This window comes from Grampus griseus (genome assembly GCF_964374135.1).
Source record: "Grampus griseus genome assembly, chromosome: 15".
In the NCBI taxonomy this organism is placed as follows: Eukaryota; Metazoa; Chordata; class Mammalia; order Artiodactyla; family Delphinidae; genus Grampus; species Grampus griseus.
The window spans coordinates 56,961,846-57,091,425 of NC_139009.1; the positions used below are offsets into that span (position 1 = coordinate 56,961,846).

Consider the following 129,580-nt stretch of genomic DNA (forward strand, 5'->3'; position numbering starts at 1 on the left):
AATGTGACTTGTGTGCCTACTGTGAATTGAACAGTGAAGATTTTTCAGGTGCATGTGAAGGCAAAATCCATTTTCTTCTGTGATGAAAGGTCTGCAGTGCCCACCTTTTTCCACAAGGCGGAAGCGTGCCACAGGGTAGGTAGTTACAGCAAAGGCCTGGGGTTGGGAATGCATAGCCTTGGGCGAGAGTGCCTCCTTCCCCGGGGAAGACAATTCACTAAAAGTTGAGCAGAGGCATATCTGATGGTGCCTTGGCAAACCGAAAGCCCAAAGTACAATATTTGCCAGGAAACTTTTGGCTGTTCTCCTGCAGAGAAAGGATGAAATCATTTTGTGTGATGGGCATTCCTTAGACAGAAACAAATTATTTTTCCTATATAAATACAAAATTTGTCCACCTAAGTCATCAACAAATGTGATTTTAGGTAGATACCAATACACACTGAATCATAAACATATTGTTTTCCCTTCAAGTTTCTTTTGTGAATTTATAGAAATGCATGAGTTAAAATAATTCATTCATGTTCTAGTGCTTGTGTCTTTGGACAAGCCCTGGATGGAAAGAGCGCTTAAGACTTGAAGTAAATTGTTAGTAAAAATAAATTCCCAAGAAAAGAAATTTAGGGTAGAAAATTAGAGTTTGGCTCTTTGGTTTTTTTTAGGGAGAATTTCCATTTCATATTTTTGTACTGGGCTGTACTTCCATTGAATGTATGTAAAGGATAATAAAATGATTCAACAGGTCAGGAAAACAAGTGATTCTACTGTATCTTGTCTATACCAGCTGAAGGAGAAACCAAAGGGCCTATTAGGTGCCAAGACCCAGATCTGGCCTAAAGCAACATGAATTGATCACTCCATAGTTTTCACTTCATGGGAGAACTTAGCCGGGGGGACTTTATGCTTGACTATGTGGCAGAATCCACTTATGTCTCCTAATGCCCATTTCCCTGTCTTCCTCGGTACCAGAGCTCCCAGCTGTCAGCTGAGTATATCACTGCAGAGAATAAAGTCTATGTTTCTCAGACTTACTCTGTAGGTGTAACCAAGCCATGGCCAGTGGGATGAAAGCAGAAGTGGTTCTTTAAAGTGGCAGGGCATTACTTTCCTGATGGTTGAAATGTGGATGTGATGGTTGGAGCCGGAGCAGCCACACTGGGTGTTGAGAAGAAAGGTGGATCATGAGGAGGGTGGAAAAACAAGAAGGAGAAACCCAGGTCTCTCATCATTATGGAGCCATCATAGCAGCCTGGACTGCCTACCTAGATTTTTATAAAAAAGAAAAATACAAATATTTTGTGTTCTTAGTTACCTGTAGCTGAACCTCTACATCAATAGAGGTATTTTGAGAAAACAGGTCAGAGGTAAGATGGAATTTTTACTCATTTTGTCATTATTTCATAATTTTTATCACCAATCAACGCTTAATTGAACATTGTGTGAAGGACAACGCTGGGTGACCTGGTGTTATCCTTAAGGATGGAGGTGGATCAGGACACCATAAGCAAAGGTCAGTTGCTAAAAAAAAATCCTTCAAGAAAATTGCTCCAGCACTACTGTATAAATGCCGCTATATGTGGTCACAGCCATAGCTGTGTTTTCCCTGGGAGCAGAGGTTGTGTTTATCCTGACTTTCTCTTTGTGATTTAAGAACACAAAGTCAAAAGCCTGTTCGTCCCTTCAAGGCTGATGTTTGATGCAAAACATGCAAAACCCATGCATACTGCATTAATAGCTGTGGCATTGTGAGGCCAAGATGCATCTGCTCCCTCTGTGCTGCTCTGATTAAGAACCCTTTTCTGATTCTAGGTTGAGGACGGGCAGGTTATTTTCCCTCTAGATCCCTAAACAGTGTCACAGATTCTAAATAAATGAGTTCTCGTGCTGTCCCTTGTCCACGCTAGCCCCACAGGGAAGATGGAGTGGGGAGTCCACGGGCCAAAGGATTTCTCACCACTCCAGGGGTGTGAGGTCAAGTGGGGCAGGGGACATCTTCTAGCAGCCTTGAGTCCTTAGCAGGCTGGGTGAGGGACAGGACTTCTGTCAGCAAGTCCCAACAGATCTGAGAGCGGCATGTGCCCAATGCCCAGGCGCTCTGAGGAGCAGGGTCAGGCCCTTATAGGGACTTATTATACGACTTAGAGGGCCTGCTGGGTCCAGCCTAGCTCTAAGGGAGAGCTCCGTGCAAACAGGGGCCTGGCAGCCTCATCTCATCCAGAGTAACACGGTGGGGCTGCACAACACGATGACATTCCAGGAGGAGGCTTCCTGGGCAGAAAGCAGCAACCAGTCCCTTTTAGACAGAGCTAAAAGCCAATGGCCCACTTATTTTCCAAACTAGCCATAGCATCTGAATGCAGATGGTGGTATTATACTCACGTTGCACCAGCCAGCTTTATAAAATCCAAAGGCTACATGCTTCACCTACGTCAGGGGACAATCTGGTGACCAAAGGAGAAACATTTTTCCATGAAGCAGCCCTTGCCTGGAAGGGCCTAGGCCCCATGGTGAGAATTATTCCTGGGGTTCCTTACCAAAACATTCCATAATTTACCACCCCACCTAGCAAAGTGACACATGTTAACACAAAAGAAGAGTGGAGACAAACTTGCAGTAAGAATGTGCCCGATGTCCAAGGGACTCCCTGAAGACAACAGAGAAGCATGTTTTAAAGAAGTGTTCCATCACCAACAATCTGACAATATTATAAGAAAAAACACAAACATTAATGACTCAATTCAAAAATTTCTTCCTCTGAGTAGGAAGAAATTTGAGGAATACCATATGCAATTTATTTTGTATATATTTTCCTTTTAAAGGACGTACAATATAATGAAAAACACCTACATCTAAATAAGTTTAAAAGAACATTCAATGAATATTAAAGAAATGCTAAGCGATAAGAAAGCATTGTATCAGTTTCATTGGCAGTATTTTTCTCAGTGGTATAAGATAACCTCACAATCAATGACATCTTAGATTTAATGAAATTCAAGTGTTTATTGTTTTTGACGTAAGCTTCTCTACTTATATCACCAACTATAAGTGTTCTAAAAGAATTTCACAAATTTTTCATTTTTTCTTTGAAAATTAAAAACAAAACCCATCAGGGATAGGCTTTTTTAAAGTTCAATTTAATTTTTACTTTCATAATTATGTCCATAGTGTTGCTCTATAAACACTTTGGGAATTTCTTTTAAAGTTTAATTTTCTGAATTTAATATTCCAAACAAGTGACTTTCCAAGAACCCCCGAAATCACATGAATTTTATGAATGTTTTAGGTGATTCTCTCTTGAAAGGGGGGCGGTGCTTAATTAAAGGGTGATGAATTCAATTCCTCTGAGCTTAGCTACAGACATGGTGGGCACTGGAGAAACAAAGTGACTTAAGAGGTACCTATTAAGCATTTATAAAGCAAAAAAAGGGACTGTGTTGGCTTTATTACTCCTGTTAAAAGAATCAAAACTTCTAGGGCTTCCCTGGTGGCGCAGTGGTTAAGAATCCACCTGCCAATGCAGGGGACACAGGTTTAATCCCTAGTCCGGGAAGATCCCACACGCCACGGAGCCACTAAGCCCATGAGCCACAACGGCTGAGCCTGCACTCTAGAGCCCATGCTCTGCAACAAGAGAAGACACAGCAACGAGAAGCCCGTGCACTGCAACAAAGAGTAGCCCCCACTCTCCGCAACTAGAGATAGCCCGTGCGTAGCAACGAAGACCCAATGCAGCCAAAAATAAAACAAATAAATTTACATATAAAAAAAAAGAATCAAAACTTCTACAGATTTCAAAAACAAAATTTATTCACAAAATATATTAGAAAGTTTGACAAAAAAACAAGGCTACAAAAGCCCCACAATCTTATACATCTCAAACAACATAACCACAATCAACAACCAGAAAGTCTCAGGAATTCAACTCCTGTTTTTTAAGTTAAAAAAGAGGTCTCTGTCAATCATAGTATTTCATTTTATGAGTTAAATGGTCGAAAACAATGGCCTAAATCTTGGCTGATCATGTCATTTTGGTATTTTATAAAGTAATGTTCTTTACAGAGATTTACTGACGCTGAAATGTCTCAAAGTGTATTTATTTATGAAGGTTAATTCACAATAGTCTTACCAAGGCAAACTATTTTAAACCAAATTAAGTCACTGCTACAAAACTGTAAACTCTAAAATGCAACACAAGTATTATTATAGAATATGGAACTTTGGGGATACAAAATGAATTTAAAATAATTAAATACAGAAAACTTTCAACTTTTTACTAGAAATAGAGGGGAGAGGAACAGAGTTGGCACTGGAGACTCTGGTGCCCCCATGTGCAACAGCAAACCACCATCCAGTCCGGTCGCTGGACACACCATGTGGCCTTCACCCGGAGGGATGCTGGCCCAGAGGTTTGCATCTGGGTCCTTTTTTCATCAGGCAAATCCCACTTTGTTCAATGAGACTCAGAGGATCCCAGAACGTAGTCTAAATTCTCTGAGTGTTGCTTTGGAAGGTTTCAAGTCCAAAGTCTTCAGATCAAATTTTGTTGAGTTTTGTAACAATCAGTACTCTTACCATTTGATCAAATGAACTACAGATGCACAAACCCCTCTTATCTGGACTCCAGTCCAAACTTGAAATGGGCTGGGTAGAAAATGTAACATTCTGCAGAAGGCTGACTGAACCTGCAACTCCCATCTCTACACCCTCGGAATCTTTCTTTGACCGCTGAATTGGGTATTCGCTGAAAACAAGATCAAAGTGGTAAGAGGAGATAAGTCTTAGCATCCGTCATTTTATTCTTATACATATACTCCAATAACTATTTTTATTTCTCACTTGACTACTGGAACTGATAAATACTTAAGGCATCTTTCTAATAATGAGTTGTACGGAAATAAGGAGACAATATTTCAACCTCAATCCCAGCCCCCCAAAGTCACATAAAGAAGCATTCGATCTACTAAAAACGTTTAAACATCATTTCTGTTCAGCATGAGTAGGTATCTTTTCTTTTACTATGAAAGTCCTAGGTTGATCTAGCATTCTTTAATAAATTGACTTGGTGCTCTAGACATCATTGCCTCAAAAAAGAAAACAGTGATTCCTAGAACATTTGATTTTCTATCAGCTGAAAATATAAATTTATAAAATGATAAGGGCTGAAGGGTAACAGCTCATAACTATGACTTGGTCTAGATTTGAGAGAGGGAAAAATGGAACACCCCTCCCCCATGGAGGGATACAGGGGTATTCCTCCTCAGAAGGTCTTTTAAAGCCTGTTAGGTATCAACTATGATACTACCTTTATTTCAAAAGTGCTAATAAAGACCAAGACTTTAAAAGGCATGAAGCAACTCAGAAGCAGAACAGAAACAGAAATAGTGATAAGCAGATAACATTCTATTCTTTCTTCCTCACAGACCCTACACCTTCTTTTGATTTTTTTTTTTTTTTTTTTTTTTTTTTGAGGTACTCGGGCCTCTCACTGTCGTGGCCTCTCCCATTGCGGAGCACAGGCTCCAGACGCGCAGGCTCAGCGGCCATGGCTCACGGGCCCAGCTGCTCCGTGGCATGTGAGATCTTCCCGGACCGGGGCACGAACCCGTGTTCCCTGCATCGGCAGGCGGACTCTCAATCACTGCGCCACCAGGGAAGCCCCTTTTGATTTTTAAAAGGAATAACACATTCAGACGGATAAACAGTTTACAGAACATTTTTCATGTCTCTTGGCAGAGGCTGCAGTTATTTAGTATTTAAAAGATAACATCAAGATTTTTTTTCTAATCCTCCATATCATCTATTAAAGTTTTAAGAGCTCACTGAAAACTAACTGGAAACTGGCAGAAGGGCTCCTGTACAACCAGGGCTGCAAGAGAGATACACAGGTAAGTGGGAAGGGAAGAAAAGCGGTCAGGACCTGTGCCCCTGGGAGGGGACTCAGGAAAAGGGAGAATACACAGGCGGACGCCCGCCCTGGGGAGTGACTGATGAGAGCTACAGATTGGGCGCCCCCAGTCCCCAGATCCTACGTTGGGGAGACCAGCCCCCTTGGCTGGTTGGAGGGCCGCTGGGACCAACAGGAAGGCTGTCAGAAGCCTAGGCTCTGTTCGTGAGGAGTGTCCACATGCTGGCTTGCCCCCAAGGCAGGGAGGAAAGGTCTGCCCTAGTGGCTGCTGGATTTCCCACAACTGCCTTGGCGTGTGCCCCAGCCCAAGAAAAGCGAACACGCCAGCCCCACTGACTCCACGGCACAGCACGGCACAGGATCTGGGGCAGCTATGATCAGGGAAAAGACTCGATCTTGGAACTCAGAGGCGAGCGGCCCCAGGGCGGAGGCCGGTGGGGCAGCAGTGCCTCTTGCTGGCTCTTCACTCAAGCAGCACACCAGAAGCGGCCTGTACCTCTGATGGCGGCCGCTGCCCCACACAGCTCACCCCTCCCGACACAGGCCAAGAGTCTACACAGGCCCCTCCCGCCCTGCAGTGTGGCTCCACAACAGCGTGGGGCAGAGGGGGCTGGGGACAGTGCTCAGCTGTGAGGGACAAAGGGGACTTGCACCCGTGGATACACCTGAACAGAGCAAGGGAAAACAACTGTGGGCGCCTACACAGGCAGCGCATTAGAGACAGCTTGGACCTTGGTCCGTGGCCAACACAAGCCGAGAGCCCGCACGGGCCGCACCTGCTTCAGCACCATCCCACTCCAGGGCAAGGGTGCCGGTGGAGGAAAAAACACACTAAGAGAATAAAGCTAGTTTGGGCCGACCCTCCTGGCTTCTGTTCCAGCAACTTGGGATCAGATCCCTACCCTGATAGGGCAATAATGGCCACTGAACAGAGGGGACATCCCACCTCATACGTGGCTCCAGCTCTAGCCCCTCCATCTCCAGCTACATCTCCGACCAGGGTGATAGCTGCCAGCACACCCCAAAGATGTAACTTGTGTCCACGTCAAATCCAGCTCTCTCACCAAAGAGCCTCCCATATGAGAACACCCCTTTAAGACTTAAATAAGTAACTATTTCAACTAAATTCATAGAGGCAGAGAAAGTTAAGCAAAATGAAAAGGCGGAGGAACTGCACTCAACTGAAAAGGCAAGAGAAAACCCCTGAAAAAATAAATAATGAAACAAATAATTTACCAGATAAAGAATTCAAAGCACTAGTAATAAAAATGTTAACTGAATTAGGGAAAAGAATAGATGTACATGTGAAAAATTTAACAAAGAACTAGAAAACATAAAAAGACCCAATCAGGGACTTCCCTGGTGGCACAGTGGTTAAGAATCCACCTGCCAATGCAGGGGACACGGGTTTGATCCCTGGTCCGGGAAGATCCCACATGCCGTGCAGCAACTAAGCCCGTGAGCCACAACTACTGAATCTGCGCTCTACAGCCCGTGCTCCGCAACAAGAGAAGCCACCGCAATGAGAAGCCTGTGCGCAGCAACAAAGGCGCAATGCAGCAAAAAAAAAAAAAGACCCAATCAGAAATTAAGAACTCAATAGGTGAAAAAAAAAAATACAATAAGGAATGAATAGCAGTAAGTGATACAAAAGAACACATAAATGATCTGGAAAATAGGATAATGAAAATCACCCAATTAGAAGAGCAAAAAGAAAAACAAATCTTAAAAAATGAAAACAGGGACTTCCCTGGTGGCACAGTGGTTAAGAATCTGCTTGCCAATGCAGGGGACACGGGTTCAAGCCCTGGTCCGGGAAGATCCCACATGCCGCGGAGCAACTAAGCCCATGCGCCACAACTACTAAGCCTGTGCTCTAGAGCCCATGAGCCACAACTACTGAAGCCCGCATGCCTAGAGCCCATGCTCTGCAACAAGAGAAGCCACCGCAATGAGAAGCCCGCGCACCGCAACAAAGAGTAGACCCCCCTCACCACAACTAGAGAAAGCCCACGTGCAGCAATGAAGACCCAATGCAGCCAAAAATAAATAAATAAAATAAATAAATTTATTTAAAATAAATGAAAACAGTTTAAGAGATCTCTGGGATAACATTAAGTATACAAACATTCTAAAGGCAGCAAGAGAAAAACAAAAAGCCACATACAAGGGAATCCCCATAAGGCTATCAGCTAATTTTTCTGCAGAAACTTTGCAGGTCAGAAGGGAGTGGCATGATATATTCAAAGTTCTGCAAGGGAAAATTCTGCAACCTAGGATACTCTACCCAGCAAGATTATCATTTAGAATAGAAGGAGAGATAAAAAAACTTCTCAGACAAGGAAAAACTATAAGAGTTCAATACTAAATCTACCTTAAAAGAAATGTTAAAGGGTCTTTTCTAAGTGGAAAAGAAGAAAGAATCTATAGGAAAGAGAAAAGCCCACTGGAAAAGGCAAATATATAGTAAGGGCTGACGCTCAAACACAATGACAAGGCTTTTCCTGGAGACCAATCAGGGTCCTCATGCTCTGTGTCCATTCTATCATAGTGATGTTACCTGAACTTGGGCAAGTCAATTATCAGGAACCGAAAATAAGAATTTCAACCCTCTTCCTTTCTTCTAGAGGTACTGCTCTAATGGCTGAATTATAATATTTCACAAAAGCCTTTGGTCAAAGTTTTCCTATTTTTTAAAAAAACTAACAAAAAGCATGATTTCAAATATATGAAAAGAATTGTTCATAAGCTACTCTAATATATGGAAGATGTCACTAAAATACATATTTGGTGTGTCAAAAGAATGTTAATATTTACAAAGTATAAAATAAGTATATGAGTAAAAAAAAGGCTTAGAGAGTAATGCTTATGTAATACCATGAAATTTAAAATCATATCAAAATGAACCAAGTCAAAGGAGGAAAAACAGACAAAAAGTTTAATCGAATCCTACTTTACACCCACAAGTAACTTAAAAAGGAGCACTGTGCACTGGTAGGAACTTACTACTTCCAGAGGTGCAGGCTGCCGGCGCCTCCCGCTGTCAGGAAGAGCTCTCTGTTCTGTGGTAGGTGTCGGACCTGCCACACAGTCGATTTATGAGCCTGAACAGAATGAGAGGCACACAAGTGGTTTATAAGTTTATATGATAAAGAAAGACTATCCTACACAGAGAACAGATTTGTGGTTGCCAAGGGAGAAGAGGGGTGAGGGAGGGATGGATTGGGAGCTTGGGATTAGCAGATGCAAACTATTATATACAGGATGGTAAACAACAAGGTCCTACTTGTATTGCGCAGGGAACTATATTCAATATCCTGTGATAAACCATAATGGAAAAGAATGTGAAAAATAATGTATACATATGTTAACTGAATCACCTTGCTGTACAGCAGAAATTAACACAACATTGTAAATCAACTACACTTCAATAAAATAGAGGAAAAAAAGACCATCCTAGAAGAGAAGCCTGTAAAAAAAAAAAGATTTTTACCTCTATCACTTCAACAACAATTTCAACAGCTTCTATCACTTCAATTATAGTTACTATTATAAAAGTTAACTATTTTCTGGCACTTCTCTTTATAATGGCTACAGAGAGTTACAGGGGCTTATCAGGAATTAGGAAAAGAACCATTCCTCTTTACTGCTTTACAAAACAAAGTTCTGCTGGATTAAAAAAAAAGATTATCAGATTAAAAGTCTTAACATTTAACCTTATAGTATCATACAAATTACACAAATAATTTAAATATCTCTAGCTCACTCTAAGGAGGAAAAAAGCCTCAAAATACAAAGAAATACTTCTTCCTAAAGGGAAAGAAAGGATAGATTGAACTTCTTTTTAATAAACTTTATTTTTTTAGAGCAGTTTTATGTTCACAGCAAAACTGAGTGGAAAGTACTGAGAGTTCCCATAAACAGAATGAATTTTAATGTAAAGCTCTCAGAGTCTTACCTTCAATTTACACTATTTGACTTGTCTAGTCTTCAAAATAAGTACCGGGAGGACTTATAGACGGTGTTTATGGTTATAATAAGCCCGGGCCTTTATCAGTCATATTAAACAAAAGGATAGAAATGGCAACTGGATGAAGGTTAACAGCTTGTAAATCAATCCTAATAATGCTACATTCACTGTGGAGAATTTAACAAGACAGGGAGAGGGAGAGAGAGAGAGGGAGGGAGGGAGGGAGGAAGGAAAGACTTCTGCTTTACAGAAGCAATGAGACCAGCCAACTTGAGCTAAGCCACACATAAGACACTTTGCATTTTAGTTGATGATCAGTCTTGACATTTGATTTTAATAGTCTTTTAAGAGAATTACCATTAGCAGAGAAAAACACATATCTCAAAATGCACACTTTAAGTGTGTGAGAGTCCTCAAGTGATTAGGTTCAAGCTGTTAAACCTTAATTTGTTTTGTAGCTTAAACTTCTCTTTTTCTCCTGGAAGTTGATAAAAAGCAAAAAGAGGGGAAATGACTTGTTAAAATATACCAGTCATGTATTTGACAGATTTAGCAATTACTGGATTAACTAAACGTAACAAAAAAATTTTGGAGACACACTATAATTTCCCGTTAATGAGACATGTGTTGCACTTGTATTTGGAACAATTTAGTAAGTGCTTTATGTTGTGGACAGATACTTCTGAAATGACAAAGGCAAACAATATTATAGTGTATAGTTAGTTACCTTAAGAATATAGTTCATCAGGCAGTAACAGTAATTTACATGCAATAATAATAATTTTAATAATGAAATAAGACAAAATAGGAAGGTCTGGGAAGTACTACTGACTCCACGACATAGGGAAAGGGAGCAAGGGAGTGAATTTTTATTTCCTGAGTAACTTACATATTTTAATCTTATGGAAACTACAAATCTATAACTGATTTTTCTTTATTTTTATATTCAAGAAAGCTCAGAGTGACATTTCCAACCCATCTCTTGCAAATGACAGGATGTTTCAGCACAAATTTTATGCAATGCCCTTACTCCAGACATCAACTTCAGTTTTTTAAACCAGTGTTTTCCATTTGTGCAGCTTTCTTCATCAATTTTTCTAATGTTGTAATACCAAATGTTTCCCTGTAAGCTACCTAAAATACTATTGGGAACAAGGCAAAGTATGCATATATGTATGTATGAATAAAAAAATTTATATTTACATTGCTACTATGTACCAATCACAGTGATTTGCACTTTAAATAATCTCATTTAATATATCAAACTGGAATATAAAATGTGATGAAATGACATAATGTATATATGTTGATATACTTTGCAAAGTATATAATTAGTATTGAATATATACTGGCATATACCTAAAAGTATATAATTAGGTATTAATACAAATATATATTTATTAGGAAACACCAGGCTAGGTTTTGTTGACCAAATTCCTAAACCAGCTAGTTTTCTTGTGATTGCTCCTAAACTACAAAATAAGAGTCATTACCAACTGAGGCCTTTATTATAATCAAGAAGTCTAGCAGAGAGTGGCACAACACTGTAAATCAACTACACTTCAATAATAATAAAAAAAAAAGTCTAAAATTGACAAACTTTAGAAAAGTACTCTTTGCACAGAAAAGCTTGTCAAGATCCTACAATATATTAAAAATAGTTCCCTTCATACAAAAACCTGGAAGGAACTTGGTGACGCATTCTATTTATCAGTCTAAAACAAGCTATAGCGAATATTCCTCTTCATAGAAAGACATTTCCCTCGTATTTACCTTTTCTGAAACAGAAGCAAAACCTTTGGTTGGATGCTGTGTTCTCATGTCAAAAACATGAAACTTTCCTTCCAGAGACGTAGCTACTAACTTATTCATACTTATGTCTTTTCTGTCAAACTCCAAGCTACATACCTGAAAATAGAGAATGTTTATTAGTGATCATTCATTTAATAATGATTAATTCAAGAGGTTCTTTCAAACTAAGTAAAACAACTTTAACATTATCAGTTCATGTGAAAGCATTTTAAACAATCACTTTATCTTTGAATCCATATATCAAATACTTGTAACTATAAAAATTTCTTCTTGGTTAATAAGATCCACAAAATCATCTAGGGTACCCTGTTCTCGTGGGTACATTTGAAAAGCCATAATTTAGCTTTTAACTGTTATTATGTAATTATTTTATAAAGTTAAGTCAAGGCTGACTAGAGAAAACAGGAGGGAACCACATTCTTCACTAAAGATGTACAACCTGGGAACCAAAAACCTGAAAGTACTTGGGAGGCTATTACAAGTTCAAGCTTCCTGATGTTAGCAGAAGGCCTCTTACTAGGTCATTTTAATACTACACTGCATGGTCCACAGGAGTCCACAGATGGGCCACAGGCGTAGTGACTCACCTGGTACATCACACCACATCTGGGTGTGTGTTCACTTTCTGATGAGAGCATCCCTGATTTTTATCAGACCCTCCAAGGTTAAGCCCCAAAAGGTTAAAACCATACATGCACAGAGGGGTTTTACTGAAATGAGTTATTAGAGGAGCTTTCCTTTTGTAGTAGTACAGGGTGGGTAAAAACACATTCAGAGAATCTGGAAAGAATCCAAATGTACGTTACCCCATTTTTTATATTTGCCTCCCACCGTAAAGACATATTTCTGAGATCAAACAGCTTGATATCTCCGTTGTCATAGCCAGCACACACTACACGTTCCTCTTGATTGTAAGCACTGCCTGGAAATCAAAACACAACATTTCAGATCTTCATAAATGCTCATATGAAGACTGCTAAAAAAAAACTTACGAAACTACACAGATAACTTGTATCAAATCAGGTGAAGAAATCACATTAGGTAGAATCTCATTTTATTAACCCTGACAGGACATCAAGATTATTAATTTGGTATCTAATATTGTTTACAAGAAAGAGCTCATTCATTGAGATTGTACACTCAAGGGATACATAAAAGTGTTTATTGGATTTCAAATTCTCTCTATTCTCTATTTGCAAAGACTAACAGTTCAAATGGTAGTAGGATTTGGTAGAATAAATACAGCTAGGCTTCCATTGCTTTCTTTGGCAGTAACTATATTTGAATGCCAATAGAAACTACTTTAAACTTATTTATATTTTGCAAAATGTTGTTCTGGTGTTATCTCGTCTTTGCAAGGAAACCTCAGATAAGCTGTGGTGCACTGTGATGTATTTTTAGTTGTATGGATGACTGCACCCAAAGTAAATCTATAATCTGCAGTGAAACACATCCTGCTCGGATCCAGGGATTTTTTTTTCCAGAGTACCTCTTGCTGAGGAAAATGTGTTAGGTGAGAGGGAAGCCCCTGTTAACTGTGCCAGGCTCTGTGGGCATCTTAACCCAATGCCTTTGTTCTCTGCTGCTTGCAACTCCCTTTTTCTTATAAACTCCAGCCCTGCATTTCCACTGTAGGCTCCACCGAGATGACACGACAGCATCTGAAACTCATGATGTCTAAAACTGACCTCACCATCTTCCTTTACAAACCATCATATCCTCTGTGGCACTTCTTCAATTAATAACATCATTCACCCTACATTCAGCCTCAAAATTCAGTCACCTCGGAAATAATCCTTCCCCTTGTTCCTCATCTCAAAAAACCTGCCAAATTTTATTTCTTTTGCCACAATATTATCTTCTGAATCGACCCGCTCTGCTCCCTTCTTATTGCATCTAACCTACGTGTTTCCTGGAATATTGCAAAGAGCTTCGGAACTCATATTCCCTCTGCCACTCACCTCTCTCCCCTACATGACACCAGTTCAGTTTTCCTAAAGCTCTGATCACATCTCATCCTTGCAAAAGCCTCCAAAGGTTTACCACTACCTCCATCCAGACCATCGAAACACCTCTGGCCATGGCCCTGTGCCATCTTTAAGGCTATTCCTACCACCATTCCTTCTCTGTACTTTCCTCCCAATGCTTACAATCCCCTCCCAATTTCAGTGGTTCAAATGCTACATATCCTTGGTCTGAGGTTAGTATGTTCTTCCTCTCCAGTTATCACTCCCTTGGGATTCCTTCTGCATTTATCCATGCTTCTGTGACCTTTTATCACTCCTACCTCATACTATAATTAATGTAGATAGCATGCCCTCTTTATTAAAATTACAAGCTTCTTGAGGCAAGAATATGAGTCTGTTTCACCTTTGTATGACCACAGCTATGCACATACTTGGCATTTACAAAAACAAACAAACAAAAAATGGTCAAATCAATGGATAAATGTTCTTTCTTTAAATTTAATGTCCTACATTTAAAATGGAACTTACGTCCCTTAGATCAATGATAAAAAGCCTTTAATGGACCCAAAGTTAATTGCTTTTTAATTACTACATATATTTTTATATGATGATTCTAAACACTAACTCTGAAATTTCTGCACAAGTGTGCATGTCTTCAGTTTATATTATTGCTTGTAATATATATACACACAGAGTAATTTTAATATACACACACAATGAAATCTCCTCTCAATTTCAGTGGTAATTTATTTTTAAAATCGGAAATCTAAAACTTTCCTCTGATTAAATAACAATTCAATTTAAAAATAACATAAAAAGCTAAACAGTTCACATGTATCATTTAATCTCACTTTTATGTCTGTTAACTACACTGGATTATATAAGAAAATAAAGGTTTAAAATGAAATATGGCCCATATCCTTTCTTCCTTTTTTTTTTTAAATCTTTGGCTGCGCTGTGTGGCATGTAGGATCTTAGTTCATGGACCAGGGGATCAAACCTGTGCCCCCTGCACTGGGAGGGCAGAGTCTTAACCACGGGACCACCAGAGAAGTCTCGGCCCATATCCTTTAGTAGCAAAAATGATTGTAATTTTGGTGCTCAGTAAGAGATACAAGGGCAAACATCAATTAGTCCTACAAGATCAATATTCATTTTAAGTATATTACTAGAGGAACATGGTTAACAACTTTATAAGAAATAATTCTGTAATGGCATAACTATTTTCTAGAAAATAAACATACTCTGTACATAGTAAAATGTAGGATTTGTTAGGTTACCATTTGCATCTGAGGCTCTACTTAGTTTCACTAATGGCATTTGGTTCTAAACTAGGTCAATATTATCAAGTTAAACAGAAGTACACAATAATAGCAAACATTTTTGAGCACTTAATATCTAAGCACTTTACATGTACTAACTGAATCCTCACAACAACACTATTATTTGTTACTTCCATTTTATAAATGAAGCAAGCAAAAAGCAGAGAAGCTTGATAACCTGCCCCAGGACACACAACCAATAAACAGCACAGTGAGGATTCAAACCTAGGCCCCAGAGGCTGCCATTAAACACCATGTCTATTTGCCTCAATAAACTGTCAGATAATCCACAAAACAGACTATAAAGAGACTATCAGGACTTTCTTGAAGCACTGTCCTTTTTACCATCTGATACTTCAAATGCAAGGGTACTTTAGTAATTTACCAAATGCCACCGTCCAACAGTCTCTCTTGTTTTCTCCTTGTACAGGTTCCATATTAGCAACAGGGTCATCTTTTTGCCTTGGGTCCCACACCTTCACGGTTCCTGACATTAAAAAAAGTGAGTTGGCAAAATTCAACAGTGAATGATGACATTTCCTTCTGCATTCTCTTCATACGGCTTCCTATGTACATGAAGATATTATAGATGTTATAGTATCTGAAAAATATTCACATTTTTCTGACTTCCAATTGGGCAAGTTGCACTTAATATCAGAGATATAACCCACGCGTTACTGCCTGATTTGGTTTCCGATTACTAGATACACACAAAAGCCAACAACTGTTCCTAAGTCATCATCAACAAGGTATGATTGACAAGGCAAACACAAATGTTATGTAATTCAAATCATGTCTTACTTTCTTGGTTTAAGACTAAAACAAATGTAGTATTTATTTAGAATAAAGCCGGCGTCATTTTAATGCTGTTTCCTTACTCTTCATATAATCATTGCCATTTTTCTTATGCAGATGAATAAAGTAATTTTTACGTCTACGATTTCTTATTTGGAGTTTTAGAATACCATTTCATATACAATTAAGTTTAATTTCCCCGTGGCAATAAAGAAGAAAGAAGGAGTTAATAAAAGTAACAAATAATTCTTCTCAATTTAATTTCAACTCCCTCATTTTAATGCAAATTACACGATAACTAACTAGCTAGTGTCACTAACTTTGAGAAACACAAAGACATAATAAAGTGGCTAAAAGGCCTAAGTGAGAACAGGAAAAGGGTAAAAAAATTATTAAAAAAGGATACTAAATCCAGGAAAAGGGAAGATATTCCACTAGACTTATCAGGGATAAAATAAAGTTGGTCATTAAAAAGGCTGCTTCAAGGAGAAATAAATTTCCTACAAATGTGATGAGTTACATCATTCTACAGGGTTCATACAAATTGATAACATTTATATTAAGTCTGTAACAGTTAAATGAGAAAAGAACACAAATAGACAATTCACAAAGCAAAATTAACTAATAAACAAATATAGAAAGAAGTTAACACAAGTCGGAATGGAATACCATTTTATCTCTAAAATTAGGGGGGAAAAAAGGAAATCAATGCTGGTAGGGTAGACTGGAAATCTACCTCATCTACTGTAGCTGATAAGGTAAACAGGTACTTTGGAAAGTTTGACAATTTTTTTAAATCATAAAGTATGATTATTCCAAAAGACCTATATACATGATAATCTTTTCTTCATTATTTTAAAGTCACTCTCCCAAAATAAACAAAAACTTAAAGCAAATCGAATGCTCATTAACAGGGGCATGGCTAAGGACACTGTGACACATCCACAGGATGGAATATTATGAAGTCATTAAAATGATAATTATGAAAACCACATGGAAACAGCAATATTTACCTAGGGACAAAACATTAAATAAATAAGATACAAAATCGTATTTACACTGATAATACATGTAAAATTGTATCTATGACTGGAAAGGAAAACAAATCTAATAGTTATGCTGGTGTAGCAGACTGTTATTTTTCCTTCTATATTCCACACTGTTTCTATGATTGGAAAAAAAATACCTGATTTCTAAAACACAGCTGCTCTTGAGAAACTATTAGAAAATTAAATTCCACTTTTCTTTGGAAACAATATCCTCATGGTCTTGAGCAGCCACTAAAAAACTAGCTGAACCAACTAAGGTACCAAATCACTTACATATCCCTTGTGAAGCAACAAAAATTCTGACTCTGTTACATTCAGAACAGCTCAGGACACTGAAAGACCTTCCCTTGTTCGTCACTGCAGGCGGGAAAAGCAGAGTTGGAGCTCTTGGAGCTTTCTACAATGCTCAGCGGAAAGACCACAGAACTGCAGTGTTCAAGCAGCTGTCAATATGACCATTTTCACAAGTACTAATTCTGCTTTGCAAAGAAAGAAAAAAGCTGCCACCCACAGTGTATCATCAGCTGCCTCAAAAACCTGTAGAGACATTTTAAATCCTCAAGGTTCAGAGGAAACTATGGTTGTTAATAGTTGAACTAGCTCAAAACTAAAATAGTTAAGTGCTATGCCTCTAACTTGAAATACCCCCGAAGTCTGAAACAACTGAGGGCTATGCAATCAAACCTGCCTATCAAAAAAGTAGAATGTTAGGTTTAGGGGATCAAGGATTGAGGAAGATTTCCACATAGAATATACTGTTGCACAGAGACTTACCTAAAAATAAAAAAAGTAAAATACACAGCATATTCTGACTTACCGTCTCGGCTGCCGGTCACAATTTCAGGTGCCCCTTCCCCGATTCCGAGTCCACCTACACCATCTATAGTATTTATAATTTCTTTATGGCCCTGTACAGAATATACTGGGATCTCTGGAGCTTCCAAATTCCTAAACAACAGAACACAGCTTCTTACTTACACATGCCCCAAATGTTTAGTATACTACTCAAATTTAAGAATGCATGCCATATTGAGATTTCTGTTTAAAAATAAGGGTTTTGCAGTTAAGGTAATTTACACACTTACGTCCACATTTTCCTCTCCACTTTAGCTTCTGTCAAGGCCTCAATGAGAGTTGTCATCATTCAACTTGGAATTCTAAATCCTGAGCCCACTTTCCTCAGTGGTCCTCAAAGATGATCGATCTAGGACCTCTGCACATGAATTACCACGTATGCTTGTTAATAAATGCAGATTCACGGGCTCCTCCCCAGACATAACGAATAAGTATCTCTGGGATGGGGCCCCAAATCTGCTGACTTTCTGGTACACTGAGGTCTGATAATCACTGCTTTAAATACAGAGTAAATGCAAAGTGATTTAGAATATTTCCAAAGTAGTCTTGGTAGTTTGATCTTGGGATCTTTTGAGAGATTAAAATATGAGCAGTGTTTACTTTGTATACCTTTCTTCCTTAATAATATATTATTTTCTCACTGAGTTCCACACTGATTTTCAACTAGTTATGTTTTTCAGTTTATCATCATGCTGGTCACAATAAATATTATAGTCAAACTGGATCAAGTTTGTCTAATTCTAGGTTAGTTAAGTGAAGGGAATGCAGGAAAGTACCCACTCCTATGTGTGTCTGAAGACTACACTACAGGGCTGGGTGAGCGGCTGAAGTAGGTTATGCTAATACACCCTTCTCTTGCCTCCCAGCCCTTGCCCGCCTCTTCTGCTTTTCTACTGGAGCCTCCTTCCACATTTCTTTTTAACAAGTCAGTTTTTAACAACTTATATTTCTTCTTTTTTAATGAACGTAGCTCTTCATGACACGTAATCCCAATTTATTACTGGGCCCAGATTTATCAGTAAAATCTTGCAAATCAAAATTTGAGAAGTTCAACCTAGTTTAGAGTTGATGTTTATCTTTGTGGCGTAATTGTGAAAGCATCAAGAGACTAAACAGGACTGAGGTTCTATTTAAAAGAACTGTTTCCACAGACTTTGAAACATCACTTCTTTTAACATGAAATTATGACTCACCAATGAAAATAAAGCAGTAATACGTGCACTAGACTAGGAAGCTCTATTAGGGAGATAGTCAACCGTTATATTTGTTGCATATTCTTGTGTTGAAATATATTTATTTTAAAAAATAATACTCAGACTGGTCTCTCTCCCAAGTTCTTTGAAAGTTTATGACAGAGCAGGTAAAAACTAATGCATTCTAATAAATGCTAACTTAATTATTAAGTAGTTAAAGCAAGGGGAATTAAAATAGCTTCATTCTATGTTATATTATGACTCTAAGACAGATAAATATATCGATGTAATTTAATTACAAATAGCAAATTCTAAGTTAGAATCAAGAAAGGTCAGAATAGAAAACATAATGTAGGGAAGACAGCTCCTCTAGAACATTACTGTATACTTTACATGATTAAGAGATATTGCTGAAAAGTAATTAAGAGGAATTTCAATTTATTCAACTCTAATTTAAATATGAGGAAATAACTCTAGGTAAAACACGAAAATTAAAAGCACTTGGGGGATTTCCCTGGTTGCGCAGTGGTTGAGAATCCACCTGCCAATGCAGGGGACACGGGTTCGAGCCCTGGTCTGGGAAGATCCCACATGCCGCAGAGCAACTAAGCCCGAGTGCCGCAACTACTGAGCCTGCGCACCTAGAGCCAGTGCTCCGCAACGAGAGAAGCCAACTTAATGAGAAGCCCATGCACCGCAACGAAGAGCAGCCCCCCGTCTGCCTCAACTAGAGAAAGCCTGCGCACAGCAACAAACACCCAATGCAGCCAAAAATAAATACATTTATTAAAAAAAGAACATTATAAAAGCATTTGGCACACTTGTGATTTTGCTCATTCGAAACAGGTTTATCTTGATTTACTCAACAGATGTGTTCCTAAAAACTTGTACTCAGCTAAAGCATTAAAAGAAAAAGTTTTAATGAATTGAGAGGTCTATGTTAAAAATTAAAACATACAAAAATACAGTGTTTCATTCTGTAATGCCAAGTATCTTTTAAAAATGTAAATGATATCTAATGTTTTAGTGTTATACACGAGCATTTTTATATACTGTATCCTTCATGGTGGAGGGGAAGAGCCCTTTATTTACAAATATGGATCTTAAATGCTAGCACCAAACAGCATGTGTGGAAATAAATATTAAAAACATTATTTGAAATAGCTAAAGAAAAATAGGTTAGTATTTTAAAATGGATATTGAACATGAAATCTAAAAATATATATGAGGTAACTGTCATATTCTCATAAATAGTTAAAATTTAACAAAAAACATTTCAAAGTTAGAATTCTTTCAGAGGAAGAGTAACACAACTATCAAAAAAATTGCTTATCTCATGTCTTAACACTGATGAAATAATCTTACCATATATGAAGGTTTCCAGCAAAATCTCCAGTAGCTAAGTATCTCTGCTGTAAAGATGTGGCACCAAATGTTCCACATTTAATGGGTTTGGCCTTTTCAATCTTGATGTAAGGGAAAGAGAGAGGATACATTATTTATGTAAGCAGCTATCCATAATCCACGATATTTATGGCTCTATTATGGGAATTAAATAAGGCACACAATAAAAAAGGCAATTAAAACGTTTTCTGATTTAAAAAAATGATCATGCTTTTCCTTTAGTCATTTTTGTATAGTTTAAAAGTACAAGCAGACCTCAGAGATATTGCAAGTTCAGTTCCAGAACACCACAATGAAGCAAATGTTGCAATAAAGCAGGTCACATGACTTTTTAAGTTTCTCAGTGCATGTAAAAGTTATGTTTATTCTATACTGTAGCCGTGCAACAGCATTATGTCTAAAAAGACAATGTACATACCTTAAATAAAAAATACTTTATTGCTAAAAAATGCTAACCACTTTCTTTGCTCATCCATTAAGAAGCAACTCCTTATCCATTAATGTTCTCTCATAAGATTGCAGCAATTCAGTCACATCTTCAGGCTCCATTTCTAATTCTAGTTCTCTTGCTATTTCTACCACAACTGCAATTACTTCCTCCACTGAAGTCCTGAACCCCTCAAGGTCATCCATGAGGGTTGGAATCAACTTCTTTCAAACTCCTGTCCATGTTGAAATTCTGACCTCTTTCCATGAATCACTAACGTTCTTAATGGCATTTAGAATGGTGAATCCTTTCCAGAAGGTTTTCAATTTACTTTGTCCAGATCCATCAGAGGAATCATTAGCTATGGCAGCTATAGCCTTACGAAATGTATTTCTTAAATAATAAGACTTGAAAGTTGGAATTACTCCTTAATCCATGGGCTGCAAAATGGATGTTGTGCCAGCAGGCATGAAAATAATGTTAACCTCATGGGTACATCTCTATCAGAGCTCTTGGGTGACCAGGTGAATTGTCAATGAGCAGTAGTATTTTGAAAGGCATTTTTTTCCTGAGCAGTAGGTCTCAACAGTGGGCTTAAAATACTCAGTAAAATATGTTGTAAACAGATGTGCTGTTATCCAGGCTTTATTATCCCATTTATAAAGCACAGCCAGAATAGATTTAGCATAATTCTTAAAGGCACTACGATTTTCAGAATGGTCAATGAGCACTGGCTTAAAATTAGAGTCACCAGCTGTATTAGCCCCTAACAAGAAAGCCAGCTTGTCCTCTGAAGCCAGGCACTGCCTTCTTCTTTCTAGCTATGCAAGTCCTACGTGGCATCTTTTTCCAATAGAATGCTGCTTCATCTACACTGAAAATCTGTTGTTTAGTGTGCCCTCCCTCATGAATGATCTCAGCTAGACCTTCTGGATAACTTGCTGTAGATTCTACATCAGCACTAGCTGCTTCATCTTGTACTTTTATGTTATGGAGACATTCGTGTGTTCACCGGAGAACTTTTAACTTCCTTCGAGGACTTTTCCTTTGCGTTCACAACTTGGCTAACTGTTTGGTGAAAGAGGCCCAGCTTTTGGCCTATTTCGGCTTTCAACATGCCTTCCTCCCTGAGCTTAAACATTCTTAGTTTTTGATTTAAAGTGAGAGACCTATGACTCTTCCTTTCACCTGAACACTTAGAGGCCGTTGAGGCGCTAATTTCAATATTGTTGTGTCTCAGGGAATAAGGAGCCCAAGGAGAGGGAGAGGGACGGGGAAAGGCCAGTCAGTGGAGCAGTCGGAACACATACAACATTTACCAATTAAGTTTGCAGTCTTGTCGGGGTGTGATTCGTGGCACCCCAAAACAATTACAACAGTAACATCAAAGATCACTGATCACAGATCACCAGAACAAATATATTGTGAGAATTACCAAAATGTGACACAGACACAAAGTGAGCAAGTGCTATTGGAAAAATGGTGTCGATAGACTTGGTCAACACAGCGTTACCAAAACCCCGCAATTTGTAAAAAATGCAGTATCTGCGAATGCAATAAAGAGAAGTGCAATAAAAGGAGGTATGCCTGTATGTCCAAAGGATGAGTTTTGCCTTTCCTCTCACCTCGCTAATGAGACATTCAAATGCTGGCACCTCTAACACCTTCACTGGTTTGCAAATATGCAGATTTCAGCATTTAATGTGGTATTCTTCTTTAAGATCCTCAAAGAATAAGGACAAAATGAAGGTATTATTCTTTCCAAGTGACTAAAGAAACAAAAATGCTTATGCGTCTCTTATAGTTTTCCCTGCAAAACCCTATAAACTGAGAATGGTTATGTCCTCTGAGACCCCTTCAGCACACAGAGGTTTGTATACCTGTGTGCACCAAAGGCACTGCTGTCAGCATGGATTAGCCAATCTTTTGAGGTTTCTTTAATTTGAAAGGCTATTGGGAGTTCCCTGGCAGTCCAGGGGTTAGGACTCTGCGCTTTCACTGCGGAGGGCCCGGGTCCAAACCCTGGTGGAGGAAGTAAGATTCTACAAGCCACACAGTGCGACCAAAAAACAAAAACAAAACTATTGGTCCAAGTATTATATATAACAGTTGACCCTTGAACAGCACAGGAGTTAATCCACATATAACTTATAGTCGGCCCTCTGTATCCGAGGTTCCTCTGCAACCGTGGATTCAACCAGCCTTGAACTGTGTAGTACTGTAGTATTTACTCTTAAAAAATACCTGAGTATAAGTGACCCGTGCAGTTCAAACCCATGCTGTACAAGGATCAACTGTAATCACATCAGTAAAACAACCACATGCAAACTCCACCTGCCCAAGTCACTGAATCAGTCAGTCTCTCTTGGAGTCTACCTGTCTGGCTGCCTTGGCCCCCGGAAACTCTAGGCAATATGGAATTGAGGGCTGCCCCACACCACACTCTAGATGTATAATAGCACCTTCCACTTACTGTCAGCCTAAACAGGGCAAAACAATTTCTCTTATTTAGTTTCTTACAATCTTTTTTTTTAATTTTTAATTAATTTATTTTAATTTTTTTATTCCTAACATTCACAAAAGTAATACGTGTTCCCTATAGAAATTCAAACAAAACTGTGGAATCTAGAAAAATGGTACAGATGAACCGGTTTGCAAGACAGAAATAGAGACACAGATGTAGAGAACAAACATATGGACACCAAGGGGGGAAAGCGAGCAGGGGGGAAATGGGAGATTGGGATTGACATATATACACTACTATGTATAAAATAGATAACTGATAAGAACCTGGTATATAAAATAAATAAATAAATAAAATTAAAAAAAAATTCAAACAAAACCAAAGACTGAAGGATGAAAAGTGAGTTTCCCTTCGACACGCCTCAGAAGTAATCCCCACTCTTCTAGACCCTTTTCTACACATGGACAACCACATATGGATTTGTTTTAATATGCAGAGGGTCATAATATAGTGTTCGTTAACTTGATGTTTTTTCACTTAGCAGTATATCCGGATGAACTTTTTTCCCCTCCACAGAGCTCCCCAGTTTCTAGGGCACCTCCTCTTGTAACCCTTCAGTTGCTGAGCCGATCTTCAACCCCCCACTCCACCAGGTGGGTCCGATTCACATACTTTGTGAAAATAATTTCCCCGCCACTTTCAATGTTTGGTTGGGCAATTCCACATAGGATATACATAGCAATTTTCAAAGAAGAAAATAAAATTCACGTAACACAAACTATAACTGAACTTTTCCTTCATGATTCAAAAGCCATCAACATATGCTCCAGGGCTTTGGAAACTCCCACCTTGCTGAGCTTTATCACTGTTTGGGATCTGGATAAATTAGCAGTTACTATGTAGCCTGGTCTAAAATAAAGCATTCACAGCCTCCTTGGAATTGTCCGGTAAACTTTGATTAAATTGTGTTTAATCAGTCGCCTATAATAACACGGTTGTAAAAGACCGTATTGATGAGAAGCACAAAACCACAGAATGTTATTTTTCTCCTTTTTAATATAGGTGGTCCAGGAGAGCATCAGTTATTCACTACACCAGAAAACTGATATTCATTTATTTCAGCTATTTTTCCAATTTTATGAAAAACCTATCTCACAATGGGGCAGCATGGAGATCAAAATCTTGTCAATTTAACAAAGCAGACAGTTTCCAACTCCAAATCACTTATGTTCTCCTCACCATCCCCTCCCCCAAATAAAAGTACCTGAAATAACATATTAATAGTGATATAGCGGACTTCCCTAGTGGCGCAGTGGTTAAGAATCTGCCTGCCAATGCAGGGGACACAGGTTTGATCCCTAGTCCGGGAAGATCCCACATGCCGCAGAGCAACTAAGCCTGTGCGCCACAACTACTGAGTCTGCGCTCTACAGCCCGTGAGCCACAACTACTGAGCCCACGTGCCACAACTACTGAAGCCCATTGCCTAGAGCCCGTGCTCCACCACAAGAGAAGCCACCGCAATGAGAAGCCCACGCACCGCAATAAAGAGTAGCCCCCGCTCACCGCAACTAGAGAAAGCCAGCACGTAACAACGAAGAGCCAACACAGCCAAAAATAATTTTTTTTAAAAAAGGAAAGCTTTGCTTAAAAAAAAAAAAAAGTAGTGATATAGCTAATCATCCTTAATTAACTAATTAATCACTGTAGCTAATCACCTAATCACACTATTAGAACACACTTTTTTTTGGCTAAACTAATTCAGACTTCCAACTGAGGCCAACTGATAAAATAGCTACCCACCTCTTCCTCCCATTTGTCTCCCCCAGCACCAAGTCACTGATAATGGCTCCCATGATCTAAGGCAGAGGGTGAAGACAGGCCTCTCAGGCAAGAAACAGGCGGGCCCTGATGGACAGGAATATGCTTCCAGGGATTCGGGTATTAAGAGCTGCAGGAGGGCTTGCACCATACACTGATATAACTCTCTGGGAAAATTCTTCCCCAAGTAGCCCTGGGAAGACTGGTCACCCATTTTCTTCTCTTCCACCAGCTAGAGCATTCTGCTTCCTGTAATTCCACTGCTATCCCCGGGAGCCTCTGGTCGGATCTCTATTCTTCTTAGGCCATGGAAGAGATATAAGCTGACCCCTACTTTTCAGTCCCTACAGTAAGCACACAGTTCTAAGAGTTTAGTGCTGCTAATAAAAAATTGGGAAGCAAAAGCTTTCCTGTTATGGCTTTACCTAACTTTTGCCTTTAGGCCCTTTGGAATAGAGAAACCATGCAACTGGAACCACTGATCTTCCAGTACCAACATAAATTCTCTTTCTCTCTCTCTCTCTCTCACACACACACAGCTAATGGATATGTTTTACTCAAATTTAGGTTTTCTTCAGTAATTTTTTTAGCTTGTCTATTAGGAAATACTAGCTAATAAAAACCAATAAGAAAACCTGGAAATGAGGATTAAAAATTTTATGTATGGTTACTTCTTGTGACCTAAAGATCAGAGTATGTATAATATAGTCAGATTTTTCTACTGGGAAAACCCTTCCTTGTGCAGAGATGGAACTGATTATTGCAATATTTCATGGTGTTCTAAAAACAGCACCATAATGTCCAGATGTTCTGACACCTGAACACATCTGAGAATTCCTACCTTAGGAGAAACCAAACTGGGAACCATTCCATTACATGATGGGCCCTATACTAGTTTCACATTTGTCATCGCAGATTCTAAAAGTGGGTTTTATTGCAAATACAATGAATGAAATGAAACAACATGTATCTACATTTAGAGGCACAGACTCACAAGAGTAGTACAAAGGCCTGTGGTATATAAAATGTACAAAGCCCTTTGAAGTCTGACCTTGCCTGTCTCTTTGACCTCATTTCCTGTTTCTCCCCTTCCACACTCCAGCCACACCTGCGGCTTTTTGTTCTTCAGATTCACTGAAGTCACTTCTACCTCAGGGAATTTGCATTTACTGTTCCCACTGCCCCGATTGCTCTTCCCTCAGGTCATCATGTCCTCTCCCAACTCAGATTTCAGTTTAAATGTTACCACCTCTAAGAGGCCTTCCCTACCCTTCCAAATCTGAAGTGAAACCCCCAAATCACTATCACTTGCCCTCTTTAATCTTCATTTCACTTGTCAACAAAATTCTTGTATTCATTCAATTACCTATCTCCTCCCTTTCTAGAATGAGTACCAGGGGAATGGGGCCGTGCCCAACTTGCTCAACATGTAGATGGTGCTCAACATTTGTTAAATGAAAGTATAAATGATCATGGATTAATCGCTCAGTCCTAGCGCTGGGGAGAGAGAAACCACTGCCAGAGGTCATGTTCCTATTTCTCCCACCATGTTTTCACCTGACAGACTGTACAGTTTCCGGTGTTGTTTATATGCAATAATGAAAATGGCACCCATACATGGAACACTAATGTATCAGACACTATTCTGGATGCTCTTCTGTACTAGACCATCCTTTCTCTTTCTAACACATGCAACTGCAAACTAAGTGTTTGAGACGCCCCTTTCCAGATGAGGGACAGGCTCGGAGGACTAAGTGACTTGCCCAAGGTCCCCAGAGCCAAGTAGATTCCAAGCTCCTTCCACTAAACTACGTTGTCTCCAGGCCTGTATGTAAATCAATTAAATAAACATTTTCTTATGTAGCCCCCATTCTGTCAACCTGAGTCATCAGAAGTACCAAAGAAATGTTCCAATCCTGAACTAGACTGGTGAAGTAAATGAGGCCTGAATTAAACCTACTTTCAGATTTGTGTCCTTTGGTTTTACCTTCATTCATGTCTTTATTTTTTTTTTTTTACATCTTTATTGGAGTATAATTGCTTTACAATGGTGTGTTAGTTTCTGCTTTATAACAAAGTGAATCAGTTATACATATACATATGTTCCCATATCTCTTCCCTCTTGCGTCTCCCTCCCTCTCACCCTCCCTATGCCACCCCTCCAGGCGGTCACAAAGCACCGAGCTGATCTCCCTGTGCTCTGCGGCTGCTTCCCACTAGCTACCTACCTTACGTTTGGTAGTGTATACATGTCTTTATAAAATACAAATATATGGTATTCATGCTTCCCTGATTCATCCTTAAATCAAATCTCTTTTATCCTTGTATACTTATATCAAAGATTTATAGGTACTAGTGGTCTGTTCTGCAAGAATCAAATTAAACTCAAAATATAGAAACCTACTGAAAAATAAACTCAAATGTATAAGCATCTTGTCATCTGCACTGCAGCGAGGGCTGCACTTTGCTCAGAAAGGCTGAGCTATGCTGGCAAGTGGACTTAAAAAAGCAGAGGTGTTTGCTCTTTCCTTAGACATTCATGGAAATCATAATAGTAGCTAAATTAAGAGGACACTGGAATGAAGCTAATTTTTTTTATAGCTCATAAAAGGGCCCCCTCCCTGTCCCTGTTAAATCTTTTACCTTTGGAAAAGGAAAGATGCAAAGAATTCAGCAAACACTTAAAACTTTTCTTGTTGGAAAACTGGGTAAAAAAAATAAAGATCTATTTTGCGAAATTTGTCCCACAAAGAAAATTAGTATATATTAACTTTTGCCATATGATACTGAAAATGACCATCAGTGATGAGCATATTTGACCTAGCTGTTGGTTCTCTTTGCTCTAATAAGTTAACCTGACTAAGGAAGCCCAGGATCCATAATTCCCAGCAGAGCTATTTTTGTTCTGTCTGTGGGTGGGTCTAGTACAGCTTGTCAGTGTCTCCTCCGCCACATCCTGGCACCACTTAATTAACGTTAAAAGGTTTAGTCACCCAAATGTTAACAAGCAGTGAACTCTGCTGCACAGGGGCTAAAAAAGCAGAACTTTATTAGCCTATTACTAATTTTTAAAGTGTAACCAACCCCAACTGTGATTCCACTTTGCAGGGCCACCCTAGTCCTTTGGGCCAATTAGAAAAACAGGTGCCCGCTATGGGCTGAGGGAAGTCTCACACACGCAAGGCTTGATGAGAGACAGAGATGGATTACAGCTCTCTCTTGAACCCTTGGCCAGACACCTGTGTGCACTTCAACAAACTGCTTAACCATATATAAAGGCCCTGCCTTCACTCCCTATCTATCTGCTTAGTAACAAGATAAGGAGGCATCAACAAATACCCATTTGCTTCCTTCATTTTATCTTGGACAAGACTTGAATTCTACAAGGATATAATCAAGTATGGTTCCTAATATTTTAACAAATAGTTCATCTAGCCCAATGATAGTCAACCCTAGTACTTATTAGAATCACCTGGTGGAAGTTTAAAAAATACCGACGTAAAAAAAACAAAACAAAAAATCGATGTCTAGGACTCACTCTAGTCTAGAGGCGAGAGTCCCAGTGCATCAGAATTTCTAGGGGTGGGACCAAGGCACGAATATTTTAAAACACACAGACAGACACAGACACACACACACACACACACACACACCACAATAGCAGCAATACACATTCGGGTGATCCTGATGCACAGTAAGAGTTGAGAATCACTGAGATTGTATTTAACATATATTCTTTCCACTGCATCATCACAGCTAAATACAATGTAAGCTCTCAAATTTGTTTGTGCATTTGTTTTATCCTCTCTTTAGACAGTAGGTTCTTTAGGAGGAGGGACTCACCTTTCAAATATCTTTGGTTCTTCTTTAGCGTAGTACCTTGAAATGACAGGTTCTCAATGGACAGTTTATGGTAGAAAAAGAGAAGAGCCAAAGGATATAGGCAAAAATATAAAAAGTGGTTACTCCTAGTGTTGAGATGGGTGACATTACTTTTCTCCTTTTTCCTATCTATATTTTTGGTATATTCTATCATGAACACACATTACTTTCATTAAAAAGCAAAGTTATTAAAAAAAAAAAAACCTGCTAGAATCTTCCAGAATCTCTAGAATAGACAAAGAGCACTGTTTCTCTTTACATAACAAGTGTATTCCTGAAATGTACCCAAGTCATACAGCCTTATAAAAAGAAGTCAGGAGTCTATAGATACTCTCTGGTTAAGCTTTGACTAGTATTTGTTCCTAATAACTCACTTTTCTTTCTGCAATTCCAATGTTTCCTATTTGTTCCAACTCCTGACCCCAAGTGATTAATGATCATCAATAAACCAATATTTAAATGTCCCAAGTTATATTTTTTTACAGACATAAATTTACTCATTCTTTTAACAAGTAATTTATTGTGCGGCTGCTTCTTATATAACACATTAAAGAAAGAACTACTGTCCTTACTCTCCGGGAGCTTACAATCTAATTAGAGATACATGGGACAGAATGATATATTTCTGGCACAGATAGTAAGTACCATAGGAATGCAATGTAAAGAAAAGTTACTTTGTGTTGACTGGGGACTAAGTGATGAACAACATAAGGAAAGGTAGAAAAGAACAAGCCATGTTTAGGAGTAGAGTGCCTGGCTAGAGAAGACAAACTGAACAAGAAAAGTGGCATTCATAGAAATTTAAAGTGGGATGAGCCTTATGTACCTTCGAATGTAATCCTTCCTATTGCAAGTGTATTCACCCTTTACCTACCAGTTTAAGCCCTAAAAGCCGTAACTCCTCCAAGCAGATTCTCTCCATAGCTTTTGGTCCCTGGAGTTACAGACTTCCCTGCAGTCTATTAGGACTCTAAACATCTGAGTATGACTGATCTTTTTTTTTTCAGGCAACCCAAATAAAGACATTTAAAAAACTGTAAACAGGTATAAAAGTGTTATTTAATATAGTTATTCTCCAATTCTTTCACTAGTAATCTTTTACAAAACTTGTAAACCTGATCGTGCCACACCCTGCTTAAAGCCCTTCAGTGATGTCCCATCTTTCTTACAAAGAAAGGCATAAATCTTTTAAATGACCTACAGCTCTTGCAATGTCTGGTCCCTGCTTACTACTCTTTTTGTTTCTGAAGGAGATAAATGTGTCACCTATCGCTGAGCTGCTTCCTCTGGAGCTATCCTCTACTCCTAATTTGGCCTAGTTAGCTTCTACTCAACCCAAATCTGTTTTTTTGTTTTTGCTTACTCTCTTAGAGAATTCATCTGGGTTTGTGTTTTATGTATCATTGGTTTGATTCTTTAACTGATTCTCTGTCTCACTAGAAAATAAAGTCCATGATATCGGGGACGTTGTCATTTACATGCCTGGGAATACCAAGCAATCAGCTGATACTTGTTGAATGAATAATTGTTGTTAGATTGTCTCCTCCGATTACATAGCAGGCAGTCCAGTGCCTGCTTTGGCTCTGCTTGTCTGAAAAAGCATTTTACTAACTTGTACCTATTAAGAGACTCTCGACAAACAACTGCGCGCTGCCCAGAAAGGCCTCGAATTTAAACAGGAAGTCGTTACGTCACTTCCACGGGCCTCGCGCTAGACTGGGCGAGTGGCTCTGGGGTGGCTGGAGGAAGGGACCCGCGGCGCGCGGATGAACTAGCCCGACGAGAATTCAAGTCTCCAACCAAAGCGTTTTGCCTCTGAAGTATTCCTCAATCTCGGTCAGCTTATCTTCTCCCGCGCAGCTCGAGCGGAGCTCTGGGGGGACGCTGAGCAAACGCTTTGGCCAAAAGGAATACAGACTCCCCCCCCCGACCCCCAAGATCCGCACTCTCCCCCCAACGGCAGTCCCAGATCTTGGAACTGGGCAGTCTCGAGCCGGCACCTACCTCCCGAAGCAGCTTTAGGTCCCCCTGCTGGATCTCATACAGCTGAATGACGCCGGTGCCGCGTGCGAAGTTGCCCATGGTCACAAATTTGGCGCTGCAGGGCACCCACTTACAGTCAAACACCGTGTAATTGAGGCCCTTCTGGATATGGGTGATGATCTGAGGCTTCTCGAAGGCCGACATGGTCCAGCCGATTGATTTCGCCTCCGCCAACAGGCACACTGCCGACAAACCCTGACAAAACACTAACCTGGAAACCAGACTCCAAACGTCAAGAATAGTTTGTCCCTCCCGCTTGCCGTACGCGCCCGCAGACGCCCTAGCAAGTTGGTTTTAGGTGTCTCAGATAATGCCGGATGCTCTACTGAAGGCACAGAAGATTTTTCTTCACCAACAACACAGACTTGTTTATGCCTTTACCTTTTACCTTTAGTACATATACAGGTTAGAGATTACAAAAATTTTGGCTGCGAGCGGCGGGGCAGAGGGCGACCATAAGAATCAGTCATATTTTAGGACAGCCCTTCCCCCTGCCCAACAAACACACAAACTCCTGCTCCAGGTCCCCTGCCTGGGACTTCTTAGGAAAGGGGGCGGAGCCCTAGGGCTGGTTGGCGAAGGCTGGGTCCTGCGAGGCGCGCCTGCGCTATGCAGCCCAGCACGTGTTCGAGCAGCAAGCTTCCGCTGGAGTTTCTTGAGGATGCAAACCGAGATGGAGGCACAGAGTCCCTTGGCCGAGGCCGGCTTCACCCAGGTCACCCGAAAAGGTGGCCGGCGGGCGAAGAAACGGCAGGCTGAGCAGCTGTCCGCACCGGAGGAGGGCGGGGACGCGTCCCGCATGGACACCGAGGAGGCCCGGCCTGCCAAGAGGCCCGTCTTCCCGCCCCTCTCCGGGGACGGGTTTCTGGTACTGGCGGGGACCGAGGGACAGGAACGGGGCAGGGGCCAGAGGCGGGTCAGGACGGTGGCCTCTGGGTGATGTTGAAGCTTCTTCTGGCATGAAGCTCTTAGAGAGGTGACTCTCCTGATGTTTAATTCGTCCAGTTAAAGGGGTGTTTTTGATAATCAGCTGTTGTTTCATATCTCCACCCACCCCCTATTCCTCCAGACAACTCCTGAGTTGTGTTTTCTTGTATCATAGGGTGGGAAAGAAGAAACCAGAAAAATTCCAGTCCCAGCTAACAGATATACTCCCTTAAAAGAGAACTGGATGAAGATATTTACACCTATTGTGGAGCATTTGGGACTTCAGATACGCTTTAACTTGAAATCGAGGAATATAGAAATCAGGGTGAGGATAATGTTAACTATTTTCAAATATACTGCGGTTTCTCTTTTCTACGGGGATGAAAAGGTATGAATAGACTTTCCTTCATGAGGCTTATTTTGAATGATTTTCTTCCAGTTTTCTAATATATTTTAGTGTTTGAACTTCTCAAATGCCTTCAAAATTTGCATACAACACAATTATTAGTTGAACTCATAAGTTCGGTCTGAAATCATACTAAAATACCAGCTGTGTCTTAGAAGACTTTTAATAATGTTCTGTTTTAATTGAGAAAAGGCTTAGTAAAGAGGTTGTCATGTTTCAGAAGTATTTAAATAAGCAACCAAAGTATTTGCTGCAGTACAGGTGCTATATATTTTAGTGGTATTTTTTTGAAAAAAAAAGTATTAAGTGTAAATTATGTATAAGTGTGTTTATTTACTTTTTCATTTGTTCATTCCATGATGTCAGTCTAGGAGTTAGACAAAAGTAGTAAACTTTGGGGTATTTTGGTTTTATGTTTTTAATTATTTATTTATTTATATTTGGCTGTGTTGGGTCTTCGTTGCTGCATGCAGACTTTCTCTAGTTGCAACGAGCGGGGACTACTCTTCGTTGCAGTGCACGGGCTTGTCACTGTGGTGGCTTCTCTTGTTGGGGAGCACGGGCTGTAGGCGCGCCGGCTTCAGTAGTTGTGGTGCATGGGCTCAGTAGTTGTGGCACACAGGCTTAGTTGCTGCGCGGCATGTGGGATCTTCCCAGACCAGGGCTCGAACCCGTGTCCCCTGCACTGGCAGGCAGATTCCTAACCACTGTGCCATCAGGGAAGCCGGGGGGGGGGGGTTCAGGGTGCCAATTTTGTATCAAAATCAGTGACCAAAAGTAATTATATCTTCCTTTTTAACGATTCATTATCAGGACTGGTATAGACTCATCTCTGTTGAAGGACTAGAATAATGGAATAAAGCAGGGAGGCACTGGTCTAAATAGTTGGCAAAGTTTAAAATACAGAACTTGACAGTAGAATTCCTCTTTGTTCCCATTGGCACTTTCATTCAGGTTTGTATGGCTTTCTGCCAAAACCTCTTGTTTGCTTATAAGTGTCCTTTACCTCATTGCTTTAAACCTCCTTTCACCACTCCATCCTCTATGCCAGAGCCAGATTAATTTTCTCAGACCACACTGGTTTTATTGATATCTTGGTATCTTCAGTAATTCTGAAAGATAAAAGTTTTTGACTGAATTTGCCTTTCAAGTAGAAGTCTCATTCCCAAGTTCTCTCACCATCTCTTTGAACATTTTTCTGTCCGTCATTATGGATGGATTTGCTCTCTGAAGGCCCTCTCCTCCCTACTCCCTTTTTCTTCCTCAGTTTCATCATATTTCAGCGTCTAGCTCAAGTTCTTTCTCCTTTACCGTCAGTCCATTTTTCAGTCTTGTCTTCAGGGCCTAAACGTTTATTGTGCTTAACTGTCTTATGAATTGCAGCACCATCAATTTGGATTCCACTGACATTTGTTGATACTGCTTTGTGCCAGACACATAGCAGTGGTTTGGCAGGCACTACGTCATTTTGGTCTTCAGGACAGCCCTATGAGGTAGATGACATACCCCATCTAACAGATGTGAGGAAACTTGCCAAGGAGTTTCTTGGCCAAGGTCATCAGTGCTAGTAGGGACTCTTCCATTCCAACCTCCTTATTTTACAAATGAGAAAACTTAAGACCTAGAGCATTCATGGGACTTGCCTAAAGTCACATATAGAATTGCGACTGGGATCTAGTTTTATGCCATTACACAACCCTGTATGGCTTCAAATTTGTCAAATATGTGGTCTCCTCAACTCAATTGTGAGTGTGTGTGGGGGAGGAGAAATGATGGTTTTGGAATCAGATCTGTGTTCAAATCTTATTTTTTTACTTCTTGGTACTTGAGTTTCCTCAAATACAAAAGTATTTATCTTACTTAAATGTAGGTTGACACGAAGATTAGAGCTATAGTGTGTCAAGCACCTTTGTAGTACACATCATTTACAGGGATGGGCATTTTATGAATAGCACCTGTATCTGTGATTATGGAATAAACTCTTTGAGGGCAGGATCCCCTGCTTAAACCATTCTTCGTAATTAGTACTAGAGTTGTGGCTTTGGGAAAGAAAAATCAGCACAGGAATGATGGTTGAAGTCGGGAGATTAGATCAGGACTCCCAGGGAGACTGCATTGAAGGAGAAGAGAAGAGGACCAGCTTGGGTGGGATGGGCCGAGGATGGAGGTCCTTCAGAATGGGAGCCATTGGAGGAATCTTGCTGGTAACTCCAGAGTCAGATCAGCCTTGGAGTACAGTAAGTCATTTGACAGTCTTTGGGGGGCACTGCCCAGTTCTGGAGTTAGCAAAGTTTTGTTTTGAAAATTAAACACGGTACTTACCAAAAACTGGGTCATAGAGAATATATTGGGGAAGGGTGGTAGCAAAGGAAATTATAATAATTGGAAAGGTCAGTCCTAGTAGTTCGTTAGAATATTATCTTTTTCATTCCGAGCTATAATTTGTGCTCCGTAGCCACACCTTTTTTTTTTTTTTTTTTTAAACAGACTTGTAAAGAAACCAAAGATGTTAGCGCTCTGACAAAAGCAGCTGATTTTGTGAAAGCCTTTCTTCTTGGGTTTCAGGTAGAGGTGAGTGATTTCATGATATCTGAAATGGGGGCTTGGAAAATATGCCATATGACTGTTTTGATGGATTTGGGCTTTTTTTTGTTTTGTTTTTTAATTTGAGTGTTGTAGTTCTACAATTTATGAGAGTTAGCTTAACACTCATTCGCAGGTGCCTGAATGGAAGAGCTTCACAGTGTGTATTTCTGTATTGTAGGACGCACTTGCCCTCATTAGGTTGGATGACCTCTTCCTAGAGTCTTTTGAAATTACAGATGGTGAGTGTATGGTGGTCTTTTCATATGAACTACTGGATGGTACTTTTCTGTTGCTTTGTCTTGTACTTGAGTCTCAGCTTTCCAGTCACATCAGTTGAGTTGTGTTATTAGCAGCTTTTCAAAAATGTGTTTTATGTCTTTCAGTAGGGAAATTTGGCTAATGATTAAACTTCCCATGGAAGTGGGTGATGCTGGGATGGCTTCCCTCCTGAGGTCTTGCTTTTTTCATTTAGTTAAGCCCTTAAAGGGAGACCACCTGTCGAGGGCAATAGGAAGAATCGCTGGCAAAGGAGGAAAAACCAAATTCACCATCGAGAACGTGACACGGACGCGGATAGTTCTGGCTGATGTGTAAGTATGTGATCTTGAGAAAATTATTGTCATAATTTATAGTTGATTGTTTGCTGGTTTCAAGAAGTGATAAAGATTGTATTTTACGTATAACGTAGCCACTAAATCTTTGTCAGGATATGGTTCTGGATGAATAGTTACCTACTTTGAAAACAGATTTCGTTGAGAAAATCTTAGATATTATAGCCTTTTTCTCAATTAGTAATGAAGGAAATGTTTAGAATCACTGTTAAAAGAAATTATATGACAGGTGAAGATTGAAATAGTATCTCAGGAGAATCTATTAAATCAGTAGAGGAGAGCAAGGAGTAGGTGTGTTGAATGCCATCGTGAGACTTTCCTTTAAAAAAGAAAAACATAAATGTATATACACACACATGCACGTATATATAAAGGCCTTTCATAAAAGGAAGGTGACCATTGCACATTGTGGGAAAAACTAGAGAGCAGTTATATGTGAACATCAATAAGATGATACAGGCTTAAAATAAGGGTGCAGGAAGTCAAGCTGGGATTACCCTTCCCTGCTGGAGGTTGAAGCCGCTCTGTTGCCAGTTTGGGGTTACTGGCAGATGGCGCAGAGATTATATAATGCCGTGAAGTTGGGAAACGAAGCAGTTGACTGAGAGGAGGAGGGACCTGCCTACTGCTAAATCCAGAAATAATTTTATTTAAAATCATCTCATCTTTGCTCTGAACCAAAGTACTCACCATTATTTTCGAATCTGAATTTTAGACTATTTTTTATACTGTAAATAGAAAACTGTTAACACTATATTGGTGGCCCTGTTTACCTGAAGACAGGTGTGTTATAATTTTGACCTTTTATGACTTAAGCCTGGAGTTGGGACCACAGAGCCATGGGAAAAACTCTTTTGAACTAGAAATTTCAAAAATTGAAATGTTTACCACACTTTAAAATATCATAAACAGCCCTAAAAGTTTTTGTTAATTTAGAAATTTTAAAATAACTGATTTGCTAGTCCAATTATGGTTAACGCATCATATTAAGTTTATAATTTATAAATGTATCAGTGTATTTCTAAGGGTTAACTTAAAATTTACTCATTGAACTAATTTTTTAAACAGCTGTATTACAGTGTGGTTTACATACAATTAAAGTCACCTGTTTTAGGTATATAATTCAATGGGTTTTTGGCAAATACTCTGCAGTCCTGTGATCCCACTGTGCTCATTTCCATCAACCCAAAAGTTCCTTGTGCATCTTTGCAGCCCCTCCCAATTCCCAGGCAATCACTCATCTCATTTCTGTCACTATGGTTTTGCCTTTTCTCGAAATTCATATGGGTGGAAATACACAATATGTAGTCTTTGATATATGGCTTCTTTTAATTAGCATGTTGTTTCAAGTTTCTCCATTTTGTTGGGGGTTAGTAGTAGGTTTTTTTTCAGTGCCAACTACTGGCAAAGAAATGTACTGTCTTGCAGTTTTTGCTGTAAATAGGCTAATTGGAATCCACATGTTCAACAATTTATATTAGTTGTGATACAGCCATAAGATAGACTGTTATGTACCCATAAATGTTATTTTTGATGAGTTGCTGAAAACCTGGCAAAGATCACAGTAGGATGTGAACAAAATATAAAACTGAAAACCATTTGTTCCAGATACATTCAGGATATCAAATGGGAAAGAATGTGACCTATATGTCCTGGGACCTGTATGCCATTCCAACCACTGCCCCATTGCTTTGGTTGTTTTAGCAGCAAAACTACTCACACTGTATGTATCCTTGCTTCTGTATCTCCTCATCTTTCATGCTGTACTTCACAGAATTTTGTTTTTATCGAAGTTACACATACACATACTTTAAAATAATTCCTCCTGTCTGCTTCCATTTCCCCCTCCTCTGAGGGAGGAAATTTCAAGTCTTCGAGTTCAGCTAGCTGACTTGTAAAAATTATTTTTCCTCTGTATTTCCAAATATCTTTGTATAGCAGCTTAATATTTCCCCCTCAGATTCACTGTTGCTTTTCTCCTGTGAAAGATGAAGATTCCTCTTTTGGACTTACCCACCTCCGCCCACATGCTCAACCTTTCCAGCGCTCCCGTTTGCTTGCCCCTCCCTTTACACTGTGGGTTTGGTTCGACTCAAGCTCAGTATTACCTGAGCATGAAATCGGTGCTCAGGGTATTAACAGCTGAGCCAGGTGGTGTACTGTGGTTACTTTATCTGTCCTCTGCAACTTTGTTGTCACATGAAGAAATAATTCTTATGTTTCTGTGTGCTTTCTCAATATTTCAGTGTACTAATTGAATAGAAAGCCATACATTGTCTGTATCTCCGCTTGGTGGACTCAGATGCATCAGACATTTTAGAAATCTCTCCTGGAACCTTCTGTTCCAGAAGCACTGCTGCCCTCTGCCTGGCACACAGTTGCCATCCCGGCTCCTTCTTTCACCATTGCCCCTTTGGTGTTTGAATCCCTTGGTTCTTGGATTCTTTGTCCTGCGTCCTCCTTGTTTTGGTGGTAGGTAGTCCTGGAGCTTGCTTAGCACAGGAAGGACATTTTGTGAGACCTGGTTGGGAAGATGTCTTCTATTCTGGCCGAGTATACAAATCTGTTGTAAATCATTCTCATTCAGAATTCCTTCCTGCAACTTCATCTTCTAATCCTTCTATTCAGTTTTCTTAACATCCTGTTGTCAATTCATGAGTGCCTGAAAATTGCTTTTCTAATCTCACTGGTTTGGGGGTTTATTTTGGTTTGTTTTTCTTCTTTTCTCCCTAGAGTTTCTGTTTCTGTACTGCTTTATTCCGCTTGCTGGTTGTGCCTTCTACTCTTTTGCACTGGGTGCTTTCCTCGGATTCTGGTTCCTCAGTGTGGGCGTCATATGTTAAGGGTGGGGCCGTAAGGAGCAGACTAGAAACCTGGGCTCGGGATGCCTGTGGGTGGGCTAGGGGCGGGGGGCTGGTGGCCTGTAGGCTTCACTTAGGATGATTGCCAGCCTGTTTCTTTGGGGAAGCCCTGATGTCAGTATCTTTAGTCTTTCCCAGTGAGCAGGCCAGGCTCCCCAGAGAAGTATTCTCCAGTCTCTCTGCTGACAGACTCTGGGAGCCCAGTCACGAAGACAGTTGGAAGTCTCGCGGCTCATCGTGCAGACGTTTGCTTGACGTTGCCCCTGTTTTCGTCATGGTGCTCCTACTTCCACTGTGCCTCGTGCCCCTGGTCCAGCCCCCAGGGCTTTCACCTTCTGCAGTGAGCAGCCCCACCCCTTAATTTTACCAGAGTTACAGAGGGGTAGTAAGGTGGTTGCCTGGTTGCCTGGAGTGGGGAAGGAAACCTGGGGATCATCCTGAACAGACTTAACTGATTCTCTTGTTTTTAGCCTCGTTTTTACCCCAATTTCAGAAATGCCTGAGCCTTTGGAAGGGAGAGGGTTCTGTTTGACGTCCCCCCTGAAGATTTTGGTGTCAGTTTACTAAGTTTACTGATATTTTGGAAGATGGGCTCAGAAAAGCAAAATGCTATGTTCTCAGTCTAATTCGAACTATTTGGCAAGGAATGCCCAGTAAAAAGGTCTGGATGATCTCCAGAGAGTAGTGAAGAAATTTAGAGAATCTTAAATCTTTTTTCTTTCTTTTAATTTATTTTTATTTATTTATATTTGGCTGTGTTGGGTCTTCGTTGCCGCGTGCAGCCTTTCTCTAGTTGCAGCAAACGGGCTTCTCATTGCGGTGGCTTCTCTTGTTGTGGAGCACGGGCTTTAGGCACATGGGCTTAGTAGTTGTGGCTCGTGGGCTCTAGAGCACAGGAGTTGTGGCGCACAGGCTTAGTTGCTCTGCAGCATGTGGGATCCTCCCGGAGCAGGGCTCGAACCCATGTTCCCTGCAGTGGCAGGCGAATTCTTAACCACTGCGCCACCAGGGAAGTCCCTAAATAATCTTCAGAAAGCTTTGCAGTTAAAATACAAATATGTTTTAACTAAGTACAGTATTACCTGCATCTGGGTACTTTAATATTCCCAGCTCTGCCAGTGCGTCATCTCGGACAGGTGTTTTGATTTCTCACTAACTTGTTTCCTCGTATGTAAAGTGGGAATAGCTTCTGCCTGATAAAGCTCATGCAAGGATTAAATGAGAACATGTATGTAAAGCCCTAGCGTATTGGAGAGCACTCAGTGGATAGGAGCCATTATTCACCAAGGGTCTTAAAGAACTGAGTTGTTTTTTAATTTTTTATGTCTTTCCCTCATAATTTTTTACTGGGATGTAATGCACTTATCATTCCCCTTCAGAGTGGTTTTCGGTATACTTACAGAGTTGTGCGGCCATCACCACCACCTTTATTTAGGCATCTGTATCTATCATGAGTTTCCAGAGTTTCTGGATCATGGGACTTCGTTAAGGAAATGCTTTTTGTTGCTAACCTGTCTCACTTTATCTCTTGCAGGAAAGTTCACATCCTTGGTTCTTTCCAAAACATCAAGATGGCAAGAACTGCTATCTGCAACCTCATCCTGGGTAACAGCAGTTTCTTCCTATGTTGTCTTCTCTGAAGGAAAAGAACAGGGAATTTAGGAACTCAGATCCCATTTGCAGGTCACTTTAGGGTCAGGGTGATGATAAAGGTAGCAAGCAGAAACTCTTGGGGGCTGGCAAATGTGGGCCCAGAGAGAAAGCAGGAATCTTTTTGCTTGGATTCCATCTGCAAACCCGAGAGAAAGGGTTTATTGGATTACATTGCTTACATCGTCGCCGCGTCCCCTGATGAGGTGCGCTAGGGAGCCCTTCCAGAATAGCAGGCAGCATTGTTTTAGGTTTAGCCAAAGGGGAGCTGCTGAGCAGCATCAGTCAGTCATCTTAATCGATTGACTTAGTCCCATTTTCAAACCACCCTTGCGGTCAGAGCCATGGGTTGTAGCGCGTGCTCGAGAAATGTGTGGGATCCACCGCGGTGCCCAGGTCAGTTGTGCCCAGGTCTGACTGGCTGCTTTTCGAAACGTTTTGACAACTCGGAGTCTTTGGCTGTTAGGATTTAAAATGTGCTTTGGAGAATATTTATGTGGTTTCCTTTATGGTTCTTTTGTCGATTTAAGGTAGATCCAGTGGAAAATGTCCCTGTCCTTTGTAGAGTTGCAGACCATTTTCCATGTAGCATCTATATGTATACGTGTGGATAATCTTTTTTATTTTCTCCTGCAGGAAATCCTCCATCAAAGGTTTATGGCAATATCCGTGCTGTGGCTAGCAGAGCGGCAGACCGATTCTGATTTCAAATCAGAGACTTTTTACCTTGTCTTTGAATTCTAGAGAAAATGCCTTTCCCCTCTACAAGTGGTCACCAGACACCATGTGAAGAACTTTTCAGTCGTGGATACCATTATTTATACTAGCACATTAAGTATAATTTATTTTTTCCATTTTAAATCACATATCGATTTGCATAGTTTATAATCCTCTCATTTGGAGGGAAACTTATTTAAAAAAACAGTTCTATATTAGCTTCCAAGTTTTTTGTTTATAAATTTATAAAAAGTTATTTCTTCTCTATGAGTTGTAATTAAAAGAATTATCTCAGAAAACCTCTCTTGACTTGTGACCCTTAATACTGGATGGTGTGTGAATATTTTAGACCCAGGTCATAGCAGCAGTTTGGATATACTCTGTGGACCAAGGAAGGCTAATATTTGTACCTATTTTTGCAGTTTGTAAAATTAAAGATTACATCACAAGGTTGATGTGAGGAAGGAGTTTTATTTTTTAAATAAGTGTTTAATGAAAGCAGTCAGACCTTACCAGTGTTTGGGTGTACTTCTTCTAAGTAGTAAAGGTGAAATATGATAAAAGAATATTTTTACCCCTAAGAAAACTACTATATTCTGCAAATGTAATAGATTGTTTTAACAGGTGTCTGCCTAAATGTTCTGATTTATATTATGCATTTTTTTAATGAAAGGAACCTACTTCATTAAACTGATGTTATTCTCTTGTACATTTCTGCAACCCTTGACCAAAACTTTAATGATAGGAGTATTAGAAAGTACATGTAAGAACTAGAAAAAGTGTTGTTTTAAAGTATTGCTATTAAGCTTTCTATTAGTTACATGTGCCACTATCCCAAACTATTTTGTACATTGCATTGGGATTAGATATACTTAATATTACAGTGGGAATCCAGTGGGAAATTGCTGGAAATGTCCCAGCAGTAATTTTTTTATCCTTTGGCAACACAACAGCATGGAGAGTGTATGTGTATGTTGATATCATTTTACTCACATCCTTTTGAAAAGGAATTTGTCGGGACTGCCTTATTCTGGAGCCTGCAAAGGCTTCAGGAGGTACTTGCCTACCCGCCACGCTTTGTCCGGGAAGTTATATGCAAAATTGTGAGTGCTTAGGGTGTACTTTTCTAAGGAATGGGTCCACAGTTTTAATCAGGTTTCCAAAGCGCTTGGCTGAGATGAACCATCGCTACGTAACCATAAACATTTTGTGCTGATTCTTAAAGAGCATCATTTTGATTGGAAAAACACGGGTTTTCTATGTTAAAGTGAAGTAATCTTCTGGTATTTACTTCCTTTTGAAGATTTCTTATGTAGTTAGAACTATCAGTAATATAAGAGCAAATATATTTCTTGGGCAGTTGCTAAAATTTGGGATACTGAACTTTTACCGTCTTGAGTTTTGGGCCTCTCCCTGGGCAAACATCCCCAACCCCCAGGGAATCAGCACTGCTTGGGGCTTGAAAGGGAAACAAAATGTTAGAGGAAACCCAGCTAATTCCTGGAATGGAATAATGAAGAAAAAATAGAGGTAATAAATCTGACTATATCACAGTGGTAGTTGCAGTGGGAGTTGATCTTGACCTGGATCAAATCACTTCTTCAAATTCTTCTCTAAGGCCTGGACATGAAATCTAATAACCAAAAACCTCAGCGATGCTTATCCGTATTTCTGTGGCGTCTGTCATGCTAACCTGTGATTATTTTAGTGTCTGCCTCCCACCCTAAAGCCTCCGATCTTTAGATTCTCAGTATCTAGTACAATTTCGGACACATCATGTAACAGTTTATTAACATATTAATTGCTACTTGGCTGGGGAATGGGCATGAAAGAGGAGTATTTTCTTAGATATTCAGTGGCCGGTAAGGGAAGAGAACTTGTTTCCTCCTAGTCGTTCCAGAAGATTTGGACTCCAATTCTCATCCTATCTAGAGAAGAAAGCTCATGTTCATTGAGCATCTGGGAAAGAGACCTGATTTTCCTGATTCCAGAACCATGGGACAGCATGCTTAATGTTAGATTATTGAGTACACGGTGACAGTGTACATAACCATCCTACAGCTTGCAAAATGCTTGGATTATACAAATGTTAATTACTCATTTGGTGAAAGAAATCTTTCAGAGACACCAGTAATCTGAAGGAGGTTTGGGAGAGCAAGGACTCGCTAATTTGATCTGGCTAGCTGATAAATTTATAATGCCCAAGGTTAGTAAAAGGTGGAAGTGGCAGTGGACTTTAGCTTAAAATGTGAGCTAATTTAATGAGCGATTGTTGAGCATGTGGGAATTTCTGAAGACTAAGAATTGTTTGAAGAACTTCCCTGCTGGTGCGGTGGTTAAGAATCCGCCTGCCAATGCAGGGGACACCGGTTCGAGCCCTGGTCCAGGAAGAGCCCACATGCCGCACAGCAACTAAGCCAGTGCGCCACAGCCACTGAGCCTGTGCTGTAGAGCCCATGCGCCACAACTACTGAAGCCCGCACGCCTAGAGCCCATGCTCCGCAGTAAGAGAAGCCTGCACACCGCAGCTAGAGAGAGCCCACGTGCAGCAGCGAAGACCCAATGCAGACAAAACAAAAATCCATTCTATAAAACAAAAATTGTTTCAAGACATATATGAGCTTGAACAGCATTTCTTTCTAAGTCCTGGAAAGTATCCAGAAAGATTTCTACCATCTTGTCTACTCTTTCTTTTAAACTGTGGTAAAATAGACATGATTCACCATTCTAGCCATTTTGAACTGTACCGCTCAGTGACACTAAGTACGTTCTCATGCAACCATCATCCACCATTTCCAGAACTTTTATCTTCCCCATCTGACAGTGTACCCATTCAACACTAACTCTACCTCCCCCTCCTCCTGGCCCTTGGGAACCACCATTCTACTTTCTGTCTCTATGAGCTTGACAACTCCAGAAACTTATATAAAAAACACAGTATTGGGCTTCCCTGGTGGCACAGTGGTTGAGAGTCCGCCTGCCGATGCAGGGGACACGGGTTCGTGCCCCGGTCCGGGAAGATCCCACATGCCGCAGAGCTGGGCCCGTGAGCCGTGGCCGCTGAGCCTGCGCGTCTGGAGCCTGTGTTCCGCAACGGGAAAGGCCACAACAGTGAGGCCCGCGTACCGCAAAACCCCCCCCAAAAAACAGTATTTGTTCTTTTGTGACCGGCTCTTTTTTCTTAGCATGTCTTCAAAGTTCATGTGTGTTACAGCATGTGTCAAAATTTCCTTTTATGGCTGAGTAACATCCCATTGTATGTATATACCACATTTTGATTATCCATCTGTCATGGATGTTTTGGTTGCTTTCAAGTTTTGGCTACTGTGAATAATGCCACTATGAACACGGGTGTGCCAACACTTCTAGTCCCTACTGTCACTTCTCTTGGGCAAGTATCCAGAAGTGGAATTTCTGGCTCATATGGTAAATCTGTGTTTAATTTGAGGAACCATTATACCATTTTTCCACAATGACTACACCATTTGATATCCACACCAGCAATGCACAACAAGCCTTCCAGCTGCTTCATATCCTTACCAACACTTTTATTTGGCTGATGGCAGTGCTGACGGGCCTGAAGTGGTATCTTGTTTTAGTTTGCATCTCCATAATGACTAGTGATACTGAGCATCTTTTCACGTGGTGGTGGCAATTTGTGTATCCTTCTGGAGAAATATCTCTTCACGTCCTTTTGCCCACTTTTTAATCAGGTGGTTTTTGAGTCGTAGTCTTGACATATTCTAGATAGCAATCTCTTAGCAGATACACGATTTACAAATGTTTTCTCCCATTCTGTGCATTGCTGTTTCACTTTGTCATCTTTTCTACTCTTAAGACCATTAGAACTAGGTAAAGAAAGGGAGACCTAGGGTTTAAAATGTTAACTATTGGTTTAGGCCTAACTAACCTATACTCCTAGTTCAAAGAGCCAAGGAATCCAGTGCACAGTATCTCATAACTAGTGCATGCCTGACAATATGGGTGTTTTGGGTATAAAACACCGAGAGCCCATAATTCACGTGGGCCAGGTACATCATTTCCCGTCACAAGAACCTCAAGTGCTTATTACAGCGCAGGCATGGCGTGGGAACCCTCCAGAGTTGCTGAATGAATAAAAGTCTCAAAATTATACTAATGCTTACCTTTTATGAAGTGAGAAAGTAGTGGATAGAATTTAACATCACAACCTGTAGAAACAAGGTGTCTCCTATTACCTAATTCATTGATTACGTATTCATTAAACACTAAGAACTAGGCAGAATCTAGACAACCAGGTCTATCAGTGAACAAGGGACAGAAATCCCTGCCCTTGGGGAGCTTTCATTCGTGTCATTTCCATAACCGGGGAAGACAAATACAAAATGCTTAAGTGAATCATGTCAGAAGAGGTTAAATGCTATGGAAGAAAACAGTGGGGTAAAGGAGAATCAGGTGTATTAGTGTGTTTAAATGGTGGCCAGGAGGGTTACTGTTGAACCAGGACACGGCTGAAACCCTTGGAAGCATTCCCTGTGGGTAGCCTGGGGGGTGAAGAGACGGTGCACAGGCCTACAGAGGAAGCACGCCAAAGGCTTGGGGAAGCACGGAGGCAAAGGAGGCTGGAAGCAGAGGGAGGGTGACACACCGGGTTCTGCAGGTCACTGTGATGACTTGTGTTTTCACCCAGTGACAGAGCAGACTTACTTATGGCTCATAGTCAAAGATCAAATGTCAACTTACTAGAGTTTTTAAAAAATCTGAAAGAGTGAAAAAAGACTATCCAACGGCCGGGAAAGCCTGAAGACCACTGTGAATACACTCAATCAAGTTTCAAATATTTTATTTTCTTATTCATACAGTATGAAGTTTTCTAAAGATCCCACAACATGATGTTTCATGCAGAAGAAAAACTAAACATTCAACATAAACCATCCCTCCCCGCCCACCCACGCACGCTAAAAAAAAAAAAAAAGAAAAAGAAAAAGAAAAAGAAAAAACCCTCAGTCCCCAGTAAGGAAATAATGTTTGCACTATTTTTCTGTAATGCCAGCCAAGATATGCACAAGCAAGAGAAATAGAAAGCATTTGCTAAAATATTTGTAACAAATACTTATGTACAAAAAATTCACAAAAGACTAGTTCCCCCCCTTGAAGCAGAGCACATGGCAGTTGACACTGGAACAGATCAAACCACTGGCTGGGATTATAAGCCACGTACTGATCCAGAGGAAGAAAGTTACATGTAGTGGAGATTTTCAGTTTGAACATTAACATTTCCAAAGTTTGGCAACATTATGTTTTAAAATTATGCAAATTATGTAAACAAGAGGTACATACTTTAAATCGATCTACATGCAAAACTCCATGTCATGCAAGGACACCAAGCACCGGGATTTCTCTCACAGACAGAGCCCATGGCGTGCAGCACTCAGCTGAAGGAACAGCGATGGCAGGCGGGTGTGCCCAAATTAAGATTCTTTCCTCTTGATTCAACCTGCCTTTTCCCACTCATGATTATAAAACCAGTTTTCTAGAAAAACTATATAGGGAAAGACTACAGTCCTACAAAGCTAACCAGAATGTCTTCTTCCAGCCAATAGTACCTTTGCAGAAAAGGGAAGGGATAATATCAAGTGGTGGAACATGGTAAACTACTTTTATATCACACAAATTTATTAAGTTACCTGTTACGTATGTGGGCAAATCAAGAACACCATTATGCACTCTCTATGCCTTGTGGTAAAGAAATTTAAGAGGTATAAGTTTGGATATAATTTTGCTCTTCTGTGGCATATAGATTAGTAAGGTTTCTCCCATGTAAGTCATAAATAAGTATATGTGGGTGTAGAGATACACACATGCACATTAAATATCACCAGTTTTAGATTAGCTGCAAGTCTTTTGAAACAGAGAAAGGAAATTTATGGTTTAAACGTAAGCTTAATGACAATTTACCACCCATGTAATGAAACAAATAAACGGATATCCTAAGCAGTTACATGATTATTTCAGGAACTCTTCAATAAGTCATGTCCGAGATAAATCAGGATTGCCTCAGATAGCTTCTGTCCTTTGCGAATAAAATCACAACAAACTGACACTTACTCAGGGACATCTAGTGAATGTAATGGCTCCTAGTTATGAAGTAACAGAATGAGGTGGCCATAAGCTCTGTGCTGTTGCTATATGAACACAAGAGCAGCAGCGCTGAACTATACTTTCTGCTCAAGCAGAGACGTCGTCAAAGCTGCGCAGCAATGAGACACAGTCCCTGGAAATATATCACAGGTATAAATAAAGTTACAAACTCCTTTGTTACAAAAATGTAATCAAGGTAAATAATAAGATGTTAACAAATGCTTTGTCAATCTCTCAAAAGAGAAAGGGCAGGACAAGGAAAATAGCTGGCCTAACACCTGGCTCAAATTGTACAATCTTCAATCTATATATAAAACTGTGTGAAATAAAAGTAAGGATGTTGAATGTTCTGCTTGGCACTTTTGTACTCTATCATTTTGCTTCTGAATCAAGTATATTAAATAAAAGCCAACCTACTACACATATAGAAAGCTACATATATCTATATATAAATATTTACATATGTATATATAGATACTTTCTTGTTATAAAAGATGAAGAAAAATAAATTAGAAAGCCAACCCCTTCCCTTTCTTCACCACATTGATATGCTCTTTTCATGCTGCTGTCCTTCAGCTTTAAAGTGCTACACTGAGTTATTGAGAGAATAAGAGTTCAATAACACTTAGTTGGCTTCATGAGGCTCATGTTGGAAAATGTGGCTTCACAGAGAAAAATACTTCCATTTAAATACACAGAGAGCATTGCTGGACGTCTTGAGCAGATCTTCAGAGATGGAGAAGAAAGCAAAAGTGTTGGGTGGTACTCTTTACAGAAGAGTCACACGTCTACCACCATCTTTTTGTGAATATCGAGGCCGCCTACAACCTGCAACAGAGAGAACAAATCAAACTTGACCAGGTTCGACGGACTCCCTTGTACTAGTCTAACCACCTTACCAAAACTACAGCTTAAAAAACATACTACTTTAGCCATTTCCAGAAGCTGTTGTTTTTAAAAACCTGCATTGCCTTTTGTTAGAACTTTCGTGGCTTCCTTCTCCTAGGATAACATTTTCTTGTGTTCTAGCACTAGGGCTGGCAAATTTTTCTGTAAAGGGCTAGGCAGTAAATATTTCAAGCTCTGTAGGCCATGTATAGTTTCTCTTGAATTCTCTTCTCCCATTTTTTTTTTTAAACACCACTTTAAAATGAAAAAACTTTTTTAGTTCAAAAACATACAAAACAGGCCACATGCAGGATTTGGCCCACTCTTTCGTCTGTCGTTTCGACATGGCCTTTAGTAGTTTAATATTAAATGATAACCAGATGTTACCATAAAAACTGTCAGAAACCAAATGCAGGCTTCACTGTCAGTCTGTTCTACAATATATCAAAAAGTAATAAATGAATAAAATTTTCTGCACATTACTTTCCCATGGAGTCAAATACTTGTAAAGTTGTTACAGACACCTCAGTGAATACTGACATGGCCATGTGAAGTGCAATTACCTGTATTATTATTTGGGGCATAAGTTTTATTAAGTATAACCTATATAAAGAAAGTAAACCATAAATGTTCACAGCCTGATGAATTTTCAGAGCGAACACCCAAGTAAACAGCAGCCAGGGAGGGCATCACTGGGGCTCTTCCGTGGCCCCCTTCCCGCACTGGCCACCTCCCTCCTCCCAAGCCACCGCCCGCCAGAGGTGGTCACTATCATGATTTAACACCATAGGTTACTCTGGTCTGCTTTTATACATTTTATAAATGAAATCTTTTGTGTCTGGCTTGTTTCACTCAGCGTTGTTTGTGAGATTCATCCATGTTGTTCTGCATAGCTACATCTGTATTATTTTTAAACCTTAAAAATTTTTTTTTGAAAAAGAAAGCTTAAACAGCCAGCTAGTTCTACAACTTCTGTTATGAAAACAGCAGTTTGCTATCCTGCCCTCAAATTTCTTTTTACTTAGAGGCAATCATTTAGAATTTTCAGCTGATTCTCAGTATTTACCTATAGGTGTCCAAATAACACCCCTACATTGCTTTTTCTTGGATTCAAAGTTTTAGGCATCATCCACTGACTTCCCACCACAGAAGGTGAAGATTATACTTTCACACACACCTCTCCCTTCTGTCTCCTACCACATATACTTCCCACCTCTCCCACGCTTCAAAAAATTGTATCTTTTTTTTGATTAGGCAGAAATTCAGCATTTTATTTATGACTATATAGAATACTACTTACAGCAGAAGAGAATTGTGTACTATAGTTACTTTTTCTTTCCTGCACATTTGTTTTGCTACAGTTAATAACTGATCTTTTTCTTTGCCAGGTGTTCTATGTATTTATCATTAATTCAACCCTAAACTTTGTTCTAAACGCACTTAAATATATTATGTAATTCTATCAATTTTACTGTCTTGAAATCACTCCCAGAGCTTTCCAACCTGCTCCCATCCAGGCCTGTCATCTATGGATCCTCCTTCACCATCATCCTAGAGATTTCCTTCTTTCATGTTGGACCTTCTGCTTCCTGGATCCCACATTGTCTTCTTTTTTTGATTTATAACCTTTTTATAGTGGGAGCACATCCTCTAGTAGTTTCCCAGAAAGGGAGGCCTTGCATACCTAAAATGTCTTTATTTCCACCACCTAGTTTGAGTTTACTGAGAGTTCTCACTTGAAAATAACTGTCCCTCAAAATTGTGAAGGCAATGCTTCCATTGCCTTCCAGTTGCCAACTCTGCTGAGAAATTTGCCACCATTATGATTCTTTGTATGACACCCTTCCCCTACCCCTCTACTTTAGCTCTTTGGAAGTTTGTAGAACCATCTGTTTGTTTTAAAATTTCATGACAATGTGCCTAGGCCCACATTTTTATATACTATGCTGGGTACTCAGTAAGTCTTTTTGGTCAAAGAAGCTCATTACTTTTGATTCTGACATATTTTCTTGATTCATTTTTGACATTTCCTTCCTTGCATTTTCTTTCTGGACCCCTAGCATCTGGGTGTTAGACCTCCTAGAATCTACTTCAAAGTTTAAATGTCCGAGAGCTCTTTTATATATTCTCCAATTTTTGTTTCAAAAATCCAATATATTATATCCCTGAGGATAACCATGACAGATTTTTGTTCTACTTTGAAAGTTGTCACTGGCCTTGCATAGCCTGCTTCTCCAAGCTTCTTTTTCAGGTGTTATCTCATCTCTATAATCCATTTTAGAGGCTTTCCTTGAATGTCTGGTGATCCATGGCTCTCTGCTCCTGTGGAAAGGGCACTAGAGCCTCCACATACAAAGTGGGGCTGTTGACTGTGGCCTGCGCTTTGAGTGATCAGTTAAGACCATTTCTGGAGATCAGATTTCCCAGAGGGCTGTCCCACCTCTTGCCTGGAGGGTACAAGTCTAGCTGCCAGGGAATCAGGTTAGGGAACTGAGCCTTTCAGGGATTCCACTTATAAACCAAGTTGCTTCTCAGCTTTCCAAGTTTCTAGCTTAGAATTTTTACTCCTGTCTGCTAAACCAATTAACCATTCAACTTTATAAGTTGCCAAATCTAGTTAACTATCCTCTCTGCTATTCACTTGGTCCTTGTGGGTTTATAACCTTTTGTTTTTAACCCATTTAATTTCAGTGGAGGTTTGAGAGGAAGCAAAAGTAAATAGATGTGTTCAGTCCACCAACTTTAATCCTGTCACTAATCATTTATAATATTTGTGCATGGTAAAGTATTCTGAAAATGTTAAAGTAGGTATGTAGTATGTGATCTTATTTAAAATTACTTCCTTGGGACTTCCCTGGTGGCTCAGTGGTTAAGAATTCGCCTGCCAATGCAGGGGACACAAATTCAAGCCCTGGTCCGGGAAGATCCCACATGCCATGGAGCAATTAAGCCCATGCACCACAACTACTGAGCCTGCGCTCTAGAGCCCATGAGCCACAACTACTGAGCCTATGCACCACAACTACTGAAGCCCATGCGCCTAGAACCCATGCTCCGCAACAAGAGAAGCCACTGCAATGAGAAGCCCATGCACCACAACGAAGAGTAGACCCCGCTCTTTGCAACTAGAGAAAGCCCATGGACAGCAATGAAGACCCAATGCAGCCATACATACATACATACATACATAAACTGTCTTTCTCTTTCACTGTTATAGCTTAAGAAATCAGAATAAAGAAAAATCAATGAAGCCAAAGTTAAGAGCTTGATAAATGTTCCAAAAAGTTGGCTTAATACACAAAACATTTTTCTTCATTCCTGAACTATGCCCTCCAAAAATACAAGTAAAGGCAATTTATCACAAAATGCTGAAAAACAAACTCAAAGCTTAGCTTATGTCTTCAGTGTAAATAGTACCATTTCTATACCTAGGGATGTATTTTAATTTCCTTTCACTGGTAAGTGATTTACATGCAAGTTTTAGTTTATATTTACTAAATGCAAGTAGTCTTCACTTATATACATCCTTTCCATTAACACTCCAGTCAAGAGTTTCCCTTTTTTGTTTTGTTCCCTCAAGTCCTGGAATTATTTTTTTTTCCTTCTTTCGAAAACTGGCTGCTACCTATGATGCCACTACCAGCATGGTCTCAGGTCGCACACAATGCGATGTCCGTCCACGGGAGTCCTTCAGCAAGTACTGGCAACAGTGAAGGAGGAAGGACTTCCCTGGTGGCGCAGTGGTTAAGAATCCACCTGCTAATGCAGGGGACACGGGTTAGAGTCCTGGTCTGGGAAGATCCCATATGCCGCGGAGCAACTAAGCCCATGCACCACAACTACTCAGCCTTCGCTCTAGAGCCCATGAGGCACAACTACTGAGCCCACAGGCCACAACTACTGAAGCCCAAGTGCCTAGAGCCTGCACTCAGCAACAAGAGAAGTCACCGCAATGAGAAGCTCATGCACCGCAACAAAGAGTAGCCCCCGCTCGCTGCATCTAGAGAAAGCCCGTGCACAGCAACAAAAACTCAACGCAGCCAAAAATAAATTAATTAATTTATAAAAAAACAGTGAGGGAGGAGACACAACGGAGGGACAGGACACAGAGCAGTACCACCTGGCACGGGTTCCAAATCTCAAGGCTCAAGCCTATCTAATCTCTTCCAAAAAGACCTCGAGTGTTCTTTAAACTAGAGCACCACCCTACTTTTTGAAACAAAATGCAAAGATAGTATTCCCTTGAGATGAAGAAAGATCCTTAAAGGATCACGTGAACTTCTACTTAAATGCTGAAGTAGATACTTAAGTCCTTATATAACACACAAAGTAATTTGTTTTCCCTGGTGTCATCTAAGTAAAAAATGAGAAGAAGAGGAAAGTCTTTTATAGAAAGATTTCCCAGTCATGACTGAAATTTTTCAAAACTTTTTCTTTGTTATCTTTGCCTTTCCTTTGCATTGCTCAGTATCTCTAGCTTACAGTTAAAACTGCTTTTAACACATCAAAAAGTTAGTATCTTTGCTTTAGGGGCAGGAGTAAAGAAGAGAAGTAGTAAACTGGAAGCTAAGCCGTTGCCCCAGTTTCCACCTAGAGCTAGTTGTCGAGGCCTTCCCACAACTGTAGCCCCTGCCTCTGTGGAGCCCTTGCCCCAGCGTACAAGGACTACCCATCAGTAGCTTAGAAAAATAAAATCACCCTTTTACAAGGCCTAGCTGCTGAGTTTAAGACGGACAGGGACTCCATTTCTGTTGTCCTCATGAAACCAAGCCTCTGGATTCCTAGCTGAAACTCATGAACTCATATTTCCCACAAAAGTATTTTCAAACAACCTAGCTGTTCATTTGGGAGGCTACCAATAATAAGTAAAAGTTACTAGTACCATTCTTGTGGCATTTTATCAGACAATCACTGAGAATAAAATCAGTAACACAACAAAGAACATTTCAAAACCTTGAATATGGAGCAATTAGGCAAAATCAAAAGTAGAAATGTCTAGGGCAAAATAAAGGAATTCTCTATTAAGTGGTATTAAAAATGTTTTCATGAAGTGTAACTAATGAATGTACTTACAGCACAGAATTCTTCAAAGGATATTCTTCCATCTCCATCCTTATCTGCATTTATTATGGTTTTGTCCACGATTTGCTGTAACTGTGTATCTTTCAGATTGTTCCCCACCATCATCTTCAGCACCTGGAAGAGTTCCCCATTGGAAATATAGCCATCTTTATCCATGTCATAGATACGGAAAGCAACTAAAAAGAGAGTAAGGAAAATCAATGGCAAAATCAAAGGCAATCACAAACGAATACTTTCAATGAGAGAGAGAACAATAAGCTGCCAAACAATTAGAATTCTACTCTGAGGACAGCTCCTTCCTACACAGAGATGTCTCTAGGTGAAAATGGTTAAGAGTATATGGGCTATGGGACTTCCCTGGTGGTCCAGTGGTTAAGACTTCACCTTCCAATGCAGGCGGTGGGTTTGATCCCTGGTCAGGGAGCTAAGATCTCACATGCCTCATGGCCAAAAAACCAAAACATAAAACAGAAGCAACAAATTCAATAAAGACTTTAAAAATGGTCCACATTGGGCTTCCCTGAATCTGCCTGCCAGTGCAGGAGACACGGGTTCGAGCCCTGGTCCTGGAAGATCCCACATGCCGTGGAGCAGCTAAGCTCGTGCACCACAACTACTGAGTCTGCGTTCTACAGCCCGCGAGCCACAACTACTGAGCCTGTGTGTCACAACTACTGAAGCCTGCGTGCTAGAGCCTGTGCTCCGCAACAAGAGAAGCCACCACAACGAGAAGCCCATGCAATGCAACAAAGAGTAGCCCCCGCTCGCCGCAACTAGAGAAAGCCCACGCACAGCAACGAAGACCCAATGCAGCCAAAAAATCAAAAAAAAAAAAAAAAAAAAAGGTCTACATTGAAAAAAATCTTAAAAAAAAAAAAAGTGTATATGAGCCATGGAATCAAGACTGCTTTGGCCAATTAGTGTAGCCTAGTGGTAAGTTATTTACCCTTCCTAAGCTTCATTTTCTGCACATATTTAATTGGGGCTAATAATAGTTCTAACCTCTCAGGTTCTTTACAGTACCGAATGAGATAATATACAATCAAAGACAGCAAATGCTATTACTATTATTCTCATTTGTATCAAAAAGAGTTCGTTTGCAAAGGATGTTTGCATATAGCCTGCACCTCAGAGAACTGTTATAAATACAACATCTCTCTAGTTAAGAGCTGAATGCTTTAAAAAGATATCAGATGTTCCCTATGATAGAGGCAGCCTATGTAAACCAAAATAGTGGACTTCTGGCTAAATAATTCTGAATACAACGAGTGTAAATAAAGTTAACCTAATCATATTAGAGCATTTCTTCTCACTTTCATGCCAACATTTTATAATAACTATAAATGGAATATAATCTTTAAAATTGTGAATCACTATATTGTACACTTGTAACTTATAAAACACTGTACATCAACTATACTTCAATTAAAAAAAATCTCTTATCTAAGACATGTAATTCATATGGCTGTAGAAGGAAATTCTATTTTCCTTCTATCCAACTAAAAGCAACAATGACACATCATTAAAAAACGCAAACTGCAAATGTCCAGAAAGGATTTTCTCCAGAATGTAAAATTTTTGTTATGTTTACTAAGGATCTAGAATAAAAGACATCTTTTAGAATATTTTAAAAGGAGGTTATAATGCAGTATGGGGTAGTGGTCTTAAGAGGGAGAATGAACTCAGTGAAGAGAAATACTTACACCTCAACTTCTGTTCCTTATCTCCTTTGACACTGAACTGAGAGACTCCCTCAATGAACTCTGAATAAGAATAAAATATGTTTACAAATCAGAAGTTTCAATTTTTTACAAAGAAAAACAACACATACCCACACCCACACACACACACACAAACCCCTATGTGCTGACAAAAAGATATTTTCTTGCTGCAAAAGAAAATATTACTAGCTGTGTTTAAAACTGAAAAAGCCAAATTTGAAACTTCGTAACAAACGAGGTTCTATATATATACATTTTAATCTGAACCTGGAGTTCTCTAAAGTCAAATCAATTTAAACAAATATTTACTTACGCTACAGAGCATAACACTCAAAAAAAACCCCATATTCTTTAAGCTATTTAACTCTTTTTTCTTAGAATATGACAAAAGGAGGCTTTAAAAAAATTTACATTGTTTGGCAGAAAAAAAAAAATTTTGGATTTCTGGCTCCAAAATTCAGAATCATTTAAATAAACTGTTGGATGTTTCATTAACAAATGGTCATTTTTCTTCACTGCCTGCTAAACACTAAATCATAACCAGTTTTAAAGCCCTTCACTTATAATCCAATTCCTCAAACTAAAATAACAAAATCTGTTGATTCCCTGGTGAAATGAAATGTTTATTTACTTTAAAGTGTAGAATCAAATGGTTAATATTAGCAAAAGCGCTACTGTCTTCGTAAAATCTTAGATTAACTAAATTAATCCTTTCTATGATAATACTCATATCCTTATTACTTCAGCTTACTTTTTATTGCTGACTTAGTATTAAGTCTCATTCTTTTATAAAAGGTTTTAAAAATGTAGCTTCTAATATTGTAAGTTTCCCTAAAGTGAGACTAATTTTCGAACAACAAAAGAAATTCTAAATCCCATTTTTCAGATTACCTTAAAGGACAATTTGATCATTTATGACCCCAAAAGTAAAAGATCTTATTAGCCCATTAAGGTTCATATATCACAGACTTTGAGGTTTTAATGTAATCTATCTTTATAAGAAAACCAGTAATACACATTCAAGAAAAACTAAATTTTTCAGACATTTTTGTACACAGAGCTGTAAGATGCTATTCACAGATTATCTAACTGGTAGTTTAAAAAAAAACTACTTCCTTACCTTTAAAGTCTACTTCTCCATTCCCATCTGTGTCAAATATATCTATTACTCGCTGTACTAAGGGATTCTGTTGTAACTCAGGCAGAGACATGAACTCTTCCACACTCAAAGAACCAGAATTGTCCAAATCGAGCTTCTTAAATCTCTTTCCTAGCCTTTTAATTTCATCAGCATCAACTAAAAGCAAACAAAAAGAGGCAGCAAGATTTAACAAACGATTTTGTGATAATTATAGGAAAAAAATTCACCACTTATCCAAGAGTTTAATTTCCAATTTAAAGAGTTGCATATACGATTGACTAATTTCTTATAACAAAGAAAATATATCATAAAATTTTTTTGTTACCCTTTTGTTTGTCTGCACCTGCCATAACATACAACCAACTGTATGCTGAGTAAGATATTACAAGATTAACAATGCTAAGCTGATCATGGAAGTCACGTGGTTTTACCAGGCAGACTAAATCAATCCCTATGTACCAGGCACTCTAATTTTCACTTATCTTGTAAAATTTTAATTTAGTTTATTTCTAGCAGTTCGTGGTTCAAAATTTGAACATGGTTTGAACACAGTTCAATATTCAAAGCCTCCCTCCAACGTTGCCAGCTTCTTGAATATTCTTCTAAAGATATTCTTTGCAAATATGAGCAAAGAAAACCCAGCATTTTTAGATTTTAATCCTTTAATTAAATTTTTAAGAAAAAATTTTATAAAGGTTAAATTTTTAAAGGTTACTATCCGTTTACAGTTATTACCAATATCCTAAAAATCAGGCCCAGATCTTTAAAACAGATCAAACCCGCCTTGGCAGCACCATCAAGTGCTTCAGCTTTGCACTTCGTACAAGCTAAACATAAAGAATTCCAACTTTTGGCACCAACTTTCATCAAAGATTTTTTTCTGCTACTTGGGATCATACTCCCTTAAAACAGATGAACAAGGAAAAACAAACAAACCTCACCCTTTTGACTCATCTTGTGACTCAGAGATACTGTTTTTCATATGTTTTGCCAAGCTGAAACTCATGTTATTTTTCCACTTTTTGTAAGGATACCTTTGGGAGGATTATCTTTTTTAGTAGTTGGAAGTGCCTACATATTCAATTTACATTATATTATACAAAGTATTGTAATAGTTAATCTTATAGTCATACATATATGTATGTCTCTAAAATTTAAGATATTAAAAACTTAGATATTTTAGTCTGAGTTTATAATATAGGTATATATTATAATAATATAGGTATTACTATGGAATGTTTACATGGAAAACAGCAAATTAAATTGTTGAGACCATACCCAGATCACTGCACCCTTGAATATACTCAGGAATAAATGTGAAATCTAGATGGTTTCCTATTTTAACAAGTGATTTCAAGAATCTTATTACCACATAAAATAATTAAGAAGTTGCCTTTAGAGAGCTCATGTTGCTACAGTAAGTTTAAATAAATATTTCCAACTGGACATATTAACGCTAGAGAGTATATAATATTAATAGAGATAGAAAGGTTGCTTATTCATTCATCATCTTCTCAGATGAAGAAACATTAACCACCTCTCTTTATTATACATATATTTTTTATCATTTAGAAAAAAAGAATGTAAGAGATTCCCAACAGTAGCAAAGAGATGCAGGCCTCTGGCTCTTCAAGCACTGTTATTACTATACACACACACCAAGCTGCTACTCCACTGTTAGGTGATTTTGAGGTTTCTCAGCATGAAAAGGAAAAGGAATAAGCAGAATGGTAGAAAAATAAATTTTCCTCAAATTTTAGCCAATTCTCCAAATTTGTAAAACAGTAATAAGTAGCAACAAGACTACTCCTTCAGGAAATTCTTTTAATAGCCACTTTATAAATAATTTATTACCTATTAGTCCATAAACAATTTAAAACAAAATAAAGCAAGTCTTATCAAATCCTCCTAGTGATAATAGTATCTTCAAAGAAACAACTAAATGCAATGTGGGATCCTGAATAGAATTCTGGAAAAGAAAAACTTTCCAGTGTCACAATTTCTTTTTTCACTAAAATATACAGTTTAACAGTACTGTAAAAATGTTAATTTCTTGATTTTGATAATGATAATTGCACTTTAAGTCTGTGAGATGTTACCATCAGAGGAAGCTTGGGTGAGTGATATTTGGGAACACTATGATTTTTGCAACATTTTTGTAATTTTTCCTTAAGCCTCCTCCTATTTGTAACAACTCTTAATTTTTCTCCTTGTGTTTCATGACTTCGAAACTTCTGATCCAGTATTTTGTAAAATATCCCTCAGAGTGAGTTGCTGATGTTTTTTTCATGATTAGAATGCTCTGGGGCAAGAATACCACAGAAATGATATGTCCTTCGCAGTGCATCATTATCAAGGGGTTCATGTCAACATGTCTTTTCACTAGTGATGCTAATTTTGATCACTTGGCCAAGGTGGTTTCTGCCAGATTTCTCCACTATAAATCTACAATCTTTCCCTCTGTATTAAAATATATTGGGAGGGGGCTTCCCTGGTGGCGCAGTGGTTGAGAGTCCGCCTGCCGATGCAGGGGACACGGGTTCGTGCCCCGGTCCGGGAAGATCCCACGTGCCGGGGAGCGGCTGGGCCCGTGAGCCATGGCCGCTGAGCCTGCGTGTCCAGAGCCTGTGCTCCACAATGGGAGAGGCCGCAACAGTGAAAGGCCCGCGTACCGCAAAAAAAAAAAAATATTGGTGGGGGAATACTCTGAGACTATTCAAATATCCTACTTTCTCCTCAAACTCTGATCTAATTGGAGCATCATCTAGGTAGGTCTTGTTTGCAAAATTCTATTACTGTGGTATTGCCTAATAATGATTTTCTTTTTCCCTCATTATTAACTGGACTGTTCCTGTCAAAAAACAAAACAAAACAAACCTGTCCCCTTTCCCTATTTGTTTCTTTATTCAATTATTCGTATCAGCATGGATTCATGGGTACTTATTTTATCCTATGGGTTAAAATCCAATGTCACATTACCTGTTAACCAAATTATTCCAGCTTTCTTCTTTAGGTACTACCTCAAGCTGGCTCCTGTGTGACTTTTCAACAATCCCCAATTTGAGCATTTCCTTATTTTCTGGCACCATAAAATGTTCCATTCTCATCCTGACTATGTATTTAAGAAGATATGCCCCAATCTCGTTTGTATGGCAGGATATTTAGAACTATGCTATAGAATGAAAACTACAGATCCCTAATAAGGGATCTTAGAGGTACTGTGGAAAGAGCCCTCAGATATGATAAAATTACCTATGGAGAAACATGTGTTTTTTTTTTTTAATTTATTTTTATTTCTGGCTGCTTTGGGTCTTCGTTGCTGCACGTGTGGGCTTTCTCTAGTTGTGGCGAGCGGGGGCTACTCTTGTTGCGGTGCGCAGGCTTCCCATTGCGGTGGCTTCTCTTGTTGCGGAGCACAGGCTCTAGGTGCGCGGGCTTCAGCATTTGTGGTGTGTGGGCTTCAGCATTTGTGGTGCGTGGGCTCAGTAATTGTGGCTCGTGGGCTCTAGAGCGCAAGCTCAGTAGTTGTGGCACACGGGCTTAGTTAGCTGTTGCACGGCATGTGGGATCTTCCCGGACCAGGGCTCGAACCCGTATCCCCTGCATTGGCAGGAGGATTCTTAACCACTGTACCACCAGAAGCCCCGAGAAACATGTATTGAATAACCTTGTAAAGACTAGCACAAGAATGAAGCCTTATAGTGTTGTCAATAGAAGCTATTGGGTAGTTTTTCAACATAAAGATTAATTTAAAAGTTTTAAAGTCTTCTGTAAAATTCATCTTCTACAAAAGTAATGACTGTATTTCCAATGTTATCCCAAATAAGAAATCAAAACCACTAGGGGGCGCAGATAAAACCTTCATAAGCAGCTCCAAAAAACTGCCTAATTTTATAACAACCTTGTGATTACCCTAGCAGTCTAATATTTATATTCTACACAGAATACTTTAACAGAACAAAGCAAAGAAAGCTCCCTATTAATACTGAAAGAGAATCAAAAGGGCATATTATGAAAAATGGACATTTGTGCTGTGTCTTTTCCTTACAAATGAAAAACTTTCATCCACTTTAAAAGGTCTAGGTTCTAGAGGTATATCATAATTTTCTAATGCAAGAGGCAACACATGCTCTTGGTGTTTCTAGATTAAAATTATGACACACTTAAAAATTATTAATTATCAAATATACAAGAGCTACACATCAGCACCAACAAAAGAATTATCAAGTTGTAATCAAAACGCTAAAAAGAAATTTTAAACCAACTTTGGGAAATAACTGATATTCCAAAAACGCATTATTAAATATACAATTCTACAGGTTTTGACAAACATATACACCTACGTAAGCAGCACTGCAATCAAGACAGAAGCACATTTCTATCATCCCAAAATGTTTCCTAAGGTCCTTTCCAGTCAATCACAAACACACCGCACCCCCTCCCCACCACAACCCTAGGCAACCACTGTCCTGCTTTCTGTAACTAAATTCTGTCTAGAATTTCACATAAATGGGATCATAGATACGTACTCTTGTGTCCATCTTCCTTTTCTCGTTAAGTTTTTGACACTAATCCAAGTTGTTTCATATGTCAGTAGCTTCTTCCTTTTTATGGCACAGTAGTATATATATAGTCCATTGTACGGATATACTACAATCAGTTTATGCATTCATCTGTTAACAGACATTCCTATTGTTTCGTTTGGGACTATTAGGAATAAAGATTCTAAGAATATTATACTTAAGTCTTTTTGTAAACAAATGTTTTCCTGGAATTGCTGGGTCATAGGGTAAGCATACATTTGACTTTCAGAAACTGTTAAAAAGTTTTCCAAAGTGGTGTACCATTTTACACTCCCACTGGCAATATCTGAGAATTCCAGGAGCTCTACATCTCCTTGCCAACTCGTGAAATTGTGAGTTTTTCTAAGTTTAGCCACTCTGCTGGGTGGCAGCACTATGCAATTATAGTTTCAGCCTGCGTTCCTCTGAGGATTAATTATCTTGAGCATCTTTTTCATGTGATTATTGGCAGCTGATATATCTTCATTTAAGTGACTTCAAATATTTTACCCTTTTAAAAGGTGGGCTGTCTTTAAAAAGTTGTCTGATTCTCTCTTTATACTGATTAGTGCAAGTCCTTTGTCAGGTGTAGGCATTTCAAGTATCTTCTCCCAGCTTATAAGCTGCCTTTAAGGAGCAAAAACCTTCAATTTTGATGAAACCCATTTTTTTCTTTTATGATTCATGTTTTACAAATAAACTAAAAATCCTTGCCTATGGTGGTCGTGAAGATTTTCTCTGATGTTTTCTTCTAGAAGTTCCATAGTTGTGGCTTTTATGTTTAAATTTTTGACCCATGTTTTTTGTACAAGTAAGGGTAAACTTTTATTCCAGTTATTTTGTTCAAAAGGCTCCCCTTACACTGGTACCTTTGATGTTTTTGTCAAAAATCAGTTAACTGTATAAAGTAACATGTTGTACACCTTAAATTTACACAATGTTACATGTCAAATATCCAATTAAAAAAAATTTTTTTAATCAATCAATGGACTGCCCTGGTGGCGCAGTGGTTAAGAATCCACCTGCCAATGCAGGCGACACGGGTTCAAGCCCTGGTCCAGGAAGATCCCACATGCTGTGGAGCAACTAAGTCCATGCGCCATAGCTAGTGAGCCTGCGCTCTAGAGCCCGTGTGCCACAGCTACTGAAGCCTGCACGCCTAGAGCCCGTGCTCCACAACAAGAGAAGCCACCGCAATGAGAAACCTGTGCACTGCAACGAAGAGTAGCCCCCGCTTGCAACAACAAAGACCCAACACAGCCAAAAATAAATAAATAATTAATTAAAGAAAAAAATGTTTTTATCGAGTATAGCTGAATAAAAGACTAGAGTTATTTAAAAAAAAATCAATCGAATACACACACATGGGTTTATACCCTCTACTCTGTTCTACTGATTTATTTATCTTATGCTAATACCACAGTTTTATGTTTTAGTCTTTAAATCAGGGAACACTGTCCTCACACTTCGTTGTTCTTTTTCAAAATTGTGCCAGCTCTTCTAAGACCTGGGTTTTCCCATATAGAATTAACAACTATTTGGTAATTTTTATTAAAACCCTGCTGAAAATGATTGGGATTGTCTTGAATCTACAGATCAATCTGAGTAGAACTGATACCTTAACAGTATCAAAGTCTTCCAATCTATGAATATGGTACCTCCCTCCATTTACTTAGGTCTTTTTAAGTTTCTCTCAGTGACGTTTCATAGTTCGGTGTATAGATCTTACATATATTTGGTTAAATTTACACTTGAATATCCCAATGTTTTTATTCTATTATAAATGGTATCTTTGTAAATTTCTTTTTTTTTTTCAATTGTTCACTGCTGTTATAGAGAGATTCCACTGCTTTTTGTATATTGCCCTTGTATCCTACAATCTTGCTAATAAGTTCACTTCTTATTTCTAGGAACAGGATTTACTACATACACAACCATGTCATCTGAGAATAAAGACAGCTTTACTCCTTCCTTTCCAATCTGAACGTATTACGTTTCTTCTACTGGACTTAATGTACTGGCTAGAACTTCTAGTACAGTTTTGACTACTATTGGTCAGAGTGAAAAACTACTTTTTTCCCCATGGAAAGCATTCAGTCTTTCATCATTAAATAAGTATGATGTTAGCTATAGGTTTTTGGTAGGTGCCCTTTATCAGGTTGATATAGTTCCCTTCTGTTCTTAATTTGCCAAAACTATTAATCATGAGTGGCTACTGAACTCTGTCAAACAAATGCTTTGCTACAACTATTAAGAAGATGTTTTTTCTCTTTTATTACATCAATATAGTGAATTACATTAATTGATATTTCTAGATAAAATCGTACTCCTGGGATAAACTCCACTTGACCATGCTTTACTGTCCTTTTTACATATTGTTGGATTTGACTTACAAATATTTAAGGATTTTTACACATATGTTGTGTAAAAACACATATTCACACATATGGTGAATACTGGTCTACAGTTTTCTATAATGTCTTCGGTACTGCTATTGGTATAACGCTAGCTTCTATTTTCTTAAGGATTCTTTATTTTTTTCCATTAAATGTTTGCTAGAATTTACCAGTAAAGCCATCTGAGCCCTGGAGTTTTCTTTGTGGGAAAGAATTCAATTTTATTAATAGATATAATGCTATTAAGATTTTCTATTTCCTTTTGTGTCAGTTTTAGGAACAGGCATACCTTGAAGATATCGCAGGTTTGGTTCTAGACCACTGCAAAATAGCAAGTCACATGAATTTTTTGGTTTCCCAATGCATATAAAAGTTATGTTTACACTATACTGTAGTCTATTACGTATGCAACAGCATTGTCTAAAAAAAACAATGTACATACCTTAATTTAAAGGTAAATTAAATTATGCTAAGTTTAATTAATAAATTATGCTAAAAATGCTAACCACCATCTGCGCCTTCAGCAAGTCGTAACAGAAACATCAAAGGGGCTTCCCTGGTGGCGCAGTGGTTGAGAGTCCACCTGCCGATGCACGGGACACAGGTTCGTGCCCCAGTCCAGGAAGATCCCACATGCCATGGAGCGGATGGGCCTGTGAGCCATGGCCACTGAGCCTGCGCATCTGGAGCCTGTGCTCCGCGACGGGAGAGGCCACAGCAGGGAGAGGCCACAGCAGTGAGAGGCCCGCGTACCGCAAAAAAAAAAAAAAAAAAAAAAAAAGAAACATCAAAGATCACTGATCACAGATCACCATAACAAATATGATAACAATAGTGAAAAACTTTGAAATATCGCGAGAATTACCAAAATGTGACAAACAGACGCAAAGTGAGCAAGTGCTGCTGGAACAATGGTATCAATACACTTGCTTTATACAGGGTTGCCACAAACCTCCAGTTTGTTTAAAAATTTTTAAAAAGCCAAGAAACAGTATCTGTGAAGCACGATAAAGTGAAGTACAATGAAAAGAGGGCTGTCTGTATTCGTTTTTTCAAGGAATTTGTCTTGTTTCATCCAACGTGTAGAACTTATTGGAATAAAACTGTTTATAAAATTCCCTAGTTATTCTTTTAACATCTGTAGGTATGTAAGTGATGTCAGTTGTTTCGTTACTAATATTGTTAACTGTGTTTTCTTTCTTTCTTCTAGAATGCTTCTTCAAAATGTGAATGCTATGTACCACTAACTTCCTCCTACCTTAGGTAAAAGATACAGTCAAAAATGATTCACCACCTCAAAACTCACAAAGGCAAATGAATACTGTCCAAAGATGTCACAAAAGAAGCTACACACTTAATCCTAAAAATACCTTCTTAGAACTGTCTTCAAAGCTCACTGAGTTTCGGGAGAAAATCTGTAATAGAAAAGCCATGTAATGTAAAAAGTTGGAAGAAACCTTGGAGATGAAAAACTCCAGATGAGGATAAAGACCCAGAGAGTAAATAAGTTGCTCAGTCTGTAAAGCTTGATGGCAAAAGCTGGGCAACGGGATTTCTTGAAATACTTTCCGATCTAATTTCTTTCCTTGTTAGTTACATCAGAAGAGTTAACATAGAAGGTTAGGCTAAGAGATACTAAACACTGCTGTTCCTCAACCTGCACTCTTGGGCCAAGTATGGAGAAAAGGGAATAATAAGAATATTTCCACTTCAGGTAGATAAAAATCAAACAACATATTTTTAAGATGTTCTCCTACTGGTTTTCCTGCTGAAGGTGTTTGTATTACTGTTGTTCTTCTCTTTTCGGTTTATTTACATTGTGGTTCAAATGAGAATATGCAATAAGCATATATTTATAAGATCATAAAAGCACATCTTCAAGTTTTCTCACTAAGTTATTAATAACCCTGGCTTGAAAGTCACACACTTTTTTTCTTTTAACCTAAGTATACCGTGTAGGTCAGTAACATATCTTAATCAAAAGATATGGCTCTCAAAGAGTTCCACTGTTTTTGTACGTCAAATCCAACCCTAACCCATTATATCACATTCTCCAAGCTTTTCTTTTATCTTTTCCTATGATATGCTGCAGTTAAACATATTAGTTGCACTTTTCTTTAGCTTTGTTATCAGTCCCCACCACCAACTCCCCCCAAAATATGGTATTTTCACAAAAGCATGCATATTCAAGAGTCTTCTTTTACTTTCAGCCCCATTTAGTCAAAAGACTTATTTATGGCTGCTCGAGAGCTCAATCTGGTTTATCGCCAAGAATGTAATACTGCATCCCCAGTCTCTGCTTTTTTCCCTTGCTGCCTTGCCTTTTACCTTAACATTAAGAAATTCCAGCATACAATTTATATAATGACTTTTACTTTCTTCTTGATGACATCTTCCACAGACAATTCTGGCTTCTTGCTCTAATTTGAACCACCTGCTTTCCAGGTCCCTGGCATAGTTGTTATCCCGGGATCTTCACTGGTGTCTTAAGAGATTTAGTTTCTTGGATCTTGTTTCATCTTTTTTCTCTAACTGCTCCTTCATTTTTCTGGGTACATATTCAAGAAGGTATGAAAGGTAAATTTGCCAAGTCCTTACATTTCTGGAAATGTCTTTAATTTGGCCTCTCACCTGAGTAATCATTTGGTTGCTATCAAATTCTAGATTTAGGAACTCAGAACGAACTTTGAATTAACTGCCCTATTGCTTTCTAATATCTATTGCTGCTGCTAAGAAATCCAATGCCAGTAGACTCTTATTCTTTTTGAGGCCAACCTTTTCCCTGTCTAGCAGCTCTTAGGATTTTCTTTTTGCTCTTGGACTTTTAGAACTACAAAAGAGGTTGACACCAAATGGAGATCTTTTTTCATCTAAACTTCCCGAGTATCAGAATGCTCTTTTAATCAGAAAATACGATTTTTTAGGTGAAGAAAATTTTCTCCTACTATTTCACTGATTATTTTTGCTTTTATTTCATGTAATATAACTTTTGAGATGTCTTTTAGACAGATGCTATTACATTCTGTATTTGTTCTCCAAGTTCCTCTTTTCTTGCGTATTTTTCCATCTCTTTTGCTCTAACATTCTGAGGGAGATCCAAGAATTTATACTTTTGCTAAATGGCTAGCTAGGCTTTCTTAAACCAGCTAAAGTAACTGTCTTCTACATACCAGCTACAAAATTACTCAATTTTGTGGTAGACTGTGAAATTACTACATGCCATGGACTTCACTGCTGAAACTACCAATTTGTTAAGTGCTACCATGATGCCAAAATTTGACAGTATGGATAAAGAAAACAGAGCTAGCACTTCACTTTTCTTAAGACTACTCATCTAAAAACCTGAAATTTTTAGAATACAGTAAACAATCCAGGCATTGTTTTTTAAAAAGGTACTGTGATGGCAAAACAAGGTAGCAACTTCAAGCCTAGGCGTTCAAGTTCGTGCACTATACTTCATTACTCAGCAATAAAGCTTTACTGAAAGAAAACAGAATATAAGTAATTCTCATTGGACTAGGTGAAATAAATTAGAGTTCAGGATCACTAATTACTAAGTAAATGATAAATCATGGCTGGTAGATTAAGCAGCATGAATTATTTGATACATTTATGAAGATTTAAACCTAAAGTAACAAGTGTACAAGTCAATTTCAAAGTTAGTGACATAAAATTTTTATGGATATTAAAAGCTTCCTCCAAAGATTTCTGAGATGATAAATAAAGATTTGGGAGTAAACCAGAAATTACTCTTTAGAACACACATCACTGAAAAATTCAAGTGAACTGGAGGGCACGAGGCGCTGGCGGGACGTGGGCCTGCAAAACCATGAGCGAAGCGGGTTCGAGCCCTCGACGGTGGGCGCGAGTGTCCCGCCTGCTCTCCTTTAGCGCAACCCATCGGCTCCACAGGAGGCAATTATGAAGCCCCTTGATCATAAGAAGCTGGATCTGGATGTGCCATATTTTGTAGATGTCGTAAGACGACAGAAAATGTAGCTGTTTATATCTGGGAAGACCTTCAGAAATTTCTTCCTGCAGGAGTTCTTCATAAAGTAAAAGTATATGAGGGCTTCCCTGGCGGCGCAGTGGTTGAGAGTCCGCCTGCCGACGCAGGGGACACGGGTTCGTGCCCCGGTCCGGGAAGATCCCACTTGCCGCGGAGCGGCTGGGCCCGTGAGCCATGGCCGCTGAGCCTGCACATCCGGAGCCTGTGGTCCGCAACAGGAGAGGCCACAACAATGAGAGGTCCGCATACAGCAAAAAAAAAAAGCATATGAAACTGACAATAATATTGTAGTCTATAAAGGAGAATAACTCTTAGAGGTTAGTACTATAGAATGATTTAATTTCTTTCCATATTTGAAGAAGATCTTCATCCCCTTGGACAATTAAGAAGTCATCACATAATTGTTACATCTCCGAATTGTGTTCTGGAGCACTTGATTTACCGGAATCATTGTGAGTAAGACCTGTTTTAAACTCAAATCTATCTTAAAACCAAATTGTAATGTATTCTGAGTATCATTTAAAGAGTGTTTCACCTATAGATTAAAATCATTTCAGCAACAAAAGAAAAAAATTAAAGTGAGTTAAGCCGGTACATATAAGAAAGAAAACATAAAAGAATGCAGAAAAAAATAAATGTAAAATATTTAAAGCAAACTCAAAAAAAAAGAATGCAGAAATGAAGGAGGAAATCAAATTAACTTTAGATTAACCTTTTCAGTGAAAAAGTTTTGTTTTCAAAACAAAGAAAAACCCTAGTCTAAGTAAAGAATATGAACATGTAAACCTCGCTGAGACAACTGACTGTGAGCAGAAATTAACAGCACAAATTGAAGTCAAGATCTCTATGTTTTCAAGTCACTTGTAAGTATTTAAACCAGAAACAAAACGGATTGAATGAGACTGTTTACTCAAAATGAGAGCAGTGTCCTAATGGCTAAAGGTGTCTTCAAGGTTTCTACAGATAGTTCATTATGCAAAGGGAAACGTTCCTTCAGAGGCTGCCAAGCTCCTCTTGGTTCACCTTCTAACGAAAGAAAATTGAGAAAGCTCTTCAGATAAAAGACTGTTTTAGTCTTTCATCTACATTCAATCTACAAAATAGTCCCTCTGTTCACCAACTTTATCAAAATTATTCAGAATTATACTGGTTTTATCAACAGTAAAAAAATATTAGTTGAATCTGACTTTCCACTAATACTTCCTCCCGTGCTCCAATCTAGCCCTCTGCTGAACTATCTAACCTAGTATCTTGCACTCAGCCACTTTTCCAAATTATCATGCCAAGTTACAACCACAGTCTCAACTTTGAGCAAATCACCCCAACAGAGTATACATTTCCTACTCCAGACAGGCTAGCCAACAGACAGAAACAAAGTCACAATGGCCTAAAATAATTTAACTCAACAAAAAGCAAACACTCAATTAAGAGACAAAAAAAAAATCAGAGAATACCTAACTATGTCTTAGACAAGTCCAGTTTTGCCTAAAATCATTCATGTAGACAAACATAACATTAAACTTGTAAGAGTTACTATAAGAGAGGCTGTACAGTATTGTTATTAAAAATATAACTCTAGAGCACGACTGCTTGAGATTAAATCATGGTTTTGTTACTCTACCTGCTGCTGTATGATCTCAGGCCAGTTATTGATGCCTGTTTTCTCATCTATACAATGGGGAAAGTAACAATATCTCTTTCATGAGGCTACTGTGAGGATTAAGACGGTAAATAAATGTATGTGAAATGCTTAGAACAGTGCCTGGCATGTGTTAATGCCATGTAAGTACTTGTTATTATTTATGAAAACAAGTGGGGTGATTGGTAACTACTGGGTTTTTCTAAAGATACAGCCTTTAAAATTATCCAACTAGCTGTCTCTACAGTCCAGCTCTGAGCTCTTACTAGCTTATTCAGTCAACAGATACTTACTCAGTATCTGCTCTATGCCAGGCATCGCACTTCCACTTCCACTGTCAATACCTCAAATCTTTTACGGGTGAAAATGAGTTCAACCGCCTCTTATTATTAAGGCTTGCTGTACTGCATGCCATACTTAACTATAATTGAATAATTACTTCTCCTTGATATTACTCTTAGTTATTTCCCGCCTCCTTTTTCCACTCATTAAAAAAAAAAAAACAACTTTATAAAGGAAACTTTCAAACACGTACAAAGGTTGAGAGACTCATAAAATGAATCCCACATATCTATCACCCAATTTCAACCACTGACACATTAGAATCTTATTTATACACCCACTTCAATTATTTTAGAGCAAATCCCAGACATACCATGTCCTTATAACTGTTCAGTATTTATCATCTATCTCTAAGGTATTCTTTTACACCACAATATTATTACAACTAAAACATTAATTATTAATAATTAATTCCTTGATATTAAATAATCAGTGCTCAAATTTTCCCAAATAGCACAAATGATTTTACAGGTCTTTCCACTCCATCAGATTTAGCAATTAGGCAATGTGTCAATAAAATGAAGGTGACCATGGGAATTCCCTGGCGGTCCAGTAGTGAGGACTCTGTGTTCTCACTGCCAAGGGCCCAGGTTCGATCCCTGGTCGGTAAACTAAGATCCCACAAGTCACACGGTGTGGCCCCCCCAAAAAATAAATAAATAAAACAAAATAAATAAATACAAGGAAGGTGACCTTAATAACAACAGTGTCAGCAAAGTAGTAGGAGATGAAAGCCAGATTTGAGCAGGCAGAAATAAGGAAATGGAGATCACTGTATATGCTCATGCAAAGCTCAAATATGAGAAAGAAAGGAGAAGAACGGGGAGGCACGCGCAGGATCAGGATCAAAGGGGAGTTGATTATGTTTGTAACGTGAAGAAAAATGAAGACGCGGAGACACAGGTAAAAACAAAGAGAAACTAAAAACATAAGGTCCTAGAGATGAGAGGGGATGAGATCAAAAGCACAAGTGCCAAGGCTGACCTTGAATAAGAGAGGTATAACCTAAACTCTGATATTGAAAGGAAGGAGTTATTAAGCATGAGTACGAAAATGGGAAAATTTCCGTGTGTGGCAGGCAGGGGGTGATGGGGTGAGGAGGTAATGAGGTTAACACTTAAAAATGTTCTCGGTTTTCTTAAGCATTCGGAGATGAAAATCACTGATTAAAGGTAGGGTACTGGAAAGAATTATGCAGGGGGTTTAGATAAAATATTGAAGATCTGGATGGAATTTAAGGAAACTGAAAGGGACAAATGACCAGACAGGTGAAAGAATTAATCAGCATTCAAATCTTATGTAGATTTCAAAAAACAATTTCAAACATAACCCCTTCCATGAAGCTTTTCTTAATTTTCTTAACCAAAGGTAATTTTCCCTCCTTGGAACCTTTGCTTCTATTGCTCATAATGGTTTGTTTCCACTGTAAAAATTGATGCATTTCTTCTCTTTATCCCAGTAGCTAGACTGTAAGCATTCTGTGGGTACTTATCTGTGTGTCACAGGGTTAAAAACAGTACTTTACAGCATACAATTTAGAATCTTACTACCGTTTTAAAAAAGAGCATAATTTAAATACTAAAAGAACATATGAGACAGTAACTACTAAGGTGAGAGGACTACTGAAGGCCTCACAGAGAACACAGACCTGAGCTAGGTCTGGAAAGGAAGAGAAAGCACAACTTGAACAGGGGAAGTGTAAAAAGTAAAGTGCCTCAAGGATTGGTTTTAACATTTTATACATGGTAACAGCTGTTTACAAATAACACTAAGCTCTCCCATTAATAAAGAAGTTTTGCAAATGAGCAAAACAAGACTTACTACAATGTGTGGGTGGGGAAAAAAGTGGTGGTTTTAATGTGAATACGTTCAAATTCATCCAAATCATGTATAAAATATATTCTAGTAAACCAATTAGAAAATAGAGGAAAACTACATTTTTACTGGATGACAGAAGAATTCAGACAGATTCATATCTAGTTGAACAATCACTGACAAGTACAGATCTTTAGTGACAAGGCTCAAATTTCATCAAAGCACAGATGAAGTCCTAAGAAAGAAGACTTACTAAGTTCTAAAGATAAAACGGAAAGAGATAGCTTTTAACACTGTATGAAATCTATTTCAAATACTTACTATTTAAAAAAACTTGGCTTTCACCATCCTGGATGTAGCGAGGGGAACATCCATCTTGCCTTTTGCCCTGGTACATTTTTCTTTGCAATCAGGTAAATGACCCTCAGTCCCAGATCTTAAAGGAGTGCAGAAGGTAAGAACCTGGGACATCTTGCCCCCTTAGGACCTCTGTTCCCTGACCAAGAAACAAAAACTAACCTCCTAGTACCTCATACTTTTCGGAGCTGTACTCCCAACAGCCTACCCCAACTCTATTTGCAGCCTGAATCCTAGCTAATTACAGGCTTCTACACCTCCTTCTTGCCCACTAGCAACAGGAGGAAAACACAACAGGCTCAAGCTGAACAGTAAGTGGCAAGGCACAATTCTGAGCAGAACTCTTTCAATTCTAAAGAAACTATACAACTGACATGTCAATTATGGCACAGACAAGAATTATAGATCTAGATAACACTCGGAGCACTAGTCTGTAAGTACTCTATCTTGACCACATTTCAGAGGTCAAACAAAAACAGCCATAGACAATGTGAGTAAATGGGCATGGCTGTGTTCCAATAAAACTTTATTAAAAAAACTGTAGGTAAGGCAGTAGTTTACCAACCTCTGGTCTAGAGAGTCATAATTAGGTTTGGTTTTGGTCAGTTCTAACAATACACTGGATACAACATTTTATCTTCATGTTTAAAACAGAAATACACACCTACATATGATCAAAATTATATAAGAAATTCATAAAGGAAAGCCTGGGAGGAAACAGTAAAATAAAATGTAAATAGTAGTACGGATGGCCAAACTATGGGTCATTGGTCATAGAGTATCACCATAAAAAAAAAGTTTAAGAAACTGTAGAAATTATAAAATGGAAAATAAAATGGATTAATAAACAAGTAATTTAAGCTTATGGTAACTGTTCTAAAGAAAATAAACAGGGTACTGCCCATGTTAGAGAGAATCTGAAGAGAGCATAGAAAGAGAAAACATCTCCGAAGAGGGGACATTTTATAGGAGACATTTATGCTGAGATCTGAAAGACGATGAAGTTGCTCAAGAAAAGAGCTGATGGAAGAGCATTTATCCAGAGCTCATAAGCAAGCAAAGGTGTTGATGAGAATGAAAGAAACTGACAAGTGTTCTGGGAAAATAAAGGAGACTAATGGAACAATGAGCAATGGGGAAATGGTTTTAATAAGACAAAAAAGAAGAGACATCTCATTGCAAAGTAAGATGTCTCCAAACAAGGCAGGACCAGCTTCATCAAACAGGGATGGCAGAAAGGGCAAGGAAGGTTCAGAAGACTTTGAGAATTCTGGGACCTCAGGACGGTATCTAAACTTACCAGCGTCCCCATTCCAATTCTCATGATCTCCCTCTTCCTCAATCATTGTACTTTCACACAAGAGACCTTTTGATTTTTATTTAAGCTCCCTGGTCCTCTGATCCTTGAATCAAGAATTTCTAAGATTGTCATTTTCTTTCTTTATGTTCTCCAGTATAGTCAGAACAGCCAGCCCACCCACACTTCTTATACTCCTCCTCCCCAGAAACGTCTTGTACGATAGCTCCTTTGTCTCTGTTTTGCCTTCAATAAGCACTTCATTTTACATAACCACAAGTTAAGTAAGTTAACTGTTTACTTGCAGCTTTGTTAATCTGAAAAACTTCAGTTGGGTTAAGCCACTGAGATTTGAGGGTCGGTTTGTAATTACAACATAGTGCAGACACTAATAATAAAGAGGTCTATAAAAAAATCTTTCCCTATTCTGGTAACTCAGAAACACTCTAAGTCAAATTCACTGCCATTTAAAATGGTTAAGGGCTAACTTCGCTATATAAATTTATAGAGGCGTAAGATTTACATACATACATATATAGAATGTGAAAATAAAAGAAGTTCTTGATAAGAATATTTGACTTACAGTGTGAGCACATTTCCAAAGGATAACTTGCCTCATTTCCCTGGAGGAAAAAAAAAAAAAATTAGTCATAAAATTGGCACAAATGTCTTTAAAAGATTGAACTTAAATATTCTGAGTCACAAAACATCGGGAAATAAGCCATAAACGAAATGTGTCTAGATCTATAAATATTTTTGATGAAAAAATTATACAGTATGATAGAAAGAGCTCTTGCATTAAACAGGCCTGAGTTGTGGCCCTGTCACTTAAGATTTATGCAAAGATTTGATTAAAATTTATTTTAAATATTTTTAACACCCTAAACATACTGTATATCAAATTTTAACACACTACAGACTGTCAGTGCACTAAGCTGTCTTGCTGGATGAACTCATTTTTGGGTAGAGCTCAGAATAAAGCTTCTCCTGCCATTTCTATTTAATTGAAGAGTTTACTGAGACTGCAAAGCTGTTAAGAAAACAAAAATCCTTTTATACCTGCATTGAAACAGAATGTTCTGTACGCTATGCAACAAAAATAAGAAAAATATTAATAGGAAGGTAGGTCCAATGTAAGACAGCCAGCCACTTGAACTCCAAATTTTTCTTTTCATGAGAAGTCTTATCTCATGGATAAACTCTAATATAATTCGCCTGAACTCCTAATTTACAAAAAGTTTACTTAAAAGTGCTCTAGAAAAACTACAGACCTGACCCAATGCCTACATTTAAAATTCTTGATGACTGCGTCCAGGGAGGTCAAGTAAGCTGGTGAAAGATCACACCATTTGATTAGCAATGGAACCAGAAGTAGTTCTAAATCTAAAACTGTAAAAATTCCAAGTATAACAGACTCACACAAAGTAAAAATCATGAAGAAAATCTTTTTAAAAGTCTACAGAGTTTAAAGTAATACAAATTGAATTTTTAAAGTTCAACAACAGATTGACTATACCATGCATCCTATATCCCATCTATCTAATCTTGACCCTGTCTAGCAGCAAGTGTACAATGGGATTAACATTTAAATATTGATATTTGAATATACCTATGTATCCTAAGAAGTTATTGAGTGCCGCCTGAAATAAGAAGTACCATTTTAGTGTGGCTGGCTAGCTTTTAAACTCTTAAAAGTATCTCTTATTCTGAGTAAACTTAAGGTCTGAGAAAAGTTTATCAGTAAATTAGCATCTTTAATTCCTACCTTGCTGACAATAATTAGTCTTTTCCTTGAAAATTATAGCAGATAATTTAACTGGTTAATCTAGTTTTAGGTCACTTTAAACATCAAACATATATTAAAACAGAGACAGGAGTAGCAAACATTAATAAAAATGACATTATTAATTAGCAGAGATGGAGTTCTACTTATTTTGCACCTTACTTAATTGACCTTAAGATTCTTACCATGATTCCTATCTTTTACTGTCTCACATATTCTTTCATGTCTAAATTTTTTAAATACCCTTTAAAAAATATTATTCCAGGGCTTCCCTGGTGGCTCCCTGGTTGAGAGTCCGCCTGCCGATGCAGGGGACAAGGGTTCGTGCCCCAATCCGGGAAGATCCCACGTGCCCCGGAGCGGCTGGGCCTGTGAGCCATGGCCGCTGGGCCTGCGCGTCCGGAGCCTGTGCTCCGCAACGGGAGAGGCCACAACAGTGAGACGCCCACGTACCGCAAAAAAAAAAAAAAAAAAAAAATTAATCATAAAAATACTCAATCCAAAAAAAGGCAGATAAATAGGAAGGATCAAAAATCAAATGAGGAAAAAAATACAAAGTAACTAGCAAGATGGTAGATTTAAATCCAAGCATTTTGAGAATTATATTAATTATGTTCAACGTAAATGGTCTAATAACTCCAATTCAAAGAAGATACAACTATATACTATCTAAACGAAGTCTACTTTACAGATAGGCTGAAACTAAAAAGACAGGAGGAGATATACCACACAAGTAATAATCAAAAGAAAGATACAGTGGCTAAGAATACTGGACAATGTAGAATTCAGAACAAGGAATATTACCAGGGATAAAGAGGACTATTTCATAACCTTAAAAGAGTCAATTCATTAGGAAGATGTAACAATCCTAAATATATTGTGATATATAATGAGAAATATCCTAGCACAAGAGCTCCTTAGAATGTCTCAAGTGTGGAGAGCTATAAAGATTTCTTTTGTTATGTTAATGAGGTGACTATAGGAAAGGACTAAAGGTAGGGGTTGGTGGCCAGGAGAACCAATCGTGTGATTAGAGGTTGGACCTTCCAGTCCCACCTTCCAATCTCTAGGGAAGAGAGATAGGCTGGGGGTTAAACCATTTGCCAATGATTTAAGCTGGGCTGGAGACTGAGCTCAATCACCACTGATAGTGATTTAATCAATCATGCCTATCTAATGAAGCCTCCAGAAAAACCAAAAGGATGGGTTGGAGAGCTTCTTGGTTGGGGGGCATGTGGAGATGCAGGGAGACTGGAGCACCTGGAGAGGGCATGGAAGCTCCACACCCCTTCCCATGCACCTTGCCCTAGACATCTCTTCCATCTGGCTGTTCCTGAGTTACATCCTCTTATAGTATGTCAGTGATCTAGGCAGTAAAATGTTTCTCTGAGTTCTGAGTGGCACTAGCAAATTACTCAAACTCAAGGTGGGGGTTGTTGGAACCTCCAATCTATAACCGGTTGGTCAGAACTTCAGGTAACAACCTGGACTTGCAATTCGCATCTAAAGGAGCGGGGGAGGGGGCAGTTTGTAGGACTGAGCCCTTAACCTGCGGAAGCTGATGCTATCTCTAGATAGTGTCAGAATTGAGTTGAATTGCAGGACACCCAGCTGCTATCTGAGAATTCTGTGGATGTGTAGGGAAAAATACGTTGTAACTGGGTCCCAGAACCCTTTCATATATAGTTATCCCTCAGTATCTACAGGGAATGGGTTCCAGGACCCTGGCAGATACCCAAATCCATGCATTCACTTGGATCATGTAGTATCGATGCTACAGTATTTATTGAAAAAAATCCCTGCATTAGTGGACTCACACAGTTCAAACATCTGTTGCTCAAGGGCCAACTGTATATACTTAATAACAGGGCTTCAAAATTAAATGTGTCAAATACAGAGAACTGAAAGTTAAACAGACAGTCATATTTGGAGATTTTAACATTTCTCTCACAGTAAATAACAGAAAATAAGTAGACCAAAGGAAAAAATAAGTTGTGGAAGATCAGAACAACACACTATCAACCAAGATGTCCTAAAACAACAAAATATTCTTTTCTACTGCACACGAACATTCACGAAGACAGACATTATTCTGAGCCTAAAAAAAAGTCTCAATAAACTTTAAAGGTTTGAAACCATACAGAATATATTTTTTCATTACAATGGAATTAAGCAAGAGAGGTATTTAGAAACATCCAAATATTTGAAAATGAACAACACAATTCTAAATAACCCATGAGTCACAGAAGAAATGATGAGAGAAATCAGAAAATATTCTGAACAGAGTAAAAACGGAAGCTATCAGAATTTAAAGGATGCAGGTTAAGCAGTCTTTTGAGGAAAATGCTATTACAAGGGAAGTCCAAAACCCAGTGATCTGTTCCCACCTTGAAAAGCTAGAAAAAGAATAAATTAAACCCAAGGCAAGGGGAAAAAGAGAAAAAAAAAGCAGAAATTAATGAACTAAAAAATGGACAAACAGAAAGAAAAATCAGTAAAACCAAAACTCATTTTTTGGAAAAGGTCAATAACTAACACCCCAGGCAAATCACTAGAGATTTTACAGACATTAAAAGAAAAATAAATGGATATTCAAAAAAAGTATGAAAATAAAATTTATAACTTAGATGAAATGGACAAGTTTCTTGAAAAATAAAATCTACCAAAACTGACTCAAGAAAAAAATAAAGTTGAACAGCTCTATTGCTATTAAAATAAACTGAACTGGAGTTTAAAAAGAACACACAAAACCTTCTTAACAAAGAAAACTAAAGACTTTGATGGCTTCACTGGTCAATTCTATCATATATTCAAAGTCTGAAAAACATACCAATCCTATACAAATTCTTCAGAAAGCAGAAGGGGAAGGAATAGTTCTAACTCATTTTATGAGGCCAGCTTACCCTGACAGCAAAATCAGACAGTGCCATTACAAAAAAGAAAACTCTACTCCAATATTTCTTCATGACCATGGATGGAAAAATCCTTAACAATATTTGATGAAATTAAATCCAGAAAAATATTTTAAAGAATAAAAATCATGACCAACTGAGGATTATCCCAGTAATGCAAGGTTGGTTTAATATTCAAAATTAACATGGTTCATTATACTAACAGAATAAAAAATGCCATACCTATGGTCATCTCAACAGATAGAATAAAAGCATCTGACAAATTTAAATACCCCTTCGCAACAAAACAAGAACTCAGTAAACTAAGAATCTTCCTCAGTCTATAAAGGCTATCTACAAAAAGCCTACAGCTAACATCATACTTAATATCGTGAAGGAATGCCTTCTCCCCAAGATCAGGAACAACATAAAGTTATCTGCACCAGTGCAATAAGGCAAGACAAAAGAAATAAAAGACATACAGATTGGAAAGAGGAAGTTAAACTGCCTTTACTTGCAAATGACATCATTGTACATGTAGACAAATCCTAGACAAACTACAAAAAAGCTATCAGAACTAATAAATGAAACAAGGTCACAGGATACAAGGTCAATATATAAAATCGAATGTACTTCTACATTCTGCAAGCAATGAAAAATGAAATTAGGATCCCGTTCACTTAGAAAATCATCAAAAATACAAAATATTTAGTAAAATATGTGCAAAGATTGTACAATGAAGACCATGAAACATAACTGAGAGAAATTCAAGATGATCTAAAAAAACAGAAAGCTATATCATGTGCATAGATCAGAAGACTCATTAAGATGGCAATTCTTCCCATACTGATTAACAAATAAAAAACAATCCCAATTAAAATCCCAGTAAAATATTTTATAGAAGTCAATACACTGATTCTAAAATGTATATGGAAATGCAAAGGATATAAACAGCAAACAAGCTGAAAAAGAAGAACAATGTTGAAGGACTTAAAACTTGAAGAATTATTATAAATCTAAAGTCATCAACAGAGTAACAGTGGTACAAGAGTAGACATAAAGTTCAATGGAGCAGAATAAAATGAAAAAAAAAATACATAAACACCCAGAGTCAAGTGATATCTAACAAAGATGTCCAGGTAATTCAGTGAGGGAAAACCTCTGCAACAACTGATGCTAAAACAAATGGATAGCAGTATACAAAAGAAAAAAAAAGAAAACCCCCCCCCAAAGATCTGAATAGATATTTTACAACAAAAGATACATACATAACAAATAAGCACACGAAAAGATGTTTCACACCATTAGATATTAGAGAAATGAAAATTTAAACTACAATGTGATACCACTACATGTGCAACTAGTGTGTGTTTGTGTGTGGCTAAAACTTAAAAACAGAGATACCAAGTGTTACTGAAAATGTAGAACAAATGGTTGTGTGCTGCGCAGAATCCCAGGATGTCCTGAAATTTCCAGCCTCTGGTATATAAACATCTCCCAGTTATTCAAACACTAATCTAGGTACGCTGCAAAGTGATTTTGTATATGTAATTAAGGTTCCAAAACAACTGATCTTAGGATAAGATTATTCAGGTTGATCTGTTCTAGTCATAAGAGCCTTTTAAAAAGAGAGAGGGGAAGTCAGAGATTCAAAGCCAAAGAATTCAACACCAGGGAGATGGAGTGAGTCTCTAAGAGCTGAGAGTGGCCTCCAGCTGACAGTGAGCAAGGAAACAAAGATCTCAATCCTACAACGGCAAAGAACTGAATTCTGCCAATAACGTAAATAAGCTTGGAAACAGAATCTTCCTCAAAACCCCCAGATAAGAACTCAGTCTGGATGTCAGCCCTGTGATCCCTGAAGACCCCATGCTAAATTTCTGACCTACAGAACTATGAAACAATAAATAGGTGCTGTTTTAAGCTACTAGGTTTTTGGTAATTTGTTACTCAGCAATAGAAAACTACCACCCAGACATACAGTACATGTAGCTAAAAGGAAAATGTTGACATATCAAGTGTCAACTAAAAATGAAACTCTTATACATTGCTGGTGGGAACTAAAATGAAAACATGGCCACACAAAGATTTGTACTCATATGTCCATAGAAGCTTTATTGTTAATAGCCTAAACAAGACACAACCTAAATGTCCATCAGCTGTCAAATAGATAATACTGTGGTGTATCCAAACAACGCAGTGCTACTCACTAATGAATAGGCAAAGACTACTGATACACATAACATAGATAATTCTCAAAAGTTACGTTAAAAGAACGCAGATACAAAAGGTTATATGCAGCATGATTCCATTTATAAATCCTAGAAAAGGCAAACTATAGTTACTGAAAGATCAGGGGTTGCCACGGATCGGAGGGTGAATGCAATGGGGTACCAAGTAACATCTGAGGGTAACAGAAATGTTCTACATCTTGATTGTGGTGATGCTTAAAAAACTATATACATTTATCAGGACACATTAACTGTACACATGAAATTGGTAAACTTTATTATATGGCAAGTTATACCTCAATAAAGGTGATTTTTATAACTTAATAAGGAGTCCCAGGTATAATGGAATTGTTTCAGAACACATAAATTTAAGTCTCTAGTTAAGATAAAAATCTTATCACTTCTTAAAAAATAATAATATAGTTTCCAGTCATGCTATTATTCCAAAACCATATGGGATCTTTAGTTTCATAAGACACATATGCATTTCAAGATAACAAATTATATATTTTTCAGATTATCTTGTAGTATCATGAGGAACCAGAAACTATTTATTAGTAATCTTGACCCTTATAATTTTTTTCATCTGTTATTTAGTCCCTTTCTCAGATTATAAAGTCCAGGATGGCAACAATCTCTTATTATCTTTTTATATCCCTAGCCAGATTTAACATTATCCTAAATTTACTGAAGGAAGAGTTTTACAGGTGCATGTAAAAATCTACATAGCCTTAAAAAACTTGGTTTAAGTGGAATTTTAAGCATCAATGTGTTGAACAGTGAGCCTGTCACTTTGAGGAAAATAACTGACACATGAAACATGAAATATAGAAAACCTCAGCAAAGAAATAAAAGATATAAAAAAGAACCAAATAGCAATTTTAGAACTGAAAAACAATAATTGATACAGTAACGCAGTAAGTAAACTCAACAGAATAGAGCTGACAGAGGAAACAGTCAGTAAACTGGCAGATGGAGGAAAACAAATTACCCAGTCTGAACAACAGAAAGAAAAAAGACTGAAAAAAATAATCTACAGAGCCTCAGGGAACTGTGCGACTATAAAAAAGATTTAACACTTGTCTTCTACTTCTGAGAATAAAGAATATCTGTTTTAAAAGTTACTAAGATGGTCTGATTTTATCCTAGAAAAAAAACTGATTTGTGGTAATTGGCAAACTTTGTCTTTCAGCAAATAAAGACATTTGGATTGATTCTAACTTTTTCCTCAAGTCCATATTATTCAGCATTTTAAAAATAAATTTATTATGCTTATCAATTTTGGTATACAAAAAAATCAGTAAGAATATGAAAATATGTTCTAAAGAAATTTTCTGGCAAAGAAATGAAAAAAATATTTTTGGATCTTTTTATCTCATTTTGTTTAGAGTTTCTTTGATCTTAAAGTGTCAAGATGTGAGAAAACCAAAATAAATTTTATAGATGCATACTGTAAAGTTTAGAATATTTTCAAAGGGCATGCTGTCAGAATATTTAGACATTCATCTTTATCTAGCAGACTTTAAGAAGTGACAGCATTGTCTTATTTGGTTATAGACTCTCCTTGTGAAGTATAAATATTATTTCAGTAATAAGAGTAACTGCTTGCTTATCTGAAGTGCATATAAATGCTTAAAAGATAAAAGTGAGCATCAAGGAAAGTAAAAATCTAAAGTTTTTTAATAACTGAAATTTTAAGAATTTGATTCTCCCAATACACCATTAAGGATAAGGTAGGTTTTTATAAATGTTCCTTATCTGAGTTAGCTCCTCCTAAGTATCTTTTTCCTAAATGTTTTTTTTTCAAATTATGAATGGGTCCTGAATTTTATCAAATGCTTTTTCTTCATCAACTGATATGATCATGTAATTTTTCTTCTTTAGCATGTTAATATGGTGTATTAGTTGATTTTCAAATAGTGAAGCAGCCCTGCTCCATCCCTGCCTGCAATGAGCCATAAATTCTATTTGCTTATATTTTGTTAAGGACTTTTGCATCTACATTGATATAGTAATACTGACCTACAGTTTTCTTCTTGGGATTTTTTTTTTTTTTTTTTGTATCAAGGCAATAGGGCTAAACTACCTAATTCATATTGGGTGAGATGTGGTGGTCTGTATTTTTCAAGAAACTGGTCCATACATCAAAGTTGTCAAATTTATGTTTGTAGGGCTTCCCTGGTGGTGCAGTGGTTGAGAGTCCACCTGCCGATGCAGGGGACATGCGTTCGTGTCCTGGTCCGGGAAGATTCCACATGCAGTGGAGCGGCTAAGCCCGTGAGCCATGGCCGCTGAGCCTGTGTGTCTGGAGCTCCGCAACGGGAGAGGCCACAACAGTGAGAGGCCCGCGTACCGGGAAAAAAAAAAAAAAAAAAAGATTTTTAAAATTTATGTTGGTAGAGTTGTTCATAGTATTCCCTTTATTATCTTTTTCATATCTGCAGGGTCTATGGTGATACCTTTCTCTTTTTTAAAAATTTATTATTATTACTTTTTGGCTGCATTGGGTCTTCGTTGCTGCGCGCAGGCTTTCCCTAGCTGCGGCGAGCAGGGGCTACTCTTCACTGCAGTGCATGGGCTTCTCATGGTGGTGGCTTCTCTAGTTGCAGAGCACAGGGTCTAGGCACACAGGCTTCAGTAGTTGGGGCTCGCGGGCTCTAGAGCACAGGCTCAGTAGTTGTGAAGCACAGGTTTAGTGCTCCGCGGCATGTGGGATCTTCCCGGACCAGGGCTCAAACCCATGTCACCTGCCCTGGCAGGCGGAATCTTAACCACTGTGACACCAGGTAAGTCCAATACCTTCTATTTCATTCCTGATACTGATAACTTTGTTTTTTCTTTAATTTCTCTCAGTCTTGCTAAAAGTTTGTCAATTTATTGATCTTTTTGAAGAACCAGCTCTTTCATTGATTTCCTTTACTGTTCTGTTTTCAATTTCACTTTTCTTTATTCCCTTCCTTTGGGTAGATTTTTCTTTCTTTTTGGTTCTTGAGATAGAAGCCCTCTTTCTTCCTCTCTCAGGAATCCAATGAGACAAGTGTTAAATCTTTTTTATAGTCCCACAGTTCCCTGAGGCTCTGTAGATTATTTTTATCAGTCTGTTTTCTTTCTGCTGTTCAGACTGGGTAATTTCTTTTCCTCTATCTGCCAGTTTACTGATTCTTTCCTCTGTCTGTTGAGTTTACACACTGCATCAGTTTACACACTGCATCACTGTATCAATTATTGTTTTTCAGTTCTAAATTGCCATTTGGTTGTTCTTTATATCTTCTATTTCTTTGCTGAGGTCTTCTTTATTTCATGTGTCAGTTATTTTCCTTGAAATGACAGCCTCACTATTCATTTTTGAGAACGTGTCTGTCAAATACTCAAGTGTGAAGGACCAGATTTTGTCAGTTGTTTTCAAGCAATTTTGGTGTTCTATGAAAAAGATAGCTACTTCAGCTTAAAAATCACATAAGTGCTTGTTTTCCCTTAAAACAACCACCATAAATGACATACGCAGAAGTGATGATTTATACATATCATTTCGTCATACAGGGTATTAAAGATACATGTAGTGGTTAGATTTGATAAAATTAATACTTTTTACTGCTTTACCAAGGATATTGTGAAACTGGTATTTTTTAAAACTGCAATTGCATGGCAGTGAATACAATGATTACTGGTACAGTACAGTGTCACTGTTCTGATTCATGCTAAGGTATCAGCAGTTTTACCAGCCAGCGCTTTTGCACCATCAGTGCAAATGTAAACAGAGTGGATTAAACAAATATTATTTTTGTGTTATAATGAAAACATTTTGACCTCATGGACCCCCTGAAAGAGCCTTGGGGATTTCCCGGGTATACATGGACCACTCTGAAAACTACTGATCCAATCCAAAGATCATATTTAAATTTTGCAAATCGAGAGTATTAGCATTTGAAGAGAAATTCACCAGTGAAAAAGAAAGCAATCCAATACAGCAACAAAACCAGTAGACTATGGATCTATTTTCTATTTGTTCTAATACTTTATTATGGTTCCATAATAATATTCTATATTATTCTACAATACATATGTCCCAATAGCATTCTTTATAGAAAAAAGAAATATTGGATCATGTATTGTATTCAATAGTCATGTCTCTCTTTAGCATACTTTAAGTCGGAACAATTCTTCAGTCTGTTTATATCTTTCATGACTTGGGTCCACCGCATCGGCAGGCAGACTCTCAACCACTGCGCCACCAGGGAAGCCCCCTTCAACATTTTTTACTTTGCTTCCTCCTGCAGGGAAAGATTTCTTTTTCCTTCCTATCTATATGTACTTAGGTATTTCAGTATGGACTTAATGGATTTTATTTCAATGGGTTATAATCTTTTATCATTATCTAATTTGATGTTTAAATTGTCCCACATTTGGCCAGTGGGAACCTTCCCCTTCAGGCTGGTTCCTGTGTCCTTTTAATATATTCCCATCATTCTATGGGCCTTCCTAACCTTCTGGCACAAGACGTTCCAAGCATACATTGTACTTTCCCTGCCCCAGTCCTGAAATCAGCTATTTCTCCAAGGAGCCCAAGATTCTTTTAGTGGAGAATGGTTAATGGTACCACTTGATGAAGAAAAGTTCTTAATTTTAATGCAGTCTAACTTATTTATCTCTTATTTTACACTATGACTAATTCATAACACACCAGATTATTCTTTTACTGAGCTGCCTGAATATAAATATAGCTTTACTATATGAATTTGTAACTGTTTATATTGCTTTATTAATATTCTGAAATATTTTTCTGCACGTAAAGAGCCTGCTATTTATACCCTTTAACAGAACAATTAGTGAGGAGAGGGGGAAATGCCCATCCATGTGTCATACAACATGCTAGGCACGATCAAAGTATAAACACAGCAGATTCTCAAGTCCCCCAAACATACAATTTTGAAACTGTAAAGGGGCTACGGACATGCAGGTAGATATATCCAGCAAGTACAGAACCTGGGCTCAGGGGCCAGATCGTGACTAGAGATACGATTTTGGAAATATCAGCATACAGATAATAGCCTTCACCACTAAAAGGAGAGTCCATTAAAAAAGGGAAAATGAAATAAAAAATAGGAAAATACTAACACTTAAAAAATTATATGAGAAATTCACTAAGAATAAAGCAAATTATTAAATACAGAAAGAGAATCAGTAGAATACGGATCTATTTTAATAGTTTAATATTCCGTCATGGCTTTATCATAATCTATATTATTCCATAATGTTTTCTTAGACTATAATAGAGCATATATAGTATTTTGTTTCTATTATGGATCATATTCTTATATTGTTCTAGAAAGCATACAAGGAAAAATTGTAAGAGGGAGTTAAGAGTCATAAAGGAGACAAATAACAATTATTCCCATTTTGGGGTGTAGGTTCAGACTTTATAAAGTCATACTATTAAAAGCAAGGTGTAGGACTTCCCTGGTGGCACGGTGGTTAAGAATCCGCCTGCCAATGACCCCAGGGGACACGGGTTCAAGCCCTGGTCCGAGAAGATCCCACATACCACGGAACAACTAAGCCCATGTACCACAACTACTGAAGCCCACGTGCCTGGAGTGCACGCTACGCAACGAGAAGCCACTGCCGTGAAAAGCCCGCGCACCGCAACGAAGAGCAGCCGCTGCTCGCTGCAACTAGAGAAAGCTCGTGCGCAGCAACGAAGACCCAACACAGTCATAAATAAATAAATAAATACATTTTTTTTTTAAAAGGCAAGGTGTAACCTTAATTTGCTCAGTAACAACTCTTAGTTATGCAGATTGCTACACAAAGAGTAATTACCAACACTAGCCCTACAAAACTATCTCTAAAATGATCTTAATTGAGGGCTCTTTTCATCTGGTTTTATTCTAACAATGAAATTACTTTTCTTCAAATTAAGACAATTTACATGAAGTTCTAAAATCCTTCAGCTACTTTAAATGTACCAATCTAAATTTCAGTAACTACTTTAGCTCAAACTAAACATGCAATTGGGATTTTTTTTTAACTTTAGTTCTTTTAAAATTATTTATTATTTATTTATTATTTACTTATTTATGGCTGCACTGGGTCTTCGTTGCTGTGCATGGGTTTTCTCTAGTTGTGGCGAGAAGGGGCTACTCTTCATTGCGGTGCACGGGCTTCTCATTGCAGTGGCTTCTCTTGTTGCAGAGCATGGGCTCTAGATGTGCAGGCTTCAGTAGTTGTGGCACACGGGCTCAGTAGTTGTGGCTCTCAGGCTCTAGAGTGCAGGCTCAGTAGTTGTGGCACACGGGCTTAGCTGCTCCATGTCATGTGGGATCTTCCTGGACCAGGGCTCAAACCCATGTCCCCTGCATTGGCAGGCAGATTTTTAATTTCCTTTAGAATTATTTTATTAAATCATAAACGTACAACTGCTTCTTAACTCTACACACATACAAAGTTTTTCAAGGAATAACATTCTATCCTATTGCACTATGATCCTGGCTAATATTGTTTCAAAACTTTGAGAAAAACTGTTAAAAGTATTTCACATGTTACCACTTACACATTTAACATTATCTAAGAAGGAATGCTCCCTGTTGCAACAAAAAATAGAAATGAGGTTTTTCCTCTACTGGTAAAAAGGAAAATAAAGGGAAGAGTGAACAGGCTAGGGAAGCAGCCTGAAAGAGTTAATCAATCCTAGTTATCTTGTAACTGTTACTAGTCTGTATTATCTGTAACTAGATTTGTCCTTCACAAAGCTAACCTCTAACACTCTGACTCTGTGTGAATTACATCCTGCACCTAACTGCAGGCGGATTCTTAACCACTGCACCACCAGGGAGGTCCCTGCAATTGGGATTGACATGTACACACTGCTGATAAAATGCCTTTCCATGAAAACAAACAAACAAACTAAAAATGCAATACAATAAATGTTGTTACTCTGTCGAGTTCTAATAGATTTTTTTAAAGGTAAAAACGGATGGATCTAGAAAACAATCTTTAAAAGTTAGCTTTGTGAACATAAACATGGATGGAAAAAGGAAAGTTAACATCACAGAATACAAAAAAAAGTATTATGTGCTGGGTACTCTGTTAGAGACTTTATATACCTTCTCATTTATCCTCCCAACAATCTTCTGGGTAAATGGGATGTCAAGGTTAAACAGTTTGCACAAGGTCACACGGTTGGTAGTGGCAGAGATCAAATTTGAACTCAAGCTAATATAATTCCCATAGTATTCTTACCAATATATCATAAAGCCACACGCTTTCTGTATTATACAAGAGAAGAAGTAAGTTAGTGAAACTGTTTTCATCCCAACTTAGAACACTTAAATTCAAGTGGCTTGTTGCTGACAACTCACACAAAGCCATTTAAAAATGTGTTGTTCATATATCTAACACAGTAGTAACAATCACAGAAACATGACAATGAGAGGGTGTGAGATAGGTGGAGACAGCTGAGAAGAGGAGGAGTAAAGGGATGGAATACTTTACATGGAAACAAACTGTCCAACAACTTCTTGTAGAGAACAATACTAATTTGGTACTATATTTTAATTTAAAAACACACACAATCCCAAAACAAAACTCTAAAGTCATAGCATTTTCAGTAATTATAATTGAGAAAATAATCTCAAAACAGGAAATAAAGTCCTAGCTGTGGAAGAGTTCTGGATTATGGTAAGAGACCACCCTGCCTATGGCCATAGGATATAGTTTTAGTAGAGAGAAAGTATATGGGGTTATGGAGGTTAATGTTGCTAAAGCAAGGGTGTACATGAAGACAAAGTGATAGTGGAACCTAGAGGGACAATATGACACAGGTACTTAAATTCTGAATGAAAAACTGTAGTATCCAGAAAGATGTCAGATGTTAACAATGAGAAGAAATAAGGAAGGTTCAGTCAGAAGAAATGACTTTGCAGGAGAAATTAGAAGTAATAATCTGTTAGGTAGCCAAATCAGGCCTACCACCTCAAGTATTTTTTTTTAACTGAGATATAAGTAATTGACATATAACATTATATTAGTTTCAGGTGTATAACACAATGACTCGATATTTGTATATGTTGCAAAATGATCACCACAATAAGTCTAGTTAACACCCAACACCATATACAGTTAATAATTTTTTTTCTTATAATGGGAACTTTTAAGATCTACTCTCCCAGCAACTTTTAAATATGCAACACAGTATTAACTATAGTTGCCATGCTGTACATTACATCCCCATGAGTTGTTTATTTTATACCTGGAAGTTTGTACCTTTTGACACCTTTACCCATTTCCCCCACCCACCACCCCTTGCCTCTGGCAAACACCAACTCTTACCTGTTACGGGTAAGTTTGGTTTTGGGGTTTTGTTTCTGTTTCTGAGATTCCACATATAAGTGAGATAAGGTATTTGTTTTTCTCTGACTTATTTTAGCAAAATGCCCTCAGGGTCTGTCCATAATATTGCAAATGGCAAGACTTCCTTCTTTTTTATGGCTAATATTCCATTGCATATACAAATAGATATACCACAATTTCTTCATCCATCCATCCATGGACACGTAGATTGCTTCCATGTCTTGACTACTGTAAATGCTACAATGGATGGGGATGCATATATCTTTTTGAGTTAGTTTTTTCATTTCTTTTGAGTAAATACACGGAAGTGGGATTGCTGGATCATACAGTAGTTCTATTTTTAATTTATTAAGGAAACTCCATACTGTTTTCCATAGTGGCTGTCACAATTTACATTCCTACCAACAGTGCACAAGGGTCCCTTTTTCTCCATATCCTTGTCAACACTTGGTATCTCTTGTCTTTTTGCTAACAGTCATTCTAACAGGTGTAAGGTAATATCTCATTATGGTTTTGATTTGCATTTCCCTGATGATTAGTGATGTTGAGCACATTTTCATGTACCTGTTGGCTATCTGTACGTCTTCTTTGGGAAAATGTCTATTTAGATTCTCTGCTCATTTTTCAATCAGACTGTTTTTATGCTATTGAGTTGTATGAGTTCTTTATATATTTTAGATATTAACTCCTTATTGGGTACATAATTTGCAAATATTTTCTCTCATTTGGTAGGTCTCCTTCATTTTGTTGACGGTTCCCTTTGCTGTGCAGAAGCTTTTTAGTAGTCCCACTTGTTTATTTTTGTTTTTGTTGCCTTTGCTTTTGGTGTCATATCCAAAAAAATCACGGCCAAGACTGATGTCAAGGAGCTTATTGCCTATGTTTTCTTCTAGGAATTTTATGGTTTCAGGCTTTATGTTCAAGTCTTTAAACAATTTTGAGTTGATTTTTGTGTATGGTGTAAGATAGTGGTCCAGTTTTCCCAACACCATTTATTGAAGAGACTGTCCTTTCCCCCATTTTATATTCTTGGTTCCTCTGCCATAAATTTATTGACCATGGATGCATAGGTTTATTTCTGGGCTCTCTATTCTGTTCCATTGATCTATGTGTCTGTTTTTATGCCAACACTACAGATTTGTAAGGGTTTTGATTACTACAGATTTTGATTTGTTTTGATTACTACAGATTTGTAAGGGTTTTTTTTTTACATAATAGCTTTATTGAGATATAATTCATATACCATACAATTCAACCATCTAAAGTGTACAATTCAGTGGTTTTTAGTACATTGACAGAGCTCTGCAGCCATTACCACAATTAAATTTAGAGCATTTTCATCTCCCCCAAAACAAAGTCCATATCCACTGGCAGTCACTCCCATTTCCCAGCTTCACCCCAGCCATAGACAATCACTAATCTAACTTTCTGTCTCTTCTACATATTTGCCTATTTTGGATATTATATATTAATGGAATCATACAATATGTGTTCTCTTGTAACTGGTTTCTTTTACTCAGCAGAATATTTTCAAGATTCATCCATGTTGAAGCAAAAATCAATACATTTCTTTTTACGGCCAAATAATGCTTCGTTATATGGATATACCACATTTTATTTATCCATTCATCAGTTAATGGACATCTGAACTGTTCCCATTTTGGGGGCTATTCTGGAACATTTGTGTACGTGTTTTTCATTTTATGTCTTATGAGTATATACTTAGGAATGGAATTACCAGGTCTTATGGCAACTCCATATTTAACATTTTGAGGAACTGTTTTCTAAAGCAGCTACAACCATTTACATTCCCACCAGCAATGTTATGAGGGTTCCAATTTCTCCACATCTTCAACAGTTACCTGGTCTTTTTGATTACAGCCATGCTAGTGGGGTGTTAAGTGGTATCTCACTGTGGTTTTGATTTGTATTTCCCTAATGACTAATGATGTTGCCCATCTTTTCATGTGTTTACTGGACATTTGTTTGTCTTCTCTGGAGAAATGTCTATTCAAATCCTTTACCCATTTTTTAGTTGGGCTGTCTTTTTATTGTTTAGTTTTAAGAATTTGTTATATATTCTGGGCAAAAGTATCTTATCAGATCTACAATTTTGGTTATGGTAAACTTGGTACAGAAAATATTTGTGTTAACGAGGCTGACAACATGGGGTGGCAGCTATGTATTGGTGAGGGAAGAGGTACAGTATAACATCAGAAGCCAGATATAATTCTCACTGCCAATGTTCCCATCAAAAATCTGGGACTTTTGTTCCAAGTACCAAATAAAATATTGATGAGGCTGTTTTTAGTACTATAAGGCCTATCCTCTGGTGATGTAAAGTAAGCTAGCCAGCTAATAAAAACTCAGCTGCCTGAACAAGGAATTTGGTCTTTTTTGTGGTATGCAAGAAACATGAAAAACACAACGAGACCTAAGAAAGAACTTGCTATGAGACTTGCAAGAAAGTTTTTCCTTTCTAATAAAGAGAACTTGAGGAAGTGTCCCCTGCTCTTCCTCAGCCAGATGGTAGTGTCAAATTATGACAGCCCTCTCCTGACACGCAGAGCTGTAAAGTACACTGGACTTATGTCTCTGATGAAACTGATGAACTGCTAAACTACCCTGTAACTGTCTGGCTCTGGGCTTCTTATTCTGTGAAATAATACATTCCTTATTATTTAGGCCACTTTTAGATGGGAGGATACTGTTACTTGTAATCCAAAACATTCTGATACATTTTCTACTTTGTCAATAAGCACATTACTGGATGGACAGAGCTATACAGAAATTAGAATGAAGTGATTATGAAAGCTAGATCTGCCTAGAACACTACATACTAGTTTTCAGTAGTTTGATTTTTAAAAATGTAAACAGTATTTTGCACTTTATCAAACATCTTAGGTACTAACTTACCCAATACCAGAACTCTAAATCAGGCAGTCTGTGGCTATTTTACAGAGATATATATATATATATATAAAATCCTCCAGTATAGGTCTTCCAATTCTATATCCCATGTGTGTTCTACCACATCATAGTATGTCTCTTAGTATCAAATACAATGCATTAAAAGCAATATAATCAATAAACCATAATGGAAAAGAATATAAAAATAGTATGTCTATATGAGTAGTATAACTGAGTCACTTTGTTGTGCAGCAGAGAGTGGCACAACACTGTAAATCAACTACACTTCAAAAAAAAGCACCATAATCAACAACAAAATGATTGCAGTATTCTTTCAGCACTTAAATAACTGCTTGACATTATACAACTCTATGAGATGAGTAATGTGACTAAAATGAATAATAAAATGTCCAAAGAGCTGCTATATGTTAAGTTTAAACTGGGCAAGCAGAGTGACCAGAAGAAATCTAGCACCTTCTAATAGCTCTACTGAAGCACTTACAGTGTATTAAAAATTTTCCCTCTACATGCCTGACTCCATCTATGCTGTGAAGTCTCTGGGGCTATTTATTTTTTCCTGACATCTCTGCACCTAACACTATGTTTGACATATGTAGTATGTTTGCTAAATTAAGAAATCAAAGATTTAGAGTCTCAGCCCCCCTTTACCAGCTGTTCTAGAATACATCTAGAAAATGTTAAGATAAATCAGTTTAAGTAAACAAAATTAAACGTTCTTTATAAATTTTGAGTGTTATTTATGAAAAAGTTTGCTTACCATTTAACAAATGAAAGTAACACTCACATATAACTGACACTTTACTCAGATATGTAAAAAGAATCTTAAAGCATAAAAGAGTCCTATAACTTTTAGAATCAACAGCAATTTCCTTTTTGGTAGCTTTCCCGTTGTGCCTAACACACTTGTGCTTTCTAAGTGTTTATTCACAGGACTTTCAAAGACATCGCTATCCCTAGACGACAGATATAACTAATTCAGTTGCACCTCAGCTTCCCAAGCCACCAGGACAAGTGCCTACCTACCCATCCTGCATTCGCATTTACATTCCATGAGAGATACTACACAGGGAACTGGCTTTACCAAGATGAATAAAAATGCATGCTCTGCCCATGGCTTGGCAGAGGAGGCAATGACACACAATGAAATATGGGGTGTACTATAATGACAGTTACTTACAAATGGCCACTGATTGCCTGGAGGAGCTGGGAAATGCAACTGGGACAGGATCTTGATGTTTGCCAGACAGAGAAAGCAAGCGGAAGGACATTCAGATGGAAAAAAAAGTACATACAAAGGCACCAATAAGTAAAAAATGATGAGGCACTTGAGAACCAAGTAGTTTGACTTGGTTACAGCATAAGCCTGGCTAGAAATAAGGATCAGAACATGAGTGCCATGAAAAGGAGTTTAAATGTTTAATTCTGAAGATATGTCACTGTCTTTTAAATAAGGTAGTGACACTAGATTTCCTTTTCAGAAGAAAACCTAGTGGCAGTATGGAAGACAGAATGAAGAAGAACTTGGGAGGTAAAAAGAGCAAAGCCTCAAGTAGGCTATAGAAATAGTCCAGGTGAGAAATAAATGAAACTGCAATGATGCCAGTGGCAGCGGGGATAAAGAAGAATTTGACTCAAGAGATATTTGGGGATCTAAATAACAGGACACACTTACCATAACATGATACTTATGTTCCTGAAAAATCTCCATGTTCTTAAAACTACACATTAAAACAAACAGTCGCACATTAAAAATAACATGGCTTAAGGAAAAGAGTTGGAAGCAAGACACTCAAAACCTGTGCAACTCTGTAACCAGAGTATTAACAAAACCAACAAGAATCCTAATAAGCATATTAACATAGTTAAAGATGTGCTAAGTAACTAATAAGCCTGGCACTTTCTAAAGGCACAGCTCAAACAAAGTACAGCTGTCCCTCAGTATTCACAGGGATTGCTTCCAGGACCTGCCACAGACACCAAAGTCCGCAGATGCTCCAGCCCCATAGTCGGCCCTCGGTATCCACGGTTCGCATCTGCAGGTTCAACCAACCCCCACGCTCGCAGTACTGTAGTTATTGAAAACAATTCAAGTGTTAAGTAAGTAGACACACGTAGTTCAAACCCACGTTGTTTGAGGATCAAATGTAATAGAAAAAAGTGTAAAGGGTATTTGAAGCTAAGTTACAGAAACAAAGAAAAAATGCACAAACATCTGGGGGAAATGTGCAATAAATTCTTTCAACACAGATAAATGGCCAAAACCAGTCAAGAGGAAGAATGTGGTATATGGACAGAGTACACAGAACTCTGTTCTTCAGTAGCTTGCTGCTTTCACCTGTGTTGGTGTACTTTAGATTCAGCTGCCACTGCTTACGGCAGCAAGCATTGATATGCTGGGAACGCTGTTAAGTACATTTTCCTCTTTATGGGCAGTATGTGAGCCAGACTGGAATGCCTCAAAAGCCCCTCGAGTGAGTGACTAAGCCTCCCACCTCCAAACCAGGTCAGGAGGTGTTCTGTGTCATATTTTTAGTACAGACTGTAACTGATGATTGCTTTAGGTACTAGTGAAGGGGAGTAAAACATATACACCAGGTTTCCAGATAGGAGTGAATGGACAGATACTGTTTCTATTAAGAAAAATTAGGGAATAATGAAGCATGAATATGAAGATAATATAATGCATGTGGTTTTTGTTATGCTGAGTTTGAGGCGTCTTACAGACATCCTTATTTAGATAAATATCAAGTAAGCAGTTAGAACTCTGGACTAGAGAAGAAGAGAATGATGTGGGCTGAAACTATGAATCATCAGTACACAGGAGATGATGAAACTTTGAAAATAAACAAAGAATTCATGCATTTACTCAATTCACTCATTCAATAAATATTTATATAATATATACGAGCCTACACTGGCAGTTAGGGGGGTATAAGAGGGAAGAAGACAGCCATGATGCCCACTCCCACAGAACTCACATTATATCATGGGGAGACAGAAAACAGCCAAACACCCATAGAGCTAATTAATCATGTGCTACAAAGACATAAAAGGTACTAAAAGAGTATAACACAGGAACATGGCCTGACCTGGCATGGGGGTGGGAGGCTCAGTCACTTGAGGCACTTTGGAGGCATTCCAAACATAGTCCATGCAAAAGGCTCTGAGAGCAGAATAAACAGATGGAAAAACAAACATAGCATAAAATACTGAATAAACGTAAGGTTTAAGTGGCTATAGTATAGAGAAAGCAGAACATGGTGGAAGAAGCTGAAGTAAACAGCAAGTAGAACGAATGAAGTCTACAGGCTATGCTAAGGATTTAGTCTCTACAATGTATGAGATTTTAAATGGGAAAGTGATACAATCATATTTAAGAGGGCCCTGGACCAAAGCCAGATGAGAGGCAAGCAACAAAGATCAAAAATGGTCAGAGAGGTAGAGGAGCCACTAGCAGAAAACGTTACAAAAGCCAGAAGAGGAGAGAATTTTAAGAGTTCCCTACAAGGCCCAACATAACAAAGAAGTCAAGTAAGAAGAATGAAGAACCAAATACATTTAATGAGTGATTTCCAGACACTCTCTATTGTCACCACTATCTCAGGTGCTGCGATTCCCATTTTACACATGTACTAAACAAGGTCTAGAGTTTATAGCATTTGTTCAAGGTCACTTAGCTAGAAAATGGCAGAACCAGACTCTAACGTCAAATCTTCCCAACTCCCAACCTCATGCTGATAATTAGAAGAGTACTGCCAACATACTAAGTTTCAGTAAAATGCAGATGCGTTATCATTCTAGACCAGTGCTGCCTAACAGACATTCATGCAATGCTGGAAAGCTTCTGTATCTGCGCTAATGCAGTAACTACTAGCCATAAGCAGCTACTGAGCACTTGAAACGCAGATGTTGTGAAGAACTGAATTCACAATCTTATTTCATTTTAATTAAAGTTTAAATAGCCACATGTAGCTAGCAGCTACTGAACTGGACATCACAGATCTAGACTGTAGAAGACTGAAAAACAGAAAATAAGCAAATACAGATGAGTCAAAAGTATGATGGTAAAGAAAGAATGACAGCTAGACAGGAAGGCAGAGCTGAAGTATACCTGTTCATTCATAAATTCACTATTCGAGAAAGATTACTATGAGCTAGTTTATAATTCATGAAATTCTATTTATTAGGAAAACAGTTGCAACGTGAGCACACATAAAATCACAGATTTCCCTTATTTACCTATTAGCACTTGTTTTTCCTGACATTCTGATTTTTATTAAAGATTACCTTATAAGCAAATAATTAAAGACTGCCTTACAATCTGGCATGCAATAAGCTGGATGCCAGCTTACTGCATGCCTATAATAGGAGGTTGCTTGTGGCACTGCACTCAGGAGCATATGAAAGAAAACCATCCCTGAAACTAGATAAAGTATAAATAAATAAAAGTGCTAACAGACAGCTCTAACAATGCCAATGGTAAAGGTTTGACTCTTTTTGTAGGTGGCTGTGCTTCACACTCTCATCCCTAGGTTTTAAACTGCATACCTAATTCTTTTTTTTTTAATTAATAAATGTATGTATGTATGTGTGTATGTATGTATACATGTTTGGCTGCATTGGGCCTTCGCTGTTGCATGCGGACTTTCGCTAGCTACGGCGAGTGGGGGCTACTCTTCGTTGCGGTGCGCGGGTTCTAGGTGCACGGGCTTCAGTAGTTGTGGCATGCAGCCTCAGTAGTTGTGGCTCGTGGGCTCTAGAGCACAGGCTCAGTAGTTGTGGCGCATGGGCTTAGTTGCTCCGTGGCATGTGGGATCTTCCCGGACCAGGGCTTGAACCTGCGTCCCCTGCATTGGCAGGCGGATTCTTAACCACTGCATCACCAGGGAAGTCCTGCATACCTAATTCTAACATACAAGTAAAAATGAATTCTCTGTATTGTTCACAAAAGTCAAGAGAGACCTGGCTAGAGCACAGTTGAATTTAATAATGCTCCCAGAACACAAGTCAAAGTGCTATCTCATTTACAGAAATGTTTTCTGGGATAGCAATGGGGCTACCACGTGGCCCTCCTGATGATACTGGTAAGAAAGGGCTTTAACTAACAAAACAAAACTCTGAGAAAGTAACCTATAAGAACCTATGACTTGCTGAATTACCTGTACTAAACTTTAAAGGATTTCCTATAGAAATCTTCAAATGTTTTAAATATTTTTATAGTACAAGACTATAAAAACCAAAGACAAACCCAGAAACATTAATTAGTCACATTTCATTTCAAAATTTCATTCCTGCACCAGATCTATACATTAGCTATAATTACTGTCAACCCATGACCACAAAGTGGATATGGGAGTCCAAGGAAAAATCAGGAAAGGGAGAAAGTGAATATGGACTGTTGAATAAAACGTTTATTTGGAAGGGCAAAAGTGAGGAAGAAATTTTAATCCGGCAAGCTTGAAATAAAATAGATGCTTTCTCCACTACACTTCAGAGATCATTTTCTCTTTTTAATTTAAAAAATTGTTATCCATGTTGTTAATAAGGTGCTAAGTGGAAAAGTAAGTACAAAAAATGTTCTAGTAAAATAGTATTTTCCCTAGAGTAATTTCATAAGAATATTGACATAGTTCAGACCCTAGCTGAAGTACCAACCTCAACCATTATGAAATTGCTAACTAATTTAAAAAATTATGCTGAGTTGTTTTTGACTCAATGCTTACCTTGGAATAAAACTGCCTGTAATCTGTAAACTACAGCATGACATCATTAAAAATCTCTTTAAGTCTGACCTTTTTAATCTTAATAAAAGCTAAATTATAAAAGATTAATAAATCCACACACTGGCATAGCTTAAAAAAAAAGGATGGGAGGAACACACCAAAATAAACTTCTTGTAAGAATATACAAGAAACCTAACAGTCATCAACACAAGGAGAATGGATGGCCAGGAAAGACTTTCCACTGTATACCTTTCAGTGTGGTATTATTTTTTAAGCAAATGTATTGTGTGCTTAGAACTTTAAAAAAGTTTTAAGAGTATTAACCTTCAACTAGATGTTCCCCTTACCATAAAACCTGAACTCAGAAAACAGTTCCTTTTAGAACTGTAATTTGATCAGAAATTACTAACGCAAAGACTGACAAAGTATTAAGCTATTTTCTTGTTAAAATTCCTGTTTCCTAGATTAATTTCCTAAGTCCTGGGTCCACCTACTATTTAATAAGGTTTACTTAATACCCTGTTAACTGCCTATCAAATCTTTCAAAATCTATACTGTAATCGTTTGTTTTCCATACTCCTCATCCTCAACCTCACCCCATTCACCTCAGCCTCATTCTCAACTTCAGCAGATGATCTTGCCTCAAACTATCCCCAGTTGCTGAGGTGATTTTAGGTCACCTAGTTTGAACTCCATTATTAAAACATACCTGTCATCATGGCCTACTCTCCTCACCTTGTTTTTTTCCCTCTTTTTTGATGTCCCTCCTTTCCTTTTACCCATCTTCTTTCTACCACTTCTAGGGCTCATTCCACTAATCATCCTCTTCCTCACAGATCCCTCTCCCTGCTTCTCTTCTAACTCTAAAGAATACTGACATTGGGACTTTCCTGGTGGCTCAGTGGTTAAGAATCCGCCTGCCAATGCAGGGGACACGGGTTCGAGCCCTGGTCCGGGAAGATCCCACATGCCACGGAGCAACAAAGCCCGTGTGCCACAACTACTGAGCCTGCGCTCTAGAGCCCGCAAGCCACAACTACTGAGCTTGTGTGCCACAGCTACTGAAGCCCATGTGCCTAGAGCCCGTGCTCTGCAACAAGAGAAGCCACCACAATGAGAAGCCCGTGCACCGCAATGAAGAGTAGCCCTCACTCACCACAACTAGAGAAAGCCCATACGCAGCAATGAAGACCGAACGCAGCCAAAAAATAAAAATAAAAATAAAAATACTGACATCTCCTATCCTGCAAAGAATTACCTCAACTGTAAACGACTAGTTAACTTTTCTTTGTCCATTTTTCCATAAATGTCTCAAAACTGACGCTCACTGCCTCCACTGTCTCATCAGCACTTACTCCTTTATTCTACTTATTTGTCCACATGTTCCTTCTTCAAACGCTACTTAATTATCTATCATATATCAAGTATTTGGAATATAACAATGAAAAGACAAAGACAAGGCCTCTGCATTCTCAGTCTACATTTCTTTGCAATTTTATTTTCATTACCTAGGGCTTAATTGAAGTTGCTGTCTCAAAGATTATAACCTCTATAATAGTTTTGATTTTTATCTCCTTCTCTCCCATGTTAATGGATGAGAAAAATCTCTCTTCTTGTCTAAGGAGACTCATTATACCCTCCTACCTCCCTGGGGCCCTCAAACTATTAAGAATTCCATCTTTTCTCTTTGAGTCTTCAACTGCTCCCTCCTTCCTGGCTTGTTCTCTTAACCCCCAAAATAAATTCTTCCTCAAACCTAAGTTTTCTAAATTTCATCATCTCTCCGTAAGTCAAAGCATTAAAGAACAGTCTATACTCAATCTCTGGCCACCCATTTATTACTCAACTCACAGCATCCTGGCTTTCCTTGCTACCAGTACAAAACGGTGTTTTTCTGTACTATTGCCAAAGTCACCAGAACTCTTCTGATCCCTCCAAAAGACACTTTTTTTTTAAAAAAAAAAAGGGAACCCTAGTACACTGTTAGCGGGAATGTAAATTGGTACAGTCACTATTTATTTATTTATTTGGTGGCATTGGGTCTTTGTTGCTGCGCGTGGGCTTTCTCTAGTTGCAGAGAGCAGGGGCTACTCTTTGTTGCGGTGCGTGGGCTTCTCATTGCCGTGTCTTCTCTTGTTGCAGAGCACGGGCTCTAGATGCGCGGGCTCTGTAGTTGTGGCGCACGGGCTTAGTTGCTCTGCAGCATGTGGGATCTTCCTGGACCAGGGCTCGAATCCATGTCCCCTGCATTGGCAGGTGGATTCTTAACCACTGCGCCACCAGGGAAGTCCCCAAAAGACACTTCTAAGTTCTTCTCTTTCCTGATCTCTGCAAAATCTAGACACTGCTGACTCCTTCAAATATGACATCACTCTGCTAATTTTCCAACTACCTATTTATTCTCAGACAACACTGACAGGTTCCTCATCTCCTACCTGCCTCTTAAATGCAGTGTTCTTTAGGGTTTGTCCTCTTCTCTTATCGTTTTATATTCTTTCTCTATGGGATTTCATTCAGCTTCATGGTTTCAATTACTACCTAGAACAAATACACACAACACTCAAATCTTTAATATAAGCCCAGATTTCTCTTCCAGATCCAGATATAGCCAATTACCTGTTGGTCATATCCACCTAGGTGACCCATGACTACTTTATTTATTTATTTTATATAAATTTTTTAATTTTTATTTTCGGCTGCGTTGGGTCTCCATTGGTGCACGCGGGCTTTCTCCAGCTGTGGCAAGCGGGGGCCACTCCTCGCCGCGGTGCACGGGCCTCCCACCACTGCGGCCTCTCCTGCTGCGGAGCACGGGCTCCAGGCGCGCGGGCCTCAGCAGTCATGCCGCACGGGCCTAGCCGCTCCACCACACGTGGGGCCCTCCCAGACCAGGGCCTGAACCCTTGTCTCCCGCATTGGCAGGTGGACTCCCAATCACTGCGCAACCAGGGAAGTCCCCCCATGACTACTTTAAATTCACCATGTCCAAGGCAGAAATCATCACCACTCCTCCAAATCTACTTCTCCTGTATCTCCTAGACAGAGAATGTGCATTTCTAACAAGGTTCCAGATGATGCTGATGCTGCCAGTTCAGGATCCACATTCTGAGAATCACTGCTCAAACGTATGCTGCCCCTTCCTACCTCCAGGCCGTCAGGTTCCCACATTCTGAGAATCACTGCTCAAACATGCGGCCCCTTCCTACCTCCAGGCTGTCAAGTTCCCACATTCTGAGAATCACTGCTCAAACATGCTGCCCCTTCCTACCTCCAGGCTGTCAGGTTCCCACATTCTGAGAGTCACTGCTCAAACATGCTGCCCCTTCCTACCTCCAGGCTGTCAGGTTCCCACATTCTGAGAGTCACTGCTCAAACATGCTGCCCCTTCCTACCTCCAGGCCGTCAGGTTCCTTCTGCTAACTCCTAGACCATGGTATCTATGCAGCAGGCACTGTTAATATTTCACAACACTCTATCTTATTGAACTTAGACTCGTGCAACATAGCATTCTAAGCAGTAATTACCAAATGATGAGAGAAGACTAGAGATGAAACAACAGTCAACCTAGAAAGCTGGATGTTTCTTGAGGGCGGAATAGCATTCTAGGGTATCCCTCGAATCAAATCTTACCCAAGTACATAGGCTCTTGATAAATATTTGCTGAGTGGATGGCAGTATTATCTATCCAGTCACCCAAGCCAGAAGCCACAGCAAGATTCACCCCTTCCTTCCCCATAATCCAAGTCACCAAGTCCTATCTTCTGCCTCCTAAATGTGTCTCATACCTGGTCCCTCCTCTACATTTGCACTGTTATTACGTTCTTTCAGGTCCTTAATGTCTCACTTTACAGTAATAATTTTTTAATTGGTCCCCATGTCTACATTCAGCTACCCTATTTTATCCACACGACCATAAGATTGATCCCTCTAAAACAGTAAATGAGACGATGTCATTCTCCTGCTTAAAAACAATAACTTCCCACAGGCTTTAAGGAAAAAAATATTAATTCCCTCATGTGATATACAAACCCTTCTAGGATCCTGCATCAATCTACCTGACCACCCTGTCTCTCCATTCCACCCTACCCCCCTACCCTCCAGCCATGCTGAACTGGCTTATATATTCATTCCTCAGTGGCTTTAAACATAAAGCTTTCTACCTAGAGTGTCTTTCCCACTGGCTAAATATTCATCCTTTTAAGCCTCAGCTCAGGCACCATCTCTTCCATGAAGCTTTCTTTGAGTGACATTCATTCATCTCTCCATCCAATCCCCACCTCAGTTTGGATTACACCTCTCCCCTGCCATGTGCTCTTACAGCACCCCATGTTTAGTTTGTTAATAGCACATATCACACTGCATAATAATTGTCTTGTTCACCTAGTTGATTAAGTTCCTTGGAAACTATAATTATGTCTTCTGTTTGTATAGTCAATGCTAGGTATATTAACAGACACTCAACTAAAATTTAAATAAATACATTCCATGCTATTCTCTAAACAGTGGCTCTCAAAATTTAGCATAGATCAGAGCTACCCAGAGGTATATAAATCTAGACTGCTTGGCCCCAGCCCCGGAGTTATAGATTCAGTTGGTTCAGGGTGGGACGTAACAGGTTCCCAGATGATGCTGATGCTGTCCAGGAATCACATTCTGAGTGTCAGTGCTCCAAATCTATGTTCTCTCTTCCTAGCTCCAGGATTTAGAGTCTTTTCCTAGCTACCTCCAACTCTGCCTACTGCAATGCTAATCTTTTTAGACCCAGCTCAATTGTCACCTCCTTCATAAAACTTCCCCTAATCCCCAAAGAAACTGATTTTGCTCTTTCCTCAATTTCTGTCCAGCTTTGTGTATATTATTCATATGGTAACATGCTAACTTTCTTTCACACCTATTGGCAGTTGTCTCATGTTCTCTACTTAAATGAAGGCAGGAAACCTGCCTTAATCATTTTGATATCCTCCACAACCTGGCAGAGTAACCAGTGAAATGCAGACGAAACCTACAAGTATTTGTTCATCTAAACGAATCCCTGCAGACTGCCCCGGCTCTGGGCCCACGGTCTGTCTGACTCGCTTAATCCTCCTGGCCCAAGCTGACTTCTTACACTGCCTTGTACTTTTGCTTGCCTTACAACCTATGACAGATGCCTGATCCTCGCACACTTGTCTGTCCCTCTCTCACTGCTGACTGACCCTTAGTCAGCTTCTTTGCCTTGTACTCTGAACGCTTTTATTTTCTTAACCACTACGGGACATAGTAAATGGAGAAATTTTCTCTTTATGATTGATCTGAATTTTAATTCTGCTGGCCATAAGACAGGTTGCTTGCTTTTTTCTGAAGTAGCCTTTCTTGGTCAGAGAATTCAAACTAAAATATGCTGTGTACAACTCCAAGTGCAGTTATTGTAGACAGCAATAAATGTGTTTTAGGTTCTATTTACAGATGGTGGAGATAATTGTAATACAAAGTTTAAAAACACAAAAACATAAAAAAGGTCACTTATGATATGTAAGGTTGGCCTAAGAAACAAAGCTTAAAAGAATAGCTAATTATTTATGCACTATGTTCATATATGCATCCAAAACAAAATTTGTATTACCTATTCCAATGAAAAACAGATACCCAAACACCTGGTCATATTGCTGAGTTACAGTAATGACACAGTAAAAACTACATCTGATACATAAAAAGTTAACTGTTTCTAAAAATGCCCCTACAAAATTTACTCCTTCAAAAATTACTGAGAGACTGTTTTCAATCACACCGATCTAAACATCCTACTTGATTATTTTATTCTTGTTTTACCTCTGTGTGTAACACTTAAGGACTCTATCTAAAACTATACATACCTACCTAGAGAAAATATTGTGATGATATATTTATTTCAATAAATAAACATCCATTTATTTAATCATAGACAACTGACCAGTAATGGTTCAAGAAAAATTCTTTGGAGCTCAGTACTCACATTTTTATATGCATATGCATAATTTTCAGCCCATCTGCTCAACAGTTTAATATGACCCAAATAGAGATGAAGGGATATAACAGGAAAAAAAGAAGTAGGCTACTTGTAAGGTAGCAAGTAAAATTAATACCTGTCAAAAAAGATTCTTGATAGGCTCAATTCAATCTCTAAGCCTTTTTACTTTCCCCTTACTTGAATTAATCAGATATTCATAAATTAAAATCTGCTGACAAAAATGTATGTCCATAACACTCAGTAAAAGTTATAAAGATTTTCCAAAGGGAATGAAAGTTTTCAGAACTGTATGCCCAATTAACAAGATAAATGAACCAGATCACTCCAAAGTCCAATTTATTTGAATTAATCAATATTCCATATGGCAGAGTTGAGCTACAGTCCTGACACTTTCGAACCAGTGCTATATTCAGCAGACCAACGTAATCCTAAAAGTTGAGGGGCCACTGTCACAACAAATTATGTCCTAAAATGTTATTGAGAGGACGGCAGGAAAAAAAGCCAAGAGTGAATCAGAAAATAAATACTAAAAAGGAAACTGTAAAGAAGAGAGAAATAATGACCTGGAAGAAAAAAATCTCATACGGTGATTTTAAAATATTTTTGAAAAATAAGGAAGCACTGAGTATCAGGAAGATAAATTTAAGACCTAAAAGAGAATTTTCAAAATTCAGCGTGTTGTTCAAGAAAAAAAAACTATTTGGAAAGCAGATCATTCTGCTATACACTGCATAAACAACAAGACTAGGTCACTGTTCCTCAAAACGTATCATTTATAAATAAAGGTAAAAACACTGGACAAAGATCTTCAAGATCTGGACCTTCAGGTAAAATACATGTATAGAGAAGTTGTATTAAAGCACTAAAGTTCAATTCATAACTCCAAAAGATTATGCAAAAAAAAAAAAAAAAAAGAAGGCTGCACAATGAATGGCTCCGCTCTAACTTGTTTTCTGTAAGTCTCGAAAAGCCTAAGTTTTGACTCGGAAGGCCAAAATCGTCTCTGAGCTGCCTCCGAAGTTGGCAGGGTAAAACTTCCTCTACATATCAAAACCACTAATCATTTATTAAGTCTGCTCCTAATCTGAATTTTAAGGACACTAATAGGTGCGCTTAATCATTTGTCCTGTTTTAAATAAAAGCTGACTTACTTGACTAATGTCACTTTCTTCCCCCCCAATCACACAAATTGATCCCAAGTTGCAGTCCACAGAATTTCTCTCTTCACTCACCCACCGCTCTATTTTGAAATGCTTAATATCTACATACAAGGTGAAATAAATGCAATTACAAGGTGCAAGACATTACGCCAAGCAATCCGTCGAAAAATCTTCGGACAACTGTTTAAAGACTTGTAGAAAAAGCCTAACGACCAAATCACCTGTTCGGATATCTGATATAGATGAAAAAGCACTGCAAACTTTTTCTACTATGCATGCAATTCTTGATTACAAAGAGGAAACTGCACCGGCTAGCCGGAGCGAGAAAACCGGTAGGGTAACAGGCTAAAAGGGCGTCGTTGATTTCTTGGCTACAGTGACAGAGGCGGGAGACACACCCCTAGCGTCGGTCGGAAACACTACAGCAGTGAATTCTACCTAGGGATTAATGTGAGGCTAAGGAAAGACAAATTTAAATCGCCATGATTCAAAAACAATCAGCACAGGAGAGACTTACGAAGGTAACAAAGAAAACGAAAAACCCTTGGCAGTAAGTAAGCACTAAAAAATAAGTATCTCCGTTTATCACAAACCGAATTTAGACTTGTTTTCATGAATCTACACCCTAGACCTCTCCGGTTCGCCACTGCAGAGTAAAGCAGCAGCGAAAAACAACCAAAAAACAAAACACCTCGTACGTTTGCAAACAGCAGTGAAATAAACACGAACTGGAGAGGGGGAAGTAAGGCAGAATTCCTTCCAAGGCTCGTTGCTTGAAAACAGAGTATGAGTGGGAGAAAGAGCAGCCCTGGAGAGAAAGTGGGTCTTATATAAAGGGCCATTTGCCACACATGATTTCCACAGGATTCCGGAATCTCCCCGAACTTGAGCGAGTGAGTCTGGGGGTGGGGGGGGGGGCTCCACGTGGAAGAGGGTCCGGAGAAAGGGAAGGCAGGCCGAGCTGAGGGCTGTCCGGAGCGGACGGCCCAGGCAGCGGGGTGTCGAGGCCGGGGCGGAATCCCGGGGGCGCGGGGGGGTGGTGGTGCGGAGGGGCGCCCCGCGGAGGCCCGGGGGCGGGCGGCGGGGCCCCGCCGTGCTGTCAATAGGCCGCCCGCCGCCCCCGGGCCGCTGGGGCTCTCTCGGGTCTCTCGAATTTTCCACCGGGGGAAGCCGCCCCGGGGCGTCCGGACTCGCCCCCGCCCCTGGAAGCGGCGGGCGGGGAGCGATGGTGCGTGGGGAAGCCAAAGGCTCACCATTTTGCTGGGCGGTCGGCGGCTCGCTCGCGCGGAGGAGTGTCGGTGCTCAGACTGGCTCCCGCAGGAAGCTGCGGCGGCGGCGGCGGCCCAACTACGGTCGGCTGGGGCGGCTGCGGCCCTCGGGACGCCCGCGGGGGAGGGGGTGCGGGCTGGGGGAGGGGAGGCGACGCCGCGGAGACCGCGCCGGCCGGGTGACTGGGCACACGCGGGATCGGGCAAGGAAAAGAGAAATTAAGGTCGAGGTTCAGAGAAGAAGAGCGCGGGAGGAGAGACGGCGAGAAGAGGGAGAGACAGAAACGGGGGGGAAAGGGGGCCAGGAGGCTCGGGGGCTGCAGCCTCGCGCTCGTGCTCGCGCCCGCGCAGGAGCCGTAACGGACTCACTGCAGTGGCTCGCGCTGACCCGCAACCTCAAGGCACGAAAAAGGGGGAGGGCGGGACAGGGAGGGGAAAGCGGAGCGCAGCGGCGCTCTGGGCGGAGGGCGGGGGCGCGCGCGGAGCCGGCAGCGGGGGCGGGGCTTCTGCGAGCGCCGCACATCCGGGAACCCGCGCGCCGGCTCGGCGGCGGCCGCCGTGGTGGCGCTCTGGCGAGCTCTGGTTGGGGAGCTCGGAGCGCGCCGACCACGTTCGCCCCTCCGCCGGTCGCCCCCTGCGTGCGGGGCGGGGGGAGCGCGGGGGTGGGGGCGCGGACGTTGGTGACGTAGTGTGGCGGAGCCCTTCCTGTCATGTGGCTGCAGGCGGGCGGGGTGGGAGGGTGAAGGGGGGAGAGGCAGGGCCGGGAGCAGAAGGAGGAAATACGAGGGTGCCCGGGGAGGGAGGAAATGCGAGGGGTGCGCGAGCACCGGGCGAAGGGAGCCCTGGACCCTGGAGTGGAAGCCTCGTTGGGGAGGAGGAGCAGATGAGCGGCCTTAAGGTCGGAACCACCCAGGTTCCTCACCACAAAAAAAAAAAAGACAATCCCGGTCCTGGGGCTAGAGGGAATCAGTTTGCACTCGAAGACAGGTATCTTTGCACCAATGTGATGGCTTGGACCCCCTACAGAATGTATGTCGCATCTAGACAGTTGTCACCCCGGTGCAGCACCCGCAGGCCCACACTCCAATATGGGTTGGCAGTCAGGAGCCGGGTTGGAAAGACAGGAGAAGAGCCAGAGTTGGCCGCAGCTTGAGGCGCGGGGAGTCACAGGACAACCGAGTAGAGGGGCTGCTTCCCACTGCCGCAAAGCCCTTGTCACCCAGCTCTGGATTTTCCTTAAACCCTCCAGGCTACCTTTTGACACGGGGAGGCAGTGTTTGTTTTGGAAAAACTCTATAAAACAGATTGACCACTTGTCCCTTTAGTCGTGCTGTATCCACTGTGGTGGCAATTAGCATTCCCGGAAAATTCAGACAGCGGTGGGAAATGGAGTACAGAAAAGCATAAGGAGGAAAGTTATGAAAAAGCTGCCAGGAGAGGTGTGATAAACATAATGAAGAAAACATTTTGCAACAGTTTTAACCACTTCTTTTCAAGTCTGGATAATCTCCTGCGTGTGTGTGTGTGTGTGTGTGTGCGTGTGTGTGAGTGAAATAGAGCAAGAGATGTTTACTGAGTGGTCAGAAACTCCTTATCGACAAATCCTTTTGAGTAGTTTTATAAAAAGCTATAGTGTTTTTAAAGGCAGTCTGTTAAAGCTCCTTACGTGAGAGTTTTATTCTTATGCGCTGTGATAAGCACTCATCTTTTGTAACAGAAGCTCAGTGATGTGCGCTAGGTCTCCCCACCCCACCCCCGTTTCTTTAAGAACTACTTTGTTTCCGTGTCAGAATAAATAAGGAAAAGTAACTTTGATGACAAGCTGTATCACACAGTGAATGTATCAAGGAAAGGCCAAGAAATGACCCTGTTTCTTCCACCGTTTAATCTAAGAGTCTTGACTTAGATATATTGCTATTTAGATTCTAAAATGTATTCCAAAACAAGGGGAAATCCCTAAGGCAAATTGTCATTTACGTTTTCTAGGTATATTATTTTTAATTAGTTTTGCATCATATAATTAAGACAGGCTCATTTTTTTAAAGTGCAATATTTTAAGCATTCCTCCCCCTCAGCTCCACATCTCAGAGATAATATAATCACTGTAACTGCGTTTGTGTGTCCCTCAGACATATTTAGTGAAAATCAAATTTATCATTTTGACTGAGGATTAAATACTAAGAAGGAATTTGAGCTATATGGGATGCAGTAGGTTTAGAGTAACCCATAATTTTGTCATGATTTGAGCCAATTCAGAGTATAATCAGTTAACAGATATCTATTGTGAACCTAAATCAGGAATTCAGGAGCTCAGCACTGTGAAAGGTTGGTTAGCCTCTGTGACTGATGAAAGCAAGAGACACAAGGCCAGTTCACTTGTTTCTTCCCATCCTGCAAAGGTACCAGAGTTCACCACTTACATTCTCCCAGCTTTGTGTATACTGCATAAAATACAGACACGTAGCAGGTAACATCTCTGACACTGAAACAAATTATTCGGAATCCATTAAGAGAGGTAAATCCAAAATGCACCTTTAATATCCTTGTTTTTCCCCTGAGGTCAAAAAAGAAAGTATGATAAATAATCACTCTCCTTTTTGTCATTTTCCACTAAGGCAACAGGTACCAAATAGCCCTGCCAAAAACGCACATGTTTTTAAACAATTAGAAAAGTGAAGAGGCAAAGGACATATCTAATAAGTGGATTGTTATTCCTAGAAAACTTAGCAACCAAAAGATGATTCTTGGGAAGCATTATGGAGGTGAGTTGGAAGGAGAGACACTTAAGATAGAGTTACCAGTTACAAGAATGGTAACAGCTAGGCATGCAGTAATGAGACGTACCAATGGTGGACAAAGGAAGGGGTCAACAGGAAAGGCATGGAGTAAAAATGGACTGACTATGCAACCTAGCAGGTGTAGGGAACAAGAAGAGGGAGAAATATAAGATGACTAGTTTTAGTTTGGATGACAGAAAATAGTGTTACCGTTGAGAAAAATAAAGAAATCAGGAGAAGTTTGATTGCTGAGTGAAAGAGATGAGATTGGATTTTAAAATGCTAAATCTGTGTTGCTGGTGAGATATCTTTGTGGAAGCACCCAAGTAGAAAGAAGCCGGAGGTGCAGGGTAGAAAGGCAGAGAGATGTGGGAATCAACTGAAAAATAGAGATTGTAACTGAAATCTTCAAATGTCCCCTCACTTAGTGATAAGAAAAAGAAAGGACCCCAAGATCGTAATAAAGTTGCTAAGTAGAAAAAAATTTTTTAAGTTTTAAGGAAAAGAGAGAGTAATGTTTACAGTCATATTTGACCACAGCAGCTTTAGGCTTCAGTATCTCCATGGTTATCTTTAAGAAGTTAGATATGTCACAGGTAATTTTATCCAGATCGTTGTGATATCCAGAAATCTGCCTAATAATAAAGGTCTGATTGCTGTTATTTACTTATATATCATATATAAGAGTGGCAGAGGAGCTAAATTACCACTTCTGTAGTTATTTAAGACATTCCAGTGCAGTATTACCCTAAAATACCCACTTTCATTCATGATTATATTGACTAATGTCAACGAGAAACCACATTTAATTTTATACGCGTACATGGGAAGAAAATGCCAATTGAAAAAGAGACTCAATTAAAACAACTTATCAGTAATGTCTGTTCCTTTTTAGTACACGTCTGTTAACATACATTTAGAGGAAACGTCTACCTCTCCTCCTAGATAAAATATATATGTCCCAGCTCAAGAAGCCAAGATTTAAGAATATTTTGTACCTTTCTGCCACCTAGTTTCACACACAATTCTCTTTACTGTGGGCACCAAGGTTGCATGGGGAAGAAATCACCTTCCTTCCCAGAATCCCTTTTTATACTGAGAAGAAAGCAGGGATGCCAGCTAGCCCCCTGCTCCAAGGTGTGGTTGAGCAAAGGTTCCTTGGCACCTGAGATGGCAAGGGAAGTGGCTAGCTCCCCTCTTGCTAAGCAGCAGAGGTTTGAGCCAAGGATTCTGAGTTCCATCTGGGAAACTCATTTCTCCATAGGAACCATTTCACAGAGAGTTCTATAAACAATGGCCTTCTTAACAAAAGCCTACTTAAATTATAATGTAGCTGAAACTCTGTATTTGCTATTAAAAACACAATGATAGAAAACAGTGCTGTTAAAAATATATAGCTTTATGAATTAATGAGTTTAAGGGAAATGTATACCAAGTGCTGGATGGAATTTTTTTTTTCAATTTTAAGCATAACTACTTTTTAAATTATGGAGCATATGCAACTTTAAAGAGAATTAATAATATTGAATCTGTTCAAAATAAAATCTTCTCTATCATTTACTTTTCAGATGAAATCCAGATTAGAAATATTTCTTAATTAGGAAAAGTTTCCAAAAATTATGTGGTAAATTGGCTGTATAAGTTATTCCTGTATTATATACTGGACAAAAAAGGAAAGGGGGTGAAGGAGCTTCCAGAGATTGATTCCTGAACCTCTTAAATCCACATCTAATTCCACGTGCTGAACAAAAAATCCACAGTGTTTTTAAAGGCAATATGTTAACATCTTTTACATGATGCACTTTATTATATTTCTATACTGATTATTTTTCTATATGATAAGTACGTTACAATTGAGTAATTATATGCATAAAGATGACAGTTGAAACCATGAGAAAGAGGACAGAAATCAGAAAGCATAGAAGCAATAGGGCCAGACCAAGGGCAGAACCAAAGGTAACATCTACATTTAAGTGGCTGAAAGAGAAAGAAGTGACAGAAAAGAAAATGGACTAGGCAGAAGGGCAGGAGACCCAGCAAGGATGCTCAGGAAGCCGAAGGAGAGGGGTTCGAGAGAAAGGGGTGGTCCAGCAGTGTTGTCAAAGAGGACCAGGACAGATGGAGTAGCGCAGGGAATTGGTTTGCATTCATACATATCCATTGAGATGTCCTAGAGTGTGTCTTGAAATAGTTTTTCTGAATTAGAATTCTCACTTATTTCTTTGCTCTCTTACACATAAAAATGAGGACCAAGAAAAAGCCATTTATTTGGACTCTGATAGTATTTCCATTTCACTAGTTTACGAAGAGTATTTACCTTATAGCATTTACCTAAACAGTATTTACCTAAACATAACAGAAAATATGATTTAAATGAAAAACAGATATAACACTAGAGAAAACCTGTTTGTCATACTTGTTAACTCTCATATATACTTGCACACTCACATTATCCCCACATGCTCCACACAAGACCCTACTTCTGATCCCACCTCTGGCTCAGTCCACTTCTGAATGAATTATGAATTTTCCGTTTATGAATTTTGGATAGTTGTTTAAATCTAAGTCTGTGTTGTGTAGTGTGGTAGCCTCCAGCCACTTGTGGCTGTTTACATTTAAGTTAATTAAAATTGAATAAAATTCAGTTCTTCTGCCTCATTAGCTACATTTCAAGTTCTTGATAGCTGTATATCTAATGGGTATCATACTGGCCATCACAAAAAGTCCTATCGAACAGCACTCATCGAAGTCCTTTACCTGAAAATATTCATCACCAACCAGTAAATAATGTTTGTTTATTAGGAGGGTAAGCAAATTTCAAATACAAGTTAATTGAAACTAGCTTAGGTGCCCTTGGCATTTGAACAAACATGTAATAGACACACACACACACACACACACACACAAAACAGAAAAGTATATCTGGACAAATGAAAATGTACTAATCTCAGGAAAAAACTGCAATGTGGATATATTAGAAAGAGAGAGAGACTGAAAAATTAAAAATTTAAAGATTATTGTCAGTACTTATACTGACAAAAAATGCATATATTCTATATTAAAATGTTTAACATAGCTTTTTCAACATCTAACTGTATTGCAACAAACATAAAAAATTTAAAGTTATAAAAATATTTTTAGCAACTGCATAGAATTAATAGTTAATTTACTTTGTTTTCATTAAAGACATTTTAAAAAATTTATTTATTTATTTATTTTTGGCTGAGTTGGGTCTAAGTTGCTGCGTGTGGGCTTTCTCTAGTTGTGGCAAGCGGGGGCTACTCTTCATTGCGGTGCGCGGGCTTCTCATTGCGGTGCGCGGGCTTCTCATTGCGGTGGCTTCTCTTGTTGCAGAGCACGGGCTCTAGGCACGCGGGCTTCAGTAGTTTTGGCTCATGGGCTCAGTAGTTGTGGATCATGGGCTCAGTAGTTGTGGCTCACGGGCTCTAGAGCGCAGGCTCAGTGGTTGTGGTGCATGAGCTTAGTTGCTCCGCGGCACGTGGGATCTTCCCGGACCAGGGCTTGAACCCGTGTCTCCTGCACTGGCAGGCGGATTCTTAACCACTGCGCCACCAGGGAAGCCCAAAAGAGTTTTATTTTTTACTGTAATCTGATCTCCATATTTTACCCACAGCATTAATACAGATTTCAGGTAGCAATCAGGACACTATAGAGAAGTTTTAAAATGCAAAGCAAATGTATAAGGGATAAAGTATGAAACCTGTCATCTCACAGAGATTCCTAAGAGATCTTTAGTAAATAAGGGATCAGGGTTTCAGTTTTATAGTCCATCTAAAAATAACATTCCTTAGTGCTGAATCAGGACTTTGAGCATACAGCATACTGAATCCTCTTCTTTCAATGACCGGGGTTTTTCTCAGGGAATTTTCAAGGTAGGCCTTGGCTTCCAAAGGAAAGGAAAGGAGTAAGCTGGCAAAACAAGATTGGTTTGGCATAGAATATCCATTCACTGACTTAACCCAGCTGATATATGAAAAGGTAGGCACACAAGGATCAGGCTAAGCCCTAGAAAAGGGAAGAGTGTTTTGCAGATTATAACCCACAGGTACTAGGGATTACTCATTTTAGATGGCAGATCTCAGAAGTGCCCCCAGACTTCTCCTGGGAGTGAGGAGGCAATGCAATGCCATTGCAGTGCCATTAAGGGAAAACCATGCCCTTACGGTATGGTAAACCATACCTGGGGCATAGCTTAGGATGGCATTTCCTAGACGGATGTGTGGAGAGTGGGGAACTCTGAAGCTCAATACGAGGCATTAGTAACCTGTCCTTTACCTCCATTGTTTCCACTAGAGGGAACTAATCTGAATGGTCCACTTTTGAGCAAGCCTGGTTCTCGCTTTTGCGTGCCACTGGACCCTGGGTAATTGTTTAGTGACATAAATGGAAGAGCTTAATTCGAAAGGGCCCCTGGGGGAAAACCATTGGATCAGTAACATGGTTATTACGGAAAACGTTTTACATACAGAAAATTACAAAAAAGAAAAATCATCTGTAATCATGTTAGCAGGAGATATCATTATTTATATTTGAATGTGTATCCAATCTTTTTTCTATGTATATACACAGGAAAAAAATTATGTATGTATAATATATAAATGTATATGATATATAAGTATATTATATATATGTTAAAAATTGGGACCTACTGTCTTATATTTTTCTACTTACTATTTTGGAAATGTTTCCCACAACTATACATATTCTTCAAGAATGTGATTTTTAATTTTTATATATTCATTAATGTTAATGTATGCCATAATTTATTTAATGACTCCAAAACTTAATTTTGATTTTGGTTGTTTTCAGTTTTTCCTATTACAGACAACAGTATATTAAACATTTTTGTAAATCTTTGTGCACATCTCTGATTGTTTTTTTAGGATACATTCATAGTAGTGGAATTATAGAACGAAAGGGTGTAAACATTTTAAAGGTTTTGTATCATATATATATAGAGAGAGAGACAGAGAGATAGAGTCTCAGATTACTCTCAAGAAAGTTTGTACCCATTGTAGACTCCCACCAGCAGTGCACATTTCCCAACAACTGTACAAACTATGTATTGAGATTTCTTTCTTTTTTTTTTTTTTTTGCGGTACGCGGGCCTCTCACTGTTGTGGCCTCTCCCGTTGCGGAGCACAGGCTCCGGAGGCGCAGGCTCAGCGGCCATGGCTCACGGGCCCAGCCGCTCCGCGGCACGTGGGATCTTCCCGGACCGGGACACGAACCCGTGTCCCCTGCATCGGCAGGCGGACTCTCAACCACTGCGCCACCAGGGAAGCCCTGAGATTTCTTTTAAATGTAGGTTTTTAAAAAACTGGCACCTCATCATAATTTGCATTTCTTAGTTTACTGGTAATATTGAACATTTTTCTTAAGTTTTGATCTTTTAACTCAACTGCTGAGAATATATTCCTGTGACATACCTGTTCATTGCTCACTTTTCTTGGGGAAATTTGTCATTTTTAGTGATTTATAAAAACTTTTTGTATATGAAGGATATGATCCCCTTATCATGTGTTAGGGTGATTCCCCCCAAGCTTGTAGTTTGACTTTTGATTCTATTTGTGGCATTTTTAAAGATTATTTTTCCATTCTGCATATGAGGGGGAAATAACATATGGATGACAATTAAAATGTTCATACCTTTAATATATAAATATCCTTCTAGTTAAGTAAGAACTTTTTTCATATAATTAATCTATCTTTCCTATGCTGAACATTATAGAATATATATTCAATGGTTAAACTGGAAGGTAGACTAGTAAATTACCAACCACTATTTACTTACAGAGTATGTGTTAATTAAGGCTGACTTGAAAGTGGCTACTTACTCTGTTTTCTATGGAATAGCGAATCCAATTCATTCAAAACTTCATTTGACCTTAAGGAGAAGCAAAACTGATCTGTCAATCATATTCTTCAATGAAGAGGAAAGTAACGTATGAAAATGTTGCATCAAAGCCACGTAACGAACTATACATGCAACCAAAAATTAAATCTTCAGAGACTGAAAATAGCTGAAGATACCTTCTGAAATTGTCAATGACCTAGGGTCAACTGTGTGCATTATTTTGTCATAATTTTGTATCAGTTGCACACATAGCCTATACAATGTATATGGTTATAAAATGGTATGTGGGATACACATTACTTTATGTTTTTTCTCTATCAAGTACATACACTACTCAAAAAATTACACAAAATTGTATATTGTATTTTTCTTTCTCTCCATGGTATCCTAAGTAAGGTAAATTACAGAAAATTAAACCAGCCTATTATTTGTACATAAATGTAACTGCAACATAGTTCCTGTACATTTACATTTCATGAATACATGAAAACAATCTGCTTCAACAAAAGTAACATCATAACTAAATATAGTCATAAGCCCAAGATCCATTCTGGGTAGTTAATTCGCATTCTGTTTTTCTGCTGGAATGGGTTCTTCCTTGTGCAATATTTTAAATTAGAAATATCTTTTGGGGACTTCCCTGGTGGTCCAGTGGTTAAGAATCCTCCTTCCAATGCAGGGACATTGGTTCGATCCCTGGTCGGGGAACTAAGATCCCACATACCGTGGCACAACTAATCTCTAAAGCCCATGCACCACAACTAGAGAGAAGCCCACGCGCCCCAAAGAAAGATCCCGCGTGCCACAACTAAGACCCAATGCAGGCAAATAAATAAATAAATTTTTTTTAAAGAAATATCTTTTTTATAAAAAAAGAATTGACTAGTTATTTCAGTTTTCCTTGTAATGATTAATTTATCATAGAAATTCGCTTTTTCAGGACAAACTGGTTGGAACAAAAATTTGAATTTTTCACTAGCATATTCTCTATAATGCTGTTCTTCCAGAAAATGTAAGAGTAAACAAAAAGGCATATTTCATTTTTTAATTTTTTTGCGTTACGCGGGCCTCTCACTGTTGCGGCCTCTCCCCTTGCGGAGCACAGGCTCCGGATGCGCAGGCTCAGTGGCCATGGCTCACGGGCCTAGCCGCTCCGCGGCATGTGGGATCTTCCCGGACCGGGCCACGAACACGTGTGCCCTGCATCGGCAGGCGGACTCTCAACCACTGCGCCATCAGGGAAGCCCAAAAAAGGCATATTTTAAAGAAATAAAAATATACAATGTAATGTTGTAAATTAAGAATATTCAGTAAATGAACCATGCCTGCATATTCAAGACTGTATCATTAAAATTGAGTATGCTTTTTAAAAAGTAATTTCCTCTTTTGAAAAGAATTTATGAACATATATGAGATACAAAAAATTTATAATACTATAAAATAGAACTTGTTCCATAAAATTGGCAAATTAAACTAGTGTTAAAATTCTCAAGGTCATAGCTTGAAATTGCAGTGTAGATATATTTTATGCATTTTGTCAGATTGGGGAAGTTGACTGTATTTCTAGGAAAGTGTTTTAATTAAAAAGTTGTATATTTTTGAGTAAGGCTGAAATGTTTGGTAAATAAGTTTCGTCCAGTGAATTCTGTTTTCTGTGATTTTAAAGAGCATCTTCAGGTCTTCATAAAATCAGATAACATTCTCTTAACTACTCTGAGTGACAAATCAAAAAGAAGAGAGATGTTAACATACAAGCAGATCACCTTTGCCCGGAAGCAATTGAGTTTCAGGACCCATTCCACCCTAGACACAAATTTTGTCAATGATGATTGTGCTTAGTCTCTATTAGCTTTTTCCATTTTTTTTCTTAAATAGCTGCTCATATTAGTTCCAAGACACTACTATAATCATTAATTACTTCTTCTCAGCAGACAAGACTCTCTCTTTCACTATCAAAGCATTTACAATTAGCAGGATCTTTGTCCTCTTCCAGCGTCAGCATCAGTAGCCTTAGAAGCACAGTTTGCCAAGAAACAAAAGGACTCTGCAAAAGGCAGTGGGGAACAGTGAAGAGTAATAGAAGGAGGAAACAGTAGAGCCTCCGGTCCAGCATAACAACTGCATCCAGGTCCACCCAGAAATCCAGATTCTAACTGTACTCTTCCTGTTCACCACCTCCTCCTTTCTCGCCCCTACGCTAATCTCAAGCTCTGAGCTTTGATATCCTCAACTTACACTCTCTTCCAACCCACAGTCAGTCCCTGGGTCTCCCTGTTTCCTTGTTTCCTTTTATGGGATTCTATAAAACACTAAAATTAGCAATTAGGATGTATCCACCCAAGAGCCAAAGGATGGTTTTATTTGCAGAAAGCAGGTTACAGAAATTTCTTTAAAATTGATTGCGATGTCTAAATGCTGGGGAAATACTTGGCTATGACTGAACAGAACCTGTCCGTCATGCAGTTGAATAAATTGCAAAGTAAGAGCACAACCCACCATGATATATTTTAATCTGCTATTCACTACAAAACAATCTTGATGCTATAGAAGAAAGACTTTCTTCTAACAGAGAAGGCTGAAACCCTATGGTCCTTTTAAACTGTGACTATATCTCTCATTTTTACCTTTTCTAAGTTATGCAGCAATACAGGAAACTCTTCTTAATGATATAGGATAAAGAAGGGTTTGATAAAATGAAAACTTTTTGCATAATAGTAGTCATTTTAAGTTAACTAAATATGTCAAGATCTGATTAGTAATGGATATTTTCAGTGTAGACTAAAACCTCATTAATCGGGACACCAGAGATGTTGAAATTCATCATTTGCCTTTAGCAGATGCCTTGAGGAAAAGACTGGTCTTTGGAGGATGAAGACAAAGTGGTCCTGGTGCTCAAAGGGTGTGTGTTTAAGAGTAAGGACTTAGAGGGTTGAGATCAGGAAAGGGGGCTCAGCAGACTCAAATCAACTAGTGGTTGAAGTGCGCATGTTCCTGTCATAGAATGAATAGGCGTTGGACAGGCAGGGTCTGCAGGATGTTTACACAGTGGTGGGTGGAAGAATTAGGCCCTATAAAGACTGAGTTTAAGAACTGTGAACCCCAAAAGAGTGCTCCAGTACCAAGCGTTGGTGAAGCAAGGAGGGATCTGAGTTTGGCTGTCTAGCAGGGTATAGAGAATCATAGGTGTTACTGGAAGGGCATGGGAATGAGTATGAACAATTTGTAAAGATACAAACTTAAGCACTTTGAAACTCGTACCATATTTTTAATCTTTTTAGTTGACTGAAAATAATTTTGTGGGTCTAAGAAGAGTGGAGGTTAAGTTCTGGGCCTGGAAGTAGAACTCAGGTCTGTGTGATGCCAAAACTCAAGCTTTTCACCACTATGTTATACTGCTGTTTGGTGCATAACCATGGTGTATGCCGGTGTGAGTGTGTGTGTGTGTGTGTGTGTGTGTGTGTGTGTGTATGCACACATTCACCGTTTTTATGTGTTTGATTTTCCTTTAAAATAAAATAATAACTAGGCTTCCCTAGTGGCACAGTGGTTAAGAATCCACCTGCCAATGCAGGGGACACGGGTTTGATCCCTGGTCCGGGAAGATCCCACATGCCGCGGAGCAACTAAGCCCGTGCGCCACAACTACGGAGCCTGTGCTCTAGAGCTCGTGAGCCATAACTACTGAGCCCACGATCCACAACTGCTGAAGCCCGCAACCCTAGAGCCTGTGCTTCGCAACAAGAGAAGCCACCGCTATGAGAAGCCCGTGCACCGCAACGAAGAGCAGCCCCCGCTCACCGCAACTAAAGAAAGCCTACGCGCAGCAACAAAGACCCAACGCAGCCATAAATAGATAAATAAATAAATAAATTTATCAAAAAAATAAAATAAAATAGGATCTAAATGCTGGAGAGGGTGTGGAGAAAAGGGAACCCTCTTGCACTGTTGGTGTGAATGTAAATTGGTACAGCCACTATGGAGAACAGTACAGAGGTTCCTTAAAAAACTAAATATAGAAATACCATATGATCCAGCAATCCCACTCCTGGGCATATATCCAAGAAAACCGTAATCTGAAAGGATACATGCACCGCAATGTTCATTGCAGGAGTGTTTACAATAGCCAAGACATGGAAGTAACCTAAATGTCCATTGACAAATGAATTGATAAAGAAGATGCAGTGTATGTATACACACACACACACACACACACACACACACACACACACACACACAATGGTCAGCCATAAAAAGAATGAAATAATGCCATTTGCAGCAACATGGATGGACCTAGAGATTATCATACTAAGTGAAGTTATTCAGACAGAGAAAAACATATCCTATGATATCACTTATATGTGGAATCTAAAAAATGGTACAAATGAACTTATTTACAAAACAGAAATAGAGTCACAGATATAGAAAGCAAATTTATGGTTACCAGGGGGGAAAGGAGGGGAGGGATAAATTGGGAGATTGGGATTTATATTTACACACTACTTTATATAAAACAGATAACTAATAAGGACCTACTATATAACACAGGGAACTCTACTCAATACCTGTAATGACCTATATGGGAAAAGAATCTAAAAAGAGTGGATATATGTAGATGTATAACTGAATCACTTTGCTGTACAGCAGAAACTAGCACAACATTGTAAATCAACTATACCCCAATAAAAAAGTTAAAAACTAATAATCAAATAAAATAAGGTAATTCTGTCTTGTAACTCTTTTGTTCATGTAACACACTAGGCTTTGGAGAGCTCTGGTAACAATGGTTCCAGGGCCCCAACCCTAAGCCTAAGAAGCATATTTAAACAAAGGTCAATTCCCTCCATAAAGAATCATCCCAGAAGGCCATACTAAAGCTACCAATGACTTGAGCCTTTAGTCTGTCAGATAGCAAGCCCAGAAGTTGAGATGAGGGAAAAGACAATGGTCCAACTTCTCTGACTTTGTAAAAACAGCCAAATCATGGATACATTTGGGAACATTCATGACCACAGACTCACCAACTTTTTCTCATTTGGAATTTTTTTCTTATTTGGAATGGGGTATTATGTAGAAATAGCAGAAATAGAATCTTCTCCTCTGTCTTCTCAACTAGTGTTTCTACCTAGTAGATAATCATATGTAACAGTAAACTTTAAAAAAATCACAACTTCGTTTATACAGTAAATAAATGTGTTTCCAAGATACACAGGAAGCAGATATATGAAGAAAGTGAATTTTTAAACTATCTTTTTTTCATTTTAAACCCAGCTATGGTTTCCTTGCTTGAACACGTAGCCCTCCATAATACTGTTTTATTTTTATATTTCATGTTTGGAGTTTGTGATTATATAAAGTACATCAGAGAGTGTATTTTATTAATATGGAAGTTGGTGAATCAGATCCAGGTCCTTAAGTTTTGTCCAGAGTTTTGCTCTGCATTTGCTCGCTTTTTTCAGGGGAGCAAAATAGTCCTTCCCTCCAATTCCTCCACCATGTGGATGGAGTAATCACAACAAATTTGGGGGTCCCTGTGTGTTAGTAGGGTATAAATATTGTTGAAATGAACCGCAATTTTAAAAATGGCTTTAGAAAAATAAAAATAGAAAACATGCCTCTCAAGATCACAATCCCTACCTGGGATGCATTTTCACATCCCTAACATGAAGGATTTAGAATAAATGAGGACTAAGCCTCATTCCTTCCAGCTCTAAAGGTCTATGCTTCCATTGTTTCTAACAGACCTTGTGAACCTGCCAGAACAAAACCCAGCAAACTCCAACTGCAGCCTCGGAGAGAACAAAGAGGCTCCTCTTTATTTCCTGGGCTCAGTAACTATTTCACTTCAGAATCTCATTTTAGTGGCTGCAAAACTGGGACCTGCCACTTTCATTTCAACCAGGATCACATGGATCAAAGTCAGAGAGAATCGGGCATTCTTATTCAGGATATACACCTGAAAATAAATTTAAAAACGAAAGCTAGGGAATATACTGATAGAAAAAAGTTCCCATGACAAAATAATTTTTTTTAAAAATATTTATTTATTTGGCTGCACCAATTCTTAGCTGTGGCGTGTGGGATCTAGTTCCATGACTAGGGATCGAAGCTGGGCCCCCTGAACTGGCGGGCGGATTCTTAACCACTGCACCACCAGGGAAGTCCCCTGGAGCTTTTTTAAAGAAGGAAGTCTACTAGTAGATTAGACTCTAATGTTCCAAGAGAATCTTTGGCGTAGAAATAATTTACAATGCCCGTACTACTAGAAGAGTAGGTGATAAATGGGAGAGAAAACAGTTTGAAAATCTTTATAAATAAAGGTCTCCTAAGAAAGCACACACACAAAAGGAGAATTAGTTAAAATTTCATGTAATCACTTAAGGTATTTAAAGGCTCTGTTGTCTTCCTTCACTTAAGCCCGCATAAATTTCTAGAGTTTTAAAAACTCAAAATACTTAATTTATTCTGTATTTATTTTATCTGTATTCAATTATTACGCAATGAAAATGTTTCCTGAAGATTCCATCAGCGACACAGTGTGTGCATGGCACACATGCCATAGTATAAATTGTTCTTAATCGATGCTATCAAAAATAAATCGAATCCACAACCTAAGAACCAATCTGGAATCTAACTTCTCTGTGGTGGAATTAGGTGTGTTTTAATTCCAGGTAATTGATTAGGTCTAATTACCGAAATAGAAAACTTCTAATTTGCCAGCAGTCAGTGTTATAACTGGGGTACACCACCGGAAGGTAGCACTGGAATTAAAGCATAGACCTGAATGTTAATTCACCCACGTTCTGCCTACTAGCCCCATTCTCCTCCTGAACTACACCCCCATGTGCCTTTTGCATGCAGAGCTCTCTTTGAAGCTGTAAGAGCTTCATGCGTGGGAAATCAGGGGATTTAAGCTGCCTTATACAAAAGCATATGATTTGGAGTCCAGGGGATGCTGAAAATTACTACATATTAGTAGTCTCCTTCTGGGGAGCTCATCTGAGTATGAGACCCTCACATTTTGCATTCCTTGCACCTAGGGTGTTTAAATTGGTGGCCTCGGTCCTGTAGCACCAGGGTTTGTTTTCACACTTACTTAGTTCCCCTGGATTTTTTTTTTAAACCTACTTTGACAAAAAAAAAAAAAAAAAAGGAGCAAAATAGGAAAAGAAGGCAGGGGCGGGGAAAGAATAAATCATTACACAGCTCGCAACCTCCACGGGGAAACAGCAGTACAAACCCACAGATCCAGAATTGTCAAGCAATGGGGCTGTTTGTTTACAAGTCTTAGAATCAGTTATGTAACTAGATGAGTTAAGGAAATCAAGTGAGTGTTGGAAGGGGAGGGAAGGCCAATACTTTCTGAATTAGTCAAAAGACTTGTCTCTGAAATAGATTCATAAAGACTTTCTGTTTACTTAATTTTAGTTTCTTTATGAATTTCATTTTTGAGTTAATTGTACCAAAAATACAGTGTTTCTATGCAGATAATGACCCCTCATTCTTGATCATTGATTTTGGATACTTGAAAGCACTTTCCCACCACGGGATTTGTAAAAGTGATAGCAAGCATTTATAAGGGAAATTAGAATAGCTTTTTATCCACTGACCCGGAATTCCTCTGTCTGATTTAGCAGGAGGACGTATTATATGACCAATGGATTAATTCTAATTCCTCTCCCACCCTCACCCCGTAACTTCTTTTTTAAATTGGTTATTTGTTTTATTTTTTAAATTCTGCGACCATATAATGTTTACAAAATGAAGACCTTTAAACCTATTTCTTTTTCTTTTATTTATTTATTTTTGGCTGCACTGGGTCTTCGTTGCTGCACGCGGGCTTTCTCTCATTGCTGTGAGCGGGGTCTACTCTTTGTTGCTTTGTTGCGGTGCGAGGGCTTCTCCTTGCTGTGGTTTCTCTCTTGTTGCGAAGCACGGGCTTTAGGTGCGCGGGCTTCAGTAGTTGTGGTGCGTGGGCTCAGTAGTTGTGGCTCTCAGGCTCTAGAGCACAGGCTCAGTAATTGTGGCGCGCCGGCTTAGTTGCTCTGCGGCATGTGGGATCTTCCCAGACCAGGGCTCGAACCCGTGTCCCCTGAGTTGGCAGGCGGATTCTTAACCACTGCACCACCAGGGAAGTCCCAAACTTATTTCTATATAAATAAATTTGGGGGGGAACTGAAACAGTGTAAAAATTTCAACTCTAAAGAGAAGTTAGAAAATCAAATGATTTAAATAAGTCATTATATTGGACTATAAATTTCATAAATAAGTTACTCTCAACAAAGCTCTTAAATAAAAAAGTTTTTATGATCTTTTAAATACCTGCATTTATATTTAATACTCTTTAAAAATATGATTTTTTTCCTGAAATCTTACAGCCAGGATTTAGTGCTATGAGTATAATTAATCAACTTCTAATAGCAGGTTAAATTCAAACTACTGAGGTTTCAGTCAGTAAGTTTATGGAACATTGTTTTTTTTCTCATCTAGCTAACTTGTCCTTCAAATTGAGTTGGTTTAGTGTTATATGTTACTCCCTGGGGAAAACCCTAAGGGAATTGTTGGAGAAGAATTATGTTTTTCACCAGGCAGAAAAAAGATGAATTCAGGCCCTCAGAGGATCTCCTCGGGGTGTTTTCTGCTAATGGTGCCAGAGCCCCATGACCAGAAGGGAGCTGCACAGCTGAGACATGGTACCCAGAGGGCCGCTTAGCTGTTGCACCTGCCACAATAGACACTGAGAATAGGGATTAAGTCCAAGCCAACCTTTCAAGGTAGTATATGGGGAATGGCTACTTTGTTTTCATTTAATTTGAGTCTTGGCATAGGGCAGGATATTTGGTGGCCTATGTCCTTCTACCTAAGTTAAAGGTAGGGTTGAGTTGATTCATTGTCTAGAGAAAAGAGGAGTGCAACCAACTACAATAAAAGACCTCTGCTCATGGGTAATATTTCAATAAACATGTGTTCCCAGTCCAGGAGCATCACTGAGTCTCCGTAATTGGGGGTCTGATATTTACCAGCCTCCAACAGTGATGTGAGTTTGATAAAGGGTCTCCACCCATTTAATTGTGAGTGACTATTAAACAGGAATATGAGTCAAAATGAAAGGACAAAGATGAATATCTACTTAAGACTGACTTCTCTCAATTGCTATTCAAATTCTTAGGTACTTCTGCACTTTAAGGCCATATCATTCCAATAATAGGCAATGAAGATGATTTATTCCATTTACGTGGAGGTAAATTTTGTGCATATTTATACATTGTATAGGTTGTTAATCACTGTTTAAAGATAGTGATAGTGTGCCTACAACTGTTTAATTATCTTTATCTTGTCTTGCCTGCTGTCCAAAGACATAAGAAAATATATTATTATCATGTAAGTGATAATCACAATTATAATAATGATTTACCAATAATGCCTTAATATAAATAATGAGCTTAACCTTTCAAAGCACTCTTAGGTATATGAGCTAATTTATACATCATTAGAGCTCATTATTCCTTATATACATTTTTCTGAGATGTGAAATGGCATCTTGTCTTCACAAGATGAAGATGGGATGGATTTTAGACATCTCAAAAATTAAGTATACTTTATTTCTATATGTGTATTATGCTTCAATACAAAGTTTAAAGACTTTGATAATATAACATGCATTTTGATTCGGTATCAGAAATTACTAAGACTGAGTGGGCTAAGTCAATTCTCAAGAAAGGATATAGGTAGCTTTTATTTTTCCTTCAATAAAAATTTATAAAAGTGTCTTTTTTTATTTTTTAAATTTTTTTTGGCGGTACGCGAGCCTCTCACTGTTGTGGCCTCTCCCACTGCGGACCACAGGCTCCGGACGCGCAGGCTCAGCGGCCATGGCTCACGGGCCCAGCCGCTCCGCGGCATGTGGGATCTTCCCGGACCGGGACACGAACCCGTGTCCCCTGCATCAGCAGGTGGACTCTCAACTACTGCGCCACCAGGGAAGCCCCAAAGTGTCTTTTTTAAAGTCATAAACTGTCTATACTTCAAAATAAGTTTTACCACATGATTTGGAGGTGCTCTTGGGCTCTCTGGGGATGGGACTGAAGTTCTGTTACAATATCTTAGTTTAATTTTTAAGTTCAGAGAGAAGATGGGGACAGAGAAGAAACTCATGTCTGTACAGAGCAGGGGAACTTTTGGTATAACTTCTTGGAAGTGGCTGTTTCAGGTGGTGAAAAGAGCATGGACTGTCCAGTTGTGTGGGTTTCAATCTCTGCTCTGTTATTTAAGCTCACCGAGCCTCGGTTTCCTCATCTCTAATACGAGAATGTGGCTTTGCAGAGTAAGTGCTCAATACCATTACTGCAGGCAGGAGACATCAACCAAACGACCCCTTGGATGTCCTTTAAATGCTAGACTTAAATCACTGTAAAATAGACGAACCAATTCCCTTTCAATAGTGAGTAGTTGAAAACATTCCCAAAGATGGCAGAATAAGCTATTAAAATGGGTTTTATAAAGGAAAAAAAACCTTCTTCCTTTGGCTTTTATCAACTATAAATGAAAGCTACTCTATTCATAGTCTAAAGCCGACGAAATAAGCTTTTGTAACATGCTAATATTTTCACCTCAGGAAAATAATTGTTCCTAGGAAAGACAACTGTTCCTACACTTAACCCTACTGTTTGAAGTATAAGGATTTGTTATATTTTTTTGCCTGAATCGAAAAACCAAGGACGGTTTGAAAAACTTTAAGCAGTGATCAAGTGCCATGTAATTCTGAGTTATGAACTATCTGAGGACATTAATGGAGCACGTTATAAATATTAATTAGTTTTTACCAACACCCTGTGGTAACAGCTTTATTACCCCTCCTCCCCTTTTAACAGGCAGGGAAATGAAGATTCCATGAGGCCAAGCGCCTTACCCTGGGGATATGAGGAAGAAGTTGCCCAGCCAGAAAAGGGAATCAGAGAAGGTTGGAATCAGAGCCCTGTGCGTTTCCAACTTAAGAAGAGACTCGTTCCTTATGTATAAAAACATTTCTGCTTCTCTTCAGATTGATATAGTTGAGGGAAAGTGGTTTATGTGTCCTCCTGAGACTCTCAAAAATGTTAGCTATTTGTTTCCAGCACCTGCAATCACAAATCATGTGTTGGTAGTACTAACACTTCCAACTTTGAGATCTAAATTTACTTACTAAATTTCAGATTGTTCCTATAAATGGATTAAAAATGGAATTTAATAAAACAATAAAAATCAAAAGCAACAAAGAAAATAAAAGATTTTCTCCCTAAGCAGATAAGTGATTTACATGTTTATTGTGGTTTTACTTTTAGATATTTGTCTCAACATTGTAACTTGTAAGGTAACCCACAGATTATTTTACAATCTCCTCTTCTGAGTGTTTAAAGGGCACTCAGTAAAGACTTACTGGTTGAAACACAGATACCCCTCCCAGTTATAGATCGACCAGTGACTAGTATAGAAAGTTTTATAATTGATAACACAGTGTATACACAGCTACTTATTCAAATATTCAGTTAATAAAGCACATTTACTGGTTTAACCAAGTAAGTTGTGATTAGAAGAAAGAGCCAGAATTAGCCATTATGACTTCAACTCAGTTAACTTTGATAAATAAACACCTCGTGTGATTTCTTCTTCAAAAGATAAAACTTTGACAACAGGAGTCTGATGTATGACTTTTAAAAAACAGAAAGAGATTGAATGTGTCAAGAGTCAGAAAAACATACATTGTCCAAATTTTGTTTTCCAAAAAATCACTTATCCTAGCCAAGAGTAAATAACAGAGGGTCCTTGATCATCAGTATTGGGTAATATGAAAGATGGAAATCACCATCACTGGGTAGGTTTTTTTCCATAATAAACTACAATATTGGTTTATGTAGCATCCATATAACTCTTTTCTGTTATACTTTTGGAGTTGCCGTGTTCAAAGTAACACCTGGAAATTGTTGACTATAATACAGAAAAATAGAATTGAATTTGGTCTTTTTTTTTTTTCTCCTCATTTATTGAATTTGGTCTTATGAGCTAGGATTCAGCGTCGAGGTACTGCAGCATACTTCTGAAAATAAGCCTTGCAAATGTTTTCCACTAGAATATTTATGGATATAGTAATTTAGGCAGTCATTCCCTAGAGTAGATTATGACATGCCAGTAGCTGAAAGATGAGAATAAAACCTAAAGTGTCCAGTTGCAACTAGAGAGAGCCATAAAAAACCCACATTAAAAATATTTTTAAAAAGCACCTTTTTTTTTTTTTTAGATTGGTACTAAGTTAAAAAGATCCACACATTTGGGAAATTGTCTTTATGACTTTTTCTCACAGACCACTTTCCTTCCTGTTTGTCGATTAAAATAAATAACGCCTGAGATTTTAATTTTAGTTTCTCAAACAAGACAAAACCAGTTGAACTGCTTTATATTGTCTCCTGAGCCAGGAATTGAGGTCAACCGTCACGAAAAAATAACCACAATTTGACTTTTTGTGTTTTGTAGGTTAATACCAGCAAAGAAGGGGGTGAGTTGTTTATATCCTTAAAAATAATTTCAGAAGAAATGAAAGTCTTCAGCTCACTATTAATCATATTATTTCCCACTTTTTTTTCCGGTGAAGAGTTTATAAATGCCAGTAAAGGCCTTACTTTGTAGAAATTACTGAGTTTAAATACATGTGAAATGCCATTGCTTCGATAGATAGCTTCATAGACAACGAGATCAAAGCTGTTAACATACATTTCAAGAGCCTTGGCCGATTGATGTTCTTACAACCGTCATATTTTAGAGACCTTTCTAAATCATGAGTTACATGAAATAGAGTAAAGAACCTAAGAAAAAATTAGGCAAGATTGTTTCATTGAGCTGTCCCTTTCCCCTCTGGGGCCTATTAACTACTACACAAACAAGGCTGCCTCTTATTTCGTCTTATTTGGCGTTGGTACACACCTCTAAGTGAGTGGAGCCAGTCCTCTAGAACTGGCTGTCTCCTCTTGAACAGTTTGTTATTCATATTTCAGTCGCTTTTTTTTTCATGCCTCTTTTTCACTTCATGACGTCAGAGTATCTGATACTGATCAAATCAATGGAGGTAGCCTAGGGTACAAGCATTTCAGAATAGGATGTTAATGCAGTACTGGGTATATCTCACTCACTGGCACAAGCTTTTTGATGTTGGAGCAGAAAAAAACTGTTCAGAAATGTCTCCTTGCCTCCCTTGCAGGGTTATAGTGGTTTACCAGGCCAAGAATTAAACAGAGAAGAAAGGAATCCATTTTTAAAGGCACATCCTTTAGATGACAGATGCAGAAGCCACATGTATTGGCATTTCATTACTTAGAATCTTATTCGAGTATCAACGTTTATCTGAACACAAAGGAGGAAGGAGCCAAAGATTCAAACTGTGTTTAATTTGGACTCACGTAATTCATGCTTGGGAAAAACTTAGGGGTACGGAGTCTTCTGCCCATTCACGTGAAACACCCATTTACCATTAATAGGGATAACCATATTTGTTGAAAAGAAAACCTGTCCTTTAGAACTAACTTAGACCTTAGGGACAGAAAGATGTCCCCAGCTAATAGCTGATGGGAATTGTACAGTCTCCAATTTGCTCCCTGCTGACCTGGCATCACTGAATTTGGAAAAGCAGAGCCAGGTTCACCCGGGGGTAGCAGAGAAGAAAACTGTTTTGAAACAAAAAAAAAAAAAAAAGAAAGAAAGAAAGGTGATTATACTTCAGGCTTTTAAATTGAGTCACAGAAGTCCCTGCCTAATTATATCATGAAAACAAGCTCCAAGTTCCTAGGAAAGAGAAGGTAGTGGTAGATTTATTCTTGTTTACTCCTTTCAACCAACCACACTTGAAAAGGTTTTCTTAAAATAATGAAATTAGACTCATCTGATTAGATGAAATATTTCAATTTGGAAACCAAATGACATTTCATTTTCAAGGATTCATGGTAAGGGAAAACAGATGGGAAAAATAATCTTGACCCACAGAAAATCACAAACCTTGGGTTATATCCTATCACTAACCTTCTTGACCCCAGATGTGAACAAGAGGCCAGCCAGTCACTGAGGCAATACAGTATTAAAAAACCGTTGTGGGTGGAGCATATTGGGAGGTGCTGAGGGGAGACAAGAAGTAACGGAAAAGCATAGTTCTTACCTTTAAAAAGTGTATGACGGGGCTTCCCTGGTGGCGCAGTGGTTGAGAGTCCGCCTGCCGATGCAGGGGACACGGGTTCGTGCCCCGCTCCGGGAAGATCCCACATGCCGCGGAGCGGCTGGGCCCGTGAGCCATGGCCGCTGAGCCTGCGCGTCCGGAGCCTGTGCTCCGCAATGGGAGAGGCCACAACAGTGAGAGGCCCGTGTACCGCAAAAAAAAAAAAAAAAAAAAAAAAAAAGTGTATGATGAAGTCTAAATATTAGTACAAAGCATGTGGATGTTTGCATTCACTTTCTCGCCTTGACATTTTCTCTCCCCTTGGAGAGGATAATAAACTACAGGGTCGGGAGGAGGAAGACTTGGGCTTCTCAGTAGTCTCTCAAATGGGGTGTAAACAGATCTCTGAACAATCAGAGCCCTTCACTAGCTTCAGAACAGGATAAGGATTAAGAAGACAAGCTTTGAAAATAGATAAACCTGAGCCTGTCCCTTGAAAGTTTCCAAGTCTCTGTTCCCATATCTGTAAAATGGAGCAATGATGCTCAACCACAGGGTGGCTGAGGAAATCAAATAAGATGAAATGTATGAAATACTTAGCACAGGGTTTGGCAAACAGCAAGAACTCGAATGAACAGTAGTCTTTACTATTATTAATGATGGATAGTGGCTAATACTCATTTAATATCTAGTGTCCTTTGCGTGGAATGTTCCTGACCGTCCCCTCTGGTGTTTATCTGTGGCTCAACTGGCCACACAGGGAGTGTCAAGTACAGCTCTGTAACCTTGGTGCCCTTCTTGGGTTTTATCCAGAGACCAACTCAGCACAATGCCCCTGCGGAAAGGATGGGGTGGGAGTTGGGGATAAAAAGGTGAAAAATCATGCCAGGTGCAGTGGGGATTACGATGAGAAGCGTGCCTTAGCCAAGCGAGAGCCACTGCAGACACCTCTTGGCATTCCACCCATGGGGACTGAGTAGCTTCTGTGTGCCAGGCTGGCCACATTGGTGTCCTGAAGAGAGCACGTATTTTCACTGCTTCCTGCTAGGCTATGCTATCTTGGGGATTGGGAATCTTAGGCACGTGATTTTGGAATGAAATATTGCTTTAGAAGAAAGAACAAAACATTAGCTAGTTTAGACCAGTCCAGGATAGGAGAGGAGATAAGCCCTGCTGAAGAGCCCTGTTGAAATCACAAATGCTGCATTATCGTGGGATGGAGAAAGAAGATAAGTGTAACATTTCTGTCTTCTGCCCACATCAACTGAGGTGATGGAAGATGTGACTGCCCAAGAGAATTAAGGGTAAGTGGATGGAAAGAAAGGCCTGGTCCTGGAATTAGGGAACCTCGGGTGATGAGGTTGCATCACAGAGAAGAGTTCGATTATTTTTATGCATCTGATTAAGATTTGACTTGGGAATATCATTGTAAGGTGGAGATCTTGAGATGAACTGAATATATGTGAACCAAACTGTACAACTTAGATTGATACGGAAAGAACTTTTTTTTTACTTGAAAATATTTTTATACCAATTAAATAGAAAATCCTCTTCTCCCATCTAAAGAGGAATAAGAGGGAAGTCTGGGGCTTGGAGCCCTGAGCTCTAATAGTTGGTGCATTAATTTGTTTCACTCTTTGAAGTTAGGAAGTTAGACCCACATTGAGGTGTCATGGAGGAGCCCAAGAAGCTTCAAGGTCGTCCAGTCTGTCCTGCCGCCGGTACCACCTAGTGGCAGCCAGGAATATGTGTAAGTATCTTTTTAAAAATTGCTGTAAAAACTTACAAAAAGCATACATCAGTAGAACTCATTGTTAAGACCAGTTTAAAAACGCGCGAGAATTCAGAGTAAATTGTCAAGGGTCCTTCTGTTCCCTCTCCCAACCCCACTGCTCTTCCTTATTATTCTTATTAATAGTAACCTGCCTTTGCTATGTATTTCCTCAAATCCCGACCTCTCTCTCTGTCTCTCTCTCTTTCTCCTTCTCTCTGTCTCTTTCCCAATCTGTCTGTCTCCCTGCACTTAGTTTTTAAAAACAGAAATGGAGGGGCTTCCCTGGTAGCGCAGTGGTTGGGAGTCTGCCTGCCAATGCAGGGGACACGGGTTCGTGCCCCGGTCCGGGAAGATTCCACATGCCGCGGAACGGCTGGGCCCGTGAGCCATGGCCGCTGAGTCTGCGCGTCCGGAGCCTGTGCTCCGCAGTGGGAGAGGCCACAGCGGTGAGGGGCCCGCGTACCGCAAAGAAAAAAAAAAAAAGAAAAGAAATGGAATCAAACTAAATATTATGGGGTGATTTTTTTCCACTTCCCAGATATCTTTTTTAATTGAAGTATAGTTGATTTACAATGTTGGGTTAATTTCTGCTGTGCAGCAAAGTGATTCGGTTACATATATAT

The 129,580-nt window shown here is 38.9% G+C and overlaps 3 protein-coding genes across 3 annotated transcripts; 1 reads left to right on the forward strand and 2 right to left on the reverse strand.

The window, feature by feature from the left end:
* Positions 1-3,840: 3,840 nt before the first annotated feature.
* DNAAF10 (dynein axonemal assembly factor 10) lies at positions 3,841-31,158 on the reverse strand. The gene is made up of 8 exons (XM_082671812.1): positions 30,871-31,158; positions 20,234-20,334; positions 17,638-17,768; positions 15,362-15,463; positions 12,494-12,609; positions 11,649-11,783; positions 8,912-9,009; positions 3,841-4,741 (listed from the first exon to the last, which is right to left on the reverse strand). Exons 1-8 carry the CDS (start codon positions 31,051-31,053, stop codon positions 4,534-4,536), a joined length of 1,074 nt encoding a protein of 357 aa, XP_082527938.1. The 5' UTR covers positions 31,054-31,158; the 3' UTR covers positions 3,841-4,533.
* Positions 31,159-31,492: 334 nt separating this feature from the next.
* On the forward strand, positions 31,493-41,161 carry PNO1 (partner of NOB1 homolog). The gene is made up of 7 exons (XM_082672373.1): positions 31,493-31,777; positions 32,012-32,161; positions 34,730-34,813; positions 35,007-35,067; positions 35,301-35,418; positions 39,835-39,905; positions 40,587-41,161. Exons 1-7 carry the CDS (start codon positions 31,571-31,573, stop codon positions 40,652-40,654), a joined length of 759 nt encoding a protein of 252 aa, XP_082528499.1. The 5' UTR covers positions 31,493-31,570; the 3' UTR covers positions 40,655-41,161.
* Positions 41,162-45,534: 4,373 nt separating this feature from the next.
* On the reverse strand, positions 45,535-104,695 carry PPP3R1 (protein phosphatase 3 regulatory subunit B, alpha). The gene is made up of 6 exons (XM_082672876.1): positions 104,344-104,695; positions 72,620-72,659; positions 55,599-55,775; positions 54,461-54,520; positions 52,749-52,933; positions 45,535-47,615 (listed from the first exon to the last, which is right to left on the reverse strand). Exons 1-6 carry the CDS (start codon positions 104,344-104,346, stop codon positions 47,568-47,570), a joined length of 513 nt encoding a protein of 170 aa, XP_082529002.1. The 5' UTR covers positions 104,347-104,695; the 3' UTR covers positions 45,535-47,567.
* Positions 104,696-129,580: the final 24,885 nt, after the last annotated feature.

Coding starts and splice junctions, on each gene's coding strand:
- DNAAF10 (XM_082671812.1), bottom strand. CDS start 31,053: ATGTCGGCCTTCGAGAAGCCTCAGATCATCACCCATATCCAGAAGGGC. Junction 20,335..30,870: donor ACCTAAAGCTGCTTCGGGAG/GTAGGTGCCGGC, acceptor CCTTACATCAAG/ATTGAAAAGGCCAAACCCAT. Junction 12,610..15,361: donor CTGTTGGACGGTGGCATTTG/GTAAATTACTAA, acceptor TTTGATTTCCAG/GCAGTGCTTACAATCAAGAG.
- PNO1 (XM_082672373.1), top strand. CDS start 31,571: ATGCAAACCGAGATGGAGGCACAGAGTCCCTTGGCCGAGGCCGGCTTC. Junction 31,778..32,011: donor TCTCCGGGGACGGGTTTCTG/GTACTGGCGGGG, acceptor CTTGTATCATAG/GGTGGGAAAGAAGAAACCAG. Junction 34,814..35,006: donor TTCTTGGGTTTCAGGTAGAG/GTGAGTGATTTC, acceptor TCTGTATTGTAG/GACGCACTTGCCCTCATTAG.
- PPP3R1 (XM_082672876.1), bottom strand. Junction 55,776..72,619: donor TTTGGAAATGTGCTCACACT/GTAAGTCAAATA, acceptor GTTTGCTTTTAG/TTGATGCTGATGAAATTAAA. Junction 47,616..52,748: donor CCTTTGAAGAATTCTGTGCT/GTAAGTACATTC, acceptor TCTCTGTTGCAG/GTTGTAGGCGGCCTCGATAT.